The sequence below is a fragment of the Crotalus tigris genome, unplaced genomic scaffold (assembly GCF_016545835.1).
Source record: "Crotalus tigris isolate CLP2741 ecotype Arizona unplaced genomic scaffold, ASM1654583v1 scf7180000017631.5181431, whole genome shotgun sequence".
In the NCBI taxonomy this organism is placed as follows: domain Eukaryota; kingdom Metazoa; phylum Chordata; class Lepidosauria; order Squamata; family Viperidae; genus Crotalus; species Crotalus tigris.
Window position 1 is genome coordinate 143296 of NW_024096525.1, and position 144179 is coordinate 287474.

General features: G+C 37.4%; 1 protein-coding gene and 1 long non-coding RNA gene across 2 annotated transcripts; both read left to right on the forward strand.

Annotated features, from left to right (window-relative positions):
• Window positions 1-15816: 15816 nt before the first annotated feature.
• On the forward strand, window positions 15817-59158 carry BCKDHB (branched chain keto acid dehydrogenase E1 subunit beta). Its single transcript, XM_039334444.1, has 11 exons — window positions 15817-16138; window positions 17658-17735; window positions 18316-18384; window positions 19410-19543; window positions 21767-21922; window positions 23306-23414; window positions 25537-25634; window positions 25959-26069; window positions 37905-37991; window positions 55705-55852; window positions 58820-59158. The coding sequence occupies exons 1-10, from the start codon at window positions 16006-16008 to the stop codon at window positions 55843-55845; spliced, it is 1116 nt and encodes a 371-aa protein (XP_039190378.1). The 5' UTR covers window positions 15817-16005; the 3' UTR covers window positions 55846-55852; window positions 58820-59158.
• Window positions 59159-79065: 19907 nt separating this feature from the next.
• On the forward strand, window positions 79066-86973 carry LOC120304187. Its single transcript, XR_005555656.1, has 3 exons — window positions 79066-82949; window positions 85291-85374; window positions 86384-86973. It is a non-coding gene; the product is annotated as an uncharacterized LOC120304187 (long non-coding RNA).
• Window positions 86974-144179: the final 57206 nt, after the last annotated feature.

Below are 144179 nucleotides of genomic sequence, written 5' to 3' on the forward strand. Positions count from 1 at the left end.
TGATCAGAAACAGTGATAAGATCACACTTTGCCTAAGCATACCACACATCTCCTCACATGACATACCACCCCTTCAAAAAGTATTGAACAAATAATGAATAAGAGTCTAAATATTCTATCAATAGCATCGGCAAAAAGTCCCAATTTAAAGTAAAAGCATGACTGAACAGCAGAGCCCACGTTATTTGGGGAGGAATATATTCACTTTAAATTGCCATTTAACCTCATTGTGAGGAATAAACTTTGGAAAATCCCTGGTTATTATTAGTACAGTACAGAGTTAACATTAAAATATTTGTGCATATAGTATAATCATTTACATCTTCCATTTTCCCTGTATTGAACTTGAAAAGTGTGTTAAGCACAATTGTATTTTGATACTCTGTATTAATTATTAATTTTATTTATCAGATTTTATGCCTCTGAATTACTCTGCTTTTGATGTAATAGCAGATATGAAGTCTATCAATTGGTTATACAGGGAACATTTCATTGTGCTAAAAAAACCCCTGCAAATCAATTCCCCAAAAAGAAGATCATGGTCTTCCTGAAGAAGACCAAATGAACAATGGGTTAATAGTTGGGAATTTTTTAGATCAGACAAAATTCTCTAAATAATTGTGAATTGTGTTTCATGCTTTTTGTTACAGAAAAGCATATTCCCAGCGTGTGATATGAGATACGGAAATATGTTCTAATTTGATCACTTTTACATTCAATAAGGAGATAATTTATTTCACCAGCAGAGTGTTTCATGTGATAGCTTCTATACAATACACAGCTGTGTTTTTTAAGACTGGTGTCCTAGAAAAGGCAAACAAACAAACAAACCCCTAAGAACAATTTCCTGTGCAGAGGCATTTATCATTCTCTGGACTCACTCAATTAATTCTTCCCTAACAATCACAATGGGCAAATGACTAAAACATAGATAAATGTTCTAATCCTCACAAGGTTCTGATTTACTTCCTTCAGGCCTGGAAGTAACGTGGATTACTTCTTAACTCTGAAGTATAACACTACTTAATCACAGCTAATTTCTCTAAAATATTTTATGGTCACAGAAATCCTTGGGGATGCCACGTCCTTCCCAAGGAATGGGTGTAGAAGAAGACAGGCAGAAGCCTCCAGCTCTAAGGCATCGCAGGAGGAGTCACAAAAGGATGGGTTGGGAACTGGATAAGCACTTACGCAAATAAGAGATGGTAGATTGACAAAACTAGTCTAGCCTCTTCTATAGTTTCTCTTTTTCAAGCAGATTTGATCTGTTGCCTTCATTTAAAAAAAGTCAGGATGTTTTGGAAATATTGTACAAAAGTTTGCCATTATTTGCCATGTTCCCAGTCCAATCTATAACCATGGATTTTTTTTTATTTTTTTTTTAGGGATTTCCTATCTAAGTACTAAGCAGGAGTAGTTTTGCTTACTTCTGAAGTTAGACATAGTTGGGTCAGAGAGTCTAAAGCTGACATTTATTTCACTGGGGTGTTCCTCTTGTGTAAATTATTTGATTGTGATTTAGTCAGTAAGCCATGATTCAATGTTTTATTGCAAGGTATGAATAACAGCAGTTCTTTAGAGTTTTCAGGCAACACCCCCTCCCCCATTTATTTCTGTAAATGCTGATGCTTCAACATAAAGCATCAACTCATGCTTGCCTTAGAGAGGTTCTTTTCTGAATTCATAATAGTCAAATTGCAATATTCCAAACTTGTGGCCCATCAAATCAAACAACTAGCCAGATATTTGTCAGATCTTTTCAGATATAATGTAAGTTAACCTATATAACACATGTAGCTTATTAGGCTTATGTTAAGATGTGATTTATGGTGGTCAGCTGATGGACAAAATTCTGGATACAACCTTAGATTATTTTCATGAAAAGAGGTATCCTCATAAAATTCATGTAATAATTCACATCGTAAAATATGTACAATGTGACTGCACATTTTCTTGGAAATAAACTCTAAAATTAGTGTGACTTCCCATCACTGACTTTAGTGGGACATGCTTCCAATGTCCATAGGTTGAGTATTAGAGCAGAGCTTTTCAATCTTTTCACCCATTGTACTACTTTTAGGATATGGCAACATCCGAGTACTACCAGTCGCCTAGCAAGGTGTCGAAAACTTGATGACCCCAAAAAAGAAAAAATGAAAAAAGGGATAAAGTACAGGTAGTCCTTTACTTACAACAGTTAGCTTAATGACTGTTCGAAGTTACAATGGCACTGAAAAAAGTGCCCCCCAAGCCACAGCCGAGCAAGACACCTGTCTGCCCGCCCGGCCGCACTCCTGTCCGAGGTTTTCATTGTTGTGAGCATTTCTGTTGAGGATTGGCAGCGGGGGTGGGGTGGGGGCTGTTTGGTTTTTATTGCCCCTGTCTGCTGGGTGGTTGCAGCAGGTTTTGGTCACTTCGCATGACCATGGGACACTGTGACCGTCATAAATATGAATCAGTTGCCAAGCATCTGAATGTAAATCATAAGATCCTGGAGATGCTGCAACATTCCAGCTGATCGGCGCTTCTTCTGGGCTCAGCAGAAGTGCCAGTATCAGCGCCAAGTTCCAGCTGGAGCCTGGCGCTGATCCTGGTGCTTCCACTGAGCTCTGACAGCCCCGAAGAAGCGCCGATCAGCTGGAGCCTGGTACTGATCCTGGCACTTCCGCTGAGCCCTGACAGTCCTGCAGCTCCAGCTGTGTCTCGCTCAGGCTTGTGCGGTGCTGCCACCGCTTCAGCTCATTCCCCTCCCCTGCTACCACTTTCCTAGGATGGTCGCGTACCACCTGCCAGGTGACAATGTACCATAGGTGGTACCTGTACCACTGGTTGAAAAGCCTGTATTAGAGCATTTTTGCTGAAAGCCTGCAAATATTTTTAACAAGTTTGACTTTTAATTTTAAATGAATTTAAAAATGCTCCAAATGATTATGAATACTCAGACATAGTAGTGAGTCTCGACTTGCAATTGGTTACTTAGTGACTGTTCAAAGTTATGATGGGAACCTTCCTCCAAAGCTACTTTACAATGTGTTTTTGAAGTTCCAACATCAGGGCCCCAATTAGAGTGCTCAGCTTCTGACTGCATTTGGGTTGCTCAGCAGCCGGCCTGCAATTGTGGCTGTTTGTAGCACCCCAGGGTGACATGACCATGATTTGCAACAGTTTGCTGGAAACCTGCATTTACTTCTGGTTTCCAGCAAAAACCAGCTTATTGTAAACAATGGGTTCACTTAACAACTGCCACAAATGAGATCCTAAAACTGAGTCCAGTTGCGTGGTGACACACTTTATGATTATCATGACTTAGGACTGTAATTGCCAGGCTCAATTACCATTGTAAGTTGAGGACTACCTCAACTACTGTATATGCATAATAGATTCACATCATTTAGTGAATGAGGCAAGAGAACACAGCCTAGATGTGCTATTTTTCAGTTTTGTACAAGGTGTGCAGGTTCCTTTATGGTAAACAAAGTGCTGCAAATATTAAACATAGAAAACATCCCCCTCTCTTTTCTTTCCCATGTCCTCCAGGAACAAAAAAAACTTACCTTTTTTTGTGTACAAATTATAGCTGAAATGTACGGAAGATTCATGAGATCCCACAGGGAATACTAAGCTTCCAATTCAAAATAAGCCAGTGAATAGTTTACATCACTGTTTTTCAACCTTGCAACTTGCAGGAAGTTGAAGTCCACATATCTTAAAAGTTGCCAGACACTGGTCTACGTACTGTATTTGTCCGATATTTAATTACAAGTCACATAATGAGAAATTGTTCACTGAAGGAACAAACACAAAAGAGATTTTCACTCATGTTCAGCCACAGAGGCACACATAAATAGCCAGCTAGGATGGGGTCCTTAGTGGTCTCTGAGCTTGGTTGTTTTCTTGCTTTCTTGCTAGTACCATTGATGATGTTATCTAGGTTGGGTAATGAAATGTCTGCAAGAAAAGAAGCTCAGAGAAGACCCCTCACTTCAACCCTGAGCTACAAATATTCTTCTTGATTAATGAAAATGTAAATTTGAACCCCAAATGCTAAGAGGCGATGGAAGCAGAGTGTTTGTCAGGGCCTTGGGAGGGACTAACTCTGAGCTGCAATCTGACTCTTCATCTCAATACTTCACACTGGCTGAGAGAACAGTGAGAATGCTGCAATCATGATATGCTGATTCTAATCGGATGGATTACTAAAATCAGGGTAGCTCTTATGCTAGAGGAGGTGCCCTATTTAAAAGTATATGACAGTTGAGTCAATGACCCAAACATTTAGTTTTATTCACTTACTTGAAATAAATTATTTTCTAGATCCATACACTGGGTAACACCATATTTGTCCTGAATAAACCAAAGATGAATGGTAAGCATGGACAATGGTCTTAAAATGATAGCGATGGGTTTATATCATAAAATGTAAAATCTCTTTTGGGTCAGCCGTGTAATCCTTGTGGCCACCTGGCCAGATGCCCAGTTTTGGCACTGGTTATTACTGCTTTCTTCCAAGATGATTCTCCAGATTTCCAAGCTAAGCTCCAGCCCTGCTATTCCTTTGATCTCCTATCCACGCGCTAAGTAGGTCTACCCTGTTTAGCCTTTGAGATCAGCCAAAACCAAACAAGGCTTAATGCAAAGTGTGAGCCTAGGTCAGGAGTCTTCAAACTTGGCCCTTTTATGACTCGTGGACTTCAACTCCCAGAATTCCTCAGCCGGGCACTCTGGCTGAGGAATTCTGAGAGTTGAAGTCCACGAGTTATAAAAGGGCCAAGTTTGAAGACCCCTGACCTAGGTAATCGTATCTACTTCAGAATAGATAAGAGAGCCGGTTTGGTATAGTGGTTAAAGCACCAAGGTAGAAACTGAGACTGTGAGTTTTAATCCTCCGTTAGGCCCAAGCCAGCTGGGTGACCTAGGGACAGTCACTTTCTCTCAGCCCTAGGAAGAAGGCAGTGGCAAACCATTTCTGAAAGACTTTGCCAAGGAAACTGTGGGGACCTACCCAGGCAGTTTCTGAGAACTGGACCTGACTGAACAGGAAAAAAGAAAGCATAGGACTGCTGTTAAAATTCTCTTGAAAATGTCTTTGAATACTGTATTGGTTTCTTCATCTGTGAACTCTAATTTTGGTCCTCTTGAATATACAATGAAACAAACCATAAAGGAAATAAGCATAGATGCATATATATTAAGGGTGTGCATATACTTTAGTTAAATCTCGCCTCCAAAAATCCCTAGGCTAAGAAGTTTGAGATTTGTTTAAAGAATAACAAATTTCTTTAACACCAGTGGTGTCAATATAGGAGTGGCAATATAGGAGTGGCTGTGCCTGGCAGTAGGGAACACAATAATAATCATTCAAATGCAGAAATGGGACCAGATGTTATCCAGCCCCAGTGCCTTTAATTCCTAATTTTAGAAGGATACCTTCCAGCCACAGACTGTTTTTCAGACTTCTGTCGGTCTGTTGGCTATTTTTTTTGTGAATTCTATTTTCTCAATGTGCACGAGACCCTAGTTAGATTCCATCTTCATGATTTGCCATTAGCAAATTTAATATACTATGTGCAACTATATCGGTTGGTTGGTTGATGTTCAGGAGGAACTTAGAAAAGGTATCAGTTAAGTAATATGGATTTTTTGTGTTGGCAGTGGCTATAAGAGACTGGAAGGGTTTTAAAATAATGTGTGTGATGACATCATTACACAAACATGATAATTACATACAATATTTACATCACATCTGACTCAGGTTATGTATTTGCATGATGATGTGTTGTAATTTGTGGCTCCTTGCCTCTCTCTGGAGTTACCCCAATGCTGGACCTATATTCCTGGCTTCTTGCTCCGGTCTCAGATTCTAACCTTTACCACTTGGATTACCGTATTTTCCGGTGTATAAGACGACTTTCTAAAGCGCAGAAATTGGCGCCGAAGTCGGGGGTTGTCTTATACGCCGAGTCATCTTATATGCCGGATATTACGGTAGTTTCCGGCGGTTAAGACGACTTTCTAGGCATGGAAATCGGCGCCGAAGTCGGGGGGTCATCTTATACGCCGGGTCGCCTTATACGCCAGAATATACGGTAGCTTGTGGATCTCTGTGGCAGTTGAATCATGGATTAACACAGACTGCTCTTGTTTCTCTACTGCTGGCCTTGTCCCATTTTTCTGGATCTGTGCAACAGTGGCTAGCTCCTCCTAGCCTTGCATTTTGTCTCTTACGGCCACAATTCTGGACCTCTAGCTCTTGATCCTGGCTGCAACATCTGTGGAGATTCTCAGTTATCCAGATCACGGTTGTCTCAAAGTTGCTTTTCCAAAAGGCAACTGGACTTCTTTGTTTTTTTGTTTGAAAATGTTTCACTTCTTATCCAAGAAGCTTAGAAGCGAAGAATAAGAAGCGAAATGTTTTCAAAGAAAAACCCAAGAAAGTCCAGTTGCCTTTTGGAAAAGCACCTTTGGGACTACTGGTTGCAACTGGTATTAGCCCTCCTGACCTTTCCCCCTGACTACCTGATGTCATCTTCACTGTGTTTTTTTCTGCAACTCATATGTGATTGCATAGCTGATCATTCTGTTTGCCTTCTTAGTTGTTGGAATTACAATCCCATCATTAAACCAGTTGTATCTTGCTACTCTGAGATTACTCAATCTAGAACAGGATAAGTAGCTTTCATCATTGCAGGTAGGTCAGTATTTTAATGGCTGTCATTTATATAAACGGTCGTATTAAAACTTATGTATTTATTCTGCATCACTTCTTTCATACTTAAGAATTTACAATGCTTCAATTTAGAGATTTAATGTGAAAGCAGTTTGATCAATTCCACAAATGGGTTTGATATTCTGAAAACAAAGTCAAACCAAAATGTTGGATCAAAGAGATACTTTTGAACTTTTTTACTAGACATATGTAGAAACAGGCTTTTTTTTTTTTTTTTTTGGAAAGTTGATCCAATTTGGAAATTCCTATTGATTTTCTAAATGGGTTTAAATGATCAGACTGAATCAATTTTCTAAATCAAATCAGCAATTTGCATTAAAACTGCTCTGCAATCATTACTAAATTTCAAAGTAGCCTGAAATTATCTTGAAAGAAATCTGGACAGCTCTCATAAAAAGGCTGCAATATTAAGCTGACTTCTTGAGGATGCCTTAGATAAAGTGGAATTTATTTTTGAGACAACTCACCTAGATAGTTTGTAATATGAGAAATATATCAAGAATCCACATTGAGTTGTAAGGCTAATTCACTTTCAGGCCAGGTTCTTATTGAAAGGGGTAAGGGATTTTAAGAGTCAAGCATCGTTGAAGGGAAGATATCACACTAAGCTTATAAACTGTAAAATTGTAGATCGCATTTATAATTGTATGTATGTATGAGTCAGGAAATGTTAGCATTACATGGTAGTCCAGATAAGCACAACTAGTATTAGCTCTATCTTCATTGCAAGGTTATATTAACAGAATCTTGCAAGTCTGAAAGGACTCCTTCCTTTTTTCACTTTTACTCTCCCAAAATCTAGGGAGGATACTTTCTGAGGACTAATTTTCACTTTGAATCCTAACGACTCAAAATTGTCTTAAGCTGCAGGTCTTCTTCCTGTCCAGCACCTTTTCTGACTAATAGACAGCATACCTTTTCATGAGCTGCAGCTCCCTTCATCAGATGGATAGTGTTTCAAGTGTTAACAGACTCCTCCTGATGTTTTCATTGAGAATCTCTTTTCACAACACAGCCTACATTTGACTTGCTTCACCTAGGACTTAACAAGGCACTGACAAATAATAGTCTTTGAAAGAGGCAGGATTAAAGGCCACTGAAACTTGAGATCAAAGGTTATAACTGGCATGAAGAAATTTCAAAAACCCTTGAACACGATCTGCATGCAATTCAAACCTGGTGTTTTGTTCCCAAGCATCTTTTACTCTGGGTATTACTTCAAACCCTCTAATCTACCTTAGCATAGCATTGCCCCATTTATACAACTGTTAATTACTAGTCCACATAATTGCTGGTTACATGTTAGGTCCTTTGGCAATCAACTAAGCCTGAGAATAGTGATCCTTTTAAGATCTTAGGTACTGTATATAAAGAAATTTAGAGTTGAGCTGAGGAAGGAACAAGTGAAGTGTTAAAGGGAGACCTGCATTGTTTGAGCTTTATTATTTTAAATATTATCATTTGCTATCAGGTCAGGGTTGAATTTTAGTGACCACATAGATATTGTGCAGGATAATCTGTCCTCGGCTTGGTCTTTCAAATCTTCCAACCGTGGTTGTCATTATTTTCTTTCCTTCCACTTTTCTCAGCATTATGGATTTCTCAATGGAGTTTGATCTTCTCACATCCAAAATATGATAATTTGAGCCATTTGTACCTGGCTGTATAAAAAAAGAGGTATGTTCATGAATCATGGATAGATTTTTATGCACTACGTGATACTAAGGTAATTTAAATTTAGTACTTGGATGGGAGACAGGAAGAACACTAGGAAACTGACCAAAGAGAGAAGTAACCTAGAACTAAGGAGAAACTTCCTGACAGTTAGAACAATTAACCAGTGGAACAACCTGCCTCCAGAAGCGGTGAATGCTCCAACACTGGAAGTTTTTAAGAAGAGACTGGACAGCGATTTGTCTGAAATGGTATAGGGTTTCCTGCCTGAGCAGGGGGTTGGACTAGATAAGTGGTTCTCAACCTATGGGTCGCGACCCTACTTGGGGTCGATCAACCATTTCACAGGGATCGCCAAGCAAGGCTGTCCGCCATTTTTTCCCCCTTTTCCAGTGGGTGCCTTACCTCCCTTGGGCTGGGCCAGCTGGTGGCCCAGCCGGTGGTCGGCCTGCTTCATCTCTGCCACTTGCCAGCTACGCCTCGGCTGGCACAGGGGGTGGCACCATGCATGCGCGGCGCTCCCAGGCAGGAAAAGTCCTCGACTTACGACTGGTTGGCTAGTCCTCGACTTACGACCGGTTTAGTCCTCGACTTACGACCGGTTTAGTCCTCGACTTACGACCAGTTGGGGATCGCGGCATTAAAAAGGTTAATGGACTAGATGATCTCCAAGGTCCTTCCAACTTTATTATTATTATTGTTATTATTATTATTATTGTTATTATTATTATTATTATTAGTATATCTCAAAGTTGTAGACTAGATAACACTGTAAAGAATAATTGCAAAACATCATCATTGGTAAAGAATCATTGTGAAAAAAGACAGTGATAAACAGCTTCATTTTTGTTACCACCTTGACATTTAACAATACCAGGAGGCTGCTGGACACACTTTTTAGATCCTCACAATTCTATTCTTCAGAAGAGGGGAAAAGCACAAGATATCTAACAGATATCTAACAGGCAATAATTTTCTGAAGCCAATACTTCTCTTTTACGATACTTAAGTTAAACCTGTTTGTTCTATCCTAGATTACCATCAGCAACATCTCTTAATGCACACAGCAGAAATATGATGTTGTATGATGTCATATAGCAGGCCTTCATGAAGAGCCCCTTACCGGGGTAATCCCTTTGGTGTCACCCCACTGGTGCTGGCTTGCTTCCAGCTTCAAACCTGGAGGAATCTAAACATCCAGAAACAGAATTGGTGATCAATGGGTCCCATAACCAAGACAAGAAAGAATAATATTTTAAAACATTGTATAAACATCAGTCTTATCTAAGTTCCTCCCAGAAACTGAGGGAGGCAATCCAAGGATGTATCTGCTCAATATCTATAACACCCATAGTCTGAGGAGCAGAGATACTAAACACATAGCTCTTGAGAGCCAAGGAGGATTGTGAAAATAGGTGGGAGCAATGCTCTCTGTATTTTCTGACATGCTGTACGCAGAAAAAAAAATCCTGTTGTGAAGCTTTTCCCAAATTTAAGAACAAATCTGTGCATCACAATATGACTATGCAAGTAAATTGCAAATTCATGTAATACCAATATATTACATGTTTACATATTTTTAGTTAATGTGTAGAAACCAGAAAGTATAATTCAGTATGCAACATGCATGCTTAAAAGTTGTGCCTTTTTTTTGCTCCTTCCTGCTGTTTTATTGGCAACATTTTTCAGAAGTGGATGGCCTTTTCTCCATTCCAGGGTCGAGAGAAAGAGAGTGACTGGTTCAAGGTCATCCAGCTGGCTTTGTGCCTCAGGTGGGACTGGCACACCCCACCTGAGGCAGTCTCCTGGTTTCTAGCCAGGTGCCTTAACCAATTCTCCATATTGACTCTACACATATGTGTGCCCACAGATTACAATATAAATTCCCTAATCACTGATAACTGCTATCAATATTTTGTAACCCTTTCATTTTTTTTCCTAGCATGTGATACCATAATGAAATAAGAACATTAAACAGAAAAGTAGTATACAAAATGCATTTAAATGCATTTCATTTCTTCCCCATTCTCAGCATGCATTTTGAACTTATTTCATTATTATTAGTTTTTAAAAACTGATTTTTAGAAAAAGAAAGTTAAAAGCAACAAAGTGTGATCCAATTCAACAGATATATTAATGAAGCCTTTTTTTGTTGGGAGGAAAGTGCTCTTTTGTGCCGTCTAGAGATTGGAAGATAGGGGGCAGTTTGGCTAGCACTGCAAGGTTGCAGCAACAAAGTTTATTTGGTACTCCTGGGCACTGACTGAGTGGGAAGTCTTATCACATGATGTTATTGCTCAGTTCATGCTGTGGCAGTGTGCAAGGCTCCTTGTGACCCTGGAGTTTTATCTGGCTCAGTTTATTATCTGTTCACAAAAATATGAAGTCAGTGATTCCAGTTCTTTAGCTGGTGTTGACCTTTGTATGCACTGAGTTCTTCCCAAGAACCTGCAATGTTGTAATGTATCGGTGCAGTATATATGCAAATCCAAACAGTTTAGCCTCTTGTAATTCACGGATGTAAATTTTGTCAATGTGCAGATTTTCTAAGTGCTGTCCAAGAAAATAATAGCTGGTTAGAATGCAGTGGTTAGAATGCAGTACTCCAGGCTACTTCTGCTGACTTCCGGCTACCAGCAGTTCGAATCTCACTGGCTCAAGGTTGACTCAGCCTTCCATCCTTCTGAGGTCGCTAAAATGAGGACCCAGATTGTTAGGGGCAATATGCTGACTCTGTAAACTGCTTAGAGAGGGCTGTAAAGCACTGTGAAGCGGTATATAAGTCTAAGTGCTATTGCTATGCTCTCTCAGTTTTGAATTTTAGATTTTGATAGTTTTGAGTTCCTCTCCAATTCTTTTTCTTCTATTCATTTATCCCAGAGGCGGCACTCAGAGCCCTCTCTGTGGGCACATGCGCTGTCGCCCCAGTCAGCTAGGTTTTATAAAACCTTTTCACTTTGGGCCTCTGCTGCTGTGTGCAAAAAAAAAAAAAAAAAAAAGATTCAATCAACTTCTTGAGGGAAAAAAAAGATCTTGTAAAGTTGGAATTGATTGATTGAACATCTTAGTCCCACCCAGTCTGCTGTTACCACCGCAGCCACGCCCACCCAATGGGCCACGTCCACCCAATTGGCCACACCCAGCCAATGGGCCACACCCACCTGGCACTCTATGATGCATAAGTGGGTTTTGGGTTGCAGTTTGGGCACTCAGTCTCTAAAAGGTTCGTCATCACTGATCTATCCCCTGGTATTGCCAAATCAGTTATCCATACCTTCTTCTTTTCATTCACGGATATATCTGGTGTTATGAGTCAAGACTTTATTAGTCTTTTTTCAGAAATCCAAAAATATTTTTGCTGCTTCTTGCATGAGTTCAGTGTATGACTTACTGTTTCTTCTGCTTCTTTGCACAATCTGCATTTTGAATCATTTGATCATTTTTCAATTCTGCCTTGATTGCCTTAGTTTTGCCTTAGTTTGGACAAGTTATTCAATTTCAGTTTCTTTTTTCTTTTTAATGTTCCAGTTGTAAGCCATTGCCAAGTTTTATCTTTATCAACTTTCCCCTCAATCTTTTGTAGAAATTGACCAAATATTGGCTTTTCCTTGCCTGTATTCTGTTTGTATTTTTATTTTGATTGTCATCTTTTATTTCCTATATATTCCTATACAATTAAGTTCCAATTTTTAACTTGCAAATGCTTTTTCAGCTGTCTTTTACATAATCAGCCAATACATGCTTTTCTTCTTCAACATTTTGTTTGACTTGAAGTAAACTTCTACCTTCATTTCTGTGGGGTAAATATATTAATATCAATATGGGGATGTAATGAATAGTGAATGAAGTGTGCTGATGATAACTTACCCCAAGCTCATCAGATCTCTTCAGGTTTCATATAGATCAGCGGTTCTCAACCTGTGGGTCGCGGCCCCATTTGGGGTCGAAGGATCATTTCACGGGGGTCGCCAAACAACGCAGTCCACCATTTTTCCCCCTTTTCCTTAGCTATGCTACTCCCTCTTATTCTATTGGCTTTTGAAAGCCAATAGAATAGACTCTATTCAAAAGACTCTATTCTATTGGCATTCGAAAGCCAATAGAATAGACTCTCTTGAATAGAGTCTAATTCTATTGGCTTTCAAAAGGCAATAGGAATTGTCCAGGCCGTCTCTGCCCTGCTGAGCCAGTCTGCAAATGGTGCTGCAAGTTGTCTGCAGCTAAGGCGAGCTTTCTGGATGTTTCCACCCTTCCCTGCTGAGCAACTACTAAATGTAAGTAAAAGAGGGCCAGGGGTGGGAGATTGGAGGCTGGCGGGTGCAGGGAGGGTTACTGGTGCGCATGGGACCTGGCGGGTGGCTTACCTCCCTTGGGCTGGGCCAGCTGATGGCCACCCTGCGCCCTCACTGCCGCGTGCCATGGCCTCCCAGGAATGCCTGGGCCTGCCTGCCGCCGCACCGAACGTGCGGTGGCCAAGGTAAGGCTAGCGGGGCAGCGGCAGGTGCAAGGAGGGTTGCTGGCATGTGTGGGGCCCGGCAGGTGGCTTACCTCCCTTCGGCTGGGCCAGCTGGTGGCCCAGCCGGTAGTCGGCCTGCGGCGTCGCTGCTGCTTGCCAGCTATGCCTCGGCTGGCGCAGGGGGCGGCACCACGCATGTGTGGCGCTCCCAGGCCGAGGCGGTTGCTGGGTGATGGCCTGCGTGCACCTCCTCCTGCTGCAGGAGAGGAGGTGGAGCGTGCGAGCCTCCTCCTGCCCCGCCCGCAAGGAAATACAGGTAGTCCTCGACTTACGACCACATGGTTGGGGGTCGCGGCATTAGGAAGGTTGAGAACCACTGATATAGATGTAAATAGCATGGAGAAGAGAATGGTTGAGATGTTTCTTTAGTATAGAATAACAGTGGATAACAAAAGTGGTCTGGACTGTGATCTTACCACAAGAAATAATCCCTGCAATGGAAGAATAATAATGGCTCTCCTGTATCTGGAGGAGGGAGGTTTAACATCTTTGTTCTTGAATGGGGTTGTACTTGCCAGATAAACCTGATGTGTAATCTGGGGTCCTCATGGAATCACAACTCCTGCTGGAGAAGGTAGCAATGACAGCTAAGAGAACCTTGTTCAATTTCATGTTATGTGCCAGCTACACTCTTCTCTGAAGCCCTTTTTTCAGTCAGTCATGCCCTGGCCATCTTCTCTATGGATAATTGGAATACACTCTACATGGAGCAATCCTTGAACAATGTCTGGGAGCTGCAACTGGTATAGAATGTGGTGACATAAAGCACTTTTGAGTGCACCTGGGTTGTACATCTCTGCTGCATGAACTGCATTAAGTTCCAATTTGGGTCCAAGTCACAGTGTTGATTATTACCTTTAAAGTTCTTCAGTTACATGGACTGCACCTAGGTGGGATGGCTCAATGTAACTGGGACAAGAGTGGACTTCCAGAAGAGTGTCAAGATTTGGCTCTGCCAATTGGCATGAGAGTCTAGGAGTGATATGTAACCCTGGGGGGAGGTGGTTGGTCGCTTGAGTGCATTCCCTCTGATTCTTTAACATTATCCTCTTAATTTTTAACCTTGTTTTTAAGTTTGTTTTTGTTTATGAACCAACCAGAGTAACTCAGGTGAGATGGACAGTGTAGAAATTTGATATATAATCTAGTCTATATAAACCAATAATAGTCTTGATCCCATCTTCCAAAATTACTACAGTACTTTGGGCTAGATGTCTGTATTATGCATCTCTCCTTATCAGTAGCAATTAATAATTACTCTATTTACTTCTCCAACAATTGTTCTTACCTGTGTTAGAAGTAAAGTCTTCATCCTGGTTCATCCAAGCCGGGAATAAATAAGCAAACATGGTGACTGCTTTGGGAAGAAGGTTACAGTTTATTGCAGAAAGATGGTCTTCAGGAAAGTGCAGAGGAGAGAAGAAGAGAGCAAAGGGCTGAGCACATGGGGCAGTAGGCTTTTATACCCCCTCTAGCCTTGTTTGGAGTAGTTTCCTGTTCCTGTGGCATGAACCTTGAGGCTGTTTCTGAGTGTTTGTCTAGGCCTTGATATCTGTGGTTTAATCCTATTATCATATCCTGCTTCCCAGGTGATGGGGCTAATGACTCCTAGAGTTTGGGTGGGGTATGCAGATCTCTTTTGTCTTCTTGATTGCTCTGGCTCCAACTTTCTGATGGTTTTACATTTGCATTTGTATGGGCCTGGCTCTTGCTTGGGACAGAGAGATAGATTTGGGGCCAAGTTTGGTTTTAAAAAGTCCTTTTGAGGAAAAATATATTTTTCTGCCCTTTTTAATATTTCCTTCTGGGCTAACTTTCATCACCTGCTATGCAGATTTGCCATGCCCCACTTTAGTTTAGAATAGGGGTCTTCAAGCTTGGCCCTTTTATGACTTGTGGATTTCAACTCCCAGAGTTCCTCAGCTAGCGTGCCTGGGAATTGAAGTCCAAGTCATAAAAGGGCCAAGTTTGAAGACCCCTGGTTTAGAACATCGTTCAAACCTACAGAAAAGGGGGATAAGAAAAGACATTTTTATATAAATGCCAGGATTTGTGTACGATATCCGAACACAAGTACATAAAGGTGGCATTTGCCTGATGACATCACACATATATTTCTGGCATCATTGCAGTTTGTTGTAGATGTTGCTATGTGTAATTATGGCTTGATGTGCAGTGTGAATCCAGTTGTAAACCCTGAGTAACTTAGCCATGGGAAGTTTTTTTGAGAGTACAGAAATATACTACATATATATTTCCAATTAAAGTATATAGCAAAGCAAATCGGGCCTCCGTCTAAGATCTGCACTGACATATTGTCTAGATTATATTGCACAACAAACACACATCGTGACAATGTGAATCTACACGTTGCAGTAACCGAAACGCAGCTCATTGAGTTGACTAAGCCATTACTGGTCATTCAAGTTTTCAGCAGGATCCCTATTTTCTCGAGAGTTTGACATCTTTTGCGTGAAAAGCACATGCTCCGCTGGGAAGATTCGCTCTTTGTATTCAAAAGAATCTTTTCTATGCACGGTATAATTAAATCAACCACTTTTTTGTGCTATAAAACCAAGGCAATTTGCGAAGATGAATTTTGCCTTTCGGATAGGGTGATTGGAAGGCCCACATCGATGCTAACAAGGTGCAACCCCACAGCATTGGAGTACGAGGCTTGCTTTTTCCTTATTCGGCCGACAAAGGAAAGTATGCCATCTTCACGATCTTATACTACAAGCACTAACTATCAAACTAGAACCCGAAGTGTAAATCTACAACAGAGCCTCTTTATCCTACAAATGCTCCGCCCAAAATATTCATTCGCTTCTCTCACCATCTGGGTTTTGCCCCATCGGCGTATCAACGCGCGCCCTCTGCACATGCGTAAAGCAGCCCAGCACGCCTCACTCCTAGAAGGAAGGTTCGCTCCTTAAAAAATACCCACCGCCCCAGCTGGCAAGACTCCGATTGGTTTGTTTATTATTGGCGCCGCTACCAATGAGAGGAGCAAGCGTGGGTCCCCGCCTTCCTGCAACTTGCTCGCGCTCGTCCCTGTGAGCAGACCCCGCGGCGGCGAGTGGTCGAGATGGCCCTCGCCGGTCTCGGGCTCCGGAGAGCGGCGGTCTCCTCTCTTTGGCTTCGTCTCGCGACGGGGTCTCCACCCCGCAGGCGCGCGGCGCATTTCTCTTTCCAGCCGGACCCGGAGCCCACCCAATATGGTGAGCGCTTTAATCCTCCTCGCCCGGGTCTGTGCTAACCGTCGTAGGGAGAAGACGCCGCTCCCCGGCCTCTTTGCAGCCCCTTGTCGAGTGCAAGGGAAGCGAGTCAGTCGGAGGAAGACACACCCCCCCCTTTGCTGCGGCTTTTTCTCCAGTCTAGCTGGCTGAAATGGCGGAAAGGGAAGCGGCATCTGTGCAAGCAATAGGCCAGGGTCTTATGAAAACGGCGTCCCCGCTGCGTTGGGTTTATGCCTGTAAAAAGTCTTACACGCGAATCAGAAAGTACTTCTTCCTCCCTTGCATCCTAAAATGAAGTTTCCACTACCTGTGTAGATGCAGCCACTGATGTGATACAGTACAAACAAGCTATGATTGTTCAGGAAATCAAGTGGGACCACAATACACTAAAGCTGATGGCACTTATCAAATGCCTGGTTATGACGCAGGTTGTCCCTTCCCGTTATTTAAAGTAGAGAAGAAGGATTTTCCTGACAGGACAATTAATCAGTGGTACAACTTGCCTCCAGAAGTTGTGAATGCTCCAGCAGTGAAAGTTTTTAAGAAGGGATTGGACAACAATTTGTCTAAAATGGTATAAGTTTTCCCGCTTAAACGGGGTGGGACTAGAAGACCTCCAAGGTTCCTTCCAAGACTGTTATTCTATTCTAACTTCCATGAAGAGTTTTATAGAAGAGGAAACTAGAGTAAATACAGTTTGTCACTTATAGCGGAGGCCTGGCACCTTGTAGAGTGTTACAGTATTTGCCTTTGTGAATACAGTTAACTGCACTCTTGTGCCATTCTGTCTCTTCATTTTCTGTCCTTATGGCATGTTGATGTTTCATTTTGACAAAAGATATGCCCTTCATTGTTCCTTTGAATATGGAAAGAGCATGAGTGATATTGAAAAGCCCACTTTAGGTAGGAATGAAAGTCATCTTGTGCCAGATCTTTATGTGATATAGTAATTGAGGTCACCTTTAAAATGTCATAATTCCTGTTCTGGGACTTTAATCTATTACTGGTCCCTCCATGCTAAGACTGTGTTGCAGAGGACTGCTTAGTTCTGAGGAAATTCTTTTTCATCTCCTAATTAAAATTTAAACCAACCTTAACAAAGCCATAGAGATGAGAATTCTATGATCCACAGAACTTGAGATATTTATGATCTCAGAAAAATTAAGTTAAAGGATTAAATCATAATTATAATAAGATGATTTTGTAAACAAGGACATCAGGTGAACTAGCAAGATCTTTTAACAAATGGAAAGGATCTTTTAAAAATACACTTTTAATTTGGTGGAACTTCTGTTGACTGGCTAACCAACCAAGGAGATGATTTTTGTGGATTTTCCCTCCTATTCTCTCAAATTGTTACTGTTGAACAAACACAATCATTGAGTACATACATTAGTGATACATTGGAAAACAGATGGAAATAAAGCTTTCCAAATGGATCTTGCTGTTTTTATATGGTGCTATTTGGCAATCAATTCAATATTCAATAATCTCTTCACAGGCCAGACACAAAAAATGAACCTTTTCCAATCTATAACAAGTGCCTTGGATAATGCCTTATCTAGAGATCCAACTGCAGGTAAGTTTTTATGCTTTGCTACATAAGAGAAACTTTTACTTAGAGCCTCTTCAATTGAGGATACTCACTACTACATAATTCACTCATTACTACATAAGGCAAAAACAATTATGTTATTCTGGAAATGCTTAATCAGCATATTTTCTCCCTCATATCATTTTTGGATGGTAAAATAATTCTATTTAGGTTTTGAATTTGCTCCCAAATAAAGTTTCTGTTTGAAGTTTGAAGCCTACTTCAGTGATGTGTGCTGCTAAATTAATATATTTTTATTTGCTGAGGAAAAAAATAAAGATAGCCTTTGTTGCAAAAATTATGAAATGAAGTAAGTGGAAAAGGTACAACTTTTAATGGAAATAGATTTCTTTCATGGTTTTTGTAAATTGGCTAGTCCTTTCATTTCCAGTATTATTTATGAAAAGTCTTGGATCTTATCACTTATCAAATTCATGTTATATAAAGAAAACATGTAGAAATGTACATGTACAAAGTAGAAAAAAGTTAGATGAAGGTGACTTTCAATTTTAACAATCCAGTTTTCTTTCTGAACAACTATTTCCTTGATTTCTAATATACACAGTAATATTTGGTGAAGATGTATCCTTTGGTGGAGTTTTCAGATGTACTGTTGGCTTGAGAGACAAATTTGGTAAGTTCACAATTTAATAATTCATCATATCTCATGTTACATTATTATTTTCATAAAACAATTTTTCATTTTGATAAGGTCTCACTATTGTATTGGATAATAAGTAAACATAATTAGCAATAAAAATTGAGATCATTGGTTAAAACCATAATTTTGAATAACTTTAGAGCAGTTACTGGAATGGTTGATATGAATTAGTCTTTGCAAATGGATGTTATTTTGCTGTCCAGAGCCACTTTGGATGCTATCTAAATCTGATTAAATAAATAATTGATAAATGTTCTAATTGTTGATAAAAACAAAAGTCTAGTTTAGGAGTACACCTGATCTAGGTGGGGAGATTGTTACATATAATGGGTGTTGGCACTACAGTGTGCGAGGCATTCACAGACAACTTGTATGGAAAATAAATGATGTCACGTTTAAGGCTTTGTAAATAATACATTGCTCATATGGGCATAATATGGAGTTCTACTGAGGAATCTAGCTACACAAGCATAGCTTTACAATAAAATAAATTAGAGTGGTTTAATTTTGAAATTATTACATAATTATTGAGGAAAATTAAGGAAGTTAGAAGAAAAGTTACAAACTGGAAATAGTTAGCTGTGGGAGAACATTGAAGGGACATATGATCATACTCTTAGTATGTCTGAAGTACATGGAATCTAGTGTGTATAACATGGACTAAAGGTTTTGAGTAACAGGAAGACGGATTTCAGCAGAATGCTTAGAAAAAGCTTTGAGATTGAAAGAGCAGTTCAGTGGTGGTGCCAATTACCCATAGAAGTGATGGATTTTCAATCTATGTCCAGTGTTTTAATTCTGATTCCTCTATAGAGAAGAGGATTGGAGATATTGGCTAAAATGACCCTTTTCATCACTATTTTTTAGTTCTACTTTTAGTTAAAGGCTAATTAAAAAAACCCACAAATGGTGTAAGCTCTTTTCATTCCATCAGATACCATGTATTAAAATACGTTTTCCTGGTTCATATATTATATATTAATAATAATCTCTTATAGGTAAAGACAGAGTGTTCAATACTCCTTTATGTGAACAAGGAATTGTGGGATTTGGCATTGGAATTGCAGTTACTGGTGCCACAGCTATCGCCGAAATCCAGTTTGCTGACTATATTTATCCTGCCTTTGATCAGGTTAGAGCATATTTTAAGATGTCGAAAATTAGAAGGAAATTTAGAGATATTACATTAACTTTCTTAAAACAATGAAAATGTGACTGTAGAGAGATTAGGTGTGATGATTGAAAGGATCTTCATGAATATGAACTAGAATTGTTGACAAGTCTGTGCCATTTTGTATGTTACAAAAGGAACAAAAATTGTGAAAATATGTTGATAAGACCTTGCTGTTTCAATTAACATGCAAAAAGAGAATTGGCACTTCTGCTATGGACAGCTGAAAGTCCTACATAATCCTCTTGAGGAAAATGTATTCTTTTATGGAATAAGAAGACGTAATGTCAGAAGCATGAGTACTATATTTCTGTCCTGTAACGGGAAGGAGCCTATAGTAAGAAATAATGAAGGTAGGTTCACAGTTGAGCATCGATACATCTCTGGTTGGAATTGTCTGTTTGCTTGATAAAATGTGCTATATTATCACATTTGAGAACCCAAGATAATTTCTAATTTTTGTATGTAGAAAAGTCTTAAAAATCAATTTTATATTTGTAGTTAGCTCAAATAAAGAGAAAACCATCTCAAAATAATCAATAACTGAAACAATAGCTTGATGTGGGAAATAATATATACATTGATTAAATGAATTTATACCAGTAGAAGATATAACTGGATTTCTGAACTCACTGAAAAACATGTACATTCCCTAACACTCCCAAATGCTTAGGCAGATTCATTGAAAATGTGGGCTGTGTGAGGTGCTGCAAATGGGAGAGGGGGTTTGCCAAAATGGAAAAACTTTGTGGGGGGGGGGCCAAGGAAGACTGGCAATCACACTATCACTGGGCATTTGGCAACTGGTTGTAAGTGCTAACAAGTTGCCAAGTGCCCAGATTATAATATATTGCAGGGATGGTGGTGGTGCGACATTTTGTGATAGCTGGAATTGCTTTAAAAGCTGTAAAGCAACCTTTCTGTGGCTGTTGTAAGTTTGAGTTGCCATTAGTCAAGGACTGTCTTCAGATATTCTTCCCTAACCTGAACTTTTATATCTTCCAACAGCGCATGCATTGCCGCTATAACTTGAGTAAATCCACCTTGCTGCTAGTCATTCTTTTCTACATTTCCCTGCCTTACCGACTTCTTCAGAAAATTAGGTCTTTGTATAATGTATCCAAAATGTGAATACTTGAGTTTGGTTATTTGTGCCTTGAGTGGATTAATTTGGTCTAGGCTGCCTTTATTTGTTTTCATCTTATCGTATTATTCATGATAACATGTTTCAAGCTATTTCATGATATGTTGTTCTAATGTTTATTTTTATTTATTTATTCAGTTTCTATAGTCGTCCAGCTCAAACAAGTGTTTCTGGATGACTTAACAGTAATATGTTATTCTCATGAGTATTCTTTAGTATTCAAGTTAAAAAAACTTCAATATTCTTTCTATCCTGCTTTTTTCAAAGTCCAACTTTGGCTTCCATAGTGTCATAAGGAATACTATGGCTTGCACAATTCTCATCTTTGTAGATATAAGCACATGATGGGATCTGAATATTTTTTCCAAGGCCTTCATGGCTGCTGTATGGAATAATTGTCAGCAGTGTTTTTTCTTGACTGCTTGTTCCTTTTCTGGGATGGTTGATCCTAAAAGACAAAAGCTATCTTCCACTTCAATATCTTCATTGTCAGTCCTGGTTGGTCTACCAGTTGTTGTTAGTTTGGTCTTTATATTTAATTTTAGTACCATTTTTTCATGTTTCTTGCAAATCTTTTGCATTTTTGGCTATCAGAAGAGTGGACAGTGAGATGTTCTGGGATATCCATTTTTCTAATTAATTCCACAGCTTGATGTTATCAACATAATTAAAAGACTTTCTGTAATCAATGAAACAATGACTTCATTTTTTTAATATTCTTTAGCTTTCTCAATTTTCCAGAGTGCACCAAAAATCATGGCCTGTGTTCCTTTTCTACAGTTAGTTTGAATATCTGGCATTTTTTTTCCCATGTGGATTCTGATTTGAATATTTATTATTGTTATTTTGATATCCTTCCTTTATTTTGTACAACTCCAAGCAGTGCACATAATATTAGTTTCTTTACTATTGGATAGTATCCATAATTTCAGAATTCGCCTCTTGTTTCTATATAATTTATAATAGAACACGAATGTGCTGTAACTGTATAAATAGGTCCTTATAATTGCATGTAACGTTAAATCTCTCTATTTCTTCAGATTGTTAACGAGGCAGCAAAGTATCGATACCGTTCTGGAGATCTCTTTAACTGTGGAAGCCTTACAATAAGAGCGCCTTGGGGATGTGTGGGTCATGGTGCATTGTATCACTCTCAGTCCCCAGAGGCCTTTTTTGCTCATTGTCCAGGACTGAAGGTATAGAGTAATTCTTTATTAGATGGTCTTTAGAGTGTTCTAATAATTCTTTTAAAATATAAATATAAAAGGTTACTTTTATATTTGTTTTATCTGTTTTTTTTACATTAAAACAGATACAAGGAAATTATAGAATACAAATATTACACAGGGAAATTTGCAGAATGAAACACCACAAAGTAAAATTAAATGGATGCATTTATAAAATAATCCTCTTGGAAGAAAAACAATCTCTCTTTTATCCTAGGTATCAAAATGGATTAGAACAAACATAATTTTGTGTCAGTTTAATAACTTCAAAGCTAGTTTTGAAATCATGTTAAAGAATAGCTAAATAGTAAATAACCATGGTTAAAGAGATTAAAAACCTTATTTTAAGGAAACTCAAATCTTGGGTATGGCAGCAAGCTATGTGCAGAATTATAATCCATAAATGATTTCCAGGTTATATTGAAATTAATACCAGAATAGGTTTTTTTTCATTTATGAAGTTATTTTTCATATTGATTAGCGTTCCCATAGTTTCAGCTGCCATTCCTCTAATGAAAGATTAGATGTGATTTCCAGTAAGAAGTATTCTGATGCCAGTTTTCATATGTAAAATCAGCTCAATGTATTTTGTAGATATATAATATTTGCTAATAATAGAAAAATGACTGATGGAAAAGGAAGACCAACATTTAAGACTTGTTGCATCCTATAGTAGTTTATTTTTCAGTACACCTGAGTTTTTTGGCTTTGACACCAAGTATGATTTATGATTCCATTTTGATTTTTACATTTCCATATTTTATTTCAATATTCATTATCTATTTTAGTAATCATTGGAACAATAGAACTTATTGTACCAGTTTTTCTCTTAAGTATATAAGTTGAAATTCATTTTCATTGATATTCCCATTTTTGCATGTCAGTTATCCTCCTTAAATTCTGCATCCATTTAATCATATAGACATTGACATATTTGGTCTCTAAATCATATTTTAATAGGAGCTGATTTATTAGATAGATAGATAGATAGATAGATAGATAGATAGATAGATAGATAGATAGATAGATAGATAGATATGCACATACTACTTGTTTCCATAGATGCAAACCATCCATATAGTGCTAACTGAGTCTGTAATCCAGGTTGAATAATTACCCTAATAGTGTAACTTGGTGCCACCAATCTCATTTTTCTCTAATTTCTCTAATTCATTCATGGTCATTTATTTAATCAGATTTGTCTTTGCCATGCATTTAGCATCTTTTCACTGAGTCTTATTGGGATAATTTGAAATAGGAAATTATCCCTTGGAGCATTGATTATTTTTTACTCTTGATATTTTTCTTAGCCAAGATAATCTCTAACTTGTTTATGTATTCATTTTCTTGAAGATTGTTGTTCCAAGAGGACCTATTGAAGCCAAAGGACTGTTATTGTCATGTATAGAAGATAAAAACCCTTGCATATTCTTCGAACCTAAAATAATGTACAGAGCAGCAGGTAAATTTTTCTATTGAACAGACCTTATACAGTATATAATCTTGAGTTGAACAGACCTTATACAATATATCATCTTGTTCAGTGATAGTGAACCTTTTAAAGTCTGAGTGCCCCAAAACCGACCCCCTACTCCTGTCCCCGCTCCGCCCTGCCCACTGGGCCACCCACCTCCTCCATGGCCCACCACAGATCACCCAGGCAACCCAGCAGCGCCATGGTGGCCATGCCCTCCGCCCGTGCCCCGCAGCAACATCTGCGCACAACGGGACGCAAGGGCGGAGTCTTGTCCCCGCTGCCCGGCTACCATGTCCTTGGTTGCGCTGCTTTGCGTGGACTGTGCCTGGGGGCAACTCTCCGGGGGGGCTGCTGGTGAGGGGGCCATGGGGAAAAGCGGGGCTGGAGCAACGGTGTTGCCTCTGGCACACATGCCATAGGTTCGCCATCGCTGATCTAGTTCAATCGTTTGCTCAGGGCAGAATTTACTAACCATATCTAATAATTGACCATCCCACTGATTGAAGATTTCTTCTTACTATATTTAGTGTTGGTCAAACAGCGCAGTACATTTTCTAGTACTATAAAGTCATTGTTGTACTGTGAGCTACAAACAAGTGTGGAATCTCAATTCTGATATGACCTGTCCCCTGCTTTCCTTCAATGTTTAGTGCAGCATATTCCATCAGCTCCCCAGCCTTCTAAGCAACTTCCCTTTCTCCTGTGTCTCTCCTCAACTTCTGATGACTTTGTTGTTTTCTCCTTGTCTTCTTTTCCCCCATACCACTTGTATCAAAATTAAAATAGTTTTGTTTAATGCAAGAACAAAGCCATTCCATTCCACTTTTGATTTGGTTATTGACCACCCAAAGAATAGCTATTCTGTGCATGGAAAGGTTTATGTTTGGAATGTTCTTCATATTCCTAACTTCTGTCAAATAAAGGAGAAAATAAAACTGAATCCCCCAACCATGGTCATGACTGATAATTTGCAGTCATGACTGATAATTTGCAGTTGGTTTCATTCAGTTAAGCTGAATCTGCATTCAATCAAAATTCCCTAGCTTGGGAGGTACAGAATTTATGGCGAGGTAATATATATTCTGACCTCCTTAAATAGCTGTGGGATTTTTATTGTTGAGCAATACTGGTTAATGTAAGACAGGTGACATATAAAGACGTGTTATGATTTTAGTATTTATAACACAAATTTGGGGTATTGAGAAACTGTTCTACTCAAACATGACAGTTGTTTTTCAGAAATTAAACTTTAAACAGTGGAGGGTGTTTTAATGAACGGTTGAATGATTCAAAAGCAGATAGTGGTACTTAGAGGAAAAAATGAGTCATCTTGACATTATCAGGTTTAAATTTCTTGTGGAGAATTTGTTCTTATGACCTTTTCAGCTTCATTTAATTCCACCTTATATGACATAAATAGTATAGAAATAAATGATTTGCATCAGTGGTTGTTATAGTGACATGGCAAGTAAGATTAAAAACAACCAGTTTTTCAATCAGTGTTCAAAATGTCCTGTCACAGGATCGACACATGTTTTCCTACTATAGATAAGGATTAATAGAATTAAAATTCATATACTGCAACATGCATGAATTAGCAGTTGTGGCTGTTTATAGAAGCATAGGCAACCACCCTTAAGGCAGAAGTAAATAATGTAATAATTTCCTACTATATGTGAATCCAGCCACTGATCTGAAGAAGTTAGAGTTCAATACAGGCCATATGGATTACTAGTTCTATGAGCAAATATTATTTTTTTCATTAATGGAGTGCTGAAAACTCTGAGAAAGAAAACTAGATAAATCCTTATTTAAGTATCTCTGAATGAATATTTTGCTAATATTTAATACAGCATAGTTAACGTATCAGAAAAAAGATTAATATGTACAAATGATAACATTTATTAATAAATGAAATATAATTAAAATATTTCCTATTTTCTATATTTTTATGTCTGTATATCTATATAGTTATATATCTATATTTATAGTAAAGTGTTCACAAAATATTTATATATCCATGCTGACTTGGGTGCTAGAAGTTGTAGTTCCCTATCTCTGTTCTAGATATTCAAATTATAAACTTAATTGTTTTCCTTTTATTCAGTGGAACAAGTACCTGTGGAGCCTTACTCCATCCCTTTGTCTCAAGCAGAAGTGCTTCAGGATGGAAGCGATGTGACTTTGGTGGCTTGGGGTACTCAGGTAAGATTTGCTAGGATTTGAGGAAAGAAATCCCAAATACTTCTTACTAGTTACTACTATTACTTCCTAATACTTTACCATTATCACTTTATTGGCATGTTCATCTGGGTAGTGTTGCCATCCGAAGCAATTACTTCAACAGATGTTTCATTCAGGCCTCCATTATGTGTGTATGTAATATTCTAGAATATTCTTGTCATGAAAATGATGGAAATTAAAGAAGACCCAAATAAATAGGATTAGAACCAGAATGTTAGTAATACTTAGATCTTGTTGAAATTCATGAGATTTAAAGTTTATTGCATGCTTTCTCCTAATATTTAGGTTCATATTATAAAGGAGGTAGCAATTATGGCACAAGAAAAATTAGGAGTGTCCTGTGAAATAATTGATTTGAAGACAATTTTGCCTTGGGATGCAGATACTGTGTGCAAGGTAAGTGTACATACCCTGTTTGTCCATTTAATCGAACTCATTTATAATCTGATTATTATTCAGTAGTGATATATAAGATGGATACAAAATATTTTGAACAAATCTCTGTTGTTTGTCTATGGAAATCTATGGTCCAAGGAAACCAAACTCTTAGGAAATATATATATATATATATATATATATATATATATATATATATATATATATATATATATATATACACACTTTTTAAAAAGAAATGTCACAAACTACAGGGGCAGCACTGAAGTGATATTTTGGATCTCTCTGTCTGAGATTAAATATAAAATGTGGGGTTTGAAGAGGGATTTTGAGTCTTTAACTACTCTCCCTCCCCCTTCAAGAGTTGCAAGTGTAGCTTCTAGCCTGCTGAGCAGTTATCTATAGGGATGTTGGATTTATTTCAGTCTCAAGTATGAAAGAATGTAGACTAGGCCTTTGGGAATTGGGGGGGGGGGAATGAAAGGATGAAATAAATCACGTCTCCATTTTGTTTGAAGAATGATAGCTTTTTTTCCCTCACAATTTTTCTTTTTATTCTTCTATGCTAATTGTTTCCTTTTTCTTTCTTTTCCCTCTTATCCTCTCATCTGTCGCTTCCTTGTATCATACCTCTCCCTAATTTCTCTTGCCTTGCCTTCCTTGTGGGGAAGTATCCAGTGAACCCCTATATTTTAGTGCTGTTTTATCATAGTGCGTGTGACACTTTTCCCATGGATGATATTCAGTATTTCTCCCTGCCTCCTGAACCTGATTTCTCCCTGTAAATAGCCACAAGCCTTTTGGTAACGATAGCCTGGAATTGTGTGAATTGGAAGCATCTTTTTTTCATGAAAATGCTATCATTCGGTGCAAGTATTATAACATCTGATAGCTGTTTTTTTTATAGTTCTGACAGGAGTAAATAACGCCAATATCCAAAATAGCAAGTAGCAATAGTCACCAGCTTTCCCCCATCTTTTCAAAAGAATATAAATGTTAATATTGACCACACAACAAACCCCACTGACACCATATATAAATTGTGTCTTGGGAAGGCAAGGTATTATTTTACAACTGCATTTCTATATATATATGAATTAAATATATTCTAAACGACATGGAATGCAAATGATTAAGGGCAGCATTAGTAGGATAAATGTTAACCTCTTAATTATTTTAGAAAAAAATAAAAGTAAATCTTATGAATATCAATTAATTTTCATACTTCTCATTACAGTTCTTTTTTTAAAAAAATTACAAATAGTATAGTCATGTTCTGACCACTAGAGGTCTCTGTTAGATCAATTAAATCTGGGGTTTACATATGTTTTACTATTATTTTCTAAAAGCTGGTTTTATTTTTTTTTGCCAAAATAATTTGAGTATTTAATCTGTTTTATAATTTGAACTGTTTTTGCAATAATTTGATGTTAGTAACATATTATCAAATGTCAAGGTAATGATAATAGGCCACCTGTCTATCATGAGTGCACTTCTCAAACTGATAGTTATCCCATGCATACTGAATATTAGTGTTATGATTCCTCACTAACCAGTGGATCCGGCAGCTGAGTCTGAGAGTCAGATAAGGAGGAGGGGCCTGGAGTGACATTAGAGTCAGAGGAAGGCTCTGAGGAGCTCCAAGACTTACAGTCGGACGAGGAGCCTGGCCCCTCTACTCACACTCAGGCTGAAACACAGCTGTGCTGGGAGCCTGAGTTGGACAGTGATGAAGAACAGTTGGTACAAATCACGCATGCACGAATGCGTAGGAAAGAGAAGCGAGTAGGACAGAGGAATGTAATAGGGCAGTTCCAAAGGCAAAGGAGAAGGCATTAGGAAGCCACGCCTTGGCTGAATTAGAAAAAGGAAGGTATGGGAGGTGCTGGTTGCCGAAGGCAACTGTTCATGTTGAGGATCAAGTTTCTGTGGACTGTGTTTGCCTTGGACATTGTCTCAGGTCTGTGAGAATAAAGGGTTGTTTTTTTCTTGCAGTTCCTGCCTGTTTCTTGGAAGAGGGGTTTCTCCTAGTTAGCATAACAAGGACTCACGTAGGCTGGGACAGAACAATTAATTTGAACAAAATTATATCACAAAATAAGGATACATTTTACCATCTATTACATTTTATTTCAATGAATTTAAACTATATTTATTCTTCTGTTCTGTACTATGACCAATTGCTTCCCCATACCTTACTGCAGTGATGGCGAACGTTTTAGAGACTGAGTGCCCCAAAACTGGCCCTGCCCCCACTCCACCCCCTGCCAACCCCCGCTCTGCCCCCCCACCCCCTGCCCCACCTGCCCACAGGACCACTCACCACCTCCAGGGCCCGCCACAGATCGCCCAGGCAGCCCAGCAGCACTATGGCAGCCACACCCTCTGCCCGCGCCCTACAGCATCAACTGCATGATGGGGTGTGAGGGCTGCCTGGCTGCTATGTCCTTGGCTGCGCTGCTCCATGTGGGCCATGCTCGAGGGCGAGTCTCCTTCAGAGGGGCTGCTGGAGAGGAGGGGATCACGGGGGGAGGCACGGCCGGGGCAACGGCACGTGTGCCCACAGAGAGGGCTCCGAGTGTCGTCTCTGACACCTGTGCCATAGGTTCACCACCACTGTTACTGTCTAAGAAAGGTTGTTTGAAATTCTTTGTAATAAGAAACGTCTTTGTTCGATAAAATAACTCAGGACTGTTGATTTAGAAATGTGCTTTCTTTTTCAGTAGAGATAAATAAAGGGGATGGATGGATCCAATTGTAGTGCTAACCATGATTTCTTTAATTGTGTTTAAATAAATTAAATATGGAATCCAACTCCAAACTCAAGAGGTAGTCCTTCAATTACAACTATTTGTTCAGCAACTGTTTTAAGTTATAATGGCACTGAACATAGTAGGGACTTAACTGGTTGTCAAAATTCTGGCCATTGCAGTACTCCTGCAGTGGCATGACTAAAATTTATAATACTTGGCAATCAGCCCACACTTATGTGGTCATGTGCTTTGCAACTGCAATATTTAGTGACAACAATCTGTGTCCCAGATGCTGTCATAACTGAAGACTACCTGTATATAATGCTAATCAATAACCATAGCTCACAAACAAGATTGGCTGAGCTCACAGAATGCACTAATCAAAAGGCCAGATTTCATATTTTGGCTTAGAATGGGAACAAAGCTGATATCAGGGAGAACAGTATTCCCCAAAAAGGAAGAAAGTGGATGAGAGGGATTGTCCCTTATGTTCCTTAAGATGATGTAGAAGTTTCCATCCTTTGATGAGTCATGGCTTTTTAGCCTAGGTAAGGTTCTTTTAAGAGCCTTATAGTTGTATATTCCTAGCAAGAGCTGATTAAATCGTTTGTGGCTATAAGCAGACCTCATCTAGGAACGGCTATAATTGGAGCACATGAGGAAGATAGGCAAAGGTTTTCCAAGCCACAATTTTCAAGTTGGTCCTGTGAGCCCAGAAGATTCTTCAAGTTATAAACCACTTCTGCACGGGGAAGTGTTACATTGTCTGGAGTCAAAAGTGGAGCATCTCTGTCATCAAAAGGCTTCCAAACCCATAGCTCGAGATTACTCAGAGCATATTAGTTGAAATTCTTAGCCTGTTTGTAGTTATAATTATATTCTTAATTCTAGGTTTCTCTGAAGAAAGAAAAGGAAAAACACTGGGTAATTCTATAATTTAGTTCTATAAAAGCATGTCTGCATCCATCTCAAGTTGTCATTTTCTTCCAGATTTTTTTACACAAGTTTTTTTAATTTGATAGAGGTACATGTATCAGTTGGTCAAATGTTGAATTATGGTGAACAAAAATGGGCAGCTGCCTGCCACAATTTAGTCATGTGCCTACATTTGCTGTATTCCAGAAACACTAGATCAGGGGTAGGCAACCTTGGCTCTTTCATGACTGGTGGACTTCAACTCCCAGAATTCCTGAGCCAGCCACGCTGAGGGGAAAGGGAGAGGTTTCCAAGCTGAGCCATGCTGGCTCAGGAGTTCTGGGAGCTGAAGTCCATGAGTCATGAAAGAGCCAAGGTTGCCTACCCCCTGCACTAGATGATGGAAGCTTCCTAAAACCCTTTAAAAAGGAATGATTAAGGGTAGGAAGGGATTCTGTGCCTTTTCATTTTTGACTTGGTATGACATTTACATTTGAGAGGTTTTTTTCTTTGTAAATGATGGTGGTGAAACCAACTTTTTCTTGTTCCCTGTTCTCCATTTCAGCTTGTGATTCCATTGGCATGAGTTACACTTTTTTTGTAAGAGAATTCATGGACATAAGTAAGCTAAACACATTTTAAGCTTTGCCGAGTCTGTGTTGATTTGTGGGAATTGAAAAATCTATTGCAAAATGAAATGTTGAGATATTATTTTAATTGTAGTAGTTCAGGACGTGGATAACGTTCTATCAAATAAATACAAATGTAATACGTTTGCAAATATTCTGGTCTAATATTTTTGAATTCTAAATGTGATAGTATTTGTGTTTTTGTTACTTGTTTTATTTTACAGAACTAATTTCAATTTTTGAGAGAATGTTAATGATTTTAAAGTCTAATATTTCCTAAACATACATGCAATATAAACAAGTATTGTAACAACATATATGAGAAGGGAAGATAATTATTGTGACATTTTTTTCTACCCAATATTTTTCATATTAATTTTTTGTGTGGAAAGAGTTGACATATATAAAACTATAGAAAGGGAGAAGAATTTGTATAGCTGAAGTAATTTGGCAGTTTTCTACTATTTGTTGTATACTCTCTTAACACTTTTTTGATTAATTATCCCAAAAATCAATGGGTAAAGCAAGATTAGTTGCATCCTCTTGTTTAGCAATACAAAATCTAATCTTTATTTTTCTTTCCTTTGGAAAGAAATATTATCTAAATTTATATGGCTGCCTATCTCACATATAGGTTTCTGGACAGTTTACAAAAAACTAAAACAAAATTAAAGCAACAAAAAGATTTAAAATTTAAAAATGTGGAAAACTATAAAAGCATATAAAAACATAATGAAATCTATAAAACAGCTAAGATAAGCCCATTCTTCAAAACAATCAGTACAACCACTGTACCAACTCCACTACAGTCCTGAGTCCCAATGCCTGTTGGTAAAACCATGTCTTCAAAGCCTTACAATAAACCAGCATACTCAAGGCCAATCTCATTTCCAGGGAATCATGTTCCCCAAAGCAGGTGGTATGGCAGAATCGGCTCTTCCTGAGTCCACCAAAAAATGCTCCTTGGTTGATGGTAACCAAACGTGCCCTTCCTGCCAGATGGGATGGGTAGATGTAATTGGATAAAGACCGTCCCTCAAGTAACCTGATTTCATGCTATGTGGGACTTTAAAGGTCATTACCATTACTCAATTGAATTCGGAAACAAACCGGTAGCAATGCAGCTTCTGGAGCAAAGGGGTAATGTGCGCAGATGAATGGCGCACATGTAACTGTCCACATATAACTGGCTTCATTTTGAACCAATTGTAGCTTCTGAATAGTCTTAAAGGACAGACTCATGTAGAATGCATAGCAGTAAATCTATATGAGAGGGGGTTAAAACATGAATGAGACTCAGCATAGCCTCTTGGTCTAGGAATGGACACATACAATAGTAGGTGTGCAAGGGTTATCCTGACCACAGCTGCTACTATTCTTCAAACAGGAGCAGTGAGTCCAGAAAGACCCCCAGATCTTACACAGTTCACATTGAGGTGGTATACCATCCAGAAAAAGAGATGGAAAGTCCCAAAATCCAGGAGGATCTAATACTTAAATCCACTTAGTCTTGCTTGGTTTGAGCTGAATCCTGTTCTTCATCCAACCGATCACTACCTCCAAAGAGCAGGACCTCCGTAGCATCACTTGATTGGCCCAGGGTGGAGATATACCGTAAAGCTGAGTACCATTGGCATACTGATGATAACTCGCCCTTTGCCATCAGATAACCTCACCCATGTAAATGTTAAATGAGAGGAGAAAGTATCAAACTATGTGGCATCCTGCAAAGCAGGACCAAAGCTGCCCATATCCCGAATTTGGTTGTTGGTATCGAAAGCTGCTGAAAGGTCAAGAACAAGGATGCATAACCACCTTCTCAACAATTTTCCCTTAAAAAGGAAATATTAGAGACTGGAGAAAAATTGTCCAGAACAGTTGAATCTTGCAATAGCTTTCTAAAGACGGAGCAAATGGCAATATAAATCTTCATGTGCCCAAAGAAACCTGAAATGGGTTGGAGTGGTATACATACAGCTTGCTTGTTTCTCATAATACAGTGGGTTTTAGCCTTTGAGCTATCAGGAAATACTTTTTTCATCAGCCTTTCAAATCCTGAGGGATTTGTTCAATCTCAGATACCTTGTTGACATTTGAGATTTCGAAACACTCCGTTCAGGCAAGGCATTGATCAGATTCAAAGTTTCAGTGATTATGATCTGAAAATATGCCCTACATTTGCCCAATATAGTTGCTTTGCAACTGCATTGCAACTGAAGATCACAAATTCATCACCACCATCATCATTACCACCCTCATAGGGCTACCATTTTTCTGGGCTGGAAAAATCTGGAATAGATGACAAAAGAGTCACAAAACTGACTTCTTTGCTTCTTCCTATCAGTTGCCCGGATATTGGCAGTCATACATCATTGTCTTAAAGGATGCAGTTCTTTTTTTTAAGATAAGTTGTCTATCATATCAAGAAATTAAGTTATTACCCATATCTTTCTAGTCCTGTATATACTTGAATAACATGTCTTGGGGTCATTGTGAAAGAAAGCGAACTACATAAATCAGATGAACTATATATAGTTTATTATGTTGATAGACAAAATGCATGTGTAATATTTAAGTTAGATTTGCAGTGCTTAGGTTAAAATAATAAAACAATAAAAAAAGTTAAGCGAGAGCTTGATTCTCACAGATGTTGCCAAAAAAAAAAAAAAAAAAAAAGAGAGAGAGAGAGGAGAGGATTAAGTTGGATAATCAAAAGGAAAATTAGGTGGATGGAAGACACCAGAACGTGAGAGTCATTTTTAAGAAAATTGAGTTTCTCTGGAGGAAGAAAAACAAATTAACTATCCAGTATCAATAAAGACTATTAAAAAAAGAAAAAGGAGAAAAGAGTATTTAAAAAGAAAAGTGTTTAACCACAGTAACATTTCACATTTACAGAAAGGAATTTGACAAGGGAGAGGTGGGAATTACTGTAATTAAGAATAGTGTAAAGGAGAATGGAAATTGTGAGGAGAAAGATTGTACCTAAAATATAAAGGGAATAGTAGTTCCCACCTTTTTTGTCCTGTAGCAGAAGCATTGAAATGAGGAATGGTAACATGATGGAGAAAGAAGAGGGTAAAGTGAAGGCCCCAAAGCCTTACAAAGAAAACAGAATAGGAATATTTCAAGATTTAAGAAGAGAGTGTTAGAGAATAGGCCTTGGATATTGGAATAATACCAGTAAGAATTATTTTATTTTTCATGTAAACTTCTTTTCTAGTAAACTGCTCATAATAAACTTTAGGTTATCAAAATACAGTACTGAAAATCATTTTGTTGTAAAATATAACAAATAATACTAACAACTTTATAAATGTATACATTCATTACTATCATGAAATAAATTAGACTGTGTAAGGATGAAATAAAACTGACATCTATAATTTAAGGTAGATAAAACCTAACCCTAATTATTAACTATAACCATATACAAGCTACGACTGACAAGGCTGAGTGGCTTTGGAGGCATGGAGCTTCAAGATACAGGTCTTGAACTTTTTTAGTTCTGGACGGCACTAACCTCTTCAGACTGAGTTTGCAACTTAGGGGTTCTCCTGTACTTATGATTCCTGCTTGAAGCTGGCGGTCATGGCTAGAAGAGCTTTTGCACAACTTCGGTTTGTATATCGGCTGCAGGCTTTCCTGGATCAGGACTCTTGCGATTAACCACTAAAACCCTAATCATCTCTTGTCTGGACCACTGCAATGCGCTGTACATGGGGCTACTCCTGAAATGCGTTCAGAAGCTTCAGCTAGTGCAGAGTATGGCAGCACAAGCAGTCATTGGGGTCCCTAGAATGGCCCATGTTACACTGTTACTCTGTGAGCCGCAGAGGCTCCCGATTTGCTTCCATGTGCAGTTCAAGGTGGTGGTATGATCTTTAAATCCTTTCATGGCATGAGACAATATTTAAGTGACTCAGCACCTTTTATTCTTAATCTGCTCCTTAATTCTTGAGCTTTAGTTATTTAAAAGCAAATTCCCTGCTTCTTCCAAGCTAATTTATACAGCATTGGATTTTTTTTTTTTTTTTTACAGAATGGCATACAAATAGTTAGCTTTATTCAGTAGTGAGTAAGATATGAAGAAAGAATGACCTTCCATAGTCAGCCTTAACGATTGCTCAAGAATATGAAGTATCACTCAGAGAATAGCCATGATATTATTGCAGAATTATAGCTAACAATTTCTTCTACCTACTTCTTCCTATTTAGTGATAAAATGAAGTTGCAGGCAGAGAGAATGGCTGCATTCTTGTATTTGTCTTTCATATTTCTTTGGACTAAGAATTTATAGAACTTCGAAGGATTAGATTACATTCCAATTCATGAGCTATGAGTGCACATTTTTGCTTATAATATCTTTCTGTGTACATTACGACTTAGAATCGTAATCACTGAGGTACTATGGGTGTTGGGATTCCTAATTCTGTTGGATGGGTGGGTGGTTTGATATTAAGAAATAGTATTAATGAAATTAATTTGCACCTCTGTTCTGGTTGCCCATTAATTCTTAATTATACTGTTTCACTCCATTGAACAAGTTACAGATGTAGACTTGTTTTTTTTTATAAGCATAATTTGAGAGACCTGTGCCAGTATTTAAAACAAACTCTATAAATGCCAGTCTATGATGAGGGAAAAAGTATGACTGAACTTTTGAATCTTATGAAGAAGTCTAGATTAGGTTCCCCCTCCCCACATTTTACATGCTGTTTTTTTTTTTTAAAAAAGTTTTTTATTTGTAATAGAATTAAAACAAAAATGGACAAGTGTGACATTCCAGAGTACGGTAAGTATTTCGAATAGTTTGTTTCTCGTGGTACAAAAAAAATAATACACTATTCTTAACCTCTATATAAGCCTCATCCTTCTATGTAATACAATTAAATATACAATTATATGTACAGTTATATATACATTTCAATCCTATCATTAACTTGAGATCCGAGCAGTTCTTCTTAATTCATACCAGCAGTAAAATTTGTCCCAGATTTCGAAGTATTCGAGTTCTGTCTTGTCCTTCATAATCATTGTAAGCCTGTCCATCTCAATTTTACATGCTGTTTTTTGAATGACTTGGAAAGGTATTTTTCTTCTAGAGGACAGGAATGTTTTTATCATTCATAAACTGCCCATACATTGGGTTGTTTTACAACACTGTAATAATTATATGTTTAAATCTGTTAAGTCTATCGAGACATATTGAGTAAGACCAAATTAGATAAAACCAAAATCTATAGTTGCCACATACTGAATCTTGCTTTGTGAAATAATAAATTTAAATTTCCCAACTTTCCAGAAGGTATGTAGCTCCTAACTTTCCTGCATTCCTTCCATCAGGAGGAAAATTACCAGTTGCTTGGCTGGCTAGGTTACCAAATAAAACATAAAACAGAAGTCTAATTCTTTTATCTTCTGGTCCAGTCAGTTTATTGCCAGTCAGAGCTTTGAACTTGTCAGTGCTCCAACTTGAGGATAAGATTAATGTGTTGTATATGCACTCAACAGGAGTTGAATTTGACTTGAGGGAGTCTTTCCCTTGCAATATATACACTTTATTATTTTGTAGTCAGTTGAAATGAGATGCTTGTTCTTCCAGATATGCCATTTCTAGCCATATGTATGGGTTAGGAAGGAATTTAATATGTTCAAATGAATTTGAAGAAAAGGTTGTAAGTATAACTATTTCAGAATATTTGAACTCTTCTAAAATGAAAGATATAATGTGTCTCTTTAATTCTTGCACACACAAAATGGCTTAATGCAATAATGAGTAACTGGAATTAATTTGCTTAGCTTAATCTTAAGCAGTAGAATCATATATATGTTGTTGAACATCTGATAAGGAAATCATACCTATAGAGAGCTATATGGACCCATCTATTCCATTATAAAAAAGTGTTGCAGCCAGGTAAAAGACATGTTTGGGGGGTTTTGTTGCTTTTTTTTTTATAACAAACATTGAGATTTATGTTCAAACATGGCCAATTTTAGATTCTGCTTCTTATGAATTACTTAACTAGAACTGGGTATTGTGAATATATTACTCTAGTCTTGTATATTCTTCATTGGCTTCCACTTTATTTCTGGATTCTGTTAGGGTGATTGTATTAATCTATAAAGTCCTTCACTGCTTAGGACTACTATAATAATTAGACAGTATGTTCTTATCTGCAGTCTAACATAATCTTCGCCTTCTCTGGATGTCTGCCTGTGCTGAGATGAGGCAAGCAGCTATCAGAGAATGGACTTTTCCTGCAGCATCTGCCTGCCTCTGAAATGCCTTTACTGACAAAAGCTTTTTTTCCCCTTTGAGCATTTAAAACAGTGGTAGTCAACCTGGTCCCTACCGCCCACTAGTGGGCGTTCCAGCTTTTATGGTGGGCGGTAGGGGTTTTGTCCAATACTGAAGCACTTTCCTTTTTTTTTATTTAATTGACTTTTAAAAATTTTTTCATAGCATTATTTAAAAACATTTTCATTAGGTTTTCATAAAATTCCCTGTGACAATTTAAATTTCTGAAAATATACTATTTGTATCACCCGCGCATCAGTTTAGTTCACGTTACGTAAGTGAAACTAAATGGCGCTATAGTGTGACTGCAAACAAAAGAGCCTCGTCTCAGAATAGCTCATGCATCTCCCCCCTCACCATCCAGCTGTAACAGACAAGCAGAGCTGGTAGCCGGTGTCTCCCCCAAACCCAATCCACGATGCGCGAGAGGCATGCGCAGATGACGATACCGGTGGGCGGTTAGAAAAATTTACTACTAACAGAGATACAAAAGTGGGCGGTAGGTATAAGAAGGTTGACTACTCCTGATTTAAAACATTGTGTTAATTTTTAACATGTCTAGAAATATTCGTTTTAGCTGCTATTTGTATTGTTTTATTGTCTTACACTGTATATTCATACTGTTTCAATGTTTTATGTAGTTTATTGTCAGTTGCCATGGAAAAATGCTTTTTTTTTTTAAAAAAAAGTAAATAATATAGAGCATTTTGGCTTTAGTTTTAAAAGCTTTAGAGCACTTTAAAAATAATATTTGATTATGTGAAAATAAATGTTATTATTATCATTCGGCAAATTGTGCTGATCAAGTCCTTTATATAATTAGTATATAATGTAAGCATGAGTTTTCATAGTCTAAAAGTATTTGGTGTAGATTAATATTCTAATTTTTCTTATCTTTTATTTGGTATCAGAAACTTGTTTAATAGTATTTTCAAAATATTAACAGTATAACAAAACTCAAAAAATGTTGAACACATTTCTTCTGAAAAGTTGAAACAGTTATTAAATAAAATGTTATTTATCTCAATAAAGTGGGTATAACTTATATCATGGCTTGCTAAATAATTTGTTCCCATCCCAGATACCGTCTATAGTTGCTGTCATCAACTTGGATTGCCAGGACTTCAAAATAACTTATGTGTGCCTTTAAGAGGCAAATATTATGCCACTTTTTAGTTACAGAAAGTGTCTTTATGAATATTTCTTAAAAGTCTTTATTCTTTTTCTCTGTTTTTAGTCAGTGGCAAAAACTGGACGATTGCTCATCACCCATGAAGCCCCTGTTACTGGAGGTTTTGCATCTGAAATTAGCTCCACAGTACAGGTAATGCTTGAAGTGCTAAATTTTCAGAAGAAACTCAACTTGGTTATTGAGTGGGATTTTCACGTGAAAAGAATACGTTTAAAGATACATATTTATGGGAAGGAAAATCATATTTCCTTCCCAAGACCTACAATGCTGCTTCATTTTGATGAAATGGGGGTACTTTTGCAAAAAAAGAATGAAGAAAGCCAGGAGTGTATATCAATCTGAGCTGTCCACCTAAAGCAGGTGCCTATATCTGGCAACAGTGATATATACTGTAACTAAACTAGAAGCAGATGACCATTTTAATGACAAGGATAAAGGCATCATTTTATAGTGTGTGGAAGAAAATAACAAAAGCCACATGGGTAGACGAGATAAAGTAACGATGAAGTGTCAGATGATGGGATCCTTTGGTTGGATAGCATTCAACATTCTACGGAGGAAGAGTTGAGGATGTTTCCACAGTATTAATGATATTTATGACATGATTAGATTAAAGACGTTCGACATATAGCTGCTAATATTGCCATGCTGGAAAAAAAAAATCCAAGCTGTAAAGATAGAATCACAGCAGGAACATAGAATGTAAGAAGCATGAGCACGGGAAAGCTCAGCAGAGTGAAAGATGAAATAAATCAACTACGTATTAGTGTCTTCAGTATCAGCACATTGGACTGTACAGGAATTAGACACTTTCAGTTAGAAATTCATACTGTTTACTATTTAGGAGATAAATGATAGATAGTGTTGCTCCCATAGTCAAGAGGAAAATAGTAATATTGGATTTAATGCAGTCAGTGAACAAATATTATCAATAAGACTTTGAGGACACTCTTTTAATGTGGCATTGTAACTGATTCAAAAAAAAAAAAGATGGAAGAAGTATACTGAAATGTTGCATGGTGGAAATAGCAACATCCAAGTTACCTTATTTTTCGAAATATTTCCTTACAAGCATTCTTAGTGCTAGAACTTAAAAGTAGAGCATAATGGTTATTGGTAAGTTTGAAGGCTACAGGAACTGATGGAATATATATGGAATAAAGGGAAGCAGCAGAAAAAAAAACCAATAAAGGTTCTAACTAAGCTATCCCAGCATATCTGGCAAAGAGTGGATTGAAAGAGATGTTTATATATTAATGCCAAAGAAAGGAGGCTTAACAGAATGTGCAAACTACTGCACACTACTTTGATTTCACATACTAGCAAAATAATGCTTAAGATCATCTAATGCAGATTATAGCCATACATGGAAAAAGCAATGGCAGATGCTCAGGTTGGTTTTAGAACAGACGGGGGAACACAGTGCTTATGTATACTGAATAACTGAGAAAGCCAAAGAATAGTTTGTCTTTTGTTCAGTGTAGAGTACATTGAAAGTCTATGTCATTTAATTGTAAACTAACTTTTGTATCATAATATAAATTATATATTATTTGTATAAAGTTACATTCAAACATCATAGACCTTAATAGTAAAAATAGAGAAGACCAATGACTAATCCAGCCCTGACTCTGTTAGCCTTACATAACACTCTGAAGGCCTGGGTGTTTCTTTATTTGGGCCAAGTTAGGCAAGCTCTGTTTTAGCTGGGATTTTAGGACCAGACCATGTAATTTACCTTGGGTGTCAATGAGCTATTGTTTTTAATTTTTTTATATCTTGGTGCAACATCCACAGTTGTTTCTGTGAGATGGGTAGCCAAATAAATTATCTAAATAAATAAATAGGTATTTGTAAGTGGTTGCTATACAATTTGTATTTGGAAGATGGGGAATAATCTTTCAGTCTCATTCTGTATCCAACAATGTCGGCAAATAGAGAAGTTGAAGAACTTCCTCAAAAAATGACAGAGAAAAGCTTGGTATATTGAAACTATCTCTACATCATCTTGTATTTCGTTTTACTTTGTGGTATTGTATTTTTAAAATCTGCATATTGTGATCTTTCACAGTTATTTTTGCTACAGTTTTTTACTAATTGATTATCAGCTATGATTGCTTTTCAACTTCACATCTTCCTGTAGAAAAAAAATAACACTGTTCTGCTCTGATCATTATGAAAAAAAAGTCCTTGAGAACTTAACTGTACTTGGCTTCATAGTGTTTTTAAGCTTTAGGTTACAATCCTAAATTTACTACATCTGTTCTTTATAGCATTCTGTGGTAGTGGTAGAAAACCATTGAAAACTTTAGATACGCTGTTCTGTGAAAAATGTCGGTGTGGGGAGGCTCTACCAAATGTAGTGGCAGAAGTCCTACAGATTTCCTTACCCGGGCTGCAGTGAGGTTAGGAATCATGTGGTCCAAGAGTTTCTGGGAATCATATGATCCTTGGCCCAATAAGGGCCAGGCAGAATACCAGCTCTGCAGTTAGCAATATTGATTTTTTTTTCACTTATGTCAAATGGTCAGGAGGTAGAATATCAGGAAAAAAAATATCCACTTTTGTTTCTTGCTTGGTGTCAAGTTCATAACACGGTTTTGGAAATCCTTTAGACCAGATGCTTTGATAAAAAAAAGCAGAATAAAATGTCTATAATAATCCTTAAAAGAAAGATGCTTTGTTTTGAGAAAAATGCAAAGTGGAGTGGCTATTTATGTTCAAATCTCTAAAGACAGCTGAGAGCAGCTCCCAAAGTTGCTATGGAAGCCTGGATAAAGAGGGTCCCTTGTATGTATACCTATATATTATGAAGTATCTTTTTTAAAAAATTAAAGATTTACAAAGTCTTAATTCATAAGAGTTCAGGAAATGAGTTTCCTGTTTCAAATTTTATTTGTTTCATCATAATTTCTCTCCTCATTTTTCATAAGTATATAAAATATGTTTGATGTGTGATTTATGAAGTGTTTCACAGAAGAATGTTGCTTTAGGCATGCAGAAGAACTGTTCTTATTAATTTCTAACATACATTTACTTGATTGTGAAAGCAAGGCTTCAGTGTTAGACATGTCATGTCATGAATATAAAAGGAAAAACCGTTATAAAAATCATTTTTGTGGATGAAATGTGTAATAAGAAAGCCCAAAAATTTCAGGGATTGAAGCTGATTTTTCTTTTCTTTTCCACATGGAATTAATAAAACTTACATCAAGTCCAGTTAAAGTAGATTATATATTTTCATATCATTATGTCATCCAGATTGTGAGGAAGAAATAAGTCATCCTTATTTTGAAGGATGAAACTAAATTACAATTCTTGCAGTTTACCATATGGATATTATTGTTTTGCATTTTATATATGTGTTTGTATAAAATATCACCTTGTAATCAATGTGTATCTTGTCTGACCAGAGACACTGTCCATTTTATCTTTATTTGAAAATGACTAACTACTTCTAGGTTAAATGAAATAGCATTGAGGTCAATTTATAGTCTGTTTAGTATTTTCTGTCAGTATAATTAATGGAAGAAGATTTTGTGCAAGATTGTAGTTTGAAACAACAGGAAAGTTATGTTTTATTTGCCTTCTAATTGTATGTAAAAGAGAAACAATTTCATCTGATACCTGGTGTCATGTTTTAGTTTTGAGCGCATTGTGCATAAATTTAACCAGTGAGGTCTTACTATATTTGTGAAATTACATGTGACTTAATATTTTCTTATTGGCTTAGGCATTTTTCTCTTGCCTTGTCACAGTTCTTTCCATATTGACTAGATTGGGGGGGTCTTCAAACTTGGCCCTTTTATGACTTGTGGACTTCAACTCCCAGAATTCCTCAGTGCCTGGCTGGGGAATTCTGGGAGTTGAAATCCACAAGTCATAAAAGGGCCAAGTTTGAAGACCCCTGGACTAGATGGTTCATACTTATCATGCTTCTATAACCTGTAACAAAGACTGAAATTTCGATGCTGTAAACAAAAATTAGCTCTTGGGTCCAAATATGATGCATACATGCATGCATCTTGTATGCTTGTGCAGTAAAGCAAGAAATATTAGGTTTACACAATCATAAAGAATGTGATAAATACCTATGTGTTTACACAGCATTTATATGCAGGTGCCTGATGTCAATTACAGTTCTTGATTTCCTTTTATGTGGCGTTCTCTTTTTATGTGGAGAAAATTAAAGCCTGAAGCAGCTGAATGCAGATAGACTGACATTGATTATGAATTGTATAGTTTGAATGACATAGAATTCGAAGGATGAAATTTGAGATGCACTAGTTTCCAAATCTTCATGTTTTATTATAGATAAGCTGCCTGCATTAGGATGCTCATTAATAATGATGTTTATTACGTGCATACCAGAATCTAGGCTTATGGGCTAAACTTGTAGGCAATGATAAGACTCTTTTCCCAAATTGCCATCTAAGTTCTTGGAAAACCAGTCAGACAAGCAGAGAAAGACTTAGAAGTTAATCTGATCAAGGATGGGTGTGAGTTCAGCTTTTAGCCTACATTGTAGTGGTAGTGTAGGAAAAGCACTATTACTTTTCCTTATTGTATTGGGCTTTTAGCCTTTTGCCTTGTTTGGGTAACCAATTCCTAATTAACAGAAGAACAGAATAATGGAATTGAAAGGGACCTTGGAGGTCTTCTAGTCCAACCTCATGCTCAAGCAGAAAACCCTATCCTTAAAAACCTCCAGTGTTGGAATACCCACAACTTCTGGAGGCAAGTCATTCCACCCATTAATTATTCTAACTGTCAGGAAATTTCTCCTTAGTTCTAGGTTAGTTCTCTCCTTGATTAGTTTAGATTGACTAGTTTAGATTAATTGGGAAGAGAACTGTTAGCTTGGCAACTGATCATTTTACAAAGTATGTTATGTGGTCTCACCAAGCATGGTGTAAAGTGGTGCTATCACTTCTTGTTGTCTTGGCACCATCCCTCTGTTGATATAGCCCAGGACTGGATTGACAGCTGCAGCACACTACTGGCTCATACTTAAGTGGTAGTCCACCAGGACACGTAGAGCCCTCTCATAGTTACTATTATTGAGCCAGGTGCCACCTATTCTATACCTGTGCATTGTTCAGAACCTTACTTTTCTCACCATTGAAGTATTTCTTGTTGGATAGGCCCCAATATTCAAGTCTATTGAGCTCCTTCTGAATCTTGAGCCTGTCTTCTAAAATGTTGGCTTCTTCAGCTTGGCATTATCTGCAAATTTGATGAGTTCCCCTTCTATCTCATGTAGATCTTTATGAAGATGTTGAAGAGACCAAACCTAGAGGCACGGCACTGCGTGCTTCCCTCCATGTAGATGTAGTTCCATTGAGGACTACCTTCTGAATACTTGATGTGATTACTTAGCCATCTACTCATTCTGTCAGTGGATGTGGTTAAATACTTATATGGTATTTAGGAAAGAAACATGAAATTAACATGTCCTATAAGTCTGAAATTAGACCACTATGTGATTGACTATATTTTCGGAATTGAATGGGGATATTTATATTTGAGAGATTATCATAAATTCTTTTACAAAGGAAATGCCTTTTACCCATTTTTAGCAGAAGAAATTGATTTAGTACAAAATGTAAGGCTAACACATGCAATGCTATAGTGTTTTAGAAATAATACATTTGTAAGGAACGTCCTTGAGTGAATCAGGCAAGCAATACACCAGGCACGCTCCAGAATCCAACAAAGTTTATTGCACGTTGCAGGAAACAAAGTTTACCCTGGAGGAGGCTCCAACCCCGCGCGCTATATGCCGTCCCGGGCTACACCCACAGCACACACCCTCATCAAGCCTTATAAGGATACCCCGCCCATAATCCACCCATCCACCCCACCCTGTGCTAACCTCCACCGCAGCAAGCCCCATGAAACAAGTCCTCAGTCAGTCCCACAGCAGCAAGCCCCGTGAAACAAGTCCGTCCCCCCGCCCTAACTGATATTAGATCCTGTCAGACCCAGCGGCAATTCATAGCTCCTGCCCACAGCCCCCATCCCCCATGTTGGCTTCCACGTGAGGACGTCACATGCCCAATCAGCTGGCTGCACGCAGATCACGCCGGCGGTGTAGGTGCCGTCCCGCCGGAGTCGCCAGGACGCGCTCGCCGTTGGCGCAGGCTGGAGGCTGCAAACGGCCAGGTTGGTAGCGGCCAGGTTGGTAGTGTGCTGGGTCTGACAACATTTTTCTAATTTCCAGTTATGGATTCTTTGTTCCTGAGGGAAAAACTCTCATGATTAGCTCAACCAATTTTTCAGTCATGCTTTCAATTCTTGCAAAAGGGAACTGGGAATACAACGTTCAGTTTGGAAAATGTAAATATGCTGAATGTATCAAAATGTGAAAGCATGATTTGCTAGTTGATGGTATTTGTGTTATGCTATAATTTTCTTAGCTTATAAGTTGTTAAGTTTTGATAATATAAAAACTGCTTTTAAAGCTTCTTTAAATTAGCTTGAAAAGTAACATGATTTGTAGGTTGCTTAAAGGAGTTGGGCAGTCTTAAAATGGGATTCAATAAAATAAACATATGGCTGTTAGTGAGCACAATTTTTACCTCTTTTTTCCTTATGGATTTTCCTTATTTTATGCAGACCGCTGGTCTACATTCTTTTAAACCTGTATAGTCTTTCAATTTTTCAGCATTTTTTCCCTCACTATTTAGAGGTAATTGCATGCCAGAGAGGGCAGGCCACCTGATTTCAGATAAACTGTTTATCCCTAAATCTCTCAAATAAAATGATATATACGAGTGTATTCAAACTTGTAGGAAATTTCCACTCTCTTAAATAGCTTCAGCCATCTCTCTAATTATCTTTTAGTATTCCTTCCACAGCTTCATTCTAAAAGGGAATTGGAAAAAGCTTACTTCCTGCAATGGAAGATAATTGTTGAAAGATACAATTCAATTAATAATAATGACACTTCGAATAAATGCAAGAACCTATTGATAATTTAAATTCAAGGTGACCTCTGCCCTGATGTGTCAGCTTGAATTTCATTTTTAAAAAGTCATTTTTGTTGATTTCAGACTAGTTGTAGGTAATTAGAGGTGATAAAAAATTTACTATTTTTTTATCACCTCTAATTTGAACATTATTACATTATCAGTTTGGAAAGTTAACCCTGTCATTTCATTCCATGTAAAAAGTTAGCTGTATTGTTTGATAACAAAGTAGAGAATTTCAGAGCAGGTTTATCCCTGGGAAAAGTTTGCTGTTGGGAACGTGTTCTTGGGTTCTCTAATCTTTGATAACTTGGAACGCCATTTAATCTATGCACATATAACATACATACCAAAACATAGACTTTGCTTGGAGGAGTTAAGTAAAAGAAGGAAACTACTAAATTTATTTCAGCAAGAATAAAAGTTTGGGAATGTTTGTTAATATTCATATTAATGTTACTATTTGCTAAATGACAAAGCTTTAAATACATACTCATTATATAAGAGTAGTTGATTTTTTTTTTAAAAAAAGAATACTTTTCTTTTTTTAAAGAAAGCTTTCAAAAAACTCAAAAGCATATCTTGAGTATGGAAAGGTTCAGTAATGTTTAGTTCATGGAGAAGATACATTGCTTTTAGGCCAAGAAAAGGAATGAGTAAAATGTGAGTAATGATCTTTTACTTCAATTAATCTCTTAGAGCTGTAATCCTAGTAGATTTAAGATCTTCAGGTGGCTTGAAATATATAGGCTTATAGTGTAAAGAAGAATGTTCACAGGAACTAGTCTATACTGTTTTTTATATAATTTTATATAGCTGCTCAGTTGTTACAGAATAGTATTATAAACTTTGTGGAAATGTGTAAGTTTAAATTGTTATATCTTATTTCCAGCAGCTTGCTGAATTATTTAAGTTCCTGCAAAGTTACAAATAACTGAAACAGTAATTTGAAGCTGTTGATATAGGTTCTGTATTACTAGATAGAAATCAGTGTCTCACTTACTTCATTTTTAGATATATAGGTAAAATAGTTTTGAGATACATCAGTCCAGAATAAATGGCAAGTTTTCCATGTTCTACACTTCATCAGGTGGGTGTTTGTTTGAAGAATGCTTATTTCCTTAGGTCATTTAGTGAACAGTAACATTTTAATCTGATTAAGAATTAAGTTTTACCATAAAATTTCCTAGAAAGTAAAATATAAAAAAAAATGTTAATCTTCTTTCATGGTTTTCTGAATAATTTTATAGACATCAAAACAGTGTTTTGATCATTTCTTGTATAGCAGCAGCAACAACAAAATTGCCTATTTTGAGCAGTCATTGGTGATATGCTTTTGAACTGATACTGTACACCTGTGATTCCTGACAAGCTGACATTAACTGTTCATAGCTGGAAAAGTTTTGCATAAAACTTGCAAAAATCCAACAATCCTTGAACTGAATAAGCCTGTAATGAGGGTGTTGACAGGAAATAATTTTTGAAACATACAATATTTTAGATCATCCTAGGAACTGAATTATTAAAAACATTAAAAAGTATGATCAAGGTTTTATAACACTACAAATATAACAATTTTGCATCAATAGCCTAATGCTTAGTAAGGCAAATGTACTGATAATAATAATAATTACTAGTAATAATATGCATATCTATTTATATGGAAGTAGTACCTTTGTTTAATAATTGCTCTGACATTATACATTGTTTGAACTCTTAACCACAGATTTAGTAAGAATTTGAAATGTATTGAAATGGTCCCATCCTAACAAATAGTAGATACAAATTTTACCTTTGTCACGGAGAACTTTGCAGAAGCTTTATAGAAATTAAATCCTTCTTCTCCACCATAGTAGTTTATGTGATGCATTAAGACATATGTGCAAAGCATCTTTATGAAGCCAGGTTCTAAATATTACACACCCACACACACACACACCCACACCCACACACACACACACACATTTTGGAACTGATGGCTTTGCCAGATAATTTAAATCCAACAGTTAAAAGATTTATTTTAGTTCAAGAGAGCGTGTACATTTTGACTTTGAAAACATTAATAGCTATTGAATTAAATTTGCTTTCGCACTGAAGCATGTTATATTCTTTAAACACATTTTTTAAATACAGTCTAGACTTTTTCTTTGTTATCAGTTCCTGTTTGGTTAATATTAGTTATCTTGCATTGCCCTTGGCTATGCTGTATGTTTGCGTTAGTTTTATGAGAAATAACAAACTTTTTTCATATTGGTTCAAATTTGTACTTATGATTTTCAAACATTTTTCATAGTTGAGATTTGTAAACATTTTGAAAATCAGGATCTTAAATTTGATCAGTTCTATACATTTTAAGAAAACATTTGAAAAGAGTAAGTTTTCTTATTAAAGTCCATTTTTGCCAATATAGCTTACTGATATTACTGGTTGCTATATAGTACAGGCAGCTTCAAGTAATATCAAAGAACTGAAGTGGGGAAGAAGCTAAGTGGAGGAAACTAATTAATGACACCATAAATTAAATATGGTTTTAAGTTCATATGTAGGCTAATACTTCAGTATGTTCTAAAGAAAATTTTCAGTGTTTTTTCTCTCCTTTATTTTACACTTTTAGTATATGTATGTCCCAGGCCTTTATTTAACAGTAAAGTAAGGCTTTAAAATTTATAGATGTTTTTGAAGATCATTGCATTAATATCAATGCTGTTTCACTGATTACCATAATTTAAACCATCTAGAATAGTGCTTGATCATTCTATAGATGCAACTAGAATAGTATTATTAATCATTGCTAGCTGAACAAACCATTTGTTATTTTTGTACCTAATTTGTTCTTACCCAGTGCCAACTGCCACTAACCTTGTTCTAAACTATCTGCAACAATCAGATATTTTGTTTTCATGAAAGGGATTAAGAACACTTATTTTTGCATTATCTGCTACGATTTGAGCTGGAGGTTGACAGATCTTTAAGCCCTAAAGGGATATTTCCAGTGTATTTGATTATGAATTAAACGTATCATGCCTGAAACCATGTTCCCAGAGCATTTCAGAAATTATTAAGTATTTTACAGTATTTCAGGCAGAATTCCTTTTACCCTATTTGGTTTGTCTGAATCTGTAGTAGGAAACACATTTTAGTGAAGGATTTTACTTTCCACTACATGTTAATAAAAAGGGAATCCTTAGTCCTGGAAGGCTACTTTGTAATTCAGAGCTAGCTGTATAGGCACAGATGTCCCCCCCCCCTTCTTATTCTTCCATTGCATTCTTTTAAAAATAATCTCACTGTTAAGGATAGATTTACCTTACATTTGGAATATAAGAAGGATAATTTTTTTTTCATGTGCAGTTAACTATTATTACAGTTTCGAATTAAAACAGTAAGACCATCAAATATTTACTAAAATTTAAAACTTCACATTTAAATAACATGTGCTAAATATTAAGTGTATTTAAATCAAATGCTTTGTAACAAACACTGTAGATATAAATAATTCTTAAAGGATTATCACTTTTTCTTTAATTCTTTCTGCTTCTGGAAACTAGCACAACAAAAGGTTACTCTACATTTTAAAATGGATACATTTGAGCGGAAACTGCTGTTTTACGAAAGAGTCAATATATTATCCGTTGAAATTGCTATTCTATAATTATATATCTGTATCTATCAACATGAAATGGAATATTCACCTATGGAGAGAATAAAAGATTAGAGATTTGTCTCCATGTGCTCTTTAAACACAAATACATATTTAATCTTAATCTCTGTATTTTTATCATCTTAAGAAATTGCGATAGTTTTACCAGAGAATTCAGACAATTAACGAATATATAAAACTGCACATATTTAAAAATATCTCTTCTAGAAAAATAAGTGTAGGCTAAAGAAAAAAAATTAAACAAAACTAATTTCTTCATTCTGCAATGAATTTAAAAATAGTACTGAAAGTAGTAAATATATACTTGAAAAGTAAAACATCTTAAAGTTTTCATTTTATTTTAATTGTTCACCTCAATTCAAGAGGTGAACAATTAAGAGTTATAACTTAGTAGATCAGGAAAGCTAAAATACAGTATACTGTCAGTGCGGTCCAGAAAGAATACAAGAAACAGCTTGAGTATGTGATAGTCCAAGGACAACTCAGATGGTGAACTTGAAAAAAAGAAAATAATTTGAAGGCTTCCAGGCTTTTATTAGAAAGCTAAAATGTATGAATCCTAAATATGTAAAGTTTGGCTGCTCATCCACATGCAACCCAAACTTTTCCTGTTCGGTATTGTCACACAAAGGAGCTATCTACAAGCCCAAGTTTCTGCATTTCGTTTCTGGAAGGCCCCTTGGGTGGCTAGCACTGAATGGTGTATTATTAAAAAGAGGCTAGTATCATGTTTCATTTTTAAAATGTGCATGTTAGAATGCTGTGTGTGAATCTTTTATACATAAAAAATAACTCTTCTTTTAAGCACACTTGGGTTTAAAATGTATTTGGGGGAAAAAAGTGAAATATTTATGCCTCTTTCTGCAGTTTAAATTGACAAGCCTGTCGCAGTGTGCCTATAAACTGTATTCTTCTATTAACATTTCACTGTAAGTCTGTGTTTAGTTTGTAAAATATGTAGACAATTTTCAGCTGGCTGATTTGTCCTGCAGTGGTTACAGTGATGTTATATGAGAAAAGCAGATAAGCAGAAATAGCATATCCAATAGCATAGGATTTTGTTGGAACCATTCTAGACTATTTGTGGCCCTCATCCCATGTAAATTCACTTTGGCCTTTAAGCCTTCATTGTTTTATGTTTCATACTCTCAACCCATATTGTGCAATGGGATGAAAATCTTTGGCATTCTCCTTATAAGTGTTGGACACAGGCATCACATAATTTCTGTTTATAAAAAAAAAACAACCAATGAAATTTGCAGAGGCAGTTTAGACTGATCTGTCCTTTTTCCTGTGTTTCCTGAAAAGCTGTTCCAAAGGAAATCTTTTCATTCATGAACGGGCATGTTTGAATCCAGCCCTATGTTCTGAAATGGTTGGAGGAGTATTTATTTCATTTAATTTGTTTTATTTTATCCCAACTTTATTAAATTTATAAATAACTTATAGTGGTGAAATATATCTAATACTCCTTCCTCCTACTTTTTTCACAGCACCTGTGTTGTGAATAAGGCTGAGGAAGAGTTATTTGAAATCTTGCAATGCAAAGGGATCACATTTACAATATTATTTCATTTAGCGTTGTGTGTTCTAAGTGGGGAGTTGACTTTGAGAAGTGGTCTCATGTCTGAGGTTGCCTTGTGACATTTTTTAAGAAATTTGAGTGGAATCTGAAAATTGTTGTGATTCTCCTAGCTGGATCATTGGAAAATAGATGCTATCTTTGGTATTATTCATGTTTGGTACTAGCAGAACAAATGCTGGAGAATTTACTGCCAAATATTTTTGGAAACAGCTGTCTGAAAGTTCTTATATACATTGCACTGCAATCTGTCAGGCACATAACAATTTAGCTTTTTATGCTTTTGCTTTTTTTCTATGTTTAAAATTTTGAGTAATATTTTTATTTCCAATCATCTATTTGTTTTATGCTGAGTTTCTTAGATTACAATTCCAGAGCCAAAAACAGTGTTTTATATGTATGGACTGTACACAGAAAGCAATTTAAACAGAAGCTAATAAATAGGATATAACATTATACTTTTATTGATTGGTAAAAAATAACTGAAAGGTGAAATCTTAAATCTATTTTTAAAATAGATGTGTTAATGCTAAGTGTAAAGTTTTGATTTTAAAGAATTTTATTTTTCAGTAGGTATAAAATAGAATACAAGGTTTGTCATTTGAGTCAAGTGATCTTCCTATAATGTCAAACTAATTTGCACATTCATTTCTGTTGAGTGATCCTTCCAAGGTTGAGTATTCTGTTGTACTGTATGTAAGGACTGTATGATCAGATAACTCTGTTCTTGCTGATTATTTTGAATCCTCTGTGCTTGCAGTTTCTTAAAGAAAACAAAGTCTGAAATAATTACGCAATGACTATTTAACTGATCTACAGTTAGCCTGAGATACATTAATGTAAATAGCTGAATCTTAACACAGTCTTAACATGATTACATTGAGACATCTACATAATTTTTAGTTAGAAGTTTGCCATAACATTTTAATGAACTTCAATTTCAAAGATGCGGTTCCTCAATGGAACTGCGTCTACATGGAGGGAAGTGTGTAGTGGGGTGCTCCAGGGCTGTGTTCTGGCCCCAGTGTTCTTCAACATCTTCATCAATAATTTGGATGAGGGGATAGATGGGGAATTCATCAAATTTGAAGACGACACCAAGCTGGCAGGAATAGCCAGCACTCCAGAAGATAGGCTTAAGATACAGAAGAATCTTGACAGATTTGAGCATTGGGCAGTATCTAACAAAATGAAATTCAATGGTGAAAAAAGTAAGGCTCTACATTTAGGTAAGAAAAACCAAATGCACAGATACAGTATAGGTGGAACCTTGCTCAACAGCAGTAACTAAGAGGGATCTAGGAAACCTAGTGGACAATCACTTAAATATGAGCCAGCAGTGTGCTGCAGCTGCCAAAAAAGCCAATACAGTGCTATGCTGCATTAACAGAAGGATAGAGTCAAGATCTAGTGTTGATACCACTTTACAATGCCTTGGTAAGGCCACACTTGGAATACTGCATCCAGTTTTGGTCACCACGATGTAAAAAAGATGTTGAGACTAGAAAGAATACAGAGCAACAAAGATGATTAGGGGACTGGAGGCTAAAACATATATAAAAAGGTTGCTGGAATTGGATATGTCTAGTTTAATGAAGAGAAGGACTAGAGGTAACATGATAGCACTGTTCCAATATCTCAGGGGTTGCTACGAAGAAGAGGGAGTTGAGCTATTCTCCAAAGCACCTAAAGGCAGAACAAGAAGCAATGGATGGAAACTAATCAGAGAGAGAAGCAACCTAGAACTAAGGAGAAATTTCCTGACAGTTAGAACAATTAATTTGTTCTATTGAAATATAATTTAGCATTGCACATGTAATGTAATATTACTAATATGATATTTTTTTTAAAGTATACCTCACTATTTTCTCATGAATAGTGGATAAGTAGTTAACAAAAGGTTAAATAAAACTAAAAAGGAAATTGAAAATTTGCACTGTAATTAATATACAGAGACCCAGTTCAAATCTATGAGCTAACATGCTCCCCGAGTAGCTTTGCCCCAGAGGGTCTCTTGGAGCCCAAGCTATTTCCTGGAATGGTGTTAGTTGCATTAAGCTTCTGAAAGAAAGGCAGGATTTAAAACCAAAAATTAATACATAAATATAATATTTTTGATGTTTTTAATGTTTTAATGTCTTTTTAGTTTTATAGTTTTAAGATGATTTTATATGTTGTTTTAACTCTTGATTGGGAACTGCCCAGAATTGGTTAGAAGATAAACAAGCAGCAAAACAAATAGTAAAAAAAAACCTTCAATTTTTTTCATTCACTACATTTTTGTATGTCACTTTAATGATTAGTCTTTCATCATAAATAAACACATAGCACCCATCTGACAAATCAGCTCATACATCAAAAGAATGTGTGCATAAAGATTTGACATGAGATTTAAATGATTAGTAAGTCAAAATGTGTGTTTCTTAACTTTGTTATTATTCTATATTTGTCTGATCTCAGAAATGAAATGCTCTCCTGAAATGTAGGCATTAGACATATTTATGTGCATCCACAGAGACAGAGACTGATGATGGAATACTTTGGACTATAAACTTTTGATTGATGAACAATTTTTAATTGCTCTTCTCTCTCTGGACAGAAAGGATGTGTTTTTTATTGGACAGAAAAATTTGAAAAATGTAAACTTTACTTATATTTGTTAGGGGAGACTTAAGGACGGGCTGATAGGCTGGCTGGATAATTAGGAGTTCAAATGACAATTGACTGAAACTTTTTAAATCCCTAAAGACTACACACAAAAACAAAATGATATTCCATACTTAGCTTCAAATGGTAAAAAAAACCATCCCAAACACCTGTCTCTAAAGGCCCCAGCTTGACATACCAACAAGAAGATGTTGATGAATTTCAGAAAGAAATTCTATATTAAAATCAATACAAGAGACAATTGCCTTAGCTCATAATGAGACTAAAAATAACACAAAAGAGATAAAAGAACAACTCTTTAATCTAAATCTACAAACACAGAAAATGACTACAAAGAAGGAACTAGCAACCCAGAAAATAGAAGGAAAATCAGAGGAAGCAGATCCCAAAGACGGAGGATCTAAAGAAAGGAACTAACAGACAGACTCAGATAAACAAAGAATTAGAAGATGCAGCAATAATATCAGAAATGGAAAAGATATCTTACCTGTCAAGACCTCAGAACATACTTGAGGATAAGAAAGAAGAGCTGATTGAATGGATGATAGAGCTGTTAGGAAAATTGTGCAAAGTTGGGCGGCTATTTAATGAATATCAATGGGCTGAGCATCCTTCCAAAAATACTTTAATCAAATTGTCTTTCTTATTCCAAACAATATACACAAAAATAGAGGAAGAATTACTTGATGATTCAAATGCATTGACTTGGAAGTTTAGTTGGCAAAGGAAGAAAGCTAGAGTAAGACTGAAGAAAACAAGAGGTTTTGACCCATTAGATGGGATATTATACTATTAATCAGATGTTTGAACATGGCTGAGAATAGATAATTGTTAGAAATAGATAATTGTTAGAAATAGAAGTATTACTATAACTAGAAAGATAGGATTTATAACTAGAATATTATATTTTGGTATGAGAAGGGAAATATGAAAATGCTAAGAGGGTTTGAATAAGGGAAACTTTTGGTTACCCAAATATAACTTATTATGAGAAATTATAAGCAATAGAGACATTTTGAACACTGATAGGAATTTTTTTTTAAAAAAGTGGGAAAAACAGGATATTAATTGAACAAGTGGATATTAAGTGCAAATGCAGTTAAGATATATTTTGGTTAGAAAAGCTATTGTAAACCAACATTATTGATACTATTAGGAAAATGTAACAAAGATGTTGATACTCAATTGTGTATGTATTAACAACAATAAGAATTGTATTTGCCTAATGTGGGAAAAGGTGTACTACCAGAAGAAGAGAGGAAGCATTGGATGGTGTAATATTGGCCTAGATTGAAGAAGCTAATATGTACCACTAATGGGCCCAGGACAACACGTTGTTTATTAAGTACTTATGATTATAAAACTAGAAAATTAATAAAATATTTATAAGAAATTAAAAAAGACTAAATTGTAAGGTATCTCACCATAAAATAAATATAACTCTACAGTTTAGTTAAGATTCTGCAGAAATTCACATTGATCTAAACTAATAAAATGACACATAACATTATGAAAGTATTGAAATTAAATTTGAGTATTTCTTATATAAACCAGGAAAAAAATGGATTATTGAATTTTATAGTACATTTACGATGCTCAAAAAAGAGGTTTAAATAATAACATTTAGATTTTAAACTCTTGCTTGTTTTCTGTTTATTGAAGGAAAAACAAAAGAAAACAATGTTATGAACTTACTTAATTTATACCCCTTCCTTCATCCAGGGACATTAGGACAGTTTCCCATCTTAATAATAACCTCTATAAATTAGTTTAGCTGTCAGAAATGCATAGGGAATTTGACATGAGATCCTGGACATTCCACCTGTGAATTTTAATCAAGGCAGTTGTTTACTTGGGTAGTAGAAAAATGAGACATGTTCATAATTAGAACAGGATTTAACATCTTCTGTTCAAACTCATTTTGAATTAGCAAATTAGTAGCATAATCAGTTTAAATCTTTAGTGCATCCTTTTAGATGAAATTGAGCATCCTGTAATTGAAAATTACTTGTGCAACTGCATTTTCACTCCCTTGCTTCCACTACCTGAAGTTCTGTTCTCTAATCTGTGCAGATTCCACATTGGCTTCTCATATATTATTTGATTTATTGTTTATATGTCACATAAGTAATGTAAACTATTCCTAAAATATGTTTCACAACAGGTTATTTATTTGAGTTTTCCAAATAAAATTTGTATATAGATCAGTACGGTACAGATCAAATGAAGAATGTGAAATTGTATTTCTAGGAAAAAAAATTACTAGCTAATGTTCAGCATTTTGTCTTTAGCAGAATCTTTTTTATATGTCCTTGGAAAACACATAAGCCACTGTCATTCTATTTGTTTTCAATATTTGGTGAGCTCATCTCTCTCTCTCTCTCTCTCTCTCTCTCTCTCTCTCTCTCTCTCTCTCTCTCTCTCTCTATATATATATATATATATATATATATATATATATATTTTCTGAGGTTTTCGCGGGTATTTGTATGTAGGTCTTTGGTTGCTCGGGTTTTCTCCCGCGTAAAATTGGAAGTGTCTTGGCGACGTTTCGACGAAGTCCCATTCGTCATCTTCAGGCTGGTGTTTTCAGCTTCGTGCTTCGAGCAAGCACACGAAGCTGAAAACACCAGCCTGAAGATGACGAATGGGACTTCGTCGAAACGTCGCCAAGACACTTCCAATTTTACGCGGGAGAAAACCCGAGCAACCAAAGACCTATATATATATATATATATATATATATATATATATATATATATATATATATATATATATATCGCTTTGCACATACATATTCTGTTTTTTAGATCACTTCAATGGATTTCTCATGAAGATGTAATTTTCTCCTAGGGCTATATCTCGAATTTCAGGAATGTCAATGCGGTATGTTTTAGTAAGTATTAAAATGTGAAGAATGATCCTACAGACTTCACTCATTTTCTTACTGTTTTATTTTAACAGGAGGAATGTTTCTTGAATCTAGAAGCTCCTATTACAAGAGTGTGTGGTTATGACACCCCATTTCCTCACATCTTTGAACCATTCTATATCCCAGACAAATGGAAGTGCTATGATGCAGTTCGGAAAATGATTAATTATTGATGTTCAGGTGAGAAAAAACTTCCCAAAGTAATTTAAGCCTAAAATATTAGAATAAAATACTAATCTATAAATATTACAATAAAACTAACATCTGATTAGATTTGCAATACAACATGCTTTCTGTGGAATAGGTCTCACTAATGTGGCTGAACTATGTATAGGAAAAATGATAAGATTTTGATTGTTAATTTAGAGAGCAAATTGTAAGCACAATTCATAGGTTTACACTTAGGATAAGATTGAGCAGTTTTCCCAAAATTGTTGGCTGCAACTTGTTCCTCCAAAGGGCTGGAAAGTCTGTTGCCATGTCACCAAAAAGATGATGATGATTTGGGAGTAGGCATTGGAGGGGAATTTTAAGAGTAGAAATAAGACTTAAAGATCCAGTGCATCATTTCAGGCTGTGTTTTGGATGGGGAAGGATCAAGTATTTGGAATGTTTTTTACTTTTCATTTTCATTTACAAACTGAAACCTTGATCTGAGCTGTTTGTATTATTAAAGTCACATTAGAAATGCAATATACACAGCTTTATCAGTAGAGGCTATGTTGTTTAACATCAAATATAGGAATAAATAAAGCTGGAAGTGCCTTATCTATAAGAAAAGTAAGTGAATATCAGTTTTCCAGATATCTCTGATAGAGGTCTTAGCATCCCTCATCATTGAACATATGGCAGACTCCTGGAATCTGTCACTACAGCACTGGCTGAAGTACCACAGGTTGCCTACCTCTCTTTAATAAAAATATATAATTACATATTTCCTTGTTGAAAATAATGTGCTCTCTGTTGTGGAGCGTGGTATATAAGAAACTTTGTAGAAAGAAAAATTATCTTTATCCCTAGACTGGCTTTCATAGCCTAAGTGGAATCTAGTAAAAAGCAAGCAGCAGTCATAAATCAGGAAGACCACTCAACAGCTATTCTTGCTCATAAAATCATAAATCAGGATTTAATCCCTCATATTGGTTGCAAGAGGTCAGGCAGTGGCACAGGCAAAGCTCCAACAAAACAGTCTTGAGTACAGTAGTCACATTTAACAGTAGACTTAGTCGTAACTGTTGGGTTTATTCTGGGGATCAATCTCTCCGTGCAGCATTTTCAAGATAAAGCTATCATAGAAATTGATTCAGTGGAGAATCTCCCATGTGAGTAGGTCTTAAATATCCAGGCCCTGATTTAATGGGTTCAGCAAAGTTTTGGTTCCTCTCAGGTACCTTTCCCTGAAAGTAGCCGTTCCTTAGCTTTGCTTTCTTCCGGTTTTTCTCATGCCACCTGTGGAGTTCCTTTTGCTTTTGTAGCAGGGCAATATGCTTCATATTAAGCTTAAGAATGGTGTGACCTACTTCTGTTTTTTTTGTGAAGTTTCTCCATATGTCCTGGGTGTCCTTGGTTTTTTGACAAGTTCATCAGCTAGCTCATTGCTAGCTCATCTTCTAAGGAAGAAGGTGAATCCACTTGGGCCCAGCCTTGTGAGCAGAGTGGTTGGGGTAGTTTAGAACTTCCCAAAAGACCAATCCTATTCTTTTTCTCTCTGTGTCTCATGTTCTCTCTCCCCCCCCCCATTCTATTCAGTCTCTTCAATTTCACTTAATTATTTGTCTTATGTTCTTAACCATTACCTCTCATTTACTCTATTTCCAACTTTTGTAATATTATGAAGAAAGGGTCATCAGAACCATACACTACAGACCTTTAGGTTGAACTACAGACCCTTATTTTGAACTCAATAAAGAGTCCCCCCCCCAAATTATGATGGCATTCTTGTTATGAAGCACCAGGTCAGGTAATAAACAATAACTGCAGTTGAAATGTTTTTATTTACTTTGCCATTTTCAAAGCTTGGACAAGGTGTGAAAAGCTATGAAACTAGTAATAGTGGGATTAAATTTTGATGTGAGTAATATTTACCTACTCCTGGAGTAAATATTGCTATCTTGCTTTATTTGTTTTGTTTGGAGCTCGGGGGCACAGAATGACATACTTTAGTTTCACAAAACATACAAAGGAGGCTTTTTAAAAAAAATTATTTGCTGTGTAGCTTACAGTTGTCTGCTTGGTCACTTTACAGGGAGATGAACCCATTAAAACCAGAACCTTTGTAGCTGTAAGCTTGAAGACATAATGTTCTTATTTGCTCCCCGTATTCTTAAGAACATGTCAGAAAACAATGCATCTTCAGTGTAAAAATCCTTATAAAGGATGAGAAGAGAATATTCATAGCTCAGAATATTCATCATCAGATCTAGAAATCCATCCAGATGTCCCTTACAAAGCACTGTATACAGATAAACATGCTTTTGGATTTTGGCAGTGGTAAATATGAAATGTAGAATATACAAGCCAGTCCTGTAAGTGTATATAGATTTACTGTATAGCTGTAGGCAAAGGTTTAAGCATCCCCAGTGAAATTATATATTTCAGTAAATCCCTCACTCAGCCGAGGTTAACACAGCCTCTGTATGTTAAACTGCACATAGAATATACACACATTTGACAGTTTCTCTAAAATTGTTTATATACGTATTGACTATGGTTAATTGATCTCAGAACCAAATAAGAAAAATTGGTTATTATTTTGCAAAATTATTACTTTGCAATAAAAAACATTATAACACTGAATTAACAGAAAAGATGTCCAAAGTTTTGCTTCTGCCCCATTCACTGTTACTACTTAAAATGTGTAAACAATTGTGCACTGATATTCAGGTTTCCATACAGGTATTCAAAGTTGAAGGAAGTTGTCGTATTTAACTTTCTGCCACATAGACATTGTGTCAGGTTTTCTTCACTGAAAGATTTATCGAAGCTTACATTATGATTAAATACAACAACTTTTGCATGTTGTTGTATTTAATGGCGCTTATTTTTTAATAAAGATGCTTGGGAAAGCAAACTAAACAGTTTAAAATTTTCACTTAAAATGATATTTAAACAAAATCTATAACATATTCTATTTCTGTCCCTTTACAGGTGAAAGGAAGAAAAAAAATTCAACTATCTACAGTATAGTTGCCATTAAACTTGGGCTTATTTTGTTTTACCTTTATCAGGAATAACCATTCAAGATTCTTTTCTGGATACTCACCCAACTAGTTATCAAGGCAAAATTTTGTCAGGTGTGAAGTTTACTATGGCCATGTGATTGTTGTTGTAAAATATTTATTTTGATTCTTTCCCAATTTTGCACATGAGACTGCTAATTTTTTATCACGCAAATCAAGGCTCAGGTTGAACTTAATAAATTGTAATCAAGAGACCTGTGGTCTACCCTTTTGCCTTAATTTACAAATATATATTACGGTTTTTACAGTAGACTTGTTACGTATGTATTGATCCTAAATACAGTAGATTGTACATATCATAATCGGTTATTATATCCATGCAGGTTGTCTGGGTTTCTCTAAAAATCACTTTGAAGCTTTGAAGGGTCCTTTAGTATAGATTGACAAGTATGTTACAGGTGCATTAATAAGGAAAATAAGACAAATTCTTTTACATGAGAAGTTGGCTTGCTTGAGAGACTGGATTTAGTCCTCTATCTCAATTATGTGATCATTTCAATAATTTGTTATTTTAAAAAAAACCAGACATACTTGATTTGGACTAATCTGATCCCTTTTATAAGAAATGTGGCATTCTCCAAGACATTTTTGATGGAAGATTTAAATATCAGAGGGCTATGTTTACACACACACACACACACACACAACAAATACTGATCACCAAGAGAAAGTAATAAAATTTTAATAACCAAGCTTTCGTTGGGAAAGCTAGAAACTCTATAAAGCAGCAGGTCACAGGGTTGCTTATGCAACATAGGTATTATCAGACCCTATCCAGGGAAGAGACTGTGGCCCTAGAACATAGTCATATTACCAGCTGACAAGGGCAGGGCCACGGTGGTAATGGATAAGGCGTTGTATGTGACTAAAGCATTAGAACTTCTTAATGATACAACGGCTTATAGAGTTGTTAAGAGGGATCCCATGGTGTCCATGATGAATAAGATCAATAAAGTGTTGAACAACTTTAAACGTGCCAGAAGAGTAGACGAGAATGCCTTAAGGAGAATGCGTCCCAAGGATTCAGCTCTCCCCAGGTTTTATGGACTTCCCAAAATCCATAAGGAGAGCATGCCGCTTCGCCCTATTGTTTCTTTTAGAGGCACACCCATATTGGGGTTAGCGAAGTGGCTGAATGAACGCATTGCCTACCTGGTAGAGGATAGCCCTACCACAGTTAAATCCGTGGAGGAGTTTCTAAATAAGATCGAGGCCCTTAGGGTGGAGGAGGATGAGGTGATGGTGTCGTTTGACATCACCTCACTCTTCATCTCCATCCCGCAGGGCCTTGCGATAACTGTCCTTAAAGAACAGTTAAAGGCACAGGAAGGGACCCAATGCCGAGACTCCCTGCGTCTGGAGGACTTATTAGAACTTATACAGCTGTGCTTGACCACGTATTTCACCTTTCAAGGTATCACGTATGAGCAGACAAAAGGCACCCCCATGGGCTCCCCCATATCCAGCGTGATAGCGGAGGTGGTCCTCCAGCGCTTGGAACATGAGGCTATGATCCAGTACCGGCCCAAATTTTGGGCCCGGTATGTAGATGACACCTTTGTTGTCATCAAACGATGTGACAAAACCAACTTTATGAGAATACTGAATTCAGTTTATCCTGATATCAAGTTTACGGTGGAGGAGGAGAATTGGGGCTCGATACCCTTCCTAGATGTGTTAATCCAGCATCTACCGGATGGTACCATAAGTACAAGGGTTTATCGTAAACCCACTCAAGACTGTTCGAATCCTCCACTATAACAGCAACCATCCAGTATCCCATAAGGTTGGTTGTGTCAAAATGCTGTTTAAGCGGGTGCATTCGCACTGCAGCACGGAGGAGTTTAGAGTGGAGGAAAGGAAACACCTGTACCACACTTTTCAACTTAATGGATACCCGTTGGGGTTTATAAGACATCTTATAAACCCCAACGGGTATCCATTAAGTTGAAAAGTAAGTAAGGCACCTGGACTTCGACACGACCATCGGGAAGAACTACAGACATGGACCACGCGTATTACCCTGCCGTACATCAATAACGTTTCGGAAGCCACGGCTAGGCTGTTGGGCCCCTATAACATAAAGGTGGCGCATAGACCTGACCAGACTCTGCGATCAAAGATCATGCGCCCCAAGGACCCACTCCCCACCGCAGAAAGATCGGCGGTGGTATACAAGGTCAGGTGTATAGACTGCCCACGTAGTTATGTGGGTGAAACGTCCAAAAGATTAAAGACCCGTTTGTACGAGCGTAAATTGGCGGTCAAAAGGGGCAACCAGCATTCGCAGGTCTGGTCACATATGGCTGAAAATGGCCATCGCTTTGATTTTGACCAGGTTCAAGTCTTAACAAATGATGCCATCAAAGGGGGCCGACTATTAAAAGAAGCCTGGTTCTCCAAGGAAGATTCTGTTAACTGGCACATGGATATGTGCCCGGTGCATCGGTCATTAAGGGCATGGCATACTAGTCGGTCCCTCATTCGTTGGGGAAGATCAACGTATGAATCACGCTTGGATCGGGGGGAAAAGCTGCTACCACTTCGTCAAAAGACCGAATCAGTGGGAGCTCCAACTGGCGGGTCACAGCTGCCTGCCCAATGGTGGACCTACGACCGCGAAGAACCCCTCCAGATGGCAGGACGAACAAACACGTCATGGTGACTCGGTCTCGCCAGAAGAGGGACAAGGGATTCCCAACTGGCGAATGGGGATGGCTCTCGAGACCGGAGGGAGGGAGAGACTGCTGCCGACGAACGGATTAGGATATCTACTAGGGAAAGTGGAAGGACGAGTGGGGACCTCACAAACTGCAGCATGAATGTGCGCCCAGTGAGTTCGACATTAGGAGCGCAGTATTGGGATCGACCCCCTGATTGCCTTAGTGAGTCGGAGTGCGGGTACAGGACTGTGGGACGATCATTCCCCCCCACGATGCGATCAGCATGGTTTCCGTCAGCCCACGCCGCATCATGGATGCTGGGTTGGCTGGGGTGGGGCCGGCATTCGTGGAGGAGAACGGAGGAAAGCGTCACAAGAGAGAATAACATCCCCTGCCCACCATCACGAAAGACAAGGCGCCAGGTGCAGGAGGACGAGGGAGGGGGGAGACAACCAGGACCGGTATTAGCAAATGGGGAAAGGACTCCACTCACCCCCAAAACTGACCAGGAAAACAGAGTACGGAGGAAGCATGGAGAAGTACTACGCACTGATGCATGTGAGTTATTCAGGGCTCCGCGCGAACAGCTGGGTCCGGTGACACGTTCCAGAAGCCGGATAAAGGCTGTCAATATCCTATAAAAGGCTTCTCACTAGCGTCTGCTTTTAAACCCTGATGATGTTGGGTGGTCCCAACGAAAGCTTGGTTATTAAAATTTTATTACTTTCTCTTGGTGATCGGTATTTGTTATGGATAATATACCCAAGAGTCGAATTTTTAGCTGTATAGTCAATATATACATCGATCTTCTGGTTATTTTTTCCATTGTTCGTTGTGAAAACTGAGTGATGATCAGAGATTGTCATTTTGCCCCTAGGAACTTGTAAATGCAAACACTTCCCTATTTAAGTAATGTACCCAATTTCAAAAAGAGGTCTATAATTGTTAAGTAATTTTTGTAAATTAAATAAAGTTTGCATTATTTAATAATAATTCGTAGGAGTGTTATTTAAAGAACATGGAGTGAAGGTACATATTTTAGACAGTGGGATAGACAATGGGGACATTCTAGAGCAGGGCTGGCTGGGGAATTCTGGGAGTTGAAGTCCTTCTTTCTTAAACCCTGTTCTAGAGGTTAATGAAACTAGGACTCGCAGCATTCTTAGGAATTGGGGCTAATATTGATAGATGCTGAAAGAGCATTTAACACCTTGAACAGCACAAATTACTATGCCAGTCAGGCACAGAAAATTGATATCAAATTGAAATGATATCTATGTAACTAACTAAAATAGTATGGCATCGTCATGACATCCCTTATAAAATAATTTCCTGTAGTTAGAACTAGATCTGTCACGCATAAAATATAATATGTAATTTCTTTTATCTTTTCTTATTTCCGTAGTTTTCTTACATAAAAACCTGAGGGGAATTTTTGTGTTTTTCTAGACATGTCATCATCCTCTCCTTTTCCAAATTGCCTGAAAATCATGACAAGACCTTACAGCAGTTCAGGCTACTATTTTATTGCTAGATAAGAATTTTAAATCTATTCAGAACAGCTCAGTGTGACACACTAAAAATGTAAATACAAAATCAGTGGATTCTAGCCAATTCAGATGTTAACATGGCAGTGTTGATGTGTACTTGTGAGAATATATAAAATAGAATATGTGTGAAAAGTAGATTTTTCAAATGTGTAAAATGGGAACCATGATTGTTTTGAGCGATTTTAAACTTGCAATTTATGCCCGTGTACTCCTTATGGGTTCATTGGATTGAAAGCAGAGGTATTAGTAGAATAATTTTAGTTTTGATCCAGTTATTACCAGGTGAAAAAGTTCTTGGCTAGATCTTGACTAGAAAATTGAGATAACACATTTCATGCCTTTCCTGAACTTTTTGAAATAAAATTACATTATTACTGTTTTTTTTCTAATATCAAAGAAATTATGTGCAACTGTTTTTCATTTGATGGTATTCAAGTGGCTTATATTAGGGTAATGCTAACAATAGCAAAGATAAGGCCAGCAATTTTAAAATAAAGGATGATTAGAGCAGCTAGCAAAATAAACAGGAAGTTGTATGAATATTTTTTTTATTTTTGACAAAGCATTCCAGTGTGAGAACTCCTCTAATCTCTAGATGAGGATTGTTCCATAATGTTTCAACACTATTACAAAAAATGTTGTCTCCTTACTACAGCTGAGTTCCTATACATAAACTGAAATATATTTAGCAGAGTATTATATTCCAACAGCAACACTACCTATATAAAAATAGACAGTAAAATATGCAGTTGAGCCCGAATTTGGAACAAATTTTAGAAAAGCTTGGAATGTTCAGTGTTTGGAAAGTGAACAGTTGGAATATCCACTAAATTTTCTTGACATTAAATCCATGAATCAAATCTTCACACAATATTATGTTGTTCCTTAAAATGAAAGTGTTTCATTATATTTTTGAAATTACTATTGGACAGCTTATGAGATGTTTAAGTGTGCGGAATTTAAAAAGTATTTTTTAAATCCAATTTCTCTTTATGGAGCAGGTCTGAATATCTTTAATAAACAATATTTCGGGTTTTAAATTGTGTAAATGTATCTTCAGATAAGTGAATTAATAATTTTAATTACTACACACAATATATGAATTACCTTCTACACTAAATAGCTAGAGAAAAATATGAATTTTTCTGCATAGATTTATCGTTACTCTCTAAAACATTGAATTTACTATTTCTATTCAAAGAACACACATTACTATGTTTTAATGCATTTATAATAACAAGAATTGCAACTATTGCAACTTATTCACAGAAGGACTGCTGCTCTCTAAATATTGTCTAGATGGCACTGTACATCTATTTGACCTCTATTTATGGATAAATGCCTTTTCTGTGTAGGATACATGCCTTTTGAGTTTACTGTGCAAAAAAAAAAAGATATTTGTGGATGTAAAAATGATACCTTGCTTGCCAGGAGATATGAAACCACAAGCAAAACATAGTTTAATATTGCATTTCCCTAAAATAAAAGTTGCCAGATTTTTAATATAACTAAACTGAAGAACAGATAATGATAACATTCTGTGTTAAAATAAAAGCTAACAATCATCAGATGTTTTCATCTGATTTGTTATTTGGATAATATAAAAACCAATTCAGTGAAATAACTGATTTCTGGTAGTGGACCAACATTGAACAATATGTTCAAATATATATACATTTTACTCCGAATTTGGAATTGACCAGATTATGTCTACATTTCGCCAGATAAGAATTCAATTTTTAAGAATATTCTTTCTTTTTAATAGTTTGCTGTGTAGGAGCTAAGCTATTTGTGAAAATATGAATTCAGCTTAGGTCCACTTTTGTTATGTCTGTAACAAAGTTACAGTGGGAACTGCTAATGAAAACTTCCATACGGATTGAAGATAGTGTGGATAGATTGTTTCTTTAGGTTGTCTTGTGTATAATATGATTGATTATTTAATTATACATCAGAATTTAAAAGCCCAAATTTCCTTTCCATGATTTCATTTGTTCATGAGATGAAATCTTTGGATTACAAACAACACCTTAAAAGTTATCAGCCCTGCAACTCTTAAGAGAATATGGAGCAGTGATTACCATATACATTTTTAAACTAGGAACAGAAATAGGTTGTATGGATGAAATTTTGAAATCTGTCTCAAACTTTAATCATTACTAATTTGTTCACTTTAAATCAAGAAAAGAAAAAAAGTCTTTCATAGTTACTGAATGACTAAATACAGTACAATGTTATTTTAATTGCTATAGAATTGGCATGATAGTTTTATTCTGGTCTACCTATTTATCCATCTTTTTTTAAAGATGAATGTAAATGAAAAATTTATGTCATTGCATTTTTTTTTAAAAAAATGAAAATCTACTCCTTTGCTTTCTTGTTTATAGAAACATGTTTTCTCTGTATTAGAGATTTTTTAAAAATAATGGAAGTATTTCTACAAGCCAAAAGATTGATCTAACCTGGTTCTTCTTGAATATGTGACAGTTAGGGAGGTGGTTTAGAAGAAGAAAACAGCAAAGGATCCATTTGGATTGGGTTTGGCCTTCATTACTTTCATATTAAAGGAATGCCACATTTTCCGTTTATACATATTTTTTTCTAATAGAAACTTTGGTCATACTATCCTTAAAGTGCAGGCCCCCTCTTAACATGAATGTTTCTTCGAGACCAATAATGTGGAAATTTCTCAAATATCACTTAAAATATTTGCAATAAAGTATGTTGACAACTCATATAGAACATCTAACCTTCTGTCTGCTGTAAATCAAATGTGTAATAGTTCTGCTATATAGTATTTAATATTATTTGAGGTAGTTTTTCTATTACAGTAATTTTCTATCTTGTGGTATGGCATCAATTCCCAAATAGCTTCTGTTTTGCAAAAGGTTTCACCTTCAACCTAATGAACATTATCTGTTTTTTTAAAAAAGATACTGTCTTTTAGCAAGCAAAGAAGATGAACAAGGTTGTGGGTGGAATTATTAGATAATTGCTAAAGGAGTTATGAAAATGTTTATCTCTGTTGATTTCCCCTGATATAGAATCCAGTGCTTGGCAAATGATTTAAGAGAAAAATAATGTACTTTTTTATTTTTAATGTTTTATGGCCAACTTATTAGTACGCCCTTTCCTGTGGTATTATTGGAAAAATGTCTGAATTTGGTGATTTCCTAATAAGTATCAGTGATTGCATGATTTTTATTAGTATAGTTATAGCTTCTAACAACTCCAGACATTTGCTATATAACTTGAAAGATTTATTGAGTTTTCAAAATTAATTTGAAGTTTTTATTTCAAGTATTAGGGCAATGAAGTATATTTGTGTTACAGTTTATCTCTCGATTAATGCCTGTGATTTATGACAAGAGAAGTTTCTTGTAGTAGGAAAATTTTCAGTCAGCCAATGTCAAAATAATATTTATTCATGCATATAACCATTCTAAGTTTTTTAAATTAAATGACCCAGTACTGGTATCCACTCATACAAAATCAATTTGAGGAAGATTTGTTTTTTCATCTGTGCTAGGAGTTCTGTGACTAAATGTTAACACTCAAGGTTGAGTTTTGTTATAATGTACTATACTTAGAATAATTTTGAGTATAGTTTTTACACGCTCAGTTTAAGCCTAATAGATCATTTGTTGTTGAGAACTGTATGCCAATAATTAGTGATACCTAAAAGACAAAGCAAATGGACACAAAAAAGCCTTTCTTAAACAAAAAGAATTCAGTTCAAGTTTGTAGAGAGAAATTTCCATAGGTAGAGTTGCTTTGGAAAGAATGCCCTATGCTTTGTGTCCAGCAATATGTGTAGTGGAATACTGAACAAGGAGTCTGCAAAGCAGATTTTAAGTTGCAGAATAATATACATTGGAATACACGATTTTTCAAATGCCTTGGAATGAAAGTGGTTAAGGTTTTATAGGAAATAAGTTGTCTCTGGAAGCCTGCTGGCAGCCAGGGCAACTGCTAAATACTTTGAGGAGTTTTAAGCTGAATACACAATAAAACGTTTCATAAAAAGACTAAAGTACCATCTTATGAGGTCATCTGAGACTCTCAGAGTTGTGACACTGAGGAAATTGACAGAGTTCTCCACAATGAACTTGGTTCTGAATAGACCTTTTCCTCTCTTGAATAATAAGGATGGCCAGAAAGACCCTGGCATGAGTATTGGAGATGGTAATGATGCCTGTCTTGAAGGACTCAGCAGCGTACACCTTCCTTAAACCATACCTGGGCATAGCCTTGTCTATTCCCCAAACTCATTTTTTGGAAAGATTATTGAGAAGGCAGTTGAACAGGTTAATGAATAAAACAGATGCAATTGGACCTCATAAGAGGGCATAGGCCACATTGATAACTCTTCTGGATAACCTGTGATGGGACTTGGAGGGCTCTACATGGGGCTACCCTTGAAAAGTATTCGGAGACTACAGTTGGTCCAGAATGCAGCCGCGCGAGTGATAGTGGGTGCTCCTCGATACACCCACGTTACACCTATCCTCCGTGAGCTGCACTGGTTGCCTATTGGTCTCCGGGTCCAATTCAAGGTGTTGGTCATTACCTTTAAAGCCCTATATGGCTCAGGGCCAGGCTATTTGCGAGACCGCCTACTACCTCATAGTTCCCTACGTCTGGTTAGATCCCACAGGCTGGGCCTCCTTCAGGCCCCGTCGGCCAAGCAGTGTCATTTGGCGGGGCCGCGGAGGAGGGCCTTCTCTGTGATGGCGCCCACGCTTTGGAATCAGCTCCCCCCGGAGATTAGGACTGCTCCCACCCTGTTGGTCTTCCGTAAGCTACTTAAGACCTGGCTTTTCCGGCAGGCCTGGGGTTTATAAAACCTTGCCCCTGGATGATTGTTTTTGTATTGTTGTTTTGTTATGTTTTATGTTTTTTTTTTTATTGTTAGCCGCCCAGAGTCCTTTGGGAGTGGGGCGGCTTATAAATTTTAAAAATAAAATAAAATAAAAATAATACCACTTCTAATCCTATGAGTCTCTTGGTGGCATAAAGTATCATTTTGGAGTGTCTAAAAAGGTTGCCAGTTGGAGGCACTGTCCTTTCTAGAAGATCACTCCATTTTTGCTGCAGGAGGAGAGGTCAAACCCTCAACTGTTAGGATTCAGCCTTCTCCTCCTCCCAATTTATTTAACTACCTTACATGAAACTGCTGGGGCACCCATCTGTTGTTGTCTGATATCGTCAGTAAGCAGTACTGTTTAATCCTCTTTGTATTTATAGCCATAAATACAAGAAAGACGGAATGAATTAAACTTTGGTTCATATTTTGGTCTTACAGATCCTACTGGTAGAGGTATTCCTGTTTACTCAAAATGAATTCTGCAGATCACATAAGCACAAATCTAATTCAGATTGCAGATCATATTTCGAGGGCACATATATTCTGTTTTGAAGAAAGTCTTGGAACAGCACTTATATTAGGCGTTCTTGATCTAGGTTCCATTGACCCATGAGCTCTGTAGTTAGATTTATGGGGTCTGTAAACTTAAATAGGGGAAAATTACAACTTTATTTTCACTAACCTTTAACAGAAGTGTAGCTTTTCAGTCAATAATGTCCAAAGTAATTTATGGACTGTAGACCAAAAATGTTTGCTAAGTTAATAAATCTATCTAAAATTGCTGTACCCTTAAAAAAGCTTACTGTCTTATTATTGATTTAATGGCTACATAAAGAAGCATCCATGTGGATTACTATATTTGTTATTTTTTTAATGTCATGATGACTGATTTTGAGCATATCTGGATTCCTTTATAATAAAGTATATGCATTTTATACATTTAAACACATTTTTTTTTTCTGAAAAAGAGATTGAAGGTTTCAGCAGACTCTGAAAAAGATCTATGGCATAAAAGGTTAAGAAAGCACAGATCTAAATGGATACCAGTCCATTTAGAATGCTGCCTCTAATTAAATCCAGCAAATTTTACAAAATTTGAGCAATAGTTATAGCAGTGTTTCCCAAACTTGACAATTTTAAGGCATGTGGACTTCAACTCCCAGAATTCCACAGCCAGCGTTGCTGGCTGTGGAATTCTGGGAGTTGAAGTCCATATGCCTTAAAATTGTCAAGTTTGGGAAACACTGAGTTATAGGAATATTGGCAAGTAATTTTTCAAAAAACACTGTTAAGCACATTTCATTTAATCATTTTTAGGCTACCTTAAAGGCAAGCACTTTTCTAATTCCAAGGTAAAACAGTAGATAACCAAAAATCAGGACAATTTTCAAAGACAGTTTTGTAAATGGTATATTAACATTGCAGGTGGTCAAACTGGTAATCTTAAGTTAGTCTCAGGTTCTGGTTATTTTTGTTTCTTTTTATAATAATGGGAAAGCAAGCTTGGGATCCTGGGAAGAAGATAGCAAAGAAACTGGTTATTGTTGATGTTTTGTTGTCTGTCTGGTTTAATCAAGTTAAGAATGCGTTTGAAAGTAAACCTGCTTTTATACATTCCATGATTTAAGTTTACTTGACTATATTTTTTCCTGGTTAAGACTGTAGAGTAATTCAGCCCTACATCCTGTAATCATTCTGCAATAAAGAAGGAGCAAAACACAAGTTGGTGAGTCATTTTGAAGTTTCCAATGATCAGATAGAAATCTGATTGGTTCCATGGTCTGCAGCAAATAATGTTTCATTCAGAAAAACAAAGCATCATTTTAAATCAGGGACTTTGGAGGTAACCTCTGAAATTATATAGAACTTGACCTAATCAAATAACTGTTTCATTGTCCTACAATTTACTACTTTGCCTTTTATGTCCACAACTTTGATGATCCTCAAGAATGTCATTGATTTATGTCAAAAGTGGTCCATTTGGTACATTTTCAGTGTATAGATTGCAATTGTTTTCATTCTTTTTCCCTCCACAAATTGTGCAAAATCTTATAGGTTGTTAATTTGGTTATAGTTAGCAAAGTGGCACTTAATTCAGATACTGGATATGGCTAGCAGGAAAAACTAAATCACAATGCTGATAATCTAGAAATATTGATACATTTTCATATCTTACCTGTATATCTGGAATCAGAAAAATAAAAAAAATAAATAAATCCAAAGTCTGTAGTATTTTTACTACAGAGAATATGTAATATAAAAGAATTCTGTTTAATTCCCCCAAGCTACTCATCTAAAATGAGTTTACTTTCCAATATAATACTATGTTTTTTTGCCCCTTCCCTTTAATCATGTCCAATTCTTGGAGACTGCCTGGACAAGTCCCTGCCAGTTACTTGGCAAGATTTCATAAATGGTTTGCCCTATCTTCCTTCCTAGGGCTGAGAGTGAGTGCTTAGAGTGATTTTTTAAAAAAATAAAGTGGGAGCATGTGAAATAAAGAAGTGATATGGGTAAAATTCTTTTGGGAGTGACAAGATGGCTGTTTTGTCTTTGTAATTTAATTTGTTCCAGTATACAGATTGACCACCAAGCCAGAATCAAACAAGAAACAAGCAATTTATACTGTTTTGAGTCAAAAATAAATATGGAAAAGCATAGGGAAAACAGTAAAACTATGGCATAAGATGATACACTGTGTTTTAAAATAGATTAAAATATTGCAATTGAAGTTGTTACATGTGACTGTAATGAAGGTAGCGATAAAGAAAGGCGACAATAAGGCAATAAATGAAATATACAATTATCATAACTATAGATGGCAAATGGAGTTCAAGGGAGGCAGCTGACTGAAGCTTTCCAAATTCACAGCTATTAATAAAAATGCATTATTTATTTCTTTAATGGAGTGATCAAGATTCCAAAGTTCCAAAAAGTGTTTAAATATTGCCATTCAGCTGCATTTAAAATTTAAAACAGTCCAGGAAGGTTAAGAAAAATGGGAAAATGAATAGCGAATAACAGGACTTTTTTGTTTTTCAAAAGAAGAACATTTTTTTGATAAATTTAGAGCTATTGTCATAGTTGAAGGACTAAACTCAGCCAGGCAATTCATTGTGATCATTAGAGAAATGAAGGGGAGAATTCAAAAGGGAGAAACATTTTTTTTCACTAAAAAGGTTAATAAATGAGAGTAACAAGAAAGACATTGGCGTATAAGATCTAATTGCTTGTGCTTCCCCCATCGGAAGAAAGCAACAGAAATGTAGCTAGAAGCCTGAGAAGGAAGCAACAACAGAAACAAAAGCAAATTTAAAACAAAAGAAGAACCACTTGTTTCTAGAAACACATTGGAATTGTCTGTGTTCCCATCAGTTGTTTCTTATTAAAATTCCAAATCCTATTGGGTATGGGTTTGTATGGAGTCTATATGGATTAATATCTGTGTATCAATAAAGGAGAATATTTATAGCACCATGGATCCGTGTGAAATGAAGAGAGCTCCTTGGTGCTCTCTGACCTTGGTTGTTTTCTTGCAGATATTTCATTAACCAAGCTAGGTAACATCCTCAGTGCTAGTCAAGATCTGTGTAAAAGACCTTGTCTTGTCTTTTTAATTTAAAAGCTTTGTATATACATCTTCCCTAGAATAGCCTAAAAAGTGAATTTGGTAGCCATAGGACCCTGAGTGAAGAGGGGCAGGGAGGAAGGAGAAAACCATGAATGAAGCTAGAGTGGAAAGAAATGCCCTAGATCAGGGCTTTCCAACCAGTGGTACGGGTATCACCTGTGGTACATTGGCACCTGGCAGGTGGTACGCAACCATCCTAAAAAAGTGGTAGCGGGGGAGGGGAATGAGCTGAACTGGTGGCAGCACCGCACAAGCCTGAGCGAGAGATGGCTGGAGCTGCTGGGCTGTCAGGGCTCAGCAGAAGTGCCAGGATCAGTGCCAGGATCCAGCTGGAGCTTGGCGCTGATCCTGGCGCTGATCCTGGCGCTTCTGCCCAGAAGAAACGCCGATCAGTTGGAATGTTGCAGCATCTCCAGGGTCTTGTGATTTGCATTCAGATGCTTGGCAACTGATTCATATTTATGACGGTCACAGTGTCCCAGGGTCATGTGAAGTGATCAAAACCTGCTGCAACCACCAAGCAGATGGGGGGAAATAAAAACCAAACATCCCCCACCCCACCCCCACTGCTCACAACAATGAAAACCTCGGACAGGAGGAAGAGCGCCACTGGGTCAGCAGGCAGGTGTCTTGCTCGGCTGTGGCTTGGGAGGCACGTTTTCCAGTGCCATTGTAACTTTGAACAGTCACTAAGCGAACTGTTGTAAGTCGAGGACTACCTGTACTTTATCAATTTTTTCCTTTTTTAGGGGGGGTCATCAAGTTTTTGACACCTTGCTAGGCGACTGGTGGTACTCAGATGTTGCCATATCCTAAAAGTGGTACAATGGGTGAAAAGGTTGAAAAGCCCTGCCCTAGAAGAGGTAAACAGGATGTGCCTAAACTGCAACATATTGATGCAGCATCTGTTTTCATATGTATCCTACATTTTTTTTTAAGAACAGAGAAATAACAATAATTAGGAAGCTTGAAACAAATGTTTCCATTTGTTTTGTCTTAAAAGAAACCGTCTCTTTCCTTCTCTCTTTTCAATGAAGCTGAATATTTGAACAGAGTCATGCATATTTAAAGTACAGCAAATAAAACAGAAGGTGGCTGTCATGACATGACCTAACATTTTAGCTATGTGCTAGAGTGCTCCCCCCCCCCTTTTTAGAGGAGATGTATTTTATTTAATTTATTTTCTTTCTCCCTATAATCAGGGCTAAAACTGAACAGGGCACTCTCTGTCTGCAAAGGAAACTTTGAAATGGAGCATCTCCTGAAATGCCAGGGCTTCAAGGCTTCATTTATTAAAACTTTTTGCAGTACATTTAGAGAGGGGGGTGGCCACTTCCTGCTTTCTCTTCCATGGGAAGACTTTGATTCCAATCTGCAGATGGCAAGTTAATTGTGAGGGTCGTGAAGTGGAAGTATCAGCTGCACCGTTAAATGTTAACCTTGCCATCACAATCAAACTTTGGCTTTTTATCTTAGTATGTCAGGCATGCTCTTCTGGTCCCTTTGTTGTAAGATTGGGAGCAGCTAGTCCTTCAGGTTTAGATGACCTTTGCTGATGGTTAGTATTTCATTTAGTGGCTTTTGAGAAAAATAGAGCTTTATTGAAGATACTATGGAATACTGCGATTGCGCTAGCCTGCCTTCAGCCCCTGGTTTTTCAGTAGGGTTGTGCAATCACTGGAAGGTTTGGTTCAGAATTGTCTTCACTGATGAGAAAGAAGACACTTTGGCCTTGGTCTAAAGGCAAGGTCATGGAGAAAAATAAACTCTGCCTCCACAGCCCTTAAAATACATTTAAGGAACATTAATGAAAAGATTAGAGCTTTTCAGTGGCAGGTTGGCAATGAACACCACTGAATTTCAGCACCAAACTGTAGAGACTGATGGGCTTCAACTCCCAGAATTCCTCAGCTAAAGCTGGCTGAGGAATTCTGGGAGTTGAAGTTCACCAGTCTTAAAGTTGCCAAGGTTGAGGACTCCTGCTGTAGATGAACTGGAGGACTGCCAAGAACAAGTAGGGGACCTCATGTCAGATGTGTGAAATCCGGGGAGTTACCGCTGGATATGGTAGAAGTAGCAAGCATAACTTGAAGGACGTTTTACCTTTTATCTGTTCAGGGTGGGTTTTTTTTTTTTAAATAATGTCACCTGCACATTTGCTTCACCTTTCACATCCATACTACTCTTTTGTTATGTTTGATTTTATTTAAATTCAAAGAGGATCCATATTTTAAAATGTGGGGCAATTCTGTAGGGTAATAAATGCAGATTTGATCTATACATTATGCAAATATAGGGGTACGTAGCAAGATGGATACTTTACCCCACCTTCTGCATCCTGTTGTGTTATGAAAGTATTTCATGTTCTCTGGATAAAATATTGGCTGCTGACAAACACTGGCACTAAGATCAGTAAGGTTGCTTCCAGTATCAGAACAAATGATGTTGGGATTGTGAAGGATGGAGTAAACAGACTGAACAACACAGCCAACTCATATTTGACCTGTCTGTTGTGTAGCTGGAATATAGCAAGTTCAGGGACCCTGAAGTATTGATAATGGTTTACAATTCTGTTAATTGCTTACAGCGGAAAACTATTTTTTTTTGGTTTGTTTGTTTTTTTTGCTTTCAGGTACCTTCTACCTAGACGTATTGTGAATGTGAAGATATTTTAAACATGTTCTCTTTCATTTCATAACTATCTAATAAATTATCTGGCATACTCATAAATCCCTTCATTATTTTCCTACATCTATAACCCTTGCAAGCTATTTCACTGTAGATGTAGATGAGACTCTCAAAAAGATTAATTTTAATTTACTTTTAGTCTCTCCTTGCTGTGTTCAAGGTAATGCAGTACTTGAAAATATTACATTATTAGAGGCATTCTTTGTTCCTGAAGAAGGTCAGACCATAAACAACTCTGACCTCTCTCCAAATGATTGCCTTGCTCCAAACAGGAAGGAAAAATGAGACTGTGTGTTTATGTCTTGGCAATTGTTGTAGGCCTCTTTAAAGAACGGAGACATACCACAGATAGTAACAGGAAGATGATTGAACAGTTTAAATACTTAAATATGGTAGTGGAAGGATTTATAATAGCCTCTATTTCTTCGATGCATCTACTTGCTACTGACACATACCACGAAAACTAACAAATGGGTAGCAGGTAGTTAAAATTATGTCTCGGCTAAGAGGGAGACAAATTTATTTTCAGCAATGCATCTTTTTGTGGAGTTTTTTTTTTTTTTTTTTTTTGAAAATGGGAAAGATAATGTTGACCTCATCTCAATTGGCTTCAAGACATTACCTAGTACTGACTGACTACAGAAAGTAAGGCTAACATCAGGCTCCCTAAACACTGTTTAAGAGTTAAGGCAGGGGTGTCAAACTGCTGGCCCATGGGCCGGTTTCATCATATCGGAGCTGCACCCACCTCATTGCCGGCAATGGCGAAAAAGCTCTGATACGTCGCACGACGTCACGTGACGTTGTGAGTTTGACATGCCTGAGTTAAGGTATGCTCCCATCAGCTGGATGTTCAAAGTGATTACAGTGAGAAAATCTGAATACCTATTAGTATATACAGGGGGCCTTACCTTCTGCAGATATTATGGAATTGACTTCAAGGGAGAGGAATTATCTGAAAATTGGAAGAAAGTAGGAATACCTTAGATCTAGTTCTGGACAACAAACATCTTGAGTCAGCAGTCTCAATGGCTGAATAGCTATTTATGTCACTAACAACATGAGGCAGGTGATTTGAAATCTTTAGATCTAGAATACATTTTTCTCTGGGTTAATTGCAATATTCTAAGATGTTTAAAATAATTGAAAAAAAAACCAAGCTCATTGTTAGATCCAATGAGGAGTACATGAGACTTGCCCCATCGAATAACCTAATTATTTATTTGTTGGTTTGTTTAATTCAGTTTATGTGGCTGTACATCTCACAAAGCAAATCCAATTTACCAATTTTATTTTATTAATACATATTATTATAGAACATTCATATTTTTCAGTAATATAGAAGATATCATCAACATATAATAATGGTAAATATTCAATGTCAGAATACTTTATACCATTCTGTAACTATTCTTTATTGAGGGCTTAATGGGAATTAATTTTCAGTTTTGGAGATGAGCTTTAGGTAATTCTGATGCGTATTATTTTGCATAGGTACTCAAAAGCTGCAAATTATCTTCCAAATGTTTTAAATCTTTATTTTTCATATGCAAATAATATGCTTTTGAACAATCCCATATAACCAGGAGCTTTTTGATTTGTATGTGTTTACAAATCAAGACTATGAAGCAGTTGACGTGATGTGCCGGTGCCTGGAAGATGTGAGGGTCTGGATAGGGGTGAACAGGCTTAGACTCAACCCTGACAAGACCGAGTGGCTCTGGGTCTTGCCCCCCAAGGGTCATCCTGATGGTCCATCATTAGTCCTTGGGGGGGGGTAAATTTACCTCCCTCAGTGCAGGCACGCAACTTGGGTGTCCTCCTGGACTCACAGCTAAATTTGGAACAACATCTATCGGCTGTGGCCAGGGGGACCTTTGCCCAGGTTCGCCTGGTGCACCAGTTGCGGCCTTATTTGGACCGGGAGGCTCTACTCACGGTCACTCATGCCCTTGTCACCTCAAGACTGGATTACTGTAATGCGCTCTACATGGGGCTACCCTTGAAGAGCGTTCGGAGGCTGCAGTTGGTTCAGAATGCAGCCGTGAGAGTGATTATGGGTGCACCAAGGTACACCCACGTGTCGCCTATCCTCTGCGAGCTGCACTGGCTTCCTGTGGGTCTCCAGACACAATTCAAGGTGTTGGTTATCACCTTTAAAGCCCTTCATGGCTTAGGACCAGGTTACTTACAGGACCGCATACTGCCGCATAGTTCCCAGAGACCGGTGAGGTCCCACAGATTGGGCCTCCTTCAGGTCCCGTCAGCCAGACAATGTCGGCTGGCGGGCCCTTGGGGAAGGGCTTTTTCTGTGGTGGCTCCGACCTGGTGGAATCAACTTCTCCCCGAGATTCGAACTACTCGCACCTTGCTAGTCTTTGAGAAAGCCATTAAAACTCTCCTGTTCCGGCAGGCCTGGGGTTGATGTCCTCGGGGGTGCCGGGATACGATTGGGACATGCTGTATGAATGCACTTGTTTTATTGTTATATTTATTGTTTTATTGAGTCTCTAGGGATTGGGCGGCATATAAATTATATATATATATATATATATATATATATATATATATATATATATATATCCCCAAAACTTTGTTTAATCTCTTATAAAAAGTGGATCATTTAATAATGATGTATGTAGCACAATCTTGAGAAAGACATGACTTGTTTTAAATCAGAAGTGATTATTATTAACTTGTTTAATAACAATATTAAAATATTTTGTTTATTTTGTTCCACTACTGAGTTTGAAGATTTGGTAACCATAATTACGATACAGCAGATTATGTAGTTCCATGAATATATTCTTTAACACTTTCTAGATAAAATATAAATTTCTTGCAGAAAGCTACAAGTTTCTTGTAAAAGAACAAACAAAACCTAAACAAAATTCAATCTTTCAATTATTCAATTTAGTAAGTATCCATATCTTCCTGGAAGACATCTAAAGCCTTTTAGATTCTAGGAAATACTAAAGATGACATAAGTGAAACACTGCATATAAAAAATCCTAATCTCCATATTTTCATGTCTTAAGAGAAAAAAATAATTTAAGTGAGGCAATTTTTAAAAAATCAAAACGAAAAAACTGAAAAGTCATAAATAGAAAAAATATTGAAGAGAAACTTTAAAATAATGAAGGACTTTACACAACAAATGAAAAAAAAATTCAAAGCAAAACCTAAAAGAGAATCTTCAAATTGTAACAAAATTAATTCTCTAGGGATTTCTGGAAAATAATGTGTTGGAAATACTGCTTAAGAACGCATCGCTTCTTAGAAATAGTATTGTACAGCTTTAGTTACTATAAGAAAGACCATCCTGTTTGTTGCAAGTTATGTTTCTGTTTTGGGACAAAGACAGGAAAGAGTATATGTGATTAATGGCCTTTTGGGCAGCATTAACTTTTTTTGGGGGGGGGGCGGTATTGTTCACTAGGAGTATCTTGTTTCTCTGTAATGTTTCTTTGTGCCAGCATGCTTATTGACTATAGTTTGTTTTATTGTGCATACAAAAATAAGAAACATATTATAAGTTAAAAATTGTACGAAAAAATAACAATCTAACTACAAATAGTCTCAAAGGTATTGCTTAACTCATATACAAACTACTGAGTGGGCCCACTCCTTTATAGAAATGCGCTCTTCACTAGCTCCTGAGCTTTGAGTGTGTACTTCTGGTTGTAAACCATACTATCGCTCAACTATATTCCCAGGTAAACTGTGCAGAGGTTGTTAGTGATAGTTCCTTATACTGATTGCTTTCTGTATTTCATCAATCATATTAGGACAGTATGATTTTGCACAGCTTTGGATTTCATACCCTTCTTGTTTGCCATGGAATCCTAATGTGTTTTAGATGGGGTGAATTAATGTGAATGATCATGATAAATGGTTATCTGAACCATTATCTGGACCAACCTGACAAAGAAACAAGGAAATAATTTTGCTTTTGTTTTTGCTAATTAGGATGGAACTTATCTGTACATTTCGGCTGTATAATTATCTTGCAGGAGTGGTGATACTGATGAATCCTGAAGGATAACACTGGCTTTTTCCCATCATTAAAATCATGAGCTCTGTTGGTGCTCTGGTTGATCTGTGCCATTCAGATGATTGACATAGCCGTCTTAAGGATCCTCTGTTGGTTTGAATTTTATTTTCAAATATAAAATGATAAAGTGCCTCAGTGATAATTGAAGAAAACATACTCAAAAACTATTAAACATGCAGTACATAAGTATGGCATGATGGATCAATGGATGAATGCTAGCTAGCTACTAGCTAGCTACATACATACATACATACATATATTCAAAATTTTGTGGCTGATAAAGAGTTAGTGGGAGACTAGTATAGCTATTTTAAGCTATATATCTTATCTGTTGGGTGAGGCACCTGGTCTACCAAATATAAATCAGTCTGTTCTGTGTTTAGCTCCACTCTAGGAGCATGTTTTGCAGGCAGACTCACATACTGTGAACACTATAGATTCAAAATTTTGTGGCTGACAAAATTGACTAGCTGATGAGGACTAATGAGCCTGAAATAGCTATAGTAGTCAGCCACAAAAGTTTGAATATATATATATATATATATATATATATATATATATATATATATATATATATATACAGTAGATATAGATATAGATAGATATAGATATAGATAGATATAGATATATAGATATAGATAGATATAGATAGATATATAGATATAGATAGATATATAGATAGACAGACAGACAGACAGACAGTAGATAGATTCTGTTTATGAAAATTAGAGCTTATGTTAAAACTGAATCCATAGCTATAAGACTCAGAAACATATTTCTACTTTAACTGCACAATCCAAATTGCTTATTTTGACCTACAAGGTCCTATATATTTTGAGGTTAGAATGTCTAAAGGTCCACTTCCTTCCATTTGAATTTACTCTATAATTTAAAGTTATGATTTAAAGCCATGTTTCATGTCCCATTAGCTAAAGAAACTATGTTGGTGGTTACAAGGAAGAGGACCTTTGGGCCAGGTTCTCTTCCCCAAACAGGTGAGAGTTGCCCCCTCCCTATTTTGCTTGATACATGAAATCTTACATGTTTAAAAAGTCCAAAGAACCTGAAGAGAAGAGGCAAGAATTAGAATTTTATGTAACCGTCTGTTCTAGCTAGCAGTCATCTGGATTTTTTTCAGCCCAGCTAAAGTAATCCTACCATGAATTTCACTCACTAAAATTGCATATATAATTTAGTTCATTACAATCTTATAGCTTTAGAGATAAAAATATTCAAAAATTTGATAAAATTACCAATGCACTTTTTTCATTTTCTTTTGGTTATTCATTCTTCATTGATTTCTTATTTGTTTTAAGTAGAATGATAGCCAGCTTAACAGTTTGCTTTTGTTAATATTTATAGAAATAAATATCTCTTTATAGAGGTGACTGACATGGCAACAATTGACAAATAAATAAATAAATAAATAAGGGTTACACAACCATGACCTGGATGACTGAGAATCTCCATAGACGCAAGGGTTACACAGGTTATTTTTGTATGGAAGATAATTATTAATTATTGCATAAGGGTATGCATGGCACATTAGTTAATTCAAATCATTTTCGGACACAGACATTTTAATGAGGAATTACTGATAGGTCTCCCAGTTCTACAATTAGTATTTTTCTTTCAACAAAGCTCTGCATGCAGTCAAACAGAAATGTCTAATTGCCCTGCTTAGAATTCAACAGACATTCACATCCAACATTTATACTAATGAGTGCATTCCCAACATTTATCTATTATGCTGTTTGTTCCAATTAAAGGCTAAAGCTTCTCCAAAGTACTATTAACAAAAAATAAAGATAAAACTGATGAAAAACTGTTTTTAATTGTACCAAGTTAGAATGCGAATAATGCTGGGATAATATACTATATATTCAGTGGTTGGATTCAACCAGTTTGCACCACTTCGGCAGAACCGGTAGCTAATTTTTTGTTGCCCAGGCCCAGAATGGACTTCCAGAACCAGCATCCACACAGAGAACCGGTTGTTCACATATTTGAATCTCACTACTGTGTACATCTCTAGATCATGATTTTTTCCCCTTGATTATTTGGTTTTGCTGTATGAAGAAGAGAGTTGACATGGATGGATGGCAGAGACCATGATTCAGAGATGGGAGAAGAATGATCAGAAAGGAAGCAAATGGGAAGAACACAACTAGAAATATTCAAGGAAGCTAACATGTTTTTGCTCTCCTGATAGTTGTTGCCAATAAATTGATCAGTATAAAGGATTATGGGATTGTCCCTTATAGTTTGTGGTCATCTAAAGATTTCACTATTCAGCATGTAGAAACTACTAGTACTAAGATTGTATACATTATTGTATTACCGTGCATCAGTTATATGATGAACCAGTTACATACTAATGCACACTTGTGTTCTACGAACACACTTTATTGATCCCTAAGGATAGTCAAATCTATTAACGAAATCTGTTTACCCACAGAGCACTCTTGCATTTGTGACATCACAGGGAGCTTCTTCTTTCCCACTAAAATTATATTAAAAAAGTAGAATCAAATAAGGAAAATCAGCTTCTTTGACTGTTCCAGTGACCATGATAAGGATTTTCTTTTTATTTTCTTTTTGTGACAGTAGCAGTGTGCCTGCAAAAACATTTAATTTTTTTTTACTGGGTGGGGTGATTTCCCAAAAAACTAAGGAATTTCTCCAAGAACTTACCATTGTTTTGAGAGAATTTTCATACATACACACATACACAAAACACACCCCACACAAACACAAACGCAATTGACCAAAAAACCAAGTCCAGTCCAAAAATGCTAGATAATACCTGGAAGCTAAATCAGCCATTAACAGGCATATCGAGCTAAATAACATATGCATACAGTATATCAAAATGACATCTTACTTAAACAAGGAATGATGGTTTTCTATTGGGAATAAGGGTCTAAAACTCCATATTGCCACCTCTTGTCTTTGTGCTAATGGTCACATTTTTGACTATCAGTCATATTTTAGACTCATTTCAAATACATTAAAATGCTACACGGTTTCCTCATCACTTTTATCATCATTGATTGCAGGGAATGGGGATGCTCAGAATGTGACTTTCAGATAAACCATCAGAAATAGTATAACTTTATAGAAAGCGATAGGTGCCTTGCTGGGACTAGAGACAGTTTTTCAAAGAAAAGTTAGACAGAAATCTGTTCTAGAAGAGCCAGCCATCCCTATCCTAAAACTCAGGAAGCAGCTGCTTCTGTTGAAAATTGCCAGGACAAGGCAACATTCATCCTCATTGACCCAGATTAGATGTTGTCTCCTCAGATTACCCTCATCATCTCAGGCATGGTGGAGGAAATGGGCTCCACCAACACCAGTTTTGGAACAGGATGGATTAAGGGAAGTTGCCCTCTTATCTTGTCTCTCACTGTCCAAAGCAGTGTCGCTATCTCTCACATCCATTTTAGTTCTGTATTTTATTTCTTTATTTAATTTGTATCCCACCTTTATTATTTTTGCAAACAACTCAGGGTGGCAAACATCCCAACACATCTTCCCTGTCCTATTTTCCTCACAACAACAGCCCTGTGAGGTGGGATGGATTGAGAGAGTGCGACTGGCCCCAAATTACCCTTCTGGCTTTCCTGGATAGGCACAGTCTCTTGCTTTCTAGCCTGGTGCCTTAACCTCTAGACTAAACTGGCTATGATCAGATTGTATTGTATTATATGATACACATGATTGCATGATCTCTTGCTATTCTTTACATGTCATCTGTAATGGAATCCTTCTCTGGGTGATTTGAGATGAATTTGCAGGGTAGCTTCTTCAATAACAAGAAGCTTTTCTTCTCTTTGTCAGGCTGATGACACAAGGACAAAAGATGTTCACCTCAGTCTGATATTACAAACACATTTTTGGTCTGACCGAATTCTTGACTCTTATTCTGACTGGCTAATTAAAGCAGCCAAATTGGAACTGGCCTCAGAATCAAGATAAATTTCTCCTTAAACTAGGACAAAGGTTCTGTACTTATATGAAAAGAAAACCCTGTCTTGACCCACAAAAAAGTCAGTCTCGTATAACCCATTCACGTCCTTTTACAAAGGAGCAACACCTAGCTTGCAGCATGTCCTGATTTGAAAATGTTACCCTTGAAAATGTCTAATTGCAGTTAGCACAAAATGTAGCAGTTAGGCTGCTGACTGATGCCCAATACATGGGTCATAGGATTCCTGTACTGAAATATTCACACTGGCTGCTTGTTTACTATTGGACACAATTAAAGGTGTTTGCATACACTCATGAAGCCATAAACAGCTTGGAGCCACAGTTTTGGTGGGGCAGCTTTTCTTACAATGAGCCTAATTCTTTGGTTTCATAGGAGAGGCCCTTCTGAAGTAACTCCCACTGTTCACTCTGGAGCATACAGAAAAGCTTTTAATCCTTGGCTTTTTAATATTTAGCTTTTATCCAAACTTTAAATTGGGTTATTGATGTTTTGTTTACAGTTCGTATTTCTTATTGTTATAGGCCACTCTGATTATCAGATGGATAAAAATTGATTGTTGTTGTTGTTTATTCCTAACAATCATCAAGATCAGAGGTGAGCAATACGTTTTCCCACAGGGTTACATGGGAAACTGGGACTTTTGTGGAGGACTGAACTAATAGGGCTGCCCCCATTGCTGTCCACACTGCAGCCACTGCTGCAGGCCATATAAAAATAGCTAAAGGGCTGGATGTGGCCTGTGGGTAGTTGAATATCCAGGTATGACCTAGATAGATTTTCTCCATGATGATCTGTCCCTAACCTGGTCCTTCAGAAATTCCAATGGTGGACTCACGGCTACTGTAACTTGCAGTATAGCTTGGTTAAAACTTTGACAGGATCTTTCTATTGCTTGGAATATTTCAGTGAGTATTCCATCCGTTTCTGTAAACCTTCCAACTTGATAATAATCAGGGAGTGGATCTAACTTCATTTCCTAGCACTAGACGTTCCTGCAAGTTGGGAAAAAATCTAAGGTATTTTAGATATTGACATCTCTATTGTACAGAATTTCAAAATACTCCTTCCTTTGCTTGATTTCTTTGTTACTGTCAGTCCATTGGAGTCTTTTAGCATACCAGCTTAAGGTTGGATAGATATTGGAGGGCAAATATCTAAAGACCTAATAATTGGGTAATCTCCCCATATTTCTGAATGCTTATTTTTTTTTAATCTACATTTTCTAAAAAGAAAAAGACTTAACTAGTTATATTTCTGGGCAGCAAATACTATTATATGATTTAGGAACAAAATAAAATTGGCTGAAATAACAATAGCACTTAGACTTATATTACCGCTTCACACTGCTTTACAGCCCTCTCTAAGCAGCCTGTTGCCCCCCAACAATCTAGGTCCTCATTTTACCGACCTCAGAAGGATGGAAGGCTGAGTCAATCTTGAGCTGGTCAGGATCGAACTCCTGACAGTGAGCAGTGAGTTAGCCTGCAATACTACATTCTAACCAGTAATGGGATTCAGCCAGTTCGCACCACTTTGGCAGAACCGGTAGCTAATTTTTTGTTGCCCAGGCCCAGAATGGACTTCTGGAAGCAACATCCACACAGAGAACCAATTGTTCACATATTTGAATCCCACCACTGATTCTAACAACTGCGCCATGAAATCTTGCTCATGAAAAAATAGATATTGAGTTATTTTTAATTTTGAAAAAAAAATGGAGAAGTGGAATCCTGTGTGCACTGGAAAAGCAACGCAGCGTTGTTTCAGTTTTGAAAATATTCCTTGCTTTAAAATGACAGTTTTGTAAAACAGCTTTCTTTAGCAGAATTTATTGAGATTGTTGTCATCAATAATAATAAACAATAAATACAAGAATTAGTAATCCTTTTGGGGATGATTCCTTACAGTGGATTATGGCACACTGTAATGTTCAAAATTAATAATCAAAAAGTCGCTAATAACAAATACAATAATTAACCCTAAACAATGTCTAAAAGATTATAAAAACAATAGATAAAATCTCAGAAATGTAACAGTTTAAATTCAGGCTGTTTTTTTTTTTTTTAAAGTCTTATTATCTTCCTTAAGGATAACAGAAAAAGAGGCTGTGGACAAGACCAGCCATTCTGTGAAAAGATGAGCCTTTCCTTTTTCTCTGTTAACATTGGCCTGCACTGAAAAGTCTCTCTTGTGGGTTGGTTGTTCCCATTTAGAAAAAGAAAATTATTTCATTTTTTTTTCAATTTGTATAGTTGCTCATCTCACCTATGTGATTCTGGGTGGCTCACATAATTTAAAACAATTAAAAATATAGCCAATAAACAAAAATCCAAAAAGTAGGTTAAGATGACCAAAAGCATATACGTGGTCAATATGAACCCACAAGATCTTCAGGGCCAAAACTCCTAGCACTCAAATCTCAGCTGCAAATAATTACTTTTCTCAACTTTGGTTCTGCTCTTCCTGTCTTTCAGGAGTGGCATTATAATAAAATACTGGTGAATATCTGGCATACTTGATAAATAACATCTTAACTAGAGCAGTGCTGATGAGGCAAGAGATGTTAACCTATACTTAATTTCCATGGATTGTGTAGAACAGCCCCCACACAATTCTCCTTTAATCTTGCAGCTGTTGGACAAAGGGAACAGTGACTTGTTAGTGCTGTCCAGATTCGAGAATGTTTTTTGTTGAGCCAGACAAGCACATCTGTGTCAGTCCATTGGCACCCAGACATCTGTTACACAGAGTGAACAAGTGCTTAAATTAATGCATTGCTTGGCTGACATAAAGTTGCAGTGCGCTGCCCAAATTTTGTTTGCTGTTATCACCTCTCATTCTTTTTGATCAGAATGTTGCCATATGTTTTCCCAGGCACAGCTGACAAAGTAAATCTCCTTATAGTTCTTTTTTTTTCTTTCAATCTTTCTTCCAGTTTTATCCCTTGTATAAGGGAACAATGATAGCATTCCAGCCAAAGATGCAAGCCTTATCACATAAATTAATCAAGCTGAATGATGTGAGTAACCCATATTTATATTTTTAAATCTTTTTAATTTACACCATCTACATTTGCGTTCCTCTGTTTTTCAACATTGTCATAGCATTTGTAACATCTTTTTCATCCTTCTGCTTTTTGAGTACCAACGTTTATGGTGTTCATTTAATTTTACCCTTCATTATATTTTTCCCTTACAAATCTCTGAAATACTTTCGACATTCTCTCACTTTAGTTTCATCCCAAATCACACCATTAAATTTTGTTTTGGATTCTGTCCACCCTGCTAGAATCTCTTTGTTTCTTTTCACCTCCTTCCAAAATACTTTTCTATTTCCATCAAAATCACTCTTTTAATCTTGACTGTTCTCCTTGATTACTTTGCTTTCTAAACATTTTCTGCAAAATCTCTCATCACATTTGTTTGGAGTCCTTATATGAATTATTTTGTGCATCCATAGCCTCCTTCCCTTCATCGGTCCACCAAGCATCTTTTCCCATACCATTCTGTGTCACTTGATAAACATACAAATAATACTTTACAAACAATTTCTACACCGTCTTTCCTTACGTTCACTTTCTATTCATTCTATTTAAACATTAACTTCTCTTCTAATATTTTTACACACAGAGTTTGTAGATTTATTGCAGTCATTCTCCATTCTTTATAGTTCTTTCACTTTCTTTTTTTTTTTTTCATGTTCATTGACTTGCCAGGTCAATAAGGCCTTCCTCACTGCCGATTTGATTACTGCAGAGAAAGCTGACTTAGCATGTATCATAGAGGCCTGGCTGGGGCCAGAGGGAAAGGCTATGTATCAGGTGTGGCACCAGCCTAGACTGCAGGGGAAGGGAGATGGTGTGGTTATTGTTATCCAAGAGTCTATGATTGCGCAGCTCCACAATTGCTCTTTGTGAGATCCTTTTTCTTAGACTGGGTTCCAGGGACCCTTTGGGATTACTGATATTGTACCAGTCTCCCTGCTACTGCTGTCAATGCTGCTAACATTGGATGTTCTTGCTTTGACAGAGTTTCATCTTTCGGAACCATGACAACTGCCTTAGCTCCTGGATTGCAAGGTTTGCAGTGGAATTTTCTAGGATTATGATTCTGGGGGACTTCAACCTGCCTTCCCTGAAGGTGGGGTTGGAGGTAGCTTGGGAGATCACAGAAACCATGTCCATGGCCTGTGCCAGGTCATCCAAGGCCTGACTAGGAATAGTGGTCAAACACCTGATTTGCTGTATTGGATTGTACTTATGTAGCGTTTGGGAAATATATGAAAATTATTATGTACTGGAATTGAAAAAATGATGACTGTTTAGATTGGGATGTTTTTAATAATTTATGGAATGTTTTAAATTACTAGGATGGATTTCTTGTATGACAACAGACATGATAAGGCATGATAAGTAATTGGAGAAAATTTGAATTTTGTTTAATGAATTTGAATGAATTAAGGTTTAATATTATTTCGTTATTTTAAAGACATGGATTGACTTTGGAATTACATATATATAGGGCTGATCAATATTTTATTGCTATTAGGATATCTATTGTGTAGTGGAAGAAGAAATAAATGAGATTGGTGATAAAATGAGGGATGCGAGAGATTAAGAATTAAAATGGATAATTTTTTGTTTTAAATTTAAACTATTGTAATTGTAAACTGATAAAGTTATAATACAGGTTTAATAGTGATGGAAATTTAAAATAGAAATGGAATATTTAAATGTATCATGTTAATTGAGGGGAATAGAGAGGGGATAGTGAAATTTATTGAGTTGTGTTGTTTATGTATATTTTTACCTTTGAATGTTTGACCACCCAACCACCACGGTGGGCCCTGAGTACTTTTTCTTAAGAATTTAAAAAAACCAATAAAATGTGTTAAAAACAAAACAAAACACCTGATTTGCTGTTCTTGCTGGAGTGGTGCCTTTGTGATCTGAAATCGGTGGGCCTATTTTTGGTATAGTCTGGGAGTATCTTAACTCCCTTCCTCTGTCTCCTGTTCAGCTCTGCCTCTTGTCTCACCACTCTTCTTGGCATGTCCTCCCTCCCTCCTGGGAAGCTGCCACTTCATTCTGGTCCACCACACTCTCTCCTCTATTAACCAAGGAAAATTTAGTACATATTTTATTGGATCAAACTCAGATCCTTTCCACTAAAAAATTAGCATGAGCTTCCTTCCCATTATTAGTCAGACAAATGGAGATGAAAGTGTCACTCTCTCCACAAAAACACGCACTGGAGGAGAGTTTATAACCATCCTACTGCAAGCACATAGAAGAGAAAATGGTTTTATGCAATGGTCTTTTTAACTGGAGGTGTATTTTGTTTTGCAAGAGTAGCAACTGACACAAAAACCTACACAGTAGATGTCGGTATGTTTCTTTTAACTATTTACAGAAGAGTGATTTATAAAACTACAGTTCTAGTGTTCACCTGAAGTCAGGTTTCCTCCTAATTTTCCTTATTTATTACCCCTTCCAGCTCTCCTTTGTCCTCCCTTTTCATTCTGACTTCCTTTCTATTTCTGGCTTATCTAGAGAGAGTGAAAAGAACAGAATTGCCTGGATTTACTGTAGCGTGCTCAGCCCAACTTGACTTTCTACTGGATCTGCCTCAGAGTCTTTTGCCCAATCTTTGCCCAGAGATCAGGGCTTTGCCAATGACCAACCATTCCCTGCTTCCCACTTTGGATCTTTGTGAAGATGCTCTCTGTAGCTAGAAAGTCCCTCCTTCCTGTTTTAGGTCTTGGGAAAAAAATTGTTTCTCTAGATCAGTGGTGGCGAACCTATGGCATGGGTGCCAGAGGCGGCACTCGGAGCCCTCTCTCTGGGCACACGTGCCGTTGCCCCAGCCTTGCCTCCCCCCACGACCCCCTCCTCTCCAGCAGCCCCCCTGAAGAGAGTCGCCCCTGAGCGTGGACCACATGGACCAGTGCAGCCAAGGACATGGCAGCCAGGCAATGTAGACAAGACTCTGCCCTCACACCCCATCATGCAGTTGATGCTGCAGGGTGCGGGCAGAGGGTGTGGTCGCCATAGTGCTGCTGGGTTGCCTGGGCGATCTGCGGCAGGCCCTGGAGCAGTGAGTGGTCCTGTGGGCAGGCGGGGTGGTGGATGGGGGGCAGACCGGGGGCAGGGCAGGGGTGGAGTGGGGGCAGGGCCAGTTTTTGGGCACTCGGTCTCTAAAAGGTTCGCCATCACTGTTCTAGATCTTCACTTTTTTTCTTCCAGGGAAGCCACTGATGGATCTTTCTTTTCCCTTCTTGACCAGGAACCAGCAACTGCTCTGCAGGCTCATGTAACTTCACATGCCAACTTTTCTCTCTAACCACTTTGTTTCACAAGTCTTTTTCTCTTCTTTCCTCTCCTTCTCTCTTCTCTTTCTCTGTTTCTAGTTTTGGTCAGATTGACATCATCTTCACTATCAGTTGAGGAGGGGAGTGTCCCCCCTCCCCCCCAAGTTATAATTCCCAGGATTTATACACCAGTCTGGCAATGGGACTGCTCTCTCTGGATCTCACCTTGTAGTGAGATGGCAGGAAACAAATTTAATAAATCAGAAAATAATAAAATCTTCCCACAACAGCTCCAGCTAGCAGCCAAGTCAGCACATCAGCCCTGTTAACTGCACAGCTTCTCTTCAAGTCCAGAATTTGTGAATCTTCTCACTCTATGTGCCACAGGAACAGCAGCCACAGCTGGTCACTAAAATCCATGTGTCACAGTAAAATGTGCGGATGGCTAGTTGTATTTCAGTCCTAATCTTGCTCTTAACTTAAATAACTTATAAGTCCAAGTTAAAACAGCCTTCTGTTCCACGTTTATGGCCATGTAAACAGTAATGTACAAACTACATTCCCCAATGTCATCTAAACTCTGATAATTAAAATATACTAATAAAACAATCATATAGATTAATTGAAATCCTATTGCTTTAGGTGCACACCTAGTCTGGTTTTCTCATAAGCATAGATAGTTACAAGGGAAAAACACACATAATAGTAACATTCCAGTTCTGCAGTGTATGAAAAAAAATCTATCTTTGGAAAATAGTATCAAAGCATGTAATTTCTGTAATTTATACTAGTTTTGTGGATAGTATCATTACATAATTTAGCCCCTAGGAGGCACTTAACAAAATAAAGGGCTTTCTGTGGCTTTTTCTTTTTTCTTTTTGTTTAAAGAGCAACAAAAATAAAGTTAAGTTTCATGTCCTGACTGATTTGTCTCCAGTGCCTTCTCAGATACTACTTAAGGTGTATCAGCTTTCTAGTCTGGCTAAAAATGATTAGTACTACTACTCCCCGAATTTTCAGTCTCCATGGCAGCTGGGCAATCTGGAAGGAGTCTTTCCAAAACATCTGGAGAGCAGCTTGGAGAAGACTGATACACACCACCATGAATGTTCTGATTTTTTTTTAAGGCTTGTTTTTCTTAAGATAATTTACTTTATACCAGTTATTTTGGTGAGACCTTGGCCCAAAATACCAGCAGCAATCAAAGTTCTTGTGATCCATGCCACAGAGAGCTTTAAATCTTACAGAGTCAATGGTATAGTCTTCTCCTGCGGAAGGGGGAAAAAAGTCAAATTAAGCTTTTTCTGGGTGTGGGCAGTGTCATAAGAGTCTGTTCAGGCTATACTTTTGTGACTAGCTTGGAATTTAAATCTTTTATATAAACATCTACTTAACTTCTAACCTTTCAATGTCATAATTACATGTCATTACATATTCATTTTGCTTTGTTTTGCTTTGCTTTTATAACAGCACTGTACTGGCATATGAATATTAAACCCAAGGGAACTTTTTTTTTTTTTTAAAAGCATTTTTCCTAACAAGTTTATCCAGCTTATTTTTCGGAAAAGCATCACATTTCTGAAGAACAGCTATTGCACTTCCTATGTAATCACTGTTTAGAGTATTGTTCTACAAAGGCTGCCAGTTTGAACTACAATAATAACAAGTCATTTGCTGCTCTAATTGCTGACAAAGGTGACAAAAATGCATCTTTGGCCTTTTCTCAAATTTTGATGTACATTCTTTGCTAGCATGGTGCATCCTAGGATGATCACAGGCTAGATGAAGCAAGTTGTAGAAAAGAGAAAAATAACAAAAGCAGGTCCAGATAGTTAATGACTAATCTGGTGTTCTTTTCTTCACTTGCAATTTAAAAAAATGACTCAATAATTAATATTTTGTGGCTTTGACATGGTATTCTCCAAATCCATAAAATGAAATAAGATGCAGTTTTCTTGCTCATAAGCCTCTTTCTCTTCCTGAGTGAAGCCCAAACAACAACAAAAAATATTTCAGTTTCCAGCGTGACAAAGCAGAACAATAAAATAAGATGGGCTGTACCCAAATTGTCAGGAAGTACAATAAAAGAACTTATTCAGGTTAGGCTTCTGCTGTGAATTATGAGCAATTTTAAGGGGAAACTTTGATGCTAGCTGAAGAAGGTAGTCCTTAAAGTAGATTGACATCTGATTTATCTTAATCTAATTTTAAAGAAGCTCTGGTCACTTTCTTCTGTTTCTTTTATGAATAGTCTCTACAGCTATGATTATTCACATTTCAGCTTATGAACTGCTGATAGTCATAACCCATGAAGAGTAGCGCTGGCCTGAAAGACATTTTTGCCTGAAAGGAGGGTGGGGTGGATGTGGGTAGGAACGTGTTAAAAAATATTGTTGTGCCAGAGATCCTTTGCTTTTATCGGTCCCTTCCAGGATGACATTAAAAGGAAGTAGGCATTCATGGGTATGTTTTCCCATACTAAATCTATTTATTTATTTATATGATTTATATAGCCACCCATCTCCCACAAGTTACTCTGGTTGACTTATAAAGATGCAGAGAGAAAAAAGCACCACATATAACCCTGGTCAAGATAAACAATAACCCACATCTAGAAAAACATTACCAGAGGCCATCTTCCATCTGACCCCAGTGCTTAGGGAACAGCCAGCTCTTCAATGCCCAATGAAAGGCTAATGGGTTGGGGCCATCTGAATCTCCGGGGGGAGCCGGGGATGCTTCTGGCTTCTTCACTCTTCTTTTTTATGGTGATTTTATTAAAGGTGATAACTGCAACAATAAAAACTAATACAATAAAAAATAGAAGAATGCAGAGAAAGAATAGGAGATGCAGAAAATAAGTAAGAAAAGGAAAAAAATAGCAAAAGAAAGAAAAAATAAAGAAAAATAGAAATGTAGTAAAAGAAATATATAAAGGCGGGATTTCCACCTTCATCACAAGAAGTATAAACAATTTTAGTAATTTATCTCCCTTCTAAAGGAATGTGATTTGTTTCTTTCATCTGCTGAAAGAAACAAATGCAATATACAAAGGGAAGGTTATCTTGGTTCTCCTTCTGGAAGAAGCATATTTCTGAGTTGACCATATCCTTAAAAATATTTGAGTATTTCTCTCAACTTTCACTGCGCACGCATACACACACATCTTACCCTCACGAGAGAGAGAGAGAGAGAGAGAGAGAGAGAGAGAGAGAGAGAGAGAGAGATCATATTTTTGCACCTGTTGTGGGCAAAACCTCATCTAAAACAACCAAATCACTCTGAACATACAACATAATTTTATTTGCATGGAATCAGTTAATACAGTTCATACTGGACATCCAGGAAAGCTTTCATACTTTGCTCAGCAACCATGAGAAAAAACAGAACCCGGGCTCATATACTTCTGGCTTACTATATTACAAAGGCAAGAAAATGAAAAAAGACAGATAGAGTGGATATTAAGGCACAACATCAGAATATTTTAGATAAACCCATCCGTATGACCTTTATTATTATCATTACTTATCCCTTCCTACTAGGTCAGCATGTCAGCTCAACTATCTCTGGAATAAGGCTAATGAATAGAAACAATTTGGTTTACTGGGCCATAGGTCCCTGACTGAATCTTGTCCCTGTCGCCACTCAGGGTCACTTCAGCTTGCTGTGAATGTTTTCTTATAAGGGCACTTTAAGCATTTCATATATATTGGAGGGGGACTTCCCATAGGTTTAGTAGTGAACGCAGCTCACGTTTTGGGGGGTGTACTGTTTACTACCATGCAGCTCTCTCTATTGGGGGACAATTTTTTTTAGTGAAAAACCAAAGAAGTCTTAGCCCATAAGATTGAAATCTGCCAGTTTTAATGTTCTAGGTAACCATACAGCATTTTTTTCCTACCAGTTGTTGTATACTGACCCTCTTTTTTCATTCAGGTGCTACTTTGATTTTTTTTTTTATCTCATATTCTGTAGCCAGAAGACAGAAGAGTATTTTTGCTCGAGAGAAGCATCAGACAGAGCGATAAAGCAATAAGAAGCCTTAGAAGGAATCCTAGCAGAATGCACAGAGTAGTAACCTTTTTTTACTTATGGAATTAGAGTTTTTGCTTAGGTAGGGGGATCCTATCTCCAGTTGTTATTTTTGTTTTTCCTTTTAGATTTCAAACTCAATCATCCTATTTTTTCTTCCTTGGACTTTCCATTTTCCACATCTGCATCTGCTGTGCAGCTCTTTCTCTTAATCTTTTCATATTTGTTTCCATACTCTCAGCCTACTTTTGTTCTGGTGTTTGAAACCTCTGCGTCCTTTTCCTTAGTTTAATCCAACATAAACAGTTGCCTTTCAGCACTTATATTCTTTAGCCCATTTGCTTAAGGTTGAAACAAGGCAAGGAAATAAGTTATCATTTCTCCGGTATTTTAGGGTGTACTTAAAGCTTGAGTAAGATTGAAACTAGAGGAAGGCATCTCACAGAGGAAATTGGCCTAGTTTGAGGGGACATTTTAAACATATTGAACAGTAAGTTTGACAGAGGAATGTTGATCACAAACAAGCAGGATGAGGTTATAATACAATATCTGAGAGAACATGCCTTTAATTAGCTGAAGGCATTGTTTTTGGCAGAAAACGATTCCCCCTTTGTTGAAGGAACGAAGGAAGATAAGCACTTAAAGATGTTGCTGATGCTAAGGTTCTTGCTAATATCAATGAAGGTCGAGGTCCTTCAAACTGAATTTAATATGATTAGAATTAAAAGACTGTTCAGTGATACAGTTAGATAATTTTAGATCCTGGACAGAAGCCCCACCACTAGTCTCCATACACTAATTTGCCTTCATTTCTTTCAAAATGTAGCAAGAACGTTTACAACAAAGCAGGTCAAAAAGAGACCATATTCCAAATTGCTGCAAAAATATGTGATCTTGAAGTATTTTGGTTAGAAAGATTTTTAGAAACTCTGGAAGTTTCTAAAACACATATTTTTGTAGCTGTTGAAGCCTGGCTTGCAATAAATATTTTATGGAATCAGGACATGCTGGTTTTCTTTACAGAGTAAGATGTGGTAAAGTAACAATGCTTTTGGGATTTGAGGAATCCTTTCCACATTATCATGAATGGAGTAATGGAGCTTTGCCCTAAAATCTCTATAGCTGGCACCACATTACATAAGTGTGGCTCCTTGACAACAGTAAATGGCTGGGGGTCTGGTCTTCCACTTACCTGCAATTTGATGAAAATTATAGGAAATTATTCTATTGCTATTGAGCTTGTGTAAAATCAGTTTCCAATCTGATGCTTCTAAATGTGATAGTCTGAAATAGGGGGGAAATGGTTCCACAATTATAGTTGCCTATGGTATCTCTTGTGATACAGGCAATGGTGGATTCAAATATGTGAACAACCAGTTCTCTGTTTGGATGCCACTTCTGGAAGTCCATTCTGGGCCTGGGCAACAAAAAATTAGCTACCTGTTCTGCCGAACTGGTGCGAAATGGCTGAATCCCACCACTGGATACAGGTGACTTATAACAATTATTCTACAGTCAAAAGTAAATTGATTTGTGTCATGAACAATCACTTCTGAGATTGTATATGCTCAAACTCCTGCTTAGATAATCACATTTTCTTGTGAATTAAGAAAATTTAGAAGTGTTTCCTTGCTTCACATACTTGTTTAGCAAATGTAAACCTGGGGATATTAATTAAAAAACCTGCAACTTTCATACATGAAGCCACTAATTTGATTTCTCCTTATACTTATTTAATTATTATAGGTGAATGAACTATAAGAGTATTATTGCTCAGGTTATACGAATAGAGTAAAACCTTGATTTAAAAGTGCGTTCAGTGAGAATAATAATAATAATAATAATAATAATAATAATAAAGTTGGAAGGGACCTTGGAGGTCATCTAGTCCAACCCCCTGCTCAGGCAGGAAACCCTACACTATTTCGGACAAATGGCTGTCCAGTCTCTTCTTAAAAACTTCCAGTGTTGGAGCATTTACTGCTTCTGGAGGCATGGTATTCCACTGATTAATTGTTCTCACTGTCAGGAAGTTTCTCCGTAGTTCTAGGTTGCTTCTCTCCTTGATTAGTTTCCACCCATTGCTTCTTGACATGCCTTCAGGTGCTTTGGAAAATAGCTTGATTCCCTCTTCTTTATGGCAGCCCCTGAGATATTGGAATACTGCTATCATGTCCCCCCTTGTCCTTCTTTTCGTTAAACTAGACATACCCAATTCTAGCAACCGTTCCTTATATGTTTTAGCCTCCAGTCCCCTAATCATCTTTGTTGCTCTTCTCTGTACTCTTTCTAGAGTCTCAACATCTTTTTTACATTGTGATGACCAAAACTGGGTGCAGTATCCCAAGTATGGCCTTACCAAGGCATTGTAGAGTGGTATTAATACTGCACGTGATCTTGATTCTATCCTTCTGTTAATGCAGCCTAGCACTGTGTTGGCCTTTTTGGCAGCTGCAGCACACTGCTGGCTCATATTTAGGTGATTGTCTACTAGGACTCCGAGGTCCCTCTCACAGTTACTACTATTGAGCATGGTGCCACCTATGCTGTACTTGTGCATTTGGTTTTTCTTGCCTAAATGTAGAACCTTGCTTTTTTCACCATTGAATTTCATTTTGTTAGTTAGTGCCCAGTGTTCAAGTCTGTCCAGATCCTTCTGTATCTTAAGCCTGTCTTCTGGAGTGTTGGCTATTCCTGCCAGCTTGGTGTCGTCTGCAAATTTGATGAGTTCCCCATCTATCCCTTCATCCAAATCGTTGATGAAGATGTTGAAGAGCACTGGGCCCAGAACAGAGCCCTGGGGCACCCCACTACACACTTCCCTCCATATAGATGCAGTTCCATTGAGAACCACACGCTGAGTACGGCCGGTCAGCCAGCTACGGATCCATCTGGTGGTGATTCTGTCTATCCCACATTTTTCCATCTTATCAAGTAGTAGGTTGTGATCTACTTTATCAAATGCCTTACTGAAGTCCAAGTAAATTATGTCTACAGCATTCCTCTGATCCACTAATTTTGTCACTTGGTCAAAGAATGCAATAAGATTTGTCTGGCATGATCTATTTTTGACAAACCCATGTTGGCTTTTAGTAATGACTTTGTTTGCCTCTAGGTGTTCGTTGATTCATTGTTTGATTATCTTTTCCAGGATCTTCCCAGGTATTGAGGTCAGGCTGATAGGTCTGTAATTTCCTGGATCCATTTTTTTTCCTTTTTTAAGGATGGGAACTACATCAGCTCTTTTCTTGTCCTCTGGTAGTTCCCCTGTGTTCCATGATCTTTGAAAAATATAGTTCAGTGGTTCCGATATCACATCTGCCAGTTCCTTGAGAACCTTGGGGTGTAATCCATCTGGTCCTTGGAATTTGAACTCATCTAGGCTGGACAGGTGCTCACTTACCATTTTCTTGCCTATCTTAACTTGTGTTTCTATTTTGTTTTTTATGGCACTATTTTTGATAGGTTGGTCTGTTTTTTCCCTTTTAAATAGTTCTGCTTTCTCCCTGTTGCTTGTCACCTTCTTGTCACTTCCACCCACTAATGGACCAATCATTTCCTTCACTTTTTTCTTGTTTTTTACATGTTGAAAAAAAGCTTTTTTGTTATTTTTGACTTTGGTCGCAAGCCTTAGTTCATTTTGAGCCTTGGCTTTCCTCACTTCATCTTTGCAGGCTCGGGCTATTTGCTGATATTCTGACTTAGTTATGTTCCCCTCTTTCCACTTTCTATACTTGTCCTTTTTATCTTTCAATTTGTCAGAGAGTTCTTTATGCAGCCATGCTGGTTTCTTTTGAGAGCTGTTATTTTTCCTCTTTGTTGGTATTGTGCTAGACTGTGCTTTTATTATCTCATTTTTCAAAATTTCCCAAGCTTCTTGAGTTGTTTTCCCCTTGAGGATTCTCATCCATGTAATCCTTCCCAAGCCCTCTCTAAGTTTATTGAAATTAGCTCTCTTGAAGTCCAAGACTCTAGTTTGACTGTGTTCTATTGCTTGTGCTTCCATAATGATGAATTCTAATATTGCATGATCACTTCCTCCCAGGGTTCCTATGGCTTCAACACCTTCTATCATTTCATCTCTGTTAGTGAGAATTAGATCCAAAATGGCTAATCCCCTAGTTCCCTTCTCTACTTTTTGGGATACAAAATTGCCTGCTAGGTTTGCCAGGAACCTGTCAATTGGTGTCAATTAAATTTGAATGCAGCTTTTTCTGACCACATGAAACACACTCCAAATGACAAAGTCAAATTTATTGATACAGTGCACATGAAATACAGTAGAGTCCAGCTCAGTATTTGTATTTGATTGCCGATGGCTCATTATCACTCAATACAGAATGAGCCAGCTTTTGGCAGTGATGTAAAATGAATTTGTTTTTTTTCCCTAAGATTTTTATTTCTGCTGAGGTAATAATACCTCATAATAATACTTAGAATAATAGCACCCCTCCATCAGCCTCGAGTATATGAAGCCTATTTATGGCATCTGCTATAGTTTTAATATATTTCCCATCTCAGCATATTGTGACATGCTGATATTAAGTCAGCATCATGGTCCAATAATCTGTGGACATCACTGGCCTGGTTATTTTAAGACTTACATTATGTGGACTGTAAATACTAGCTAATGCATGTTCCTCCTTATGGTTTATAGCACTACAAGTAGTCCTTGTCTTTATGACCACAATTAGGACTGGAATTTCCATTGCTCAGCAAGGTGACCGTCAAGTGACTGGCATCTGATTTTACGACCTTTTTGCCACAGTTGTTTTATTTATTTTATTATTTTATTTTAATGTCCCATCCTTTATTAATTTTACGAATGACTCAAGGCAACAAACATATCCAACACACTTCCATCCTCCTAGTTTCCTCACAACAACAACCCTGTGAGGTAGATTGGGCTGAGGGAGAGAGTGACTGGCCCAAAGTCACCCAGCTGGCTTTTATGGCTAAGGTAGGACCAGAACTCACATTCTCCAACTTTCTAGCCTGGTGCCTTAGCCACTAGACCGGTGGTCCCCAACCTTAGCCACTTTATGACTTGTGAACTTCCAGAATTCCACAAGTTGTAAAGTGTCCAAGGTTGAAGACTGCTTACTAGACCAAACTGGCTCCATTGTTAAGCCAATCGCTGTAGTGGTTAAGTGAATCTTATGGTTATTAAACGAACCTAGCTTCCCCCGTTGACTCTGCTTGGCAGAAGCTGGCTAGGTATGTCGTAAATGGCGATCACACACCCCAGTGCAACCAACATAAAGGCACACCAGTTGCCTGAATTTCGATCCCAGGATGGGAATACTGCAACGGTCCTAAGTGTGAGGATTAGTTGTTAGTCAGGGTGTTCAGTGCAAATCTACCTTAAGCAGTTTATACTTTATTCACGGACAACTGTTTCTAAAATAAATTCTTTTTTATGTGTTGTGATTCTTCTTTATTTTGTGGTTTAGGGATATCTTTTATTGTCTAGATTGTTCTTTAAATGCTGGTTAAAATCCTAAGTAAAGTAAACCAAATCCATATTTTATCATTCACAATATATTTTATAGAATTATTATCAGCTTGGGCAAATTCAAGTAATTTTCCTTTATTCATCATCCACTAAGACACAGTATGTTATGTGCCGAGTGTCTTGAATGTATCAAAAACACTTCTCATTCTAAGTATACTGATAGTTTACAAAGTAATTATTTGGCAGGGGTGCCATTAAAAACTAAAGCCCAGAAGGAGTTCCTTGAGTTTTAACTTAAAAATTCCCAATACATTTTATTTATTTGTGATTTTAGTTTGTTTTCTTTGCCATCTTGTTTTTTTTTAATTTTGTGTTTTTTTGTATTATTTGTTTCTAACTCTTTTATCAATTTCTAAACCACTCAGTGATGCTGGGAATCTGATAGCATATAAATGTAATAAATTATTATTCTTTATTGTAATTTCTTTGATTGTTGACCCAGAGTAACTGAGAATTCGGCAGTTCACAAGTTTAATAAATTATTATTATTGTTGTTATTATTACGCAGATTGAGTTTTTCTCTCTTATCCTTCCAGCTAGTAATCTTTAAGCGGTTTGAGGTGAAAGATATTTTCATTTCTATATTATTGTTTCTGAATAGGCTTCATGGAAAAGCATGGTAAAAGAGAATAAGAAGAAATGAAAATATTTAAGAAAAGCTATTAATATGACAATGCCAGAGTAAGATAGTAAATCAGAATTAGAAGGATTGTATTAATTTTTGTTTCTTATCTGAATTGGAAACTGTAATTCATTTTTTGCATTGGAAAAGAATGTAATATGGCAGCAGAAGCAGAAAATTCTCTAGAAATAGATTTTGGGGGATTGTAAATGTTGTTCTCTCTTTTGATTATTAGCTATATGAAAGCTATAACAACTAATAGCATCATAATTCCGGAATGCCCACTTTTCTATATGCTGTAAAGTTCTTTGTTTTTAGTTATTATAGTTTGAGATGGTTTTCCCATGAATGGATGAAAACCTAATATTGTATGCAAAATTCAATATTTCCATATCTGTGTCTCTATCAAAGTCAGATGTCTTCAAGTTGATATAGCACCACAAAAATTTCATCCGCTGACAGTGTGATTGTGCTGTGCCATCATATTAGAACCGGTCTCATTTTGACCTAACATACTATCCTATTCCTTAGAGTCAGTGTTTTCAAATCTTGTTATTTATATAGCAATTTGGAACGTATTTTGGTCATGATGTCAATTTATGAAGACCATAACACAGATGAGTCATGCAAAACATAATTTTATTTTTTTCATTTTGGGAAAATGCAGGGAAGAATTTCCAAAACTCTAGCCACTAATATAACATAATTGACAAAGGGAAACTGTTCTATTTCTAGAAGTAAAATGCATTTTAAGTGGTGTGTGTGTGTGAGAAGAGAGAGCAAGATTGAGTTGATGGCCAAATTATCTTTCATTTCTTTGAGATTTTAGGTATTTTTACCATTACTTCAAAACAGTCTGAATTTCTCATGGATCTAGCGTTTAAATGATCTTCAAAAAACCATCCCATCTTTTCAATAACAGGCTATTGGAGGCTCCTTGGTATCTGACAGACTTGGTGACCAAAAGAAAAAAACACAATAATCTCTTGTAGCTGCCATATGAATGTCAAATTTACATCAATAATGACCTTAAATGACCATTTGTTAGCTCATTCAAGCAGACCTTCAGAGTGAAGCATCCATTTCTCAAATTCACAAATGGACGAAGTTGAGATTTAAATCTGATCCAATTACATGTCATAAGCCAGCGGCCCCCAACCTTTTGGGCACCAGGGACCAGTTCTGTAGAGAGGGTTTTTTCCGCAGACTGGAGGGGACGTGGCTTTGCATGTTGCCTGCATCCTGTGGATGGGTCTTCACTTGTTAACACAACTTGGTTTCTGGCATGCCACGGCCCGGTGCCAGTCCACAGACTGGGGGTTGGGGATCCCTGGTTTAGCTGACAGTTTTCTGATTCCGAAGATCAGCTTTCTGGGATCAGAGAACTAGCATCAAATGAGCCATTATCCCCCCCCACAGATTCACACACGACTGAGTTCCCAATGATTCTTCAAACATCAACTGGAAGAGAGAGAATTGGGAGATTATAGTGGAAGGACGTATCAGAATTAAGGAGTGTGTCTTTACCCTTGCATCTCTTCTAGACATCAAAGGCATGGGTTCAAGTAACTGCAACCTAGATCTTTCTGCTGTGTGGAGAAAAAAATCACTTGACTTGGAATGCAAGAGGAACAAATCATTTAAAACTAGATGACTGTTCTGTGGAAGCATTCATAATAAAGCTAAAACTGAAATATTTTGGACTCCTGCCTTCTGAGTCACTGGAGAAGACTGATGCTTGGAAAAATGGAAAGCAATCAGTAAGTGGCTGACAGAAGAGAAGCTGACTAGATACCATTGCAAACATGATCATAAGAACTCAAAGAAGCAGTTATTGATAGACTAGCCTTGCAAATGGTGAATCTGAAGAATCTGAAGTGACTATAAGACTGCACTACAAAAAGTTTAGCTATGAAAAGTTACAGTTACTAACAAAAGGCTAACCTTGAGTGGTTAAGTTGCTAAGTAACATATGTTAGTTAAGCCAAGAGAATATTTTCCCCAAATAACTTAAATTCTAATTGAATTTTCTCACAAAGAAAAGGTTCTTTGGTAAAATTTTTGCAAAAGAATGAAGAGCTGCAAGGAAGCTAAAACATTGTTTTATCAACAACAAATGTATTTGCTTATTCAATATAGTTAACTCAATGTTCAGTTGAGAACCTGAAGCTGAACAATAAATATTGTTTTATCTTGTTTCTGAATGTTGTACCATTGACTGGCCCATCTACTAACTTACATTTCTGAAACAAATAAGAAAATTTCAAATTAGAAAAAGATTTTGGGGAAGCAACAATGCCAGATTGGAAAAGCACAATAAATACACCAAAACCTGTGGCACTCCAATTTCAGGAACTAGTTCTGTCTGCTTAATTGTACACAATAAGGTTCTTATTGATGTATGGGTCTTACATACTGCAGTGAGATAATATTTAGAAGTGGATCAGGCAGACACTTCCCTAATTCACTGTGATATAAGAAGGGGGAGGATATATAGTATAATCAGTGGTGGGATTCAAATACCCGAACTCCCGGTTCTATTATGTGATGCAGGCCTGGGCCTCTGATGCCTAGAACGGACTTCTGGAAGTGGTATTATACATTTCCGGTGGGCTGTTCTAGGCCTGGGAGGCCTCCGAGGCCTAGACTGGATTTCCAGAAGCCAGCCGGTTCTCTGAATTCAGGTAAATTTAGCTACCGGTTCTCCTGAACCAGTGCCAACCGGCTGTATCCCACCACTGAGTATAATCAGATTTGCAAAATCCTGTTATTATAGCCAATCCCAATAAAAATAGATCTAGTTTGTGGAGTTGATTTCCTGTTATGGTCTGCCTAATGGGCATGACATGAATGGCACATCTGGCCTTGCAACAGGACACAGTTCTGTACAGCTTAAGGCAGGGGTCTTCAACCTTGGCCCTTTTATGACTTGTGGACTTCAACTCCCAGAATTCCTCAGCCAGGCACACATGCCTGGCTGAGGAATTCTGGGAGTTGAAGTCCACAAGTCATAAAAGGGCCAAGGTTGAAGACCCTTGCCTTAAGGCTTAGTTCTGTATTAATTTAACCAGTGTAGGACCCCCCCCCCCCTAAAATTTAAAAACAGAACTATAGAGAAGAAACTATCAAAACATGCATATATTCATTCATTATTAACTTTTTGAGACATGTCATCTCTTTGGGATCAAATATTTTCATTATGCCTAAGTGTTCTGCACATGTATTGTGGGTAGTTAATAATAATGAATTATGAATATACTTAATGAGAAATAATGAGTTTTCTTGCCTGTAGTTTTCTGTTAAGAAGATGTAGAGACAATAGCAGAAACAGAGTGCATATTTCTTAAAATAGGCTTTGTTTTTAATGGATGGTTAATTTCTAGGAAGCCCAGAGCAACATAATGATATGAATTTGAGTTTAATATATTTACAGCATTAGTTACAAATCAGAGTTTGGCATCTTAAGTTTAGTATTATTTGTGCATTTTCCCTCACTGACTTAATCGCCTTTTCATTTAAGTGTGCACAGCTGAAATCATAAGATTAAAAATTATAGCCAGACTTGCAACAAGGCAAATAACTCCCGAAATTAGAAGGACAAACAGATCTGCAGCAAGAATGCATTTTCAATGCCAGAGAAAAAAAATGTGATGAATCATAGATTTTGCATTACTGCTTAAATAGTGGGACTTTATTGAAAACAAATTATTGTCTCCTATATATCAGTGCACAGGGGAGACTAGAGTCAGTTAGACTGTGCAATTAAAATATGCTATACCAACTGTAAAAACATAAATGTAATTTAGAGAGCCAGATCTACAGCAAGTATATATGTATATACATGAACATCATTACTAAACATCTGATGATATTAAAATAATGTGTGTTAACTTTTTGTATACCATTTTGTTTGAGTTCACAGCTATGAATATAGCCTGCTTTTGAGACCTCTCTGTAATGGTTCATTCACACATATATGAACACATTTGCTGTTACAGTCAGTAAATAAATGCCAACAGAATAAGAGAAATCGTTAACCTATTTATATCTAACAAGAGCTGAACAGGAGGAGATCTGCTAGCATGTGTATAATAAATACACTTAACAGAACACTTAGCTCTGGAATTATCACTCACTTTTCACTATAAACATACTGTAACAAATTTCATAATAATTAAACATGAAGACAGAAACAGGTTCTCAAATATTATTTGAATGCTTTGGAGCAGGGGTAGGCAACCCAAAACACTCAAAGAGCCACTTGGACCCGTTTCCCACCAAAAACAAAACACTGGGAGCCGCAAAACCCTTTTGATATCTAAAATGAAGATAACACTGCATATATCCTTTTTTACCTTTATTATAGGTGTGTGTATGTGTATGTGTGTGTGTGTGTGTGTGTGTGTATGTGTATATATGTGTGTGTATACACACACACACACACACACACACACACACACACATACACATTAAAAATAAAAGTAAAAATATGACTCTTGGGAATATCCATACTATTAAAACAATGATCACCAAGAGAATGCTTTAAGAGAATAAAATTACATACACACACAGGTAAAAAAAGGATATATGCAGTGTTATCTTCATTTTAGATGTCAAAAGGGTCTCTCTCTCTCCCTCCCTCTCTATCTGCCCTTGGTCTGCCACTCCTCTTCCCCACTCTCTCTCTCTCTCCCTCTCTCTCTCTTTCTCTCTCTCTCTTTCTCCCCCCCCTCCTATCTGCTGCTCACCTGGCAAGCTTCAAGCTGTTGTCCAACAATCTCCGGGGTAGGCAACCTCGTCTCTTTTATGACTCATGGACTTCAACTCCCAGAATTCCTGAGTCAGCCTAGCTGGGCTAGCTAGCTCTCTCCTGCCCTTCCTGCTTCCTTCAGAGACGCAGCAAAGGGAGGAGCTCCGCCCTGAAAGCTTTTCAGCTCCTCGGAGAACACTGTGAGTGCACTCTCTTTTACACATACACACACACACACACACACACACACACACACACGACACACACACACACACACACACATCCAGACACACACACACACACACACACACACAGAGAGAGAGAGAGAGAAGCAGGGAAGTGCAATTGCCTCTCTCTGTCTCTGTCTCTCTCTGCAAAGGCAGAGGAGGCTGGGAGCCACAGGGGAAGGCTCAAAGAGCCGCATGTGGCTCCGGAGCCGCAGGTTGCCGACCTGTGCTTTGGAGTATTCCAAATTATTTCAGTACATTATCTTGTTTCAGTGTTAACAATCTTTCTCTTTACAGCCTATTTATTCACATTCTGTGTATGATTACTCATAAAATTAATTCATCACGGAAAGCAAAATTGTTAATTCAGTCCCTCAGACTGCCATCCTAATTATCTAGAAATATGCCACAGGAACCTCATCTGCTAGTTGTTCGCCATGATGCTAAATGTTTGGAATCCTAATTCTGTCGCATATAAAGGTGAACTATTGTTTTACAATATACATCAGTGTAACGTATTTGTTTTGACGAAACCGAATAACTATGCTGCGGGATTAATAACAGAATAGCAGAGTTGGAAGGGATCTTGGCGGTCTTCTAGTCTAACCCCTTGCTTAATTTCTTTGATGTTAAGCTTATATGATCATGGAATTGATACAAATCCTTTCATGTAGAAGGAAATATATATTATTAATATTAATGAGCCTAGTTATATTGCATATAGATCACTATACCTTTATTTTATCAGTGCTAATTTTGAATATTATTTTATCGTCTTAATGGGCTAGAGTTTTTCCTCAATTGGAAACTAGCCAAAGTTAAAGACCTAGGTATCTGGAGACTCTAAGTTGGGGAACCCTGGTCACATAGAATACTCTCTACTCCTTAACCTCTAGCTTAAGAGAAGAAGAAGGAAAATTCATCACAGCTTTCCATATGTGAGTGAACTTTGATCTTAATCTTCAAGAATGTTTCTTGTCCTTCTTCTTGGCCAATTTTTCACCAAGTGTAGTTCATAATTTCTGCAATATGTCATTTTAACCCAGCTGGGAATAATTAGATCAATTGATTTTTTCTCCCTCCACTTCTCTATAACTCAAATCTTCCTGTTGTCAAGACACCCAACAATAATTCTCTGCCATCAAGATGTTTTAAGGATTTGTGCCAGGACAGACTCTACTGAGCTACTTGGATGTTGTTCATGCATATTGAGACACTTTGAAGAAATACAATTTAATTATTTGCACCTAGGTAATTTCCTATGTTTAATTTTAGTTATATGCTGATCAGTCTAGGGTTTTCTATCTGACAGTGTTATGATTTCATTATTGATCCTGACATAGCCCAAGTGTCACCTGTATTTTTCTAATCCAGCATTCCATATTCAGCATTTATTGATGGTTCCTCCTTCATGAATATCACAAAACATTCCTCCCAAAACAACTAAAGGCTCAGTTTGGGACAAAATTTTGGTTCAACTTTAAATGATTTTTCATCAGCATGGCTGGTGGACATTCCAGGACATTTCTTACTGTGGAGCAAATGATGATGTGGCCTCATATAACTGCTCCTCTATTCTGTTTTCAAATTTTATGGGAATAATTTTAACCAAATACTAAAGTAAAAGAAAATAAATAAAAATGAAACGAAATAAATAGTGGAGGCATCTATTGATATCATAAGATCTGTATTCCTCTCATTAGTAATTGACAATTCAAACAATTCAGTGTGGAATTCAGTCTATGAAAATATCCATCTCTTCTGATAAACTTATTAAACAATGCTGGACTTAAGACAGAATTGCATTGCTTTCTCTAGAACTACAAGGACAAAGATTAATCATAATTCAAAAGTATGCTACCATAGTTACCATTCCAAGAGCCCACATTTTTTTGTGTGTTTGGTATTTGCATGATGAAACAGTCATTGGGATGAATCATGATGCATAGCCTTTTGCACTAAGATCCCTGGTTCAACTCATATTTAATATAAGAATAGAAGCTTATTTTTAGAATGTAGAAAGTTATAAATCAGATGTTGCTCTCTGCTATTTTTTAAAAAAAATAGATCTAAGTTTGTAATTCTATGCAGTCTCACTTAGAAGCATATGTAATTAATTGCGCAGAAAATCAGCTTACAAATATGCTTGAATCCCAATGGACTGGTTATTTTATATCCTATTAATATTATTTAGATTACTGAACAAAATAAGGTTACATGGCTTAAGAATTAAGCAGAAATGGGTAAAAACTGTCCTCCAGGTCATCAGAAGTTATGATTATAAGACTCGGTACATTAAATATAAAAGTATAGTTTAGCCAGATAGCAATTACATTTATTAATTATTTTAATATGTTTTTAAACCTTTGGTGGTCATTGCAGCTTCTTCTGTTATTTTGAGAGTTGATCCACTAATCTCTATAGATAAAATGGCTTCAGTGAAAGCCAGCATTAAATCCTCCTTCCTTAGTTGGTGAAAATGGTACTACTCCAGGAGGCAGAAAAGCATCTTGGGTCTTGGAATGTGACAACTCGCCACGGCCGACTTGCCACGGGACAATTCACTATAGGATAATTCAATAACTCAAGAGAGACACAAGTAGAATTACAGCTAAGCTCAGCCTCAAGGACGTCTAACTTGAGAAGGTTCAAACTTAAAGAAAAACAAGGTCCACTGCAATTCATTTGTTCTTCTCTTGAGTTATCGAGTTATTAAGTTGTCTGGGGCAAGTTGGCCAGGGTGAGTTGGCCAGCATGAGTCAGCCGGGCCGAGACAACTGGGGCAAGTCAGCCACAGTGAGTTATCCTAGACCCTCTTGGTCTTGCCCTAAAAGATACCATTGCACAGTGCATCCTCTAGGAACTTAGTGTAAAATATTAAACCATATTTTGCAACTTATCCAAATTATTTGCATTGAAAATAACAGATTTTACTTCAAAATTCAGTATTTGAAATCATTGGTTTAATGATTGTTGGTGTCTGTTACAAAGTTGATTAATTATTACAAATCATGGAAAGGCAAGTTACTACTAAAACCATAGCTAATGATGAATAGAAGCTTCAATAAAAAGAGAAGCTCATTATCAACTTCAAAGCATTATGGATGATAGATATACTTGTCTGTCTGTCTGTCTGTCTGTCTGTCTGTCTTTGAAGCTACCTGAATCCATATTGACTAGAAGAAAACAATGTACAGCAAGAAAAACAGAAGACAAGTGACTAGAGACAAAAAAACCCCAAAAGTGTTCAATCACCATCTTAGCCCCGGGTCTAGGAAAACAACCAGATTTGAAGTAGCAGAAGTAAATTGTAAAAGATCAAAGGGTGGAAGCAGTAGGAATCCCTGGGAAGATTATCATTCTACAGGGATGATATCTTCCCAGGGAACCTCAAGGAACCCTGGAATATGATTACTCTAGCTCATCTTACTGGATGGATGCAAGCATAAAGAGACACGTGGTTCCTCAAATAACTAGGTCCTATGCCATGAAAGGCTTTATAGGTTATAACCAGCACCTTGAATTGCATCCAGAAGCACATTAGCAGCCAGTGTGGTTCACAACGCAGTGGGGATACATGCATATACTGCAACACTACCTATTCCACTGTATTCTGGGACAACCATAGTCTCAATGGCAACCCCACCAATTGAAAGGTGACCAAGACATGATTGTCTCAAAGTCCTCCTGATCCTGGAATGGATGAACGTGCACAAAGGTCTTCTTGGCCATGACTGTCTCCTGTTCTTCTCATTTATGCTCCCCATGACCTTGTTCTGAAGAATACCAGACTTTGTATTTAGAATCCCCCAATTCATTAGGAATGTTGATACATTTTTGAAAAGGACTTGAACATGTTTCTTCTTCTTCATGAAACAATGAATATGAGAAAGTATTGAATTAAATATCTTTTGACCATATGTATCCTGCTTGCAGCTATGGTTCACTTGCAAATATTTTTGGAATTGACAATGGAATATATACTCTGTCAAGATTTGTATACAGATTGCAGCGAGCTAGGGCAAAACATTAACATAACAACAGAAAGAAAACAAATCCTAAGCAGCAGGGATAGAAGAATTGTCTTTCCAAGCTTGGAGCATTCAAGCACATTTGCTTGCCTGTCAGTATGGACTGCCAAAGAGGAGATGTGGATGGAAATATGCTTGCATTCTTTTTCTGTTAAAATTGATTATGTACCATTGCATGCAGAAGTAGAAGGAAAATTATTCAGATCAGTCAAAGAACTTACCTAAATGTTGACAAAAGGTAGAGAACAAGGATTGGTAGAAATGCAGTTGAGCAACATTTGGAGGGCTACAGGTTCTCCCATCCCTGATCTACCATTATTAGAAAAACCACAAATTTGTTCAAGAATATAATTCACCTATGCCAGAAAAATTCATGTAGTATAATTTTATTGGATGAATATCCGGTACAGGACCATCGTCTTTCAAAACAACCTTATATGTGCTGGATTTTGCTCTTAAAGACCAAATGAGATCTCCTTCAGCATTTGAGCACTCTAAAAAGGGTTTGTTAGATTGTGTCTGCACTTGAGCAATATAATTGACAGGACTAGATAGATCTTCACAATGAATACTGGTTGAACAGAAAAATCTATTTCGCTCTTCTCCAATTCCTCTGCTCAAGTCACAGTTTGTAGAAGGAATAAGTGATGTGGTATCTGTTAAGTCCTTCCAATAATGGCAATGATGAAGACACATCTTGTAAGGAACAACTCTTTATTTTGTTTTTAGCGAAAACACCAACAACGAGCAAAGGCACGCAGGCCTTTTTTTATATGATCAGATCCCCGGACACAATGGCAACAAAACAGGCACTTTTTGCACCTTGCGCATGTGTGCAAAGCCGACGCCACCCAGTCTGGTCCCGGGCAGCTTCTGCAATGCCTGGGATCATTGCAACGCCTCGAGTCTCAGGACACAACAGTATTGTTGAGATTTTTTCTACTTCAAGTCAATATTGTGCCTGTTGTTTTAATCCCTGAATATTATTGACCCACAATTATGTTTTGGAGATACACATTGTATGTTGCAAAGTAAGAATGAAGGTATTTCTTGGAAAAGTGTTTTTACTCTGTTGAAGTATTGGATATTAGTGAAATGTAATGGAGGTGATTAATAGCTACAAGGAGTAACTTATGTGTCAAAAGAGATTACTATGGAGAAGGTGATGTTTTAGAAAGTGTTTGTCTTGGTACAGATCTACAGTTTGCCACAATTGTGTGACTGATTCATAAGACTTATAATCATTCTGTGTTAACACAAACTTTTTTTTTTTACAAATTTAATAGTTGAAGCTTTTCCCATCATGTAGATATATATGTGGGAAAATCTTGCATTTTGACTTGGAAAGTGTGGACTGGAAAGGAAAAGATTGCTAGCATTTCTGGGACAGTATCCTTTCCCACCCCCTTCACTTCAGGCTCATAACTCTTTATTTTATAGTCAAGAAAAATATCATTCTGGCCTTTACCATACTATATATTTGAGGGCCACAAATCTGGTTCTCTGAGATACAAAGAGATATGTCACAATTTTTCTTAGTTTGGTGACCTACAAAGTTGAGCAATGTGTCACAAATGCTATAATGCAATACTTTCTGAGAATAGCACATTTTCATTCAATCAGCTGGGGACAAATGGCAGTTTACTCAAGCCATAGGTTTTTTTTCTGAATGGATTAGGGAGGGTCCCCTGCTGTCTCACTTTTTTCAAATATCCTTCTAGTTGAAAACTCTGAGAGGGGCTAATAGCTTATGAGAGTCAGTAAAATAGAATATATGTTGCTGTGGTTTGAACTATGAAGTCCATCTAGCAGGCTTTTGTGCCTAAGAACTCAGTTTCCTGTTTTCCTGGTTTCTAACCTGTAACTTTAACCACTACACTGTACATTGTAGATCAGGGGTGTCAAACTCGCAACATCATTTGATGTGTCGTGATGTATTGCGACTTTTTTCCCATTGCCGGCACTGGGGTGGGCGTGTTTTTGGCATGACACATCTGTCCCGTGGGCCGGCAGTTTGACACCCCTGTTGTAGATGATTCATATTTTTTTTTCTGGATCTACTGGATCTTTTGGCTTACTTAAGATATTTTGAAAGACTTTAGCTTATTTGTGTGCTGTGGTAATGCTGTGTGGTTGTAATAGTCTCTTGGTAGTTTCTGAGATTTTTTTTTATAGTTTGTGTTGGTTGTGCTGTAATGGGTTGAGTGGTCAGACATTTTGATAAAATTGAGTGGCTATCCATTTTGTTGGAAAATGCTTATACAGGCAGTCTATTTCCTTTTTCTGGTGTTCTGGGTTGCTACGATGCATTTGTATTCAGCTAAATCATGGGTGTCAAACTTGCCATGTCACGTGACGTGTTGCAACATATCATGACTTTTTTCGCATTGCCGGAGTTGGGGTGGCTATGGCCTCCGCATGATGCAACTGGCCTGCGGGCCGGCAGTTTGACACCCCTGATCTAAATAATGTCCCTTTTTTGTGGGAGGTTAGGTTGTTACTTTGGTTATGGAGTTCTCGGTTAATGTGGGTTATTTCAATATATTTGCATTTTTTATTTGCCATTGTTGCCTCTGATATCCAGGAAGATTAGAGTGTTGTTTCCATCTTCCCTTGTAAATTTTATTTCTTTGATACTAAAAACATTTTAAAACAATAAAAACATTATGATGTGTCACCTACAAACTGGGTCCATACTTTTGGTTGTATGTGTGGGAGTGCTATAGTTTTTAGACACTTCATTACAGTCTCTGTTATGAGTCCTGAGAATGGTGATCTCATGGAATTCCTCTGATTGGTTGATGTATTTGTCCATTAAACTAAAAATAAGTATTAAGGCAGAGATTGATGAGGTTCATGGTTCTGGGTATTTTGATCTAAGTATATTTAGTATTGTGTAATGCTGCTATTATGGATTTATTGTGAGAAGTCAAAATCCAGCTGCTTCAACTTTAAATCTCTTTGTAATAATTACTTTGATCCTCTAATAAAACCTGTCGCCACACATTAATCTTTCAACTACACACACAGTAACTTTTTTCTAAGGAACTCCAACAGCCATTTGTGGTTGGGACAATTTTATCCAAATGTTCCTTTAAAAAGAAAGAAGTAGAATAACAGTGCTATTTTCCATAGCAAACTCTGTGTCTACAACATGCCAAAAACATATTGAAAGTTTCAAAAGCATAAGACTACATAGCTCTAGCAAACACAAATAGCAATAAAAATAAAAGAGAAGGACGAGGGGGGACATGATAGCAGTGTTCCAATGTCTCAGGGGCTGCCACAAAGAAAAAGGAGTCAAGCTATTTTCCAAAGCGCCTGAAGGCAGGACAAGAAGCAACGGGTGGAAACTAACCAAAGAGAGAAGCAACCTAGAACTAAGGAGACACTTCCTGACAGTTAGAACAATTAACCAGTGGAACAACCTGCCTCCAGAAGTGGTGAATGCTCCAACACTGGAAGTTTTTAAGAAGAGACTGGACAGCCATTTGTCCAAAATGGTATAGGGTTACCTGCCTGAGCAGGGGATTGGACTTGATGACCTCCAAGGTCCCTTCCAACTTCTTCTTCTTCTTCTTCTTCTTCTTCTTCTTCTTCTTCTTCTTCTTATTCTTCTTCTTCTTCTTCTTCTTCTTCTTCTTCTTCTTCTTCTTCTTCTTCTTCTTCTTCTTCTTCTTCTTATTCTTCTTCTTCTTCTTCTTCTTCTTCTTCTTCTTCTTCTTCTTCTTCTTCTTCTTCTTCTTCTTCTTCTTCTTCTTCTTCTTCTTCTTCTTCTTCTTCTTCTTCCTTCTTCTTCTTCTTCTTCTTCTTCTTCTTCTTCTTCTTCTTCTTCTTCTTCTTCTTCTTCTTCTTCTTCTTCTTCTTCTTCTTCTTCTTCTTCTTCTTCTTCTTCTTCTTCTTCTTCTTCTTCTTCTTCCAGTAATATCACAAGAATCCAACATTCCAGCAGCTTAAAAGGTTTCCCCAAAATTAATTCCATAATAAGGCCCTCATATGAATTGGATTCTGTAATCTCTTGCTGTTTCACTGCTATCACGATCCTAGTAATGGTGTTTTTAAAAAAGGGTAGAGCTAGAGACGCTCTTCATCTTACTATTAGCACTAAGCCTTTGCCCCTCTTGAAGGGTCTTCTCTCTGATAGGGAGGGAAATAGGCAGGAACCTTATTTCCATCCTTGTTGCAGTTACTAGCAGCTTTGAGATATAGCAGTTCTGCCAATAGAAGGGAGTAATTGCAGCTCAGAGGTGAACTGTGGAATCCTTGGTGCTCTCTGAACTTGGTTGTTTTCTTGCAGACATCTCATTACCCAACCAGGTAAGATCTAAATAATTGGGTAATCAAATGTCAGCAAGAAAACAACCTTGCTTAAAGAGCACCAAGGACTCCACATAGCAATTGCTTCACCTACCATCATATTATAATAGTCATATGCAATAAAGTGTTAAAGATAGTGTGGGGCTTGGAGTTAAATCTTATGAACAATGATTAAAAGGACTGAATATAATAAGCCTAAAAAAGAGAAGGTTAAGGGGAGACATGATAGCATTGTTCCATTACTTTACGAGCTTTTACAGGGAAGGGATATAGTTGTATTTACAAAGCTCCACAAGTAGAACAGGAACTGATCGTTGAAAGCTTTCTAGAGGGAAATTCAAACTTGAAATATGGCGGAATTTCCTGACCATGAGACCTATTAACCTGTGAACAGCCTGATTACTGGAGTTGTGGGGAAACTAAAGATTTTCAAGCAAAGGCTGGATAACCTTTCATCTGGGATGGAATGAAGAGTAGGGGCTTGAACTAGAAGACCTTCAAGGTCTCTTCTATCCCTATACATCTATGATATCATATTCATATTTTAGCACAGTCAATAGCTCATATGTAAGGTCATATGATATTGTTGGGCAGACTTTTCTAGGAATCAGTTTCTGTGCTGATCTGGTTTTTGATGGATGACCCCAAATTTTCCAATCATCCTTTATTTCTTCCCCTTTCCCTGTTTTTTTTTTTTAAATATATACATTATCACTTCCTTCTGCAACTTGTTAGTGCCTAGCAAGTAGGATAGGAGATTGTGCTCCAGGCATTTTCCCATACAGATTAAATTGTACAATATCTATAAATGGTGATTGCCTAGCTTGGAGAAGTTCATCTGGTAATTATGCTCTTGGCTATGTTGTGCGTACAAGATAAAGGTCAATATACGTTAGGGAGATGAGCCAGAAACAACAGTGAGGAGAATGACATGGTGCCAGGAAAGAGTGTGTGTGTTTCCCCACTGCATATTTCAAAATGTTCAAACACACAATTCATTTGATTACCCCTCTGCTACTATAGTATTAAAAAAAGCTTTGGAAATTAGTGTTCTCATATTGCCTGTTGTATATTTCCAGCATCATGTTGAACCTTTTAAATCTTTCAGAGTATCAGCCCTACACAGTGGTATTATTCAGAACCTGGTGGTTTGTTTCCAGTGGCCTGCAGACATACTTCAAATTGTTAAATACACTTTCCAGTTTTTCTATTTATCCATGGGATTGGAAGTTCTGCAGTCTTCTGCAGTCAGGTAAACACAGAAAGAGCAATATTGATACAAGACTTTTATAGGACAATTAAACAAGTCATGAAAGAATCTTAGTTCCTAAAGCCACTATGGATACAGGAAGCTAGCCAGTTCCCCTTATTCCAGAGCATGCCTCAGTTTTTGCCTTAAAGAATTTTTAATTGGTAGCAATTCCATAGTTTCCACAGCTCACCTTGCTTTTAGTACTCATGTTTTTGTTAAGACACACCTTTGGCGCAATTAGCTTTGTACTGGGTTACAGTAGAGATTTTAAGGTGCTAAATACCAGTTGTAGTCTCTCAGTGCACGGTTTCTCTACAAAAGGATGTTAGGACTCACATATGCTGGGAAATAAGTAATCTTTACACATCTTAGTCACATCTCTACACAGCTTTTCCCTAAAGATTTCTTCTTATTTAAAATAGGACAAATGGTTCTTGCATTTATTGCTAGACATTGTCGTCTCTTCTTGCTTCTTCATCATGTAAACCAGGGGTCGTCAACCTTGGCAACTTTAAGACTTGTGGACTTCAACTCCCAGAATTCCTCAGCCAGCAAAGAAGCCAGGATTGCAAAACGATACCTGCATCCAAGAATCCTCTTGCATTTTGCTATAAGGAAAAATCCAGGCATACACTAATTGCAAAGAGCAACTTAAAAATGAATCCTAACAAGAATTAAACCCAATTCAGATGAAAACAACCACAAGTAAGGTTTTGGTGAGCAGCACACACACCTCTGAAAATTAATTAAATCAGAAGAAATGGATCAGTAAATCTCATTCTTTTACTTGATTCTCCCTGAAGGAGAAATTCTTTTCAAGGCCAAAATGATATTTTGAGGCTCAGAAGATGTGCATATAAAGATGCATTACGTACTGATGTGTTTCTGAAATCCAAGAAGAAACCAGCATGGCTGCACAAAGATCTCTCTAACAAACTAAAAGACAAAAAAGACAAATACAAAAATTGAAAGAGGGGCACATAACTAAGGCCGATTACCAGCAGACAACCAGAATATGCAAAGATGAAGTCAGGAAAGCAAAGACTCAGAATGAACAAAGACTTGCAATAGAAATCAAGGGCAATAAAAAAAACTTTCTTCCAACATATTAACAACAAGAAAAAAATAAAGGAAACTACAGGCCCACTAAAGAGAGAAGATGGTAAGGAAAATATAGGCAACAGGGAGAAAGCAGAGCTGCTTAACTCATACTTTGCATCAGTTTTCACACAAAAAGAAACTATAGCCCAACACACCAAAAAAACCACTATAAAAGACATGCTAGAAACAAAAATTAAAATAAGCAAAAAAATGGTGAGAGAACACCAATCCGACCTTGATGAATATAAATCACCGGGACCCGACAGACTACATCCCAGAGTTCTGAAGGAGCTGGCAGATGTTATCTCAGAACCATTGCATCTTTCATAAATCTTGGAGCACTGGGGAGGTGCCTGAGGATTGGAAAAGGGCTGATGTAGTCCCCATCTTCAAGAAAGAAAAAAAAATGGACCCAGGAAACTATAGACCAATCAGTTTAGCATCAATACCTGGGAAGATCCTAGAAAAGATAATCAAAAAACAGATTTGTGAACAATTAGAAGCAAATAAAGTCATAACTACTGCCAGCATGGGTTTGTTAAAAACAGATCAGGCCAAACCAATTTCATCTTATTCTTCGATAAAGTCACTAAACTCGTAGACCAGCAAAGCACAGTGGACATAGTATACTTAGATTTCAGTAAGGCATTTGACAAGGTAGATCATAATCTACTCCTTGGTAAGCTAGAAAAAGGTGTAATAGACAGCATCATCACCAGATGGATCTGTAGCTGGCTAACAAACCATACTCAGTGAGTAGTCCTCAATGGCACTACATCCACATGCAGAGAAGTAAGCAGTGGGGTACCACAAGGTTCTGCCTTAGGCCCAGTATTCTTCAATATTTTCATAAATGACTTAGATGAGGGAATTGAAGGGGAACTCATCAAATTTGTAGATGACACCAAACTGACAGGAGTAGCCAACACCCCAGAAGACAAACTCAGGATCCAAAAAGATCTTGACAAACTTGAACAATGGGCCCTATCCAGCAAAATGAGTTTCAGTGTGGAGAAAAGCAAAGTCTTATATTTAGGCAGGAAAAACCAAAGGTACAAATACAGATTGGGCAAGACCTGGCTTAAAAACAGTAATTGTGAGATGGACCTTGGAGTCCTAGTGGACGATCACTTGACTATGAGCCAGCAATGTGCAGTAGCAACCAAAAAAGCTAATACAATCCTGTGTTGTATAAACAGAGGCATAGAATCAAGATCACGCAAAGTATTAGTACTGCTTTATAAAAGCCTAGTAAGACCACACCTGGAATACTGCAGCCAATTTTGGTCACCATATCACAAAAAAGATGTTGAGAGTTTGGAAAAAATTCAGAGAAGAGCAACTAAGATGATCAAAGACCTGGAGACTAAAACATACGAAGAACGGCTATGTGAATTGTCTAAAGAAAAGAAGAAATAGGGGAGACATGATAGCAGTGTTCCAGTATCTGAGGGGCTGCCACAAGGCAGAGAGGGCCAGATTGTTCACCAAAGCACCAGAGGGAACGATGAGAAACAATAGTTGGAAACTGATCAAAGAGAGAAGCAATCTGGAATTAAGGAGACACTTCCTGACAGTGAGGACAATCAACTAGTGGAACAGCTTACCCCCAGAAATCGTGGGCGCTCCATCACTGGAGATTTTGAAGAGACTAGACATTTCACCTGTCTGAAGTGGTATAGGTTCTCCTGCTTGAGCAGGGGGCTGGACTAGAAGACCTCCAAGGTCTCTTCCAACTCTGTTCTGTTCTGTTCTATTCTTCCTATAACTCTCACACATCTACTGAAAGGAACCATTGGACAGAAACTTTCATTATTTATCTTCCTTTCAGGCTGATGGGGGTATTTATTTCTTCAGGGTTCAGCATTGCTCATGGAAAGCCAGATATAAGTCCACATTTTGGAAAGAGAGGACCATTGTTTTGAAAGAGGGATAAAAGAGTCCATCTATGCTAAAACTGAGCAGCCCTGTCTCAACAGAGGGATACAGCACTACCTATCCCCTGTCTACAACAGTCTTTTCAGCAGTTCCAGGAAGGTTCCACACCCATTTGCATTCTGATTTAGTGACCCTGAGGGCACAGATAAACCCCCCAGTGGCCTCAGTGGCTCCCAGAGAAAGTGCTAATGACCAGATGACTGCAAAGAAATACTTCCATTCATTTCAGAACCTATCGTTCCACCCCCACCATCCCTATCACACCTGATGAAGCTTCTTCTTCTTCTTCTTCTTCTTCTTCTTCTTCTTCTTCTTCTTCTTCTTCTTCTTCTTCTTCTTCTTCTTCTTCTTCTTCTTCTTCTTCTTCTTCTTCTTCTTCTTCTTCTTCTTCTTCTTCTTCTTCTTCTTCTTCTTCTTCTTCTTCTTCTTCAAATTAAAAAAAAAGTCCAATTGCCTTTTGAAAAAGAACCTTTGAGACAACTATGACCTGGATGACTCTGAATCTCCATAGACATACAAGACATATTCTGTTCCAATCTCTACTCCATCTCTCGCCATCTATTTCTTAAGTGCATTCTCTGTACATACTCAGTTTTAATTTACAATAAATCTGCAATGAACGCAGCTTTTATTAATTAATAGAAGGAATAACAATGTTTGGTGGTCCAAGATCTGGTGAATATTCTTCCAAAAAGTGCATCAGCCTTTCCAGTCTTTTGAACTATTCTGGCTGAGAAAAACAACCAAGGATAGAGGCCTGTACTTGTTCTCACATCTTGAAGCACTCAGCAAAATCCAATCCTTGACCTTCTGAGCAGGGAGAAAACCAGCCACCACCATTCCACTTTCAACTTTAATATTATTCCCCAACATTTTTCTTTCCATGTATTTTGAGTAGCTTTTTCTGTCCCCAACAGTTTTAGGTGAGGAGGCAAAGTGTGTTTTGTCTTCTGCTTTAATGGTTGTAGAATTTTCAGCTTAGGACTTGCTGCCAAGGAACACAAGACTCAAAGCTTGACTTGGCAAACTCTTTGCCTGGCATTGTTAGACAAACAATTCCCCAAAAGAGCTTGGGCATGTTTGATATTCAGTTTTATTTCTAGGTAATATTGTGTGTCATAGCAGTTGGCTCAAGATATCTAGACAGGTTATTTTTAGTCAGGCTACTTTCCTTGTGCTTGTTATTTGATTTGAACCTACGGACATGTCTGCATTTTGCTTACTTTAGATTTTGGATCACCCTTCTGCTACAAGAACAATCTCAAGTTCACATGGATTGCTATGCTCATGGCAGCTAGAAAAATGGAAATGCAATCATAACAATAGTACTTAGACTTATATATCGCTTCATAGTGCTTTACAGCCCTCTCTAAGTGGTTTACAGAGTCAGCATATTGTTTGCAATAATCTGGGTCCTCCTTTTACCAACCTCAGAAGGATGGAAGGCTGAGTCAAACTTGAGCCAGTGAGAATCAAACTGGTGGCAGTCGGCAGAATTAAGCTGCAATACTGCATTCTAACCACTGTGCCACCAAGTCATAAAATGATTTTAGGGATGCACAAGTGTACGACAGTCCATGATTCAATCTAAAACTGTCTTAAGTTGGACTATATGATTGCTTCACCTAATACAGTCTTTGTTCTGACTGGTAGCAATAACACAAGATAGCAATTGCCAGGGATCATTTTAATGTGACAGGTACCCTCTGCCACTGAGCTTTGTTCTACTAATCCACATGGTTGCTTCTCTAAGAAATGACAGGAGCATGAATAACAGAAGAAAACTCAGCAGCAGAAGACCTGTACCTCAAAGATACAAGTTCCGTTCCTTATATCATCAGGTATCTACTACCTCCTAAAACCCTGAAGAGCTGTGCTTAGAAGTGCACAGGAGTACTTCTATAACACCCATCTGCTATTCCTTTGAGCAACAATTTCTGGATTTGCAGGGTTTCCTTCAGTTTCCAGGCTCTCCTTGAAAAGACTTGGTTTAAGGGGTTGTAGACAGTTGATGGGTTATCATCAATGTGCTCTCCAAAGCACCTTTTTTTTGCCTTTGATTATGAAGCACTGCACAGCCCTAATGAAAAGTTGCTACTTGTATGTGTCAACAATATTGGGCTAGACAGATGAATGGTTTGACTCAACAGAAAGAAAATTTCAAGCATTCCTTTTCTGAAAAGGAAAACAAACAGCCACCCAAAATTGACTTTTACCAATGGATGTAATAATCTCTTCAACAAAATTTCATCCTTTCTTTTCCAAGCATGCACCCTGATTCAACTTGTGACCAGGTATTTTGTTACTCTGAAATTCAAAATCTGCTAGGCAATGTTTTTCATATATTTGCTACAAATTTCATTTGCAATTTTGATGGTCTTGACTAGATTTGTTAAAAGATTTACATTAGGAAAAACAGTCATAATGTTTTCCAAGACTTTGAGATTCATAGCCCTGAACAGATGATGCACAATATAGTTTGGAAAAAAAATGACACTAGCATTTATCTGGTTCAGGTCACTTGAAAGAAATGGGAAATCTATGAGCTAATTCCAGTAGTATTTTAAAAAAGAAAGTTTATCCCTAAGGAACAAATTTAATATGATCGACTGATGCATTAATATACAACTTGATTTGCAAGAGCATATCTTTCAAGCTCTAGATTAAAAGAAATAATATTCAGACTAAACTTACCAATTATATTTTAAATTATGTAATTTGCTTCCATCCATTCATTTGTGATCCAAGTATAGCATATGTCTCACTATAGAGAATCTTCCATTTTTAAGTAACCCAGTTAAACAGCATGGTGGCTCTTGTGGTTAAAATGTTGGGTTAGAGGTAATTCAAGCCCGTGTCTGAGACCTGAGTGCTGCCATGGGTTTGGGTGAGCTCTCGTCCTTCACTCCAGCTCCTGCCAGGGGCAGAAGTCCCCAACTGGGCGTCCCCCAGGCAGTGGTGATGTCACTAGCTAATCCTTTCAACCTGAAAGCACTTCGGTGCTTCTGACATGAGTGCAATGTGAAGTGACCCAGTCTAACATATTTAAAGACAAAGTCTAAGAAATAAGGGAAAAAACATTGCTTATCAAGTGTGAGCAGCTGGATAACAGATTGAGCAGGGCCCGAGATCATGTGGTTTTAATATAGTCCTTCTCTTCTACACTGCCATTGATAGAATTAATTTTCATGGTTGAACACGAGACTTAAACATTTTGAAATGTTGACTTCCGGTTCGTCACACAGCCGCCATGGATGGTTGGGAGACTTGCTCTCTCTCCCCTGTTCAGTTTTGCATCGCTGGGGCCCCCTGAAAAGGGCCAAAAGTCACCCCGAAGAGGCAACCAGCAAGGAGGGGCTTTCACTGGATCCCAGGAGAGCAGCAACTCTTCCGTCAGACCAGGCGATCCAAACTGGCGAATGAAAGGACCAGCCATAGAAATATGGCTCGTTCCTAGGCTGCAAACAGCTGAAGTCACACTACCATCTGGCAACTTCAAAGCAGTGTGGACAGGACTGGGTGAGGTTTGCCTCTCTTACATCCTAACTACTTAATTACCTGCATAGGCTGCTAAAGTACTTTTCCCCCTGTGGTAAGGGAAGGGGGATTCTAGCCCTCCCTCCAGAAATAGCAGTTATCAACCACTTGGGAGTTTAAAACATTGGAAAAATACTGAGATCTTAATTGGAATCCTATTTCCTAAAATTGGTGGATTATAAGATTTGCAACTTTCTGCTGTCTCTCTATATATTTCTTCCTTGATTTTTATTCTAATTACTATTGAAGATTTGGGGTTTTTTTCCCCTTAAAATAGAGTGAAAAAAAAAACCTAAAAAGATCCAACTAACTCTAAGATGTAACCTGCTATTCTCTAAGAGACTTGTTGACAGCTTTGAAAATAGACAAGATAAAAAATAACCTTGAAACACCATCTGCAAAATTCAGCTCAGCTCCCTATTTGGTGGACTTTTGACTGTCAGTTTCTTTCTCTTGAGTTTAATAAATTACAATGGAAGGAGAACAGGAAAGGATTTCTTCTACAGAGGAAGTACAGGAACAAATACTTTGTATGTTAAAAGTGATGATCCAAACTCTACGTATGCAAGCTCTGGATATACAAACTTAAACTATGACTTCAATCAAAGAATTATCTATACAGAATTCTATAGAGAAAGTGAAACAACTAAATGTTATGACAGAAGACTTAGATACTCAACAAATACAGACAATAGAAAACACAAAAAAGAAATCGATAATAGAGAACAAGGAAAGGGCGTTTCTTATAAACCAGAAGGAATTTGAAGATAAACAAGAAAAACAAATGAAAGAGAAGATAAATACTTCAGGACAAATGCATCGAAGTAGAAAAATAAAGAGACTACCGGCTAAATCAAGTCCTCTTAAGAAAACATCAACTGGACATTCTTATCAACATCAAACAATAGCCACAACAATACAAGGAGATTTTTTTGATGACTTAAAGGCAAAAATACGAAAAATGACCTGGCAGAGGAAAAAAGCTAGAATAAGATTGAAAAAGATTAGGGTTCTGATCTATATATGAGATCTAAAATAGAATATATCTAAATAGATAGAATATGTATTCTGAACACAAGACATTGTAACGATTTGAAATAAAGAAAATTTTGGTCATATAAAATCTAGAAATATGTTGAAATAAGAATATTATATTGTCATTAGATGGGTAAGATAGAGGGTAGAAGTTATATATAAGGTGTGTATTTTAAATATTAGAATGTATGAGCAATTGGGAGAAAGGAATTGTGTTTAATTAAAATTTGGAAAAATTAAATATTAAATGTAATCTGAACGTCTACAAATAATTAAGATTTGAATTTAAGATATTGTTATGAGTTGAGACAAAGGTTAAGTAAAACTTAAAAGTATAAGTACTAATAATTAAACTTGTATATGAGTTTGTGGTATAAATGTTGGTGGTTTATTTTCAATTTTTTTTTCTCTTTCTGGAAAGGAAGGAAGGAAGGAAGTGAAAGGAAGAAAAAAAATTATTAGCTCCAAATGTGAGATAGGGGACTTAGAAATTGGGATCATTTAAAACCTGGAAATGATAAAGATTAAACATTAAACTTAAATATCAATGGCAAATTAAAGTTAAGAAAAACTGAGTAGGTTATTGTCTAAAAGGTGGAATATCAAATTAATTAAGATATGTATAGACTGAAGAGTATTGATGAATATTAGAAAGCTATTTTTTGTTTGAATAATAGAATAAGAACTGTATTGGTTTGAACATGACAGTAGATATCATGGGGGAAAGAGAGGGAATTAGTTTGTTGTAATAATTTGAGATTTGTACTGATGATATTCAAATGTAACGGAATTACTGTGCTCAGCCGCCACACTACTTTTCAAATATATAAATGTAATATTGTAAAATTAATAAAAAACTTGAAACTGAAAAAAAATAAACATTTTGAAATGTTGTATGGATTTGTCACCTGTGTTTTCTCTGGTGTTTGATTGGGTTTGGGGTTTTGATGTTATATTTCCTCTGCTTTGGTAGCATATAAAGGGTCATTTGGATGTGTTCTGTAGTGCCTGAATCTTCTAATGGTCATTGAGAGCAACCCCTGACAAAACAAATTAAATGCAATTATGAGGAAAAGAAGATGGCCTTCTGTTTATTTCGTTTTTGATTTTCTACGTTACCTGTTCTCCAGGGGTTCAAGATGATTATCATAAGTTCTCAACAACAATTGCTCTGTGAGGATGAATAGATTACCCAAAGCCATCCATTGTTTTAAACCTGAGAGGGACTTGAACTCAAGTCTATTATTATTTTCCATTTTCTTTTTATTTTGGTAATTATTTTTTATTAAATTTTCTTTCTTTATCTATTATTCCTTTGATTAATACACTATAAACTATATAGATATAGACTATATCACACACACATGTATATGTACATGTACATACATATACATATACTCACAATCACACTAATCAAGTACAATACAAGGGATACTTTAATAAGTAAACAGTTTAATAATGAAACATCTGGTATAACAATTACTTTGATGTGAGCTGCAACTTTTTTTTTTAATGTTATACTCAGCTTTGAATGAAAAAAAATTAGGTTGTACTCTTACTATCTTGGCAAAATCATGAAACTGTGTCTCACTTACTTTGGCCATGTCATGTGGGGGGATTCACTGGAGAAAGCCATTATGTTTGGAAGAGCTAGTGGTAAAAGGAATCCAGGCTGCCAAAGAACAGGATGACTGGACACCATCAAAGCTGACACCAGTCAGAATATAGAACAACTCAAAGAATAGTGCAAGATCGGAAGATGTGGAGAGAATTAAATAATAGAGGACTAATGGTCTTTAAACATATTATATAAGCATCAATGTATAGAAACAACACAAATGTACTGATTAAGAAAAATTAACAACTAGATTATTAGTACACAATATACTAATACAAAGGGGAAAAAAGGAGAATAAAATTGCCTTTTTTCAGAGCATTGTATGTAGAAAGTTAATTCTGTTGTAGGAGCATTACATCTGAATCAGAATAGATACAATCTAATCGTTTTTCCGCATTATCTATTGTTAGATAGTACATTATAGAAAGGCATAACATGCCTAATTTCAGGGTAGTACTTCACACAGCACTATTTCTCCCTCCAAATTTCTCATCAGTTTGTATATGACTGTGAAGATCAATGATTTCAACCCATCTTTTCCTCATTTGTGGAATAGTTGATGAAATGCCTCCCATTCATTGTCAGAGTGTGGATAAGGTGCATGTTCTCAGTCCTGTTAAGGTGAGGGATTTTGACTTGTGCCCTGGCCTCCTGATTGTTAATTCAGTTTGTCTGCATATATATGATTCCAGAATTCTTATATCTGGAGAAGAACTAGACATAGTAGACCACTACATATACCTTGGCCAATGGATCTCAATGAAAGGTGATATAATAAAGGAAATTGAACGGTATGTTAAATGTGGTTGGAAGGCATTCGGCAAGCTAAGCATAATTTTCAAGAACAACCTCCCCCTATGCCTAAAGAGAAAAGGTTTTGATCAGTGTGTGCTACTTGCTCTAACATATGCCAGCAAAACATGGACACTAATCTCACAATCGATACAAAAACTATGAGTGGCGCAAAGACCCGTTTGAAAGATACATGCTCGGCATTACAAGACAAGATAGAAAGACCTGCACACGGATTAGAGGACAAACAAAAGTATACAATATCATCAAGAGAGTAGAAAAACTGAAATGGAAATGGGCTGGTCAGATAGCCAGAAGGCATGATGGCAGGTGGACCAAGGCAATCACAGAATGGATCCCACTTGATAAAAAGCATCCTTGAAAGAAACTTCAAACAAGATGGATTGACGATATCAGCAAGTATTGAAGGCTCAACTGGCAAAAGAAAGCCCAGGACTATATCAGTTGGAAACATGTTTTCTGTAAGAGCCTCTTTCCTCCATAGTAAAACTCACTTAAAATTGACTGATAGTTAAACATAATAGATCCTGGGCAATTATTGTACTTGATAGCTGAGAAGGCAATTGCATGTTATTAGACAGCCAACTCCATGGGATGAATTAAGGGTAGCACATTTTAATCTACCTAAAATCAGGTAGACTAAAATGTTCTACCCTTAACTCACCCCATTTTGAGGTGGTTTATCTTTTGGCTTTTTAGAAGTTAACAAATGAATATGTGATTTGCTGTGACATTTAATATTCTTCTTTTTAAACAAGGCTTTATTGCAAACAATACAATAAATGACACAGAGATTTTTTTTTTACATAGAGACGCTTCCTTTCCTGTTATTTTTATATCAGTTCCCAGAGTTTTCAGTGGTTGAATATTATGTTTCCTCAGATGGGGAAAGCCTTCATATTTCATTCTGTGATCATTTAAAATAAGGTTCAGCACAGTGTTATTTCACTTTTACCTTCATTTTTCAGATATGTTTCTGGATGATTCTGCCAGTTCAGATATTGGAGGAATTCTACTACTGTTACTCTTCAAAGAAAATACGCAACAGTACTAGAAAAGAAAATTTTCATGGCAACGTAATCAAGAGAGTGCTTTGTAATTTTAAAGACCAATCCACAATCTTTTTTATCCATACCAATTTAGTATAGATACAGCTGATTTACTACACATATGCTGACAAACTTTATTAAATTGACTTCAGTTTTAGAGTAGAATAGGACCACATGATGGATCCATCTCTTCCTGCCACAAAGGAAATAATCCTTTCTCCATTATGTTTTTCATTTCTGTGAACTTATTCCTTTGGTTTATTTCTGGCAACAGCTGGGTGACCATCTGTGCTCAAGAGCTAAGAAGGGTTAGTCCAGGTTAATACTTGGAGGGGACATCGTATGGCTTTAGGTAAGCAACAAACTTGAAGTAACATTTTAGGAGATGCAGAAAACCCTTTCTCTTTTTCTGGAGTCAGAATCAAAACTTCATGTTATATATCAGGGGTATCAAACGGCCGGCCCACGGGCCGGATGCATCATAGCAAAACCGCACCCACCCCATTGCCGGCAATGGAAAAAAAGTCACGGTATGTCGTGACATGTCACGTGACGCTGCGAGTTTGACACCCCTGTTATATATGAACCTTTCGTTCATTACTCCTTATGTGTTAAAAGGCTATAGGAAACAGGTAAGGACAAACTGCTACGGAAATTTTGCCAAGTAACTTCAGGGAATCAGGACATTGTCTCTATTTCAATGTAGGCTTCACCTCTGAGCACATTTTTAAGGTATAATATTTTGCCAATGTTTGGTTTCCTCTACAATATTTGATATTGTTCATAAAATATGGAGGCTGAGTATTAATGGGAGCAGATACCTTACATAGTCTGACACTTTCAACTGTAATCTCATTCTAGATCTCCAGAGAGAAACATGTATTTAGCTTGTGAGGTTTTCAAAAACTCTGTCTGGTTCAGCAATTGAAAACTGTAGCTTCAAGCTGGGCTAAAATTTCTAGTGTGTGTTTTCTCACACACAGAGAAAAAGAGCATTTTGCAGAAAAGTCTTGGAAAGAAAAGAAAAGTCTTCAGACTCTCTTTTACCTCTAACAATGCTCAGAACGGGGCAGAAGGTGCCAGCATGCCTAGGTCAGGCTGCCAATCCACTTTCGTGAGCATCAAAAAGCAAACACAATGGAACAAACCCTCCACAGAGCATGAAACAGATCTCCTCAGCTCCCTGTGAGATGCGCTGTATGTGCAAGACAGTGTATTTCAGTTTCGTTGTATTCCTTTCTGTGTCACAAGTAGGACACATAATTATGTGGAATCATTTATGCACTACACCAAGAAATGGAAAGTGGTTTCCATAATCACCCCATAGCTAATTTTAGGAACAATCTTTTATTAAAATCCAAGACTTTATTTATAAAAACTGAAAAGAAAAACCCAAATTCATCCTCTTCTCTCCTTTCCTCTCCTCTCCCCCCTTTCTCTCTCTCTCACACAGCCATATTTCCTATTTAACTTCTAGGAAGTAAGTCTTTCAAAGTGTCTTAGGAGTTTGAAAGAACTCTAAAAACTAAGAAAATTCAGGAAAACCTCAAACCAAGAAGATTCCTTAAACATATCCCAGGGTTTTAGGATTAGAAGCTGACCCAAAGAGACTTGTGTGGCATCACTCTCTACAAAGGGCAACATATTGATATGTCCATCTATCTAAGCTTTAAGCATTAGAGCTCATACTGTAGGCTTATTCCTCCCTCTCCTCATCCTACCTCCAAATCATAGGAACTCTAAGCATCTTAATGTTATATGTGCAAAGATTTAAGTCTAGGCAACTGGGCACCTAGAGAGTTTCAGCAGCAAAACCTGTATGGGTGTGCACATCTCCCGTGAAAGTACCCTGAATCTCTCTATAGGTCAGCTCTGGATTCCATGTTTAGATATCACGGGCAGAAGGAAATGCAGGATAATGATCTGGACATGTAATGGGCAGAAGGAATAACTCCAAGAACAGGAAGAAATGCTGCAATGAAGATAATGGTTAGATAAAAGAAATTTGAGTCTGGGTCAAATTCGTAACCCAAAGTAAGCATCTCAGACAGACCTTCCCTAGTTCTTATAAACATAAATGGAGGGAAGTACATTCAGACTTGCAAGATTATATTACGATAAACTTATAATAAAGATAGCATAGCACAGCACGGTTCTGATTTCCTAATCTAGTGTACCTTAGAGAGCTGTCAACACCTGGTGCAGGTTCTAAGTGTTAATGAAATACTTGTCAAATTATCTCCTTGCCTTCCCCATAAATATTTTCATACATCCCCAAGGCATATTGCATTTGCCAAGGGTAGAAATTTGAACCAGAAGTCATTGTAAGCAATATCAGAATAAAAGCAAAGTGGTTTTCATCATGTGAAACACCTATGCCTGAAACTCAAAAATAATACTTTTTGACAGACTCAACAAGAAATTTCTGTTTTGAATGTCTTTTTAGTAACTTTGGCTGGATATCAGTGGTTGTAGGCCATCCTGGCACAATAATTATTACTGCTCAAGCTTCACAAAATTAGGGTTAGATTAAACTGGCTCAGGAGTTCCTCTTTCAACAACTTGGCATTGACAAACTCTTTACTGATTCTGTGAAGAGCAAAACTTGCATTCTTCTTATAAAGATAAATGCTGAGGGGAGCATCTTTTTTTGCTTTTAGCCTGTGACATATGTTTGTAAACCTAATAGATTCACTGCCGAGGCATTCATAAGTGCCCACATTTGTGAAGCACTTTTCATCTGGACAGACTGACCGTTCAATCCTGGTGATCTCTGTGCAGAAGTAAACTTTGCTTAATTCAGACATGTCAAACTCGCGACGTCACATGACGTCGTGCAACGTATCGGGACTGTTTTGCCATTGTCAGCAATGGGGTGAGCCTGACTTCCACGTGATGTGTCCGGCCCGTGGGCCGGCAGTTTGACACCCCTGGCTTAATTGAATGGATATGTCAGAATTCTATCCCAGAATTCTCCAAAATGGTCAATATTGAACCCCAGGTAACAATGGGACTATCCACTGTTGTTATCATTATTCATAGTACTAGTACGTAAAGTAGCATTTATTAAATTATGTCCATAGAATGAATGTTTGAGATTGACGAGCAACTTGAAAATACATGAAGGAATCGATAAACTAAAATCTAGATGGGAAAATAGGGTAGGGTGGTTTGGCAAGTTAGAAAGTGTAATCTTGTGTTTTGTTTTTTTTTAAAAAGGTTACAATCAATTCTGTCACAAGCGTCAAGGGGATTGATAGAAAACAAAGAGATGGATTGTGTCCCATTAAATCCTCTGACTTATAGAATAATTATTATCAGTCAAAAGGAGAGAGGCTTCTGGCTCCCCAGAAGATTCAGTGTCTGTTCTGGAGCAAAGTGTGAGGGTTTAGCTTAGAGCAAATACTGCAAGACGGAAGAGGGAATGGCCATTATGTAGAAGTTTGTTCATGCCAAGTGGGATACTTTCCAACTGAAAATTGCTGAATATGTTCTGGCTATCACTTCTTATGGTGGAAAAATGGCACAGAATATAGAAGTATACATCATTATGCGTATGTTTATAAGCAGCATTTAGTTTAGTTTTCAGAAAGCAGATTTAGAATGAAGTATTTAAAAGCTAAGCCAGAAATTTTAGAAAGATTCAAGAGGTGTCCCTTCTTTGTGTTCTTAAGCAGTAGAATTTCAAGGTGATTGTGTTATATGCTTTTGCTGAAAACATGAGTGTTCTCAAGGAATGGGAGATCATGAACATGAAGAACTGCAGAAATATCCTTTTAAAAAAAAAAAAAAAAAAAAAGGGCATGGTAGTCAGGCCAAAGAAAACATAATGGAAAATGGAAGGAAGGAGAAATTTGAAACAGGAGATATTTTCATAGATATTTCCATTAGTTCACTCAGTTCAGGAGAGTTCCTGCATCCCTGGATTTTGCCAGGAAAACTGGACTGAATTGGAAGGGATTGGGACAAAATAAAGCCAGAAATTATAGCAGGGGTGCCACTGTTTATATGAAAAAGAAAGTCAATGGTAACGTGAAAGGTCAGTGGGAGAGTTATTTGAAATTAGACTAACTTAATGAAGGAATTATAGGTGATCAGAAATACTATTGCTCTGCTTCGTTAATCTGTCAAAAATATCTTCTGTGGAATTCTGTAGAAGAATTTGCTAGGGTGAAAAATAGAATAGATTACATAATATCCATAATGGATTTGGCAGAGATCGACTCTGTCTGAGCACTAAATTTTAGTTGACAGTGATCTGTTTTATGGAGTGGCAATAAAATTTGTCCCCTGGCTTGATTTACTGATTTTTTTTTAAAACTACTTTCTGAAAGAAATAATAAACACAAAATGTATTCAGTTCTCAAAGTTATATGTTTCCCTTCATCTGCAATTAATTTATGTGTAACAAAACATGCCTAGGCTGAAGTTATATAATCAAAATGGCATACTTTAATCTTAAAATAACAACATCAGCAGCAGCATGATAGAATAATATGGACCAAAAAGCTGTGTTAGGAAGACTTCTGGGACACAACATGTCCTAGCTATGTTTTTTTTTAAAAAAGTTGGCATTGCAGATACTCCCGTCTCTCATTGCCAGCAAAACTATGTAAAAGAACCAATGTCTAACCCAGAAAACAGCAGCTTCTGATATCCCTGCTGATTATGAGCAAGGGGTTCAGAGAAGATCTGGGCGATAATCAAAGATCCGACCTATGATCTGGGGCAATTATTTCAGAAAGTCATATTTCATAGAGATGGCAGCTAGTGACTTTTCAAATAGTAGTTTTCACACAAACAGATTTCTATCTGGATGCAGGGAAGCAAGACTGAATTAAGGCTTTTCTTCCTTTGATCCTGTGGGCACGAGGCTGCTACATGTTTTCCAATTCCAATTCCAAGATCTAGAGAACTTATCTATCATCCAGCTGGATAGGGCAACTTGGCAGCCATGGAGAGTCAACCGCTGTTTGTAAAATGAAATTAGAATGCCTCTCTCACCTGCTATCCTGTGCCAGGTGACCTTTCTGGGACTTCAATAGGTGCTTAGTGAATGCCATTGTGTTCCTCCTCCAAGTGATATTCATGTGGGAACTTTTGAAAATTACGCAAGGACCTGACCCTTAACATTGCTGGCTGTATCCTTCACTCCCTGGGCACCAGGCTATTGTTGTGTGCTTTGCATCCATGCAAGACATTGTCTTTGCCTGGTATGTTCTGAGACCATGGTCAAGGCTTAGAAAGTTCTGACTGTTAGTGACAAAGGGAACCATGCATGCTGATTGACAGCATATGTCTGGAAATGAACTTGCTTCGAGTGCCAAGAGAAAGAGACTGGAAAAGGGAAACGCTTTTAATTTTCTCTAGAAATGGAAAATATGCATGAGATATACATTTTGCGGGGCCATTGAAAATATTCTTTGTCATGGAATGTTAATCATATATGCTCACATACCATGCCAACCCACTTTCCCACTTCAAATCTTTTTCACAAGCCTAATTACTTCCAGTCACTTTCCATTACTAATGTTCCCACCTAGTCCCCATTTCAAAAGCATTTAATCCACCCATTATATCTAAGGGCTGAAGTGAAAATCTAATAAAACTAACACAATATGAAAAGCATGCTTTCTCTGCTTTTTCCTTTGCTAAAAAGCATGAGCACCAGGAAATTTACAAAACTATAAAAGTTTTAATTTGATAAAACACCAAGCTTTCGTTGGCGGCTGCCAACATCATCAGGGTACATTCTAGTCGATGGGGAAGTTCATTTATAGGTGAGACGCTGGTAGGACCCGTGACGAGATCTAAGAGCTGGGCGCAAACGGCGTCTCACCTATAAATGAACTTCCCCATCGACTAGAATGTACCCTGACGATGTTGACAGTTCCTAAACTTTTATAGTTTAGGAACATAAGAAAAAAAAATCCATGCTTGTGGTGATGTCCGTCTATTCTTATTTACAGTTTGTTTTGATTGGTTAAGTGGTAGACTAGCCCAGGAAGGGAATGAAATAAAATAATCCTGGGGATGTTCTGGTAGGATGACTGAACCTAAAACAGAACTGTTATAGTGTAGAACTGGAATGGGCAAACTCTTTACATCCTTCCAGACCCCTTCCTCAGTTTTAGGAACCTTAGCAAATTGCACAGTTGAAATTTGTTGATATACCTCTGTAAAACAAAATCAAATTCAGTAATTAAGTTTGTGGTGCTTTTTTCCCCCTTAACCCCCATTCCACAAAGGAAATGAAATAGCAATAGCACTTAGACTTATGTACTAAGTGCTTTACAACATTCTCTGAGTGGTTTACAATCTAGCATATGGTCCCCAACAATCTGGAGCCTCATTTTACTCGGAAGGATGGAAGGCTGAGTCAACCTTGAGCCAGTCAGATCGAACTCCTTGACAGTGGGCAGAGTTTGCCTGCAATACTGCGTTCTAACCACTGTTCCACCACAGCTAAATGGACCAAAAGCATTGCTTCTACCACCTCTTGGGATGTCACCGAGCTGAGTGTAGTTCCTGATGGCAAAAGTAAGTGGTAGTAGCTGCAATTTAAGGGCTTGAGCAAAATGTTTCTGAAATTGAGAAACTTTCCTTTATGGCCACAAATCATTCTGAAAATGATGAAGCAAGTGTCAGGGGAAAGAGTTGATGCCATTTTGGGAATCTTATAACTTAAATTTATGGCAGGAATAAATCTTGTGGAGACTTAATAAAAACTTTCTGAATACTGGATACAAATACATTGGAATGGGATTGAAGAAGGAAACTGCTCTGGAGTTGACTTAGTAATCAACAAAGGGTGGGAAAAATTAATCCAGCCAGCCAACTTAATTTAGCTTCTTTTATCCAAAATATCTAATAAAAAACTGAGGGGGAAAATCAGAAAATGTGTGAATGAGAAATGAGTGTGAAATCATTCAGGGCTGTTGGCAGTTGGCCAACATGTCACATATGGCTGTGGCTAATGTCAAGATGCAAGGATGACTGTCTCAAGAGAAACGCCGTGTGGTGCCTTACCAGAGGCCATGGGCTTCTTTTCAACAAATGCTCAAGTGAAGCATCTCTGGGAAGATGACTGAAACAATAGGATTCGTTGCTTTTAAGAGCAAAGTGGCTTTGCAAGTCTGTAAGCAAATCAAAAATGGTAGCAGGCATGTTCTTCACATTGGAAAGTAGAAGATAAATCCTCTCCTCCTCCACCTTTTAAGTGAGGAGATCAGGCTGAAAAATCCCTAATCCTGAATGCTGTGCCATTCTGAAAATTCCATGAAGAACAACTAAGGTTACTCTTTCTTCCATCTGGCTCAAGGTCCAAAGAAGACGTGTCAATAAATGTCAAGCAACGAATCCAACTACCATTCCCTTTTACCAAATCCAGAGCACCAAAAGCATGGAAAGATGTTTCACAGAACAAATAAATATTTTTTTCAGCATGATTGCATGTTTTCATGTAGTTACTGCTATAATTATACAGCATTATCATATCTTCTATGGCATGTGCTCCCAACTGCAGGCACTTAGAGATCCAAGCTAGATGCTGAATATGACATTTGATTAATGTTTTATTTCAGCATTAATGGAAGTAAATCACAGGTTACTTGAATTTTTAAGGGAAGTATTACATAGTTATATCTTTAATGTATCCAGAACCAAAGTTTCTAAACTAAATGCTTATCATGTAAGAAGAAGAAGAAAGAAAAGGGGGGGGGCAGCCTGTAAAAGATTTCTACTGAGAAAAAAAGTAGACTGTGAAACATATTTTTGCTCTATTTAAGGTTACAGGTTAATTAGATATCATCTACAGAAAACCTTTCTTGTGTGTTTGGGTTTTTTTTAAATTTTATTTTAAGAAAATAAAATCTTTAGAGCCTGATAATAATAGGAAAAGGTTACATTTGTCCCCAAGAATAAAATAAATATAGAACTCTGCATCAAAGCAAACTCTTCATTTTCTCAGCTTCCTTCTGGTTAAGCACAGTCCAAAGATAACATAGATTGAACTATAAATATAAGATTGGCCAAAGGAGTGCCCTGGCCTGTGATTTAAGCAAGAATAGCAGGATATTTAGAGAATCTTTGGTGATAGCTGTTCGTGACTCTAAAAATATGCAAAATTTATATTATAGAAGTATTTTAACAATGATGTTAGCTTATTTTGTTTAAACATTTAAATAATTGCATCTATCCTTAAACATATTATTAATGTATGGTACTAGAACAAGAAAAATGAAATAAATATAAATGAGCAAGTATTATTATGACAGGGAAGATGATGTTTCTATGGAATATCCGATGCACCAAAGTTCAGGCCAAGCATTTATTAATGAACTGATTTTTTCCCTTTAAATTACCTTACATAATCACCTATCGCATATGTCAGTGATGGCAAACCTTTTAGAGACTGAGTGCCCAAGCCACAACCCAAAACCTACTTATTTATTGCAAAATACCAGGGGCGCATCACCATTGTGGTGCTGAGGGGGGGCATGGAGGTTTGGCCCACTGGGTGGGCATAGCTGCGGTTGTCACGGCAGACTGTTTGGGCATGGCTGGCGTGGGCACGGCCACCTCGATGTTGCTTATGGGAGGAATGCCTGTGGGAGCTGGGCAGGGTTGGGGGAGATCCAGGGGGTCTCTGGTGGGTGGGGTGGTAGGCAGGAAGCCCAGCATAGATGGGGTGAGGCACGCAATCCTAGCTGGGATGGGGGGGCATGGAGCCGATGGGGATCCAGCGTTCCCTACTCAGGGTGGCCTTTGGCTTGCTGGCCATGTGCGTGCTCTACCACCTCTACTCGAGCTTGCTAGCTGGCAGCTTTGCCTCCTTTGTGCTGGGTGGGGCTGCCGCTTCGGGCGGCGGCAGCCTAATGGACCTGCACAGCTGCTGGCAGTAGCAATGCGTGTGCCCACAGAGAGGGCTCTGAGTGCCGCCTCTGGCACGCGTGCCATAGGTTCGCCACCACTGGCATATGTAGTAATGGGGAATTAGGAGCTCCTCATATTGGAACATGTTACTTTGCTCTCTCATCCAGATACCTGACCAGTATATGAAGAGAATGTAAGTTCTGCTTCACACAATCTTATGGTGGATAAATAAGTAATTTTCTTTGCTTTCTTTATTGTTATTTTCTTTTACAAAGGTATATACTAGCCATTCCCAAATGTCTCTGGATGGCTAACCAAATTATAAGCAATAATATTAGTAGCACAGCTATGACTAAGTTGTACAGATATTCATTTCTTGTACTATTTAATTCTAGTATTAGAACTAAGACCGTCATTTCACATTTACTGAAAATCAGACATTAAAGTTTTTTTTCTACAGTTTTGTTCCAACCTCTTTTTGAATGTTGTGTAAAATCTGAAATATTCTTCCATGTTCTCTCAAGAATCAGCAAGGCAGCTGGTGGATCTTAGAACCACAAAGAGATAGGTCAAAGAGCTTAGTGGAACCTCAATTAAGTCTTCGTACAAATCTGTCGCTTAATCTGTTTTGATCTTCGTCTTAGCTAGGTTTCACATTGTCCTCAAGTTAAACAGAAGATGACTTTATTGGTAATCCTTTAGCAAATACTCTATCTGGCATTTGTGGAGAAATATCTGGTCAAAAGGCTCACTTTGTCTCTGCTTGCATATCCTGTCTTCCATCTTTCTGCCAGTTAAAGAAATCCACTGTTGGACTTGTTTCTCAGGGGCTCCTCTTGAAGGGATATATTTTTTATTGCAGAGGCACAAATGTCATGTTGATATAATCTGTCAACACCACATTTTAAACTGATAAAAGATTTCTCTCTCTCTTTCTCCCCCTCTCTTTCCTTAAGACACCATACTCACCAAAGTGAATTTGGATTTTCTCAGAGGAAAACTTACATCAAAATCATTATGCAGAAAGATACTGTACATCATTTGTCTGATAGTTGTATGAAATATGGAAATACTTTCTGGGTGATTCTGCAAAACAATTGGCAAGATGTTTAAATATCTGCTCTTCTACGTTTACAAACAGCTGGTACACCTGCTCGGGCTAGAATAATGTGAGAAAATCTTTCCACATAATGTGAAAACGCAGCATGTTGACATATGGTCTAATCCTATTTGGTGCCATTCTGGGAAATAAGCATACGAGATTAGGAATTTGCGGCAGAAAATCATAAACAACTTATGGCATTGCAAGATGATTCACTTTGTATGGGTAAATGAGTGCTACTTTATTAGCACAGCCATGATTATCAATGATGTTCTACAGATGGCAGGTCCACAGAGAATAGGCTAAGAGCTCTTAAAAAGTGCTAAAATGTGGTAAGCACATTGAGGAATACAGCTAGTGCAAATACTGGAAGAGATATTTAGAGCTTCCTTTGCTTGCCCTTAATGAATTACATCATAGTCTTGTCCACTTATTCTTCATAAAGCTCCTAAAACCTTGGGAAATTGTGCTAACATTAGCTCCCGAGGCCATACTCTTGATTTTTCCAGGATATATTTCTAGGACAAAAGATAGAGGTCTCCTGAATTTCTCTTATTTTTTTCTAATCACCTTTTAAAAGTACACAGGTAGTCCTTGTTTAGTGACTGCTTGTTTAGTGACTACTTGCACTCATGACAATGATGAAAAGAAAATAAGTTTGTGATCATTCCTCACATGTTCAACCTTTGGAGATCTGTAAAGCAACGGGAAAACTAAAGTAAGATCGTGAGTACAGTTTTGGTTTCATTCAGCCACTGCTTCACTTTATGACTAAGTTGCTGGTCCCAATTGTGGTAGCTAAACGCAGACTATTTGTATGCTGTGGAGGGGCTTCCTATGTCTGCCTTTATTGAAGTAAATACAAAGTAAAGCTGTGAAGTGGATGGATTTGACCTATGGAAGAAGATTGAAAGTTTGACCTGGGATGTAAAGAAGGAACAAGTGAACCGTTAATAAGGGGACCTGAAGAAAAAACTAGACTATCCTGAGAAAGATAAAAATGGGAGAAATAAATTCAGAATAACTCTGCCTTTTCTTTAGTACAAAATGGGATAGAGAGAAGCTTGGGCAAGCTTTGAAGATTGTGTTATTTTGCCATATTACAATAAAAAGCATTCCTGAAATCCCTGCCATGTTTGGTGCTTACTTGGCCTGCCTCAAAGGGCCAACATCAATCAATATTTCAAGTTTCTCTTTGTCCCATCTTATTTATTTATGTATTAGTTTGATCTGGCTGTTCCCCTCTCAAATACATGACTCTGGATGGTTAGTAATACTAAAATAGTAAAACCCTCCTTAAGAGATGGCAGGACCAACCCTCTCTTAAATATGATTAACCACCACCAGGGCCTAGCCACATGTCCTTCCTGAGAGATCTTGGCTACTCTCAGAGGACATGAGTCTCTGACTTATGCTGCTGAGTTAACAGCCAAACTGATGTACGTTCCAGCAACAGCAACAAGATCAACAAACATTGCTCCCTGCTTCTCACAGTGACCCCACATCTAGTAGATTTTCCAATTCTATCCTCTTCCAATAAAAGGGCCGTCTCTCATTATTACATTATTTTGGTACAATTTCCAGAAGTGGCTGCCATGCGACCTGCTCACCCTCTAGCACCAGGGCACCATAGAAGTCCACATTTTCACCTCTATCCCTGCTCTGCTACAACATTCTCTTTCATTCAGTTTTCCAGACCATCCTTTCAGTTGGCCTTTCTCTCATTCTCTACTCTTCTTAGTTTGTCTTCCAGGTCTGTTCAATCCACCCAGTCCTTCTCCACATTCACCTTGATTACTTTCAAACTTCCTCCTAGCTTCTTCCTGATTTTTAATCTCAATCTATCTATATGTAACCCTAATGTTGACTTCAACTATGCCACTACCTATCCTACATGCCCAGATATATACTTGTCCCCTTAACCCAATAGGTTTGCAACATGTTATGTTCAGATAAATCAATCAACTGCATACCTTTGATCGTCAGCCTTGGGAAAACCTAACTGCTCCAGGTACCAAATTAATTTAGCCCTTTCTTCTTCTATGAAATGCCATGGTGAACTGTTTTTTCAGCTTTCTGTAGTGAAAATATCATTTTAAATTTAGAAGCATCTTCCTTTGGGGTTAATGTGGAAGTTGAAAGAAGTGATGAAGGGTAATACTGTATCTCTATACTTCAATTTGCTTAATGAGTGACACTTCCTTCACTAAAAAGAAATAAATTTTTATTTAGCAGTGATGGAGGGAACAAGTAAACCTTTTGCTCTTTATGTTTTGGCTTTTATCACCTCATTATGTTTTTCTATCATTTGCTTACACTGCTTGTTAAAACATGATAAAGTTAGTCTCTGGTCCTTCTTCTCTGACAGCTAAACCGTAAGTGGAAAATTCTTCCTTGCCAGGAGGAAAGGTTAGTGATCAAACAATCAAATTATTCTCTATTAAACTAGGATCAGTTCCATAGCTAATTAATCTTTTCTCAATAGTGAGCAGTTCTGTTTGCTCATCTGCTGAAGTTTGCTATGGGGATCATATTGGATTACTCTCTTATGCTCACTTTTAATTAACATTTGGAGGAAATATGATAGCAATGGAAGAAAAGCTGCTATTATAGGAACTACTAAGCTGTGTTTAGGCTCAGTTAATATAGGTGGATGGATAGATGCTGGAAGGAGACAAACACATTTGTCTTATCCTAAAATGGGAGAGGGAAAACAGATTTGTCCTTTGATTAAATGTGGGCAAATTTAGGAATTCAAGTACCGAAGTCTGATTTTAGATTCACATAGTCACATTTGTCTTTAAGGTAACTTAGCACAGAGATACAAAATCCTACTTTTCTACTAGGCCTAGCAGTCCTTCCAGAATATGATGAGTGCTAAACTTTGAGCTAATGAACTTTTTGGGGTTCATTCTCATTAGCCTTTTTAAAAAACCTAATAATAGCAAATTACCCCCCCTCCAAAAAACACTTTTAACTTATCTGGATTAAATACTAATTTCCTATTCTACATCCAGCTGATCATTAATACCAGACGTTTTGTAGGAACTGAACAAATTCTTCAGATTTCATCTCTTGTGGGTTTGTTTTCACAGCAGAAACAAATCACATTTTAAGTTTACCAGTTGAAAAAGGAGATGAGGCCTATGGTTCTTTGCTGACCTGCTTCCCTAAACTTTCCTTAATCCCAGAACAAGGTGAAATGATATACCTGTTCTTCAATCCTTCTTTAATATTCAACTAAGCACAACATCTGCATTCTTAGGGGTGAACATGAAGTTCCAAGAAGACCAGTGCAGTCTAAAATTCAAGTAATGTCATGTTCATGATGAAAACAGTGGCTGATCAACAATGTGAAAGATCTAGTGAACTTCAAACTCAGACTAAATATAGATATTTTGTATTCATAATTATGGTAGAAGACAAATGGCTCAGAATTCACAATAACTCTTTATAGAATGCTATAAATTTTCAGGATGAAGAAAAGGCCAACATTTCAGTAGTAGATCCTCCTATTTGAGTGTAGTCAGTCTCAGATTTAATTTGTGCATGCATCAGATTTCAGCTTAAATTCCAGGTACGGCAGGAAATGACCAGTCCAATGCCTTGAATTCTGCTGCCTTTTAGGGTGGAAAATATTGAGCTAGGCAGACCAAAATTCTGCCTGGAATTCTGAGCCAATCTAAAGCAGCTTTCTATTTCCCTATTTCATGAAACCTGGCACGTCACGTGAAGTTGTTAAAATTTAAGGAGAAGCTGATTTTGCCCAAAAATAATTAATTAATTAAATAAATAAATAAAACAAGTGGCTCATTCTTAAAATCTTGTACTGTAATTTCAGTTATGAATTATTGCTGCATGCAACAATGCTTGCAGAGAATTAAGAAGTATGCGTGCTACAGAGCTATACACTAAGTGTGCAAATTATAATTACATCCTACATTAGTGTTATCCTCCTTCTCCCACCTAATAAAAGCATAGTTTGAGTGAGCTCTTAGAGGAACAATATTCTTAACTTCAGATGTGGAGAGTGTTTAATATGTTGTAAGTCTGTTTAGTTATACAAAATTATAGAATGTTCCAGTTAAAGAATTTTCGGGGTGATGGAAGTCTGTATTCTTGTGGAAGTTTGAAAAAGCAGTAGAAAGGCTGCTTTTTGGACCCTGATATGATCTCTCCATCCATGAGCAGCATGGTGGCCTAGTGGTGAAGATGCTCGCCTCCCACTCAGGAGGTTGAGAGTTTAATCCTAGACAGCAACAGATGTTTCTCTATCAGGGCACAAAGAAAAAAAATATCTGTTGCAAACTCTGCCTGGCATCAGGAAGGGCATCCAGCCAAGTAAATGTTCAGTTCCATCCAGTCTCCCAGACGCTACCCTGAATTAAGGGATTACAGGGTCATAAAAAGGGAGTTATGTGATCTCTCCATCCCAACCCCCATCCTTAGGTGAATGAAAAAAAGTTAAACACGCATAGCATTCAAGTGAAGCCTATGAATGAAGTGCTGTAGCAGACTTCTGCTTTACTCTGGCTCATCTTGCCTTAGCAGGTGCCAAAAAGAGCCATAGAACTCATATTTGAGTAAGCTGGAGAGAAAAAAAATCCTATCCAAGTCAAGTGTACCTCATTCTTTATTTATTATTTCTCTATGCTGGTCCACCTCTTTAGTCAACACATAATGGCCAAGTCTAACAAGGACAGTCTGCATTCTAACACATTTACAGTGGTCTGGCTGCTGATTCAACACTCCTATCAAGAGGAGACAAAACCTTTGGCTAGGGCCTAGTACCCAGTTGAAAGCAGTCAGAGTTAACTGGGCAGTGGGCGTTAGGCTCATAGTCTTCCAGAATAATAACGGACAAGATACACCTTCTTATGATGCTGCATATAGTGAGCTAAATTTATAAATGAATTCTAAATTGTTTGTGGTAAAAACAGTCTTTAGGCAGAGGTGGCCAACATTCATAAGTCTGAGAAACTACCATCAGATTTACGAGTGTGGTCAGGCTACTATTAAGTCCCATTTATTTCAATGGTAAAGAGATTCTTAATAGTCTTGTGGAAATTAATGACCTTACACACGATAGTTTTGGCTTAATAAAGGACTGAGTGGTCCAAATCTAAGAAACATTCTTTGTAATTTTTTTTCCTGTTGATGCCTCTCTCATGTCTCTTTCCATCTCCTTCTTTTTCTCTCCTGCAACTTCTCCTACCCAGGAAGGGTGCTGACTACATTAAAATAAATGTCTAGATCAGAGGTCGGCAACCTGCGGCTCCGGAGCCGCATGCGGCTCTTTGAGCCTTCCCCTCTGGCTCCCAGCCTCCTCTGCCTTTGCAGAGAGAGAGATAGAGACAGAGAGAGGCAATTGCGCTTCCCTGCTTCTCTCTCTCTCTCTCTCTCTCTCTCTCTCTCTGTGTGTGTGTGTTTTTGTGTGTGTGTATGTGTAAAAGAGAGTGTACTCACAGTGTTCTCCGAGGAGCTGAAAAGCTTTCTGGGCGGAGCTCCTCCCTTTGCTGCGTCTCTGCAGGAAGCAGGAAGCAGGAAGGGCAGGAGAGAGCTAGCTAGCCCAGCTAGGCTGACTCAGGAATTCTGGGAGTTGAAGTCCATGAGTCATGAAAGAGACGAGATGGCTTACCCCTGATCTTGTTGGACAATAGCTTGAAGCTTGCCAGGTGAGCAGCAGATAGGAGGGAGGGGAGAAAGAGAGAGAGAGAAAGAGAGAGGGAGGGAGGGAGGGAGAGAGAGGGAGAGAGAGAGGGGGGGGAAGAGGAGTGGCAGACCAAGGGCAGATAGAGAGGGAGGGAGGGAGAGAGACAGAGAGAGACCCCTTTTGACATCTAAAATGAAGATAACACTGCATATATCCTTTTTTTAACCTGTGTGTGTATGTAATTTTATTCTCTTAAAGCATTGTCTTGGTGATCATTGTTTTAATAGTGTGGATATTCCCAAGAGTCATATTTTTACTTTTTTTTAGTGTGTGTGTGTGTGTGTGTGTGTACACACATACATACATACACACGCGCGCGCGCACACACACACACACACACACACTATAATAAAGGTAAAAAAGGATATATGCAGTGTTATCTTCATTTTAGATATCAAAAGGGTTTTGCGGCTCCCGGTGTTTTGTTTTTGGTGGGAAACGGGTCCAAGTGGCTCTTTGAGTGTTTTGGGTTGCCTACCCCTGGTCTAGCTAATAACTCAATAAAAAAATCCATTTTTTTTCTTTTACATTTGAAATCTGAATTTTGGTTTCAAATATTCAACGGTTACTGTATCTTCTAGTGCAGGGGTTCTCAACCTTGGTAACTTTAAGACTTGTGGACTTCAACTCCCAGAATTCCTCAGCCAGCAAAGCTGTATTATTCTAGAGTATTATTCATATCATCCGTTGTGTGAGCATTATTGGAAACAGAACTGGAAGAGCTACTTAAGACACTGAGTCAAGAATTCCTGCTCCATAAGAATCCATATTTAAGCATTTTTGACCTACCCAGTAGTTTGAATAGTTGTTCCTGGTCTGTTTTCATATTTTCAAAGAGAACTTCACTGGCAAAATAAAATAAAATAAAAATCAAGAATTTGCATTTTTTTTAAAATAAAAGAAATGCAGGAGAATACCAAATGTCTCCAGTTTGTTTTCTTGACTAGTACAGATTTGTCACAATCGCCCTAAGCAATTCCAGAAAAAGATGAACCAGAAGTAGTGACTTAATTCCTGAAGAGTAAATGTTGGAAATTTCTGTGATGGGCTTGAGAAGTAGGCAATATTTTCAACCCTGAAAACCACATCTGATGTTGGATTATAAGAGGGGCTATATCAGGGCTTTTCAATTGGTGGTATGCGTACCACTGGTGGTACTTCGGCACCTGGCAGGTGGCACGCAACCTAGACAAGTGTAGCGGGGGGGGGGGAATGAGCTGAAGCTATGGCAGTGCCAGTGAGCTGAAGTGATGGCACAAGGCTGGGTGAGAATCAGCTGGAGCTGCATTGTTGCTGGAGCTTTGCTGAGGGCCGAGGATTGACATCTGTGGCTCCTGCTGATCGGGGCTTCTGGTGGTCTCTGCTATCGCTGGGAACAGCAGACAGGCCTCGGAGTAAGAGAGTCAGCTGGAGCTGCAGGGCTGCCGGGGCAGAGGCCCCAGGATTGGCACATGCAGCTGCAACTGATCAAAGTTGTGTACAATGGCCAGCCGGGGAGTGGGGTGACTGCATGGGGGAGTGAGATTGGGGTAGCGACCGATGCTGGAGCTCTCCCTGAGCCCCAGAGAGTGGCACACCCAGAAGAGAAAAGGAGGAGGAGGGGGGGGAGAGAGGAGAGGATATTAAACGAGGAGGTTTTGGTGGGAGAAACCGCAGAGAAAAAAAAGGCAATGGGAAAAGAGAGATGGAGAAGAAGAGAGGCTTCTGTGTGACAAGCAGAGCAATCAACAAAAGAACAGAGGCTGTGGAAGGAGAGCCCAGCAGGCAGTGAAAGAGAGGGAGAGGAGCGGGAGAGAGGAAGAAGGGCTGACTAGCCACCTGATCACCAAGGTAGTGATGCATATTAATAAATATGGATAAATTCATCAAACGTTCATCAGTGCAAAGGGAAAGTAATTCAGCAATGGGACCACCACTGAAGAAATTAAAACCCATACTTTTTTCCTTTTTTTGTGTGATCAAGTTTTTGACACCTAGCTAAGCACTGCTGGTACCTGAATATTGTCATGTCCTAAAAGTGGTACAATGTGTGAAAAGGTTGAAAAGAACTGGTCTTGATCTCATTCATTACAGTATTTATATTTGCAAAGATGTTATAAATGAACTATTTTAAAGGAACTTAACTAACATTATTTAATGCTATAGAAGTGCCCTCTTTCTTGTTCCCACTTCCCTGTTTACTCTTTTGTACCGTCTATTTGGTTTTCCACATTCCAAAAGCTCCCTGTCAGGTATGCTTGATGGGACTTTTGAAAGGTTGGCTTGGGGTGGGGGTAGGCAGTAGAATAATGTTGGATAGTATATGATTTTGGACATAGAGATTCACAATGCAAACATATCTGAATTAAGCTCCCAAACAATGAATACAGGAATTGGAAGATTTTTTTAAAAAAATTGCATACTTCTTCTTAGAAATAGGTAATGCGCATTGGAAATGACAAGTGTCTACATTCAGAGAGACTGTAAGTTCACATGTGTGGACTTGGATTCTCTCCTTGCAGATGTGGAAGCTGCCACTCATCCTGAATTAGGCAGTCTAACTCAACATCATTGACACTGACTCTTACCAGTTCTTCTTTGAAATGCCAGGGATTGAATCTGAGATCTTTGGCATCCAAAGCAGATTGTCTAGTGCTGAGAGGTGGCTTCATTATTGCTGCTAACATCTATTCTCTCTTGTACCTTGAGATTTTTAATTGCTATAAATAATGAATATTTTTATATGTTTACCTGCTTTATAAGTGCCTAGAGTCACTTTTTGTGAGATGAATAGTTATATAAATTAGATATATATGACCTTCCTTCCCTCATTGGAAACTGTGAGCTATTTAAGCCATTTAATGTTGTAGGGTTACTTGGAAAATTTCACAAAATCCAACAGCTTAATTTCACAGATGATCCAAATACCAGAGATAGATAAGAGGTAGGTGCATAAATAGGTAGTAAGTAGAGAGATACTCAGCCAAAAATCAAAGGGAGCCTGATACCACTTTTTCCAACCATCACATTTTATTGCTACAAGACCTCTTCTGATTTTTTAGCTGCAATAGATGAACATGGGTTTATAAAGTCTATATAGCTGTTAGAAGCACTTCCTGTCATATTAAAGGTACATCACTCGTACGTATCTAATAAATACCATTTTTGCTTTCTTCAAAGGAAGAGTTGTACTAGGTTTAAAAGCTGATAGTAGAAATGATCAGTTCTGCACACATAGTTAATACATGATCTTGGTTTGCTTATATCTCTCTATAAATCTTCTTTAATCCTCACATAAATGAAGGGGGAAAACATCAGCAAACAGATTGATGCAACTCTAAATGATTGATGGGTAATCCTGAGCTATAAAGGAAGGAAATAGATGAGGATAAGGATGACAGTGTGGGTGGAAGATTATAACAAGCACCTGCCCATACTAGGGTTTAAATCAATGCAGCGCTCATCTCAACTACCCCGGTTATAATACAACTTGATAAATTAAATAACACTTGGTTGTTTTAGCAAGCAACCTTCAGCAACAGAGAGCACTTATTGGACCCTGTCCTGCACCTGCACTGAGTAGCTTCCTTCCAAATCTCAGTCAAGCCTTTCTTTCAGAAGTGTCATATTAAGTCAGGTCAAAAGGAAGAAAGACATTAGAGCCCTTTGTCATTAATATTAGATTGGTACTACTGCCATCTGCAACAACAATGCTCCCCTTCCATGCAAATAAAATTCAACAAATGCCAGAATTGCTCATGTTTATATATCTGATATAATACTGGAAATGATTGGCATGACGTAAATTTCCTGGAATTAACCTTTTTGATAAAATGTCTAAAGCCATCAGAGTTAGCTGCGGGGCTAATCTTCTTGATCTCATGCAGTGCTTTGCTAAATCTGTGCTTTAACGAACGTATTTTTAAATACTAAACAAGAGCCTAATTCGCTTGGTTGCTGAGTTCAGGTAGCCAAGTCAATGACATACATGCAGCTGTAGATATCCGGAT

Excerpts from the sequence above, each read along its gene's own strand:
- BCKDHB (XM_039334444.1), top strand. The coding sequence starts at position 16,006 with ATGGCCCTCGCCGGTCTCGGGCTCCGGAGAGCGGCGGTCTCCTCTCTT. Across the intron at positions 21,923-23,305 it reads CTCATTGTCCAGGACTGAAG|ATTGTTGTTCCAAGAGGACC; the intron begins GTATAGAGTAAT and ends ATTTTCTTGAAG. Across the intron at positions 26,070-37,904 it reads ATGCAGATACTGTGTGCAAG|TCAGTGGCAAAAACTGGACG; the intron begins GTAAGTGTACAT and ends CTCTGTTTTTAG.